Source organism: Salmo salar, chromosome 18 (genome assembly GCF_965601325.2).
Source record: "Salmo salar chromosome 18, fSalSal1, whole genome shotgun sequence".
Classification (NCBI taxonomy): Eukaryota; Metazoa; Chordata; class Actinopteri; order Salmoniformes; family Salmonidae; genus Salmo; species Salmo salar.
The window spans coordinates 78,608,813-78,730,708 of record NC_138308.1 but is presented as its reverse complement, the minus strand read 5'-3'; the positions used below and the strand labels follow the sequence as shown (position 1 = coordinate 78,730,708).

At 41.4% G+C, this 121,896-nt stretch overlaps 5 protein-coding genes, 2 long non-coding RNA genes, 1 other non-coding gene and 3 pseudogenes across 15 annotated transcripts; 5 read left to right on the top strand and 6 right to left on the bottom strand.

Moving 5' to 3' along the window:
* Nucleotides 1–1,530: 1,530 nt before the first annotated feature.
* LOC145861764 (uncharacterized) lies at nucleotides 1,531–10,391 on the bottom strand. Its single transcript, XR_014381411.1, has 2 exons — nucleotides 10,109–10,391; nucleotides 1,531–6,514 (listed from the first exon to the last, which is right to left on the bottom strand). It is a non-coding gene; the product is annotated as an uncharacterized LOC145861764 (long non-coding RNA).
* On the top strand, nucleotides 9,729–20,550 carry LOC106577683 (RNA-binding protein 4B). Of its 5 annotated transcripts, XR_014381409.1 has the most exons (7): nucleotides 9,754–9,834; nucleotides 10,317–10,744; nucleotides 10,870–11,509; nucleotides 13,297–13,323; nucleotides 15,033–15,312; nucleotides 15,533–15,719; nucleotides 20,001–20,550. XR_014381409.1 is itself a non-coding variant. In XM_014156001.3 (6 exons), exons 2-6 carry the CDS (start codon nucleotides 10,336–10,338, stop codon nucleotides 15,620–15,622), a joined length of 1,446 nt encoding a protein of 481 aa, XP_014011476.1. In that variant the 5' UTR covers nucleotides 9,729–9,803; nucleotides 10,317–10,335; the 3' UTR covers nucleotides 15,623–20,550. The 5 variants fall into 5 exon arrangements, 4 of the variants coding, with proteins under 4 accessions (XP_014011476.1, XP_014011475.1, XP_014011478.1 ...); XM_014156001.3 differs by having other exon boundaries at nucleotides 9,729–9,803; nucleotides 15,533–20,550; XM_014156000.3 differs by having other exon boundaries at nucleotides 15,533–20,550.
* Nucleotides 20,551–22,159: 1,609 nt separating this feature from the next.
* Nucleotides 22,160–55,158, top strand: LOC106577684 (RNA-binding protein 4.1). 2 transcript variants are annotated; one of them, XM_082965170.1, is made up of 4 exons: nucleotides 22,160–22,280; nucleotides 22,759–23,191; nucleotides 23,303–23,970; nucleotides 54,463–55,158. In XM_082965170.1, exons 2-3 carry the CDS (start codon nucleotides 22,783–22,785, stop codon nucleotides 23,941–23,943), a joined length of 1,050 nt encoding a protein of 349 aa, XP_082821296.1. In that variant the 5' UTR covers nucleotides 22,160–22,280; nucleotides 22,759–22,782; the 3' UTR covers nucleotides 23,944–23,970; nucleotides 54,463–55,158. The 2 variants fall into 2 exon arrangements, with proteins under 2 accessions (XP_082821296.1, XP_082821295.1); XM_082965169.1 differs by lacking the exon at nucleotides 54,463–55,158 and adding an exon at nucleotides 24,422–25,079.
* On the bottom strand, nucleotides 32,782–42,930 carry tifa (TRAF interacting protein with forkhead associated domain). 2 transcript variants are annotated; one of them, XM_082965171.1, is made up of 2 exons: nucleotides 42,622–42,930; nucleotides 32,782–34,812 (listed from the first exon to the last, which is right to left on the bottom strand). In XM_082965171.1, exon 2 carries the CDS (start codon nucleotides 34,745–34,747, stop codon nucleotides 34,145–34,147), a length of 603 nt encoding a protein of 200 aa, XP_082821297.1. In that variant the 5' UTR covers nucleotides 34,748–34,812; nucleotides 42,622–42,930; the 3' UTR covers nucleotides 32,782–34,144. The 2 variants fall into 2 exon arrangements, with proteins under 2 accessions (XP_082821297.1, XP_014011485.1); XM_014156010.3 differs by lacking the exon at nucleotides 42,622–42,930 and adding an exon at nucleotides 35,403–35,857.
* LOC106577686 (RNA-binding protein 4B-like) lies at nucleotides 36,091–41,030 on the top strand (annotated as a pseudogene). Its single transcript, XR_014381410.1, has 2 exons — nucleotides 36,091–36,399; nucleotides 39,172–41,030. The product of XR_014381410.1 is annotated as an RNA-binding protein 4B-like (transcript).
* LOC123728741 (uncharacterized) lies at nucleotides 45,338–50,178 on the bottom strand. Its single transcript, XR_006760492.2, has 2 exons — nucleotides 49,923–50,178; nucleotides 45,338–49,279 (listed from the first exon to the last, which is right to left on the bottom strand). It is a non-coding gene; the product is annotated as an uncharacterized LOC123728741 (long non-coding RNA).
* Nucleotides 50,519–55,158, top strand: LOC106577685 (RNA-binding protein 4.1). The gene is made up of 4 exons (XM_014156007.3): nucleotides 50,519–50,612; nucleotides 52,801–53,233; nucleotides 53,340–54,001; nucleotides 54,463–55,158. Exons 2-3 carry the CDS (start codon nucleotides 52,825–52,827, stop codon nucleotides 53,972–53,974), a joined length of 1,044 nt encoding a protein of 347 aa, XP_014011482.1. The 5' UTR covers nucleotides 50,519–50,612; nucleotides 52,801–52,824; the 3' UTR covers nucleotides 53,975–54,001; nucleotides 54,463–55,158.
* Nucleotides 55,159–60,451: 5,293 nt separating this feature from the next.
* Nucleotides 60,452–66,161, bottom strand: LOC106577751 (uncharacterized). Its single transcript, XR_014381408.1, has 6 exons — nucleotides 65,869–66,161; nucleotides 65,400–65,747; nucleotides 64,454–64,798; nucleotides 62,628–62,732; nucleotides 61,700–61,755; nucleotides 60,452–61,447 (listed from the first exon to the last, which is right to left on the bottom strand). It is a non-coding gene; the product is annotated as an uncharacterized LOC106577751 (transcript).
* Nucleotides 66,162–76,508: 10,347 nt separating this feature from the next.
* LOC106577726 (uncharacterized) lies at nucleotides 76,509–91,271 on the top strand (annotated as a pseudogene).
* Nucleotides 91,272–99,801: 8,530 nt separating this feature from the next.
* On the bottom strand, nucleotides 99,802–101,674 carry LOC106577749 (uncharacterized). Its single transcript, XM_014156067.3, has 6 exons — nucleotides 101,595–101,674; nucleotides 101,081–101,446; nucleotides 100,645–100,989; nucleotides 100,414–100,545; nucleotides 100,226–100,275; nucleotides 99,802–100,104 (listed from the first exon to the last, which is right to left on the bottom strand). The coding sequence occupies exons 1-6, from the start codon at nucleotides 101,638–101,640 to the stop codon at nucleotides 99,991–99,993; spliced, it is 1,053 nt and encodes a 350-aa protein (XP_014011542.2). The 5' UTR covers nucleotides 101,641–101,674; the 3' UTR covers nucleotides 99,802–99,990.
* Nucleotides 101,675–104,491: 2,817 nt separating this feature from the next.
* On the bottom strand, nucleotides 104,492–106,227 carry LOC106577748 (uncharacterized; annotated as a pseudogene).
* Nucleotides 106,228–121,896: the final 15,669 nt, after the last annotated feature.

The window sequence follows — 121,896 nt, the reverse complement described above, 5'->3', positions numbered from 1 at the left end:
CCATCTGCCCTTTTTATTGGTAAACTACAAGGTAGCGTAAACAATGTATTTTTTTAACGATCCAATATATAATATGGTACACTTGTCATAATTAGGTTTTAATCCAGAGGCTAGAAAAGTGATCAAGATCTTCAATGAGACTGTGCAGGGATCCAGATTGCGGACTTAGTAAAAAAATAGTCATCAGCATACATTGACACTTTTGTTTTTATCCCCTGGATTTCTAACCCATTGATGTTCATGTTGGATCTAATTTTAATAGCTAGCATTTCAATGGCCATAATCAATAGATATGGAGACAACGAACAGCCACGTTTTACTCCTCTTAAAAGCTCAATACTTTCTGAGAAGTAACCATTGTTTACTATTTTACATCTGGGGTTGCTGTTCATAACTTTAACCCATTGTATAAGAGTCAACCAAATTAAAGTATTCCAGGCATTTAAATATAAATTCTAATCGTACTTTATCAAACGCCTTTTCAAAATCTGCTATGAAGACCAGACCTGGAATCTTCAATGTTTCATAATGTTCAATTGTTGCAAGTAATTGTCGTATGTTATCTCCAATATATCGTCCAGGTAAAAAACCTGTCTGATCAGGATGAACAATATCTGGTATAACCTTTTTTATTCTATATGCTATGCATTTCGCCAGGATTGTCGCATCACAACTGGCTCTTTATACTTACCACCTAGGTCCTGTTTAAGTAGTAATGAAATCAGACCTTGTTGAGTACCTGAAAGTCTACCATTTGTATAAGAGTAACTAAAACATGCCAATAATGGATCTTTGAGTACATCAAAAATGTCTGATATAACTCTCCTGGTATAGCGTCAAGCCCTGGTGTTGTTCCAGACTGAAAAGATTTAATTGCCTCAAAAAGTTCCTCTTCTGTAAGTTGGCCTTCACACCGGTCTTTCTGTAAATTGAATCTGTTAACTTAGCTGAATAACAGAATAACCTAATAATACATTTGTTATAAGGTTATTCCGTTATTCAGCTAAGATAAAAGACAATGTAATAATTGTATGTTGAATCAGCATATTTTTCAGTTTCTTTGTCATATAACTCAACTCCATCTTACCTGGGCAGATCTCTGGCAGTCCCTTTGATTTGCATTGTCCTCTGTATATCCAGAGTGATGGCAGTCCAGCCCCAGCCAACCTTTCAGTCCCCTGCAGTCTCAAAGACTGAAGTATGTTGCAGCTGCATGTGCATGTGTGGTTGCATTGGTGTCAGTACAGACTTCGGAGAGCGTCTGTCTCCCCCTGCTGGACATTTTCTCTGCCTGCATCCCATCTATTTCTCTGGCCCTCAAGAGCAACATGAGGGAGAGGTACAGCATCCAGGTAGAGTGAAACAACCCTGATGTTACTCTTGGCTTATAACGTAACATCGCCAATAATGAAATTAACCAGTGTATCATACACACAGAGCTGTCAGGTGATGCTAGACAAGATCAATAAACACACAATCATAATGAGGGCCATAGTAGGTCCAATGAAGTATATCACTGAATAGGACCAATCAAATCAAATCAAAGTTTATTTGTCACGTGCGCCGAATACAACAGGTGTAGACCTTACAGTGAAATGCTTACTTACAGGCTCTAACCAACAGTGCAAAAAAGGTATTATGTGAACAATAGGTAAGTAAAGAAATAAAAACAACAGTAAAAAGACTGAAAAATAACAGTAGCGAGACTATAACAGTGGCGAGGCTGCATACAGGCACCGGTTAGTTGGGCCTGTATGGGGACCATATGCATTGACTGCCTCATGGTCACCTGCTGCCCCACCTGTGCCAGATGGCCCACAAGTTGAAGTTACATCAGCGCCCTCTCTTCCCTGTCAATGTCCCTTCCTCTGTCCAGATCAACATACATCCCCCTTACCCCTTGTCTCATCCCTCTTGCCCTTCTCACCCCTCTACAGCCTATGCCTGTTGGACACTACCCCTCTGTGCCACAGTATAGCCAGCATAAGCAAGAGATAAATTAAGGGGGGGTTGGATGTCGAGTGCTATCCTAGAATATGAGAGTGGCAGCACAGCCAGTCATCAGTGCATTACAAAGATCTCCGTTTTAAATCACCATAGGAAAGCAGCCACTATTAGAGAAATCATAACATTTAAGGAAATCATAACACTATCTGAATGACATTGATTGCAATGAATGAATCAAAAGATAAAAATCTTCAGTGTTTTGTATAGGCTTGTTAGATGCATCTACCACTTGAAATTGCACATGATTAACACAATCATGCAACAACAGTATCTGATTCTGTACAAATGTTGTACTTTAGATCAATGGTGAGGGGGGCAGGCAAACGGTAGAAGAGCTGTCCTCCTCCGGATTTCTGTTGTTGTTGACATTTTAAAAACGCATTTCCTGCAATTCTACAGTTTGTTGAGAAAAACCAAAACTTCTATCTCAAAGGGTACACCAACACGGTTTAAATTCATCTAGGATCAGAGCTAATCTAGGTTTTGTAAATCTAGGTTGATAATCAAGCAGAGATCTGTTGCACCACTTCATTTATAATCGGGATCAGTAAATCTACGATTTACATTTTAGGAGACTGAAAAGATTTGGCATGGGTCCCCAGATCCTCAAACATTTCGACAGCTGCACCATCGAGAGCATCCTGACTGGTTGCATCACCGCCTGATATGGCAACTGCTCGGCATCTGACCGTAAGGCGCTACAGAGGGTAGTGCGAACGGCCCAGTACATCACTGGGGACAAGCTTCCTGCCATCCAGGACCTACCGTAATTTCCGGACTATAAGCCGCTACTTTTTTCCCAGGCTTTGAACCTCGCGGCTTAAACAATGACGCGGCTAATATATGGATTTTTCCCGCTTTCAAATATATATTTTTTAAAAACATGTTCTGTGACGTGCTCAGTTTTTTGGTGGCATGAAGCTTTCATTAGACCAATGAAATTGCCAAACGGGTTAAGGTCAAACAACTTTTTTGTTTACTGTTTAGATTAAATCGAGCGCCCTCAAACTTCCCATCATTCTGATTGCGGTAGTCATTTTGTCACCCTCATCATGGCAAAGACACGGAGAAATGCTTATGATGCAGCTTTCAAGTTGAAGGCGATTGATCTGTCTGTTGGAAAAGGAAATAGAGCTGCTGCACGGGAGCTTGGTCTGGAGCAATGACTTTCTTGGTAGGCTACTGTTAACTGCTAATTTTTTATTTTTTGTTACAAGCCGTGTTTCGTTAAAGCCTATTTATTTTCGTTACAAGCCATGTTTCGTTAAAGCCTATTTCTTTTTGTTACAAGCCGTGTTTCGTTAAAGCCTGTGTAAAGTTAATTTGTTTCAATGTACCGGTAGGCACCTGCAGCTTATAGACATGTGCGGCTTATTTATGTTCAAAATAATATTATTTTTTAAATTCAGTGGGTGCGGCTTATATTCAGGTGTGCTCAATAGTCCGGAAATTACGGTATATTCTAGACGGTGTGAGAGGAAAGCCCAAAAAATTGTCAGACTCCAGTCACCCAAGTCATATACTGTTCTCTCTGTTACCGCATGGCAAGCGGTACCGGAGCGCCAAGTCTAGAACCAACAGGTTCTACCCCAATGCCATTAGACTGCTGAACAATGAATCAAATGGCCACCCGGACTATTTACATAGATCCCCCCCCACCATTTGTTTTTACAATGCCGCTACTCGCTGTTTATTATCTATGTATAGTCACTTTACCCCTACTTACATGTACAAATTACCTCGACTAACCTGTACACTCGCACATTGATTCGGTACCGGTACCCCCGTATATAGCCTCATTACTGCTATTTTATTTTGACTTTATCATTTTATACTTGAGTTTATTTGCTAAATATTTTCTTAACTCTTTCTTGAACTGCATTGTTGGTTAAAACTTATTGGTGACAGGGGGCAGTGTTTGGAAATTCAGATGAATAACGTGCCCAAATTAAACTGCCTGCTACTCGGGCCCAGAAGGTAGGATGTGCATATTATTAGTATATTTGTATAGAAAACACTCTGAAGTTTCTAAAACTGTTTGAATGATGTCTGTGAGTATAACAGAACTCATATGGCAGGCAAAAACCTGAGAAAAAAATCCAACCAGGAAGTGGTTTGTAGTTTTTCAATTTATTGCCTTTCCAAACTACAGTGTCTATGGGGTCATTTTGCACTTCCTAAGGCTTCCACTAGATGTCAACAGTCTTTAGAACCTTGTTTCATGCTTCTACTGTTACTGGGAAGAGAATAAGAGTTGTCTCAAGCCTAAGACCAACGAGTTATTTACTGCGCTGGCACGCAGGCACACCGTTCCTTCTTTTTCCTCTGTAATGAATATGCTATTGTCCGGTTGGAATATTATCGAAGATTTATGTTAAAAAGACCCTAAGGATTGATTGTAAACATCATTTGACATGTTTCTACGAATGGTAATGGAACTATTTGACTTTCGTCTCGGGTTTTGCGCTCACGCATTATGCCTTTGGATTAGTGATCTGAACGCGCAAACAAAACGGAGGTATTTGGACATAAATATGGAGTTTATCGAACAAAACAAACATTTCTTGTGGAAGTGGGAGTCCTGGGAGTGCATTCCAACGAAGATCAGCAGAGGTAAGTGAAGATTTATAATACTATTTCTGAGTTTAGTTGACTCCAGAACATGGCGGGTAACTGTATAGCTTGCTTTGATGGCTGAGCTCTGTACTCAGAATATTGAACAATGTCCTTTTGCCGTAAAGCAATTTTGAAGCTATTTTGAGTATTTGATACATCAGAAAAGCATAACTTAATATTTGGTACAAAAACCTTTGTTTGCAATTACAGAGATCATACGTTTCCTGTAGTTCTTGACCAGGTTTGCACACACTGCAGCAGGGATTTTGGCCCACTCCTCCATACAGACCTTCTCCAGATCCTTCAGGTTTCGGGGCTGTCGCTGGGCAATACGGACTTTCAGCTCCCTCCAAAGATTTTCTATTGGGTTCAGGTCTGGAGACTGGCTAGGCCACTCCAGGACCTTGAGATGCTTCTTACGGAGCCACCCCTTAGTTACCCTGGCTGTGTGTTTCGGGTCGTTGTCATGCTGGAAGACCCAGCCACGACCCATCTTCAATGCTCTTACTGAGGGAAGGAGGTTGTTGGCCAAGATCTCGCGATACATGGCCCCATCCATCCTCCCCTCAATACGGTGCAGTCGTCCTGTCCCCTTTGCAGAAAAGCATCCCCAAAGAATGATGTTTCCACCTCCATGCTTCACAGTTGGGATTGTGTTCTTGGGGTTGTACTCATCTTTCTTCTTCCTCCAAACACGGCGAGTGGAGTTTAGACCAAAAAGCTCTATTTTTGTCTCATCAGACCACATGACCTTCTCCCATTCCTCCTCTGGATCATCCAGATGGTCATTGGCAAACTTCAGACGGGCCTGGACATGCGCTGGCTTGAGCAGGGGGACCTCGCGTGCGCTGCAGGATTTTAATCCATGACGGCGTAGTGTGTTACTAATGGTTTCTTTGAGACTGTGGTCCCAGCTCTCTTCAGGTCATTGACCAAGTCCTGCCGTGTAGTTCTGGGCTGATCCCTCACCTTCCTCATGATCATTGATGCCCCACGAGGTGAGATCTTGCATGGAGCCCCAGATCGAGGGTGATTGACCGTCATCCATTTTCTAATAATTGCACCAACAGTTGTCCTGTAGCCCATCCCAGCCTTGTGCAGGTCTACAATTTTATCCCTGATGTCCTTACACAGCTTTCTGGTCTTGGCCATTGTGTAGAGGTTGGAGTCTGTTTGATTGAGTGTGTGGACAGGTGTCTTTCATACAGGTAACGAGTTCAAACAGGTGCAGTTAATACAGGTAATGAGTGGAGAACAGGAGGGCTTCTTAAAGAAAAACTAACAGGTCTGTGAGAGCCGGAATTCTTACTGGTTGGTTGGTGATCAAATACTTATGTCATGCAATAAAATGCAAATTAATTACTTAAAAATCATACAATGTGATTTTCTGGAATGTGATTTTATGCTTTGTAAGTAGGAAAACCTGCAAAATCGTCAGTGTATCAAATACTTGTTCTCCCCACTGTACATATGAAAGGAGTAAAGCAGTATGTAAACATTATTAAAGTGACCAGTGATTCCATGTCTATGTATATAGGGCAGCAGCCTCTAAGGTGTTGGGTTGAGTAACCGGGTGGTAGCCAGCTAGTGATGGCTATTTAACTGTCTGATGGCTTTGAGACAGAAGCTGTTTTTCAGTCTCTCGGTCCCAGCTTTGACGCACCTGTACTGACCACGCCCACTGGATGGTAGCTGGGTGTACAGGCAGTGGATTGGGTGGTTGATGTCCTTGATGATCTTTTTGGCCTTCCTGTGACATCTGGTGCTGTTGCTGTCCTGGAGGACAGGCAGTGTGCCCCCGGTGATGCGTTGGGCAGACCGCACCATCCTCTGGAGAGCCCAGCGGTTGCGGGCGGTGCAGTTACTGTACCAAGCGGTGATACAAGATGCTCTAAAAAAAAAAAAATGTTGATAGTATTTTACCACCTTTTCTCCCCAATTTCGTGACATCCAATAGCAAACCAACTACGATCTTGTCTCATCACTACAACTTCCCAACGGGCTCAGGAGAGGCGAAGGTCGAGTCCTACGTCCTCTGAAACATGACCCGCCAAACCACGCTCCTTAACAACCGCCCACTTAACCCGGAAGCTAGCTGCACCAATGTGTTGGAGGAAACACCGTTCAACTGACGACCGAAGTCAGCCTGCGCTGCCTTATGGGACTCCCAGTCACGGCCGGTTGTGACACAGCCTGAGATCGAACCCGGGTCTGTAGTGACGCCTCAAGCACTGCGATGCAGTGCCTTAGACTGCTGAACCAATCGGGAGGCCTTCACTAATATTTTTAACCTGTCACTGACCGAGTCTGTAATACCTACATGTTTCAAGCAGACCACCATACTTCCCTACCAAGCAAAAAGGCAGTAACTGCTCATTTGGTCGAAAATGAGTTAATGTCATTTTTGCTACATTAAATACATGCTTAATCATGTGGACAAGGATCCTGCCTCTATTGTTTTGTGTTTTGGAGAAAATGGGGGTCATGTTAGCAGTAACTGCATAAAGTTACTGTAAAACCAAGGTAAATAAAAGCATTTTTTCTCAGTTCCACGCTATGAGCAGTTACTGCCTTTTTGCTTGGTAGGACAGCATAGTCCCTGTGCCCAAGAACACCAAGGTAACCTGACTAAATGACTACCGATCCGTAGCACTCACGTCTGTAGCCATGAAATGCTTTGAAAGGCTGGTCATGGCTCACATCCACACCATCATCCCAGAAACCCTAGACCCACTCCAATTCGCATACCACCCCAACAGATCCACAGATGACACAATCTCTATTGCACTCCACACTGCCCTTTCCACTTGGACAAAAAGAACACCTATGTGAGAATGCAGCTCAGTGTTCAATTCCATAGTGCCCTCAAAGCTCATTACTAAGTTAGGACCCTGGGACTAACCACCTCCCTCTGTAACTGGATCTTGTACTTCCTGACTGGCCACCCCCAGGTGGCAAGGATAGGCAACAACACATCTGCCACGCTGATCCTCAGTACAGGTGCGTGTTTAGTTCCCTCCTGAACTCCCTATTCACCCATGACTGCATGGCCAAGCACGACTCCAACACTATCATTAAGTTTGCCAAAGACACAATGGTGGTAAGCCGGATCACCGACAACGATGAGACAACCTATAAGGAGGTCAGAGACCTGGCAGTGTGGTGCCAGAACAACAAACTCTCCCTCAACGTGATCAAGACAATGGAGATGATCGTGGACTACAGGAAAAGGAGGGCCGAACATGCCCTCATTCTCATCAACGGGGCTGTAGTGGAGCAGGTTGAAAGCTTCAAGTTCCTTGATGTCCACATCACCAACAAACTATTATGGTCCAAACACACCAACACAGTTGTGAAGAGGGCAAGACAATGCCTGTTCTCCCTCAGTAGACTGAAAAGATTTGGCATGGGTCCTCAGATCCTCAAAAAGCTATACAGCTGCACCATCGAGAGCATCCTGACTGGTTGCATCATCGCCTGGTATGACAACTGCTCAGCCTCCAACCGCAGAGGGGGCCAAGATTTGTGCCATCCAGGACCTCTATACCAGGCGGTGTCAGAGGAAGTCCCTAAAAATTGCCAAAGACTCCAGCCACCCTAGTCATAGACTGTTCTTTCTGCTACCGCACAGCAAGCGGTACCGGAGCACCAAGTCTAGGGACAAAAGGCTTCTTAACAGCTTCTACCCCAAAGGCATAAGACTGCTGAACAGCTAATCAAATGGCTACCCAGACTATTTGCATTGATTTGATTTAGAGCATGTGTCAGTAGTACTGATTGGATTGAAAGAAAGGCAGTGCTGCTCTCGGATGAGCTTTCTCAATTCAAATCTTAATTTAGCATAATAATTTCACAATACTGACGACAGATCAGCTCCTTGAGCGATATTACCACCAACGGCTACAAATATTGAGGTGGCGTATTTTAACGCTTACCCAATAAAAATGCACAAAATCATGGATTTGGCACATCGTTGCGTACATGTAAGGCTACACATTTATTAACTATATTGAGACAAATTACAGACAGTAGCCTACAACAAACTAAATAACTAAATTGATTGAACATGACATTTATTTCAATATTGAAATAGGCCTATAGCCTACTGTATTTATATTTTCATGCTGTTATCTCGGTCTTCATTTGAAGCATATTTTTATACCTAGCTCGTTTGTATCAATTGCAAATACATTGGCAACTGTATTTGTTGTAGTAACCTTTGTTCAGAAGTTATCTGTGGTCAGAGAGATGGATAAATCATGTGATTCTATGTTTAGCGGAGATCTTCTGTGTTTAAAGTGACACAGGAGGGCAAAAAAACATAACGATGCACTTAGATGTTCTATAAGTGGTCTGAGGCAGGCGTTAGATTACGAGCGTTTTCAAGTGCAACATTAATAATGATGATTTTGGGAAACCGCTCAGAGATTTAATGATGATCATACGAAGGCTCTAACGATGAACTAAGCCTTAAGATGCTTTTGGGAAACTGGGCCCAGGTCATTTAATGCTTAACATTTTTGGGGATGAATAAGATATTTCTTACTGATCTCTACAGCTTCCGTCCAAAAACAAATCCTATGAAATTATGTCAACACATACTGGAGAAGTTACTGACTAGCTGCAAAAAGGCAAACCCCATTTCTGCCTGAAATGTTTGAAAGAGGAGTTGGACCGTTTTTCGTGCCTAAACTTTACCATTAAAGCTAATTTCCTGCAATTCTACACAATTTGCCATCGCTTTTGATTGCCTATGCTTAAAATAATATGACTGTAAAAAATACAATGTTTTAACTTCAATTGTCTGAAAATTAATTATTTGTGTGTACGTATACCGAGATGTGTGAGCACTTACATTGGTTAGCACTGAGCAGAACATGAGTTAAAAAGGAAGAGCAAAATTCAGTGACTTAGGTTAACACCAATTCTGATATTTTTTTCGCTAATAGGTTTGTTGACCAATCAGATCAGCTCTGAGAAAAATAGCTGATGTGAAAATATCTGATGTGACTGGTCAATTCAATTCGTTTTATCAGTTTCTCTAATCAAACTACTTGTTTACCAGTGAATACAGACAAGGCCATTCACCAACCAAACCTGTTAGTGGGCGGGCCATGTCGCATTCGGTCAGAAAACTCACGTGAGGTGATATCTTGTTTCGTTGTCATCTTAGTAGTAAGGTGAGTTTGTTAGTGAATGAATGTTGCCAAGGTAATGTATTCGTTATTTCGAAGTGTTTTATGCAAAAATAACTAGTTGAATTTGCTTTACATGAATTTGACATTCGTATTTTTGTCGTTATTGAGTTATCTCATGGCTAGCTAATGTTAGCTAGCTTAGCCGCATAGCGCCAGTGCTGTGGATGCTGTCATGGAGGGAAGTCTTGACTTCTTTCGTTATTCCATAACTAGCCAGCTAACGTTAACTAGCTAACCGCTCCACTTTCGTCCGGCCTTACTACTTTGCTTGCTAGGAAACAACTTACCCGGATTTAGAAATGTGTTGAACTTGATCATTGAACACGGTTTGTTGGCTAGGTAGCATTCGGTAACGGTTGGGCCAGTTAGACTACGTTAACTTGCTAACTTTAGGTAACGTCTAACGTTAATCATTTCCTTTCACTTCTGCCCACTCTCACCATTACGACTTAATTTGCAGCTAACTGGTATATTGACATGCCTCTCCTCTCACAGGCTCTGCGTTGACACAAATATGGTGAAGATCTTTATTGGAAACCTCCCTGACGAGGTCGAGAAGGATGAGATCGAGGCTCTGTTTACTCAACATGGCACAGTGACAGAATGTGCAAAGTTCAAAAACTATGCCTTCGTCCACATGGATGACCGTAAGTCTGCCACCAAAGCCATCCGCAGCCTGCACCTCTCAAAGCTTCATGGCAGGCCAATCAATGTGGAGCCAAGCAGGGGAAAGAACCAGGGTCCGGTGAAACTTCACGTGGCTAACGTGGAGAAAGGCGATGAAGATGCGCTCAGCACCTTGTTTGAGGAGTATGGCACAGTCACAGAATGTGTTGTTGTCAAAAACTTTGCTTTTGTCCACATGTCCAACTCCGATGAGGCCAAGGATGCCATACAGGGATTAGACAACTCTGACTACCAAGGTAAGAAACAAAGACCCTCATTTAATATTCACTATTAAACTGTTGGGATGTCCCAATGTTAAATATGGACTTTAGTTTTGTGTGTCACTGTCTGACTGGTAATCATGGTTTTCCTCTTTAGGCAGACATCTTAACGTTCAGTTATCAAAAAGACGTCCCAGACGGGAGGAAGAGGATTACGGCCCCCCACCAAATAGTGGTGCATACTGGCCAGCACCTCATGGCTACCCTGTGGACAGGGGGCAGCCTGAACCCCCTCATTACAGAGGTCGCATGTCAGGGGGGTACCCTGGCCTCCCTTCATCACCTTCCCCTAGATGAGCCCCATACCCACCCGAGCGTGCCTATGAGAGGGAAAGCTACGCGGTGGTGGATTACTATGAGAAGTACAGAGCTCGCCCTGCCCCTTACGGTGGCTTCTCAGGCTATGGAGATGAGAGGCGCGTTGGCTCCATACCCCCACCACCACCCCCTTCTGTCATGGTTAGGGCGCGCCTTGCGGCCTCCTCTCTCGACCCGTATGAGCGTCACCCCCTCCCACCTCTGTCCTACTACGCCCGTGACCGCAGTCCCATCAGGAGACCCTCTCCTCCCTCCATGCCCCGCATGGGTAACGGCTACTCCTATGAACGCTTCCGGCTCTCTCCTCTGTCCAGGCCTGCAATGTACAACCTACCACGTACCAGGGACCCCTACGCTGACAGGGTCCCTCCACTGCCTCCTGCACGCTACTCTTACTGAACGCTCACTGGTGTTTGACTCAAGGTGAGATATCAGAGACAGGGTATTATAATACTATGCAAGTCCACTCCATATCTAGCTCACTTTAAAAAAATATATTGAATTGGGGATAATCCTCACGTTGACGCTTAATGTCCAAAGACATTGTTTCTCCATCTCCTTAACCTTTATAAACTCTCCAAATCTGCTTCAACTGAACAATGTCAAATCGTAATATGCCTTTAAAGAATGCAGGGCATTTTTCTGAACCTGAGCGCGTTCGTCCTTGAGTACAATGCGCTTTGACTTGTGTGGTGTGCTCTCTTTCCAGGTTTAAATTATCCGCCAAGATCGTCGTTGTCTCCTGATGCACGTGGCGCTATACCCCCCTATGCCTGTGGCGGATTGCGTTGCGTTCACCTGCGACTTACTGGAAGACACTGTATTGCTTGCGGTCACTCCATACTTTAAAAAAAATACGCTTTTATGTCTTCGGTTTCGTCCTCTTGCTTGAATTGTTCAACTTTTTTTATTTATTTATTTATTTAGTTTGAGATTCATTAACAGTTTGGGGCATAGGAGGAAGGCAGTTATTTATTATATTTTTTTGCATTTCTTAGGTGTCACCCCCTCCCACCTGGTACTATTTGATTTGATGCCCTACAGCTAAGGGCTCTGTGTAGGCCTAATTATTTCCTTCATAGTCTAATGTTAATGGCTGAAAACCTAAATTGTGACATTTATGAATGGAATAATAGTTAAAGAGCAATTGATGTTATTTTGGTAAACCTGAATGTTGCGACGATTGTGGAGATGTCTTTCAGATACTTAGCGCTGTATCTAGCTACAGTTTGAGAAATACACTTAACACGTTATTGTGTGGTTTAACTTCGCTTTAATTGGTTTGGTCTTAGCTGTGGGTGGTAGTTACCGGTTTTCTTGACGTTTTGCGACGCAACTGTCGGCATAGTGATTTAACTTAACTACCAATGTAAACTTGATTTGTTAGACATTTTTTGTTAAATGATATGCCGATTTTTATACCAAGATACCCCAAAGCTGCGTTTATGTATGATTTTCTTTTCTTTACAGATGACATTTTGATTTCAGAGCATTTTAATAAACTGATTTGAACTATATCGTCACTTTGAACTTTCCCCATCTTTCCTCGTTATTGTAGACCCTTCATGACAATACTTTTGGTAGTCAGAGGAAGCCAATATGCATCAGCACTAACTTAATCTATGCCATTTCAGTCCATTCTACTGAACATTTGTTTTAGTGTTTAGTTATTTTCAAAGTAGTGGGGGAAATTACCCACTTTATACGTTTGCCATCACAAAGTTAAAAATGTAGTCTCTTGTGATCTCTGAAAGCGCTTAATTGCTCAATGACGCTTCCCATCTCTCAACCACTAGATACCCTACCATGATCTTCACCGTCACTCTCTTAAATATATTTAATGTTTTGGCTTTTGCTCTCGCATTTATATGACAATATTAGCCCTGGTGTTCTAAGCACCTGCTTTTTGTAGGTTGTTAGAACCATGATCTGTGGATAGGTGTTGTGGACACAGTGTAATGTAGAAGACTGCTGTTCTGAGGTAAGTAAGCCTGGGTGTCTTATGCTGTCCAATGAGTATATGTGGAGGTAATGTTACATTAATTGATCATTTAAACAGAAGTATAATTTATCAAATGAAACAGTGGATTACATGTTTTATGAACATTCTACTTTAAATCCCATTTGACATACTTTGCCCATGCTTAGTATCTTTTTTTTGTATCCTTTTCAATCCAACTGATCCCCGTCTTGTTTCTCCCGTCCTCTAGGCCTCGTGTTCGTTCCTTGCATAAGAGGTTGGTACGGAAGTGGAATTCTGCTCAAAAGTATTGTGAATTTTTTTTAAGCGAAATTGTCAAATTATGTAGCTGTCGATAATGAAATATTAGATTAAGTGTCTTGTCGTTTATACTAAATGTACAATTAAAAATAAATTCTATGGACACATTTTCCCCTGCTTAGTAGACCCTTTATAATTAAACTTGTCTCCATCCTATTTCTTTGCCTCTAGGCCAATTTTAAAGGCAATGCTACCAAATAGTAATTGAGTGTATATAAACTTCTGACCTACTGGGAATGTGATGAAAGACATAAAAGCTGAAATGTATAATTCTCTCAACTATTATTCTGACATTTCACATTCTTAAAATAAAATGGTGATCCTAACTGACCTAAAACAGGGAATTTTTACTAGGATTAAATGTCAGGAATTGTGAAACTGAGTTTAAATGTATTTGGCTAAGGTGTATGTAAACTTCCGACTTCAACTGTACATATCAGACAGAAATACTTGAAGCTAGCCCTACGGGACCATGGATTGTGCTGTTGTGAGCTTATTGGTCATGCTCCTGTCTGGGGTGTGGCATAGTGTTTCTCCTTCTGAAGCCACATTGGTTGAGTGTGGCACTGGGAAGACTTGTACTGTGACCCTACTCAGCCTTAACCCTGCCACTCTGGTCTGCCCTGGTTCCTCTCTACACCCTTTGATCAAGTGGACCTTCCCGGGAATCTCGGACACGGGCTACAGCTCATCTCCAATAGTGATCCAGACCAGTAGAGCCACCACCAGTCTGCTGAAGGCTGACACCACCAACTGTGAAAGAGTGAATCTCCCCTAGTGTTACCTGCTGTGGACTTGGAGCACTCCGAAACCAACAGGCAAAGGTTTGGCTTGGGTCTGCAGAGAGCTCCAAGCAGGCAAAGAAGTAACATCAATCTATGGAGGGCTCTGTGACTATACTCCAATATCCAATACGGAGCTCTGGTCAGGAGATGGGGGGGTGTACAGGTTTTTCAATCATCCCTTATGGTGGCCAGCCAGACTCACCCTCAGGCTCCTGCCTCCACCTTTGAGACACTGGCCTTACCTCGCATCTAAATTCAGCATGCTCCCCAGTGAACCTCCTGCCTCTCTTTCTGCCCATGCGCAACCCTTAACCCCTGACCACATCAGGCCAGCGATCCTCTGGCACAGTTTTCGACCGGTAATGACCTCCAGTCACGCCTCCGAGGTGGAGTGCATAACCTTGTTTTCACTGACACCTGGGTTCTGGACTCTATACCTGCCAGGTGGGGGATGTGACCCTGGCTCAGTTTGAGGTGCAGGATGTTTAGTGAAGTGCAGATATCCCACCACGGGTAATTGCCCAGGGAGAACTTAAGTGAGGCTGGGGAAGGTGCTAGGGGAGGTGTTCATGGTATGGGGTGCGTGGCTAGGTTGAAATTGCTGTGGGGAACTTGGAGAGAGGATTGGGTGAGTGTAGTTACATTGGAGACATCCTTACTTCTATTTAAGCAACATTATCACACTGTGTCCCTTTGCCATCAATGCATGTGGACAAAGTGGAAGTTTGACCTGTGGGAGTAGAGGTTTGCCTCTGAGGCAAGAGCAGCAGACTACTACAGGTTTAAGTTTCCTTACATTTCTCTATCTGTAACAGTGAGAGGTGTGCTGTCATTACAGCCACTAGAAGTGCTGTTTCCTAACTTCCTTTATTCTACTTAGGTTGTGCTATGCACACGTCCTCGATGTGAGCACAGGAGAGGGCATCCCGGGTGCGGCCCTTTGGTCTGGGGTGGTTCAGAGACGTCTAGAGAAATTACAAGGTTTCTCCATTGTCCTGGGCCAAGAGGTCATCATAGCAACATTTCGCCAGGACTGTCCGACCTCTCGTCTGCGAGACTACGATGACATTCCCACACCGCGGATCCTCCATCTGTCACTCCTGAAGCCTGTTGACATCACAGCCTCCTTGGATACTGTGCTGCTGTGTCTCTGTGTACAGGTGAGCTGATGCCCGTTTCCACTTCAGGTTCTCTTTAAGCTCACAATAAGCGACCTACTACATAACAATCGGTCGACACATTTATGCCTTTATAATGGATGATTCATGTATGTTATTAAAGTATAACTGGATATTTCAGATCCAACTACCAGTCTGACAATGTTACTACGTTGCAGTACTGGTTTTAATATCTTTTATATTCTTTCTAATGATCCCACAGCCCTGTATACTGGGAATGAGATGTGCTGCCTCTAACCCAGCTGGACCTTCTCCAGAAGAACAGCTCCCACTCTCTGGATCTCTCACATAGGAGAAACGGCTACCTCATCCACCAGGCCTCTCTGTCCGACTCTGGAGTCTACCGCTGTTTCCAGGAGGGGCGGCTGAGAGGGGGTTACCTCCTGCAGGTAGATGAGCACGAACGCATTCAGGCCCAAGTCGCGCTGGGCCATACTGGCTTCAGAGCTAGTTGCCCTGTCTCTCTTCTCCTTCTCTGCCTTCATAGTTCTATTTCTGGTTAAATTTGCCAGGCAAGCGAGTGGGAGAGGGGTTGAAAGTCACCTAGGGATAGGGGACCTCGCCAATATGTCTTCACCGACTTCAAGTCCGTTCATTTGAAGTTACTATGGCCTATTGTGATTCAGCTAGGCACACAATGAATAAATATGAGTGTGAGAAGATATGAACAATTGAAATTTTACATTGTTTGACTGGTTCACTAACTTCAGCTCCAAGATAGAGAAAATAGGGGTCATATCTCACATGCAGGTAGACTAAAACATATACAGGTATAGGCAGTTTTTCAGAATGTGCCTTTGTTCCTCACAGGTAAAATGTGTTGCTTGTACTTGCCAAAGCCTTTAACATGATAATCAAATAAAACAGTTTAATTATTATAATCAACATTTAGAAAACGGTGACAAAACAATATCCTTCCCCCACCCTAACCTTGTCCTTCATTGAATTCTGATACTTGCTCTTATTTGGGTATCATGGAAAAGGGTAATATTCACAAGCTTTAGTTTCACATTTAAAAAAAATATAACGTAACAGTCTGAATAATACTTGAGTGGGTTGTAAGGTAGAATATTAAAACATTTGAGGTACTGATAGCTTGGCGCCACATAGTCAACATTTTGATTTAAGCTTTCAGAATGTTTAACATCAGCATTTTTCAAGAAAACTGCTTCTAGTTAAAGAGAAAAGAATACAATATAATCAAAATAATATGGCTGTTATTGTAGTAAAACTAATCTATGAAAAACTCAATGCACGATTGCCTCACTGGGTCCTCAGCCTAGTGCTTGTGTCCAGAGGCAATATGCGGTGTGTGTGTGTGTGTGTGTGTGTATATATAGAGGCCTGCAGGGGGTGGTAGAGCTGGATCTGGAGGAAGGTCATCAACTCCTTGGTTTCCACGGTGTGAGACACCATGATGGGTCTAATGATGGCTGATGCAATTGAAGGGATGTTGTCTTTCACTTTCAGGTTCACTTGGTCTAAGAGAAAACAGAGAGGAATATTCAATTGATTACTTTTTGTTATTCTGGCACTAAATAAATTAATACTGGACAGAATAACAGCGCAGATAGGATGTCAGTGATGCAATGAAAAACAATTTCTTCATAGGGACAATGTTCAGGGTATTTCCTTAAAGCAGTACAAAATTAAGGTGCTTTTGATATTTGCTTTAACATTTTTAGTTATGAGACATGTCAGAATTGCATCATTCCACACACTCAGCCTCAGTCAGCATTTCCTCAAACGTTCACTGGTTGAAAGTCATTCCACTGTGCTTTGAATGTAGCCTTTTTCATAGAGGTGTTCATGTTACATATCATAATCTGCAAATGTTGTAAGCACTAACAAGACTAGCTTAGTTTAAGATTTTACTAAACCATTCTGAATGTTCACTTCCAAAGTTTTATATCTATCTTACCTGTAAAGTTGGGTAAGCTGACCGAGGTAAAGACAGATTAAGGTTGGATATTTGACGGATATTCACCTGTAGTTTTCCTTACGTCCACCAACAGCAGTGAGGGACCGTCAACATAGTGACAAATCTAATTCTTCTCATTTCAATAGCTCTTTAACCATTACTCCTAAAACTTTCAAACCTGGTTCTAGCTAAGCCGATGGCAGAGACGCATTGTACACACTATTGTTTTGTCGATTTACATCTCGCACTATTTTAAATTATAGAAATAGAATTTCAATAGCTCCTTGGTCATGTGACCTACTGACTTCAAACAGGGTTCAGAATGTATACTCAGTGGCCCTACACATTGCACATCCTTTAGTTAGTCCATTTTCATCTCACACGTTTTTACATGAATTACATTTTTTTCAATGTTTCTCATTTCAATTTCTCCTTGGTAATGTGACCTACTGACCTCAAACAAGGTTCAGAATGTCCACTGACTACCCATATATATTGCACACCCTTTAGTTTGTCCATTTTCATCTCACACGATTATACATGAATTTTGTAAACATTATAATTTCAATAGCTCTTTGGTCACTCACACACACGTTCACTTGGGCCTTCTCCCTGGGGCCTTCATGACCTCCAGGCAGGCACTCTGACTCCTGGCCTCTAGGCCTACACTCCCTGCCTGCCTGCCCTCTCCCTGGGCCTGAGAGTATATAGCTTACTCCCTGGAACTACAGACCTCCAGGCCTCCACACCTACTTTCCCTCCCCGGTCAACACCCCTCTCACTTGGCCTTAGAGTGTAGCTTACTCCCTGGAATTACTAAGATGTCTACAGTCCCGCTGTCAGGAACCACGTGCACAAAGCCTGTAACGGGTTACCAGTTGCATGTGGTTCCTGACAGCGGGACTGTAGACGTCTAATTCGAAACAGGCTCTGTGCACTTGGTAACCCGCCTGCTTTTTTCTGCTCAGAGAGTAAGTATCCAACCCAACCTCCACCGCCTGAGTGCTGCCCCCAGCCCCTGCTCGGAGTCTGAGTGCCCCCGGCCTTGGGAGGCACTCACCTGCCAGAAGAGGCTATCCTGGTGGCCGAGGCCTCCTACTTATTCTACACCTCATGTCTCTTCACAGTGCCAGACTAGAGTCAAGCTCAACAGGGTCTTTCCCCGCTGATTCCGTCAAGCCCGTTCCCTTGGCTGTGATTTCGCTAGACAGTAGGTAGGGACTGTGGGAATCTCATTCATCCATTCATGCGTGTCACTAATTAGATGACGAGGCATTTGGCAACCTCGACTCTTAATTATGTCCCGCAGTTTACCCCCGCTTCATCGAATTTTCTCACAAACCACCCCGGTGGCGGTTTGAGTGCGACTGTGGAGGGTAGCATGCTACAGTCATATCATCAAATTGACATCCATTCGAGTCATGGCCGTTGGTATCATCAGAGGCTTTTGTCTTACAAACTGCACATCAGTCGCCGCTACTAACCTTCAGCAGACTTTAACTGGGTTTTTACACCCAATCGACATCAAGAGCCAGTGCAATGCTTATAGGCTTGAGAACCAAATACCCCTCGCAGTATCTATTGGCACCATTGACCGGGTGTCGGAAGAAGCAACAGAAAATAATCATCCCCTTTCAATCGTTTGCTTTCCCAGTCAGCCCTCCGGGACAGAGCCATAGGAACCACCTTTACCAGCGCTTCATTGATATTCCTCACTTTGACATGAGGGGGTCAGTCACCCCACGGGTGATTTGAGTGTGACCGCGACAGGTGGGTACGCTCCTTTTTGAATTTCATCAAGTTGACATTCAGTGATCCTTGCCCAGTGGGAACCTAGGCTTCTTCTGTCTGTTTTATGGTTCTGCAGCAAATCAATGGGCGTGGATGGTACTACCCACATCAGATCTAGGCCTCCCTCCCCAGACAAATTCCCCGGCCCGACCGACCCTGCCATTAGAGCCAATCCTTATCCCGGATCTTTTTTGCCAACTTCCCTTACCTACATTGTTATAACGTGCCAGAGGCTGTTCACCTTGGGAGACCTGCTGCGGATATGGGTACGGCCCGGCATGAGATTTACCCTCTCCTCCGGATTTTCAAGGGCCAGGGAGAGCTCACCGGACGACGCCGAAACCACAATGATTTCCAAGGCCCCTCTCTCGGGGCGAACCCATTTCAGGGTGCCCTGCCCTTCACAAAGAAAATAGAAAACTCCCTGGGGCTCCCACCAGCTTCTCCGGGATCGTTCGCGTTACCGTACTGGATGCCTCGCGGCGCTGATCTCCGCCAGTCCATGGACATTCTGAAAGTAGTTTGAGGTCAGTAGGTCACATGACCAAGGAGCTATTGAAATGTTAAAAGTTAGTAAAATCATGTGAGATAAAAATGGAAAAACAAGGGTGTGCAATATGAAGGAAGTCAGTGGACATTCTGAACCTTGTTTGAAGTCAGGTCACATGACCGAGCAATTGAAATTTGAATGTAAAAAGTGCCCTTTTGTTTACGCTCCCTAACTAATTCAACTAGGAATACAAAATGCTGCTCACATTTCCACATGTTTATTAGCTTTGGAAAGCAAATGAATGTCCAAATTGTGAGAATAAGACCTGTGCAATGTTGTGCGCAATATTTCCAACATCATGACACTTACTTGGTGTCTGTGGCTCAAGTGGATTGAGGTTTGAAAGAGTGAATATCCAACTTGAAATGGTCTTTATCTCGGTGGTAAGAATAATTGTTTTTCCCGCAGTGTCTCAAAAGGTCAGGCTCCAGTAAAACTGTGTCCGACGATTGACTTGCTTTGTCTACTTGAACGGGTACAACGAATTGTCTACTGACACGCCAAGTTGTGTGCCAACTATAACGAGTGTTGGAGGAAACTGGCCAGCAAAAAAACGGTGAAAGGACGATCGTTACGTCAGCCAGCAGCACCCGAAATAGCACCCCCAGTGGCAGACTGCTGTTTTTTTTATTTAAATGTTTTATTTTTTTAACAAACAAAAGAGGAATAGTCACATGCATACAAACAAACTATTTACATTGCCAGGAATCCTAAACAAACAAATCATATTCATTAATAATACTACAAGTTTTAATTGCCTTTTTGTTTTTCATTTTAGTTAGTGTTGCCATATTGTTTAAACTCGTTTATAAAGTGAAAAAGGTTAGGTTTTGAATTAGACCATTTGCATTTGAGAATATGAAATTGACCTAGTATTATTAGCAGTTGAATTAAATATACTATATCTTTATCTGTCAGAATTTCTGAAATAAATCATATCAAAACCATTATAGTACAACCAGTCCTATTTTTTTTTGTACCAAAATTCTGTATGTAAATCCAAAACATTACTATAAATACAGGCAAAAAAGAAATGCAAAATGGTCTCCTTCTCCATTCCACAGAAATCAGCTTGAATCTTTCCAAAACATGTTTCACAGGATAAATTGTAACATTTTAAATGAAACTTCCTTTACTTTGTTACTGATACAATATTTGTTAGCTAATTTCCATGCTTTCCCCCATTCTATATCACCATAGATATTTGACCAAAATAATCTTGCTGAGGGAATTGTAGTATCACAAACAATATTCCTAATCTGTTTATTACAACATTTATCTTTGATGTTAATATTTCCAATGAATATATTTTCATGTAAATCTGTTACTTACATCAACCACAGAGGAATATAAAAGCTTTATAAAAAATCAACAAACAAAAGATAACTATCATCAAGGATGAGGTCATTATAGTCAATCATATCTAAGATCAACCTGATGTTATTACTAATGTGTCGACCATGCATAAAACCAGATTGTTCTTCATCAATTATATGATGCAAGCCTTGTTTCAACCTCTTAGCAAATACAAGGGCAAATCATTTCCCATCATTATTCAACAGGCTAATGGGTCTCTAGTTGTCTATATAAAGAGTATCCTTATTAGGTTTGGGAATCAAAGTAATTACACCTTGCTTTAAGGAAGCCGGTAACCCCTTTTTTTCTATTGATTCTTGAAACATAGCAATAATGAAAGGAATCAATTTTGTCATTGAATGCTTTATAAATGTCGCTTATTAAACCATTTCCATGGGACCTATTGTCCTTAAGGCTTTTAATAGTCTTATCTCAATTTCAGATAACTCATCACAAAAATCCCTGAAATCATTATCTATCTTAGCAATGTTTGCTACATTGCCTAAGAAAAGATCCATGTTGGCTGGGCTGATGTATACAGTTTCTGATAAAACTGGGCAACATGCAGTGACTGCTACTTGCCTTGATCCTGTGATGGGGAAATTACGTAATTTCCCAATAGCATTAGATGATTAGGGGACGCCTGTTTTATGCTTTCACCTTCGAAGGCTCCATGCAACTTCCTTACGCTTTTCAGTAACAGGCGGGACCATATGTCTATTTTATGACCGTGTGAATACAGTCTTTAAAGACGCAGTATCAATTAAACCAAATAATTCTGTGATTAAACTGCGTGCCAAATTATGTTTTGGGAAAGGAGAGTTTACTTAAATCGACTGCTATCTAATCAGCATGCCAAAAAAATCCGAGGCAATGAAACTGTCGGTTGCATGCAACACACAGCCCGACAGATAATGGTGATAAAGTAAAAAAAAAACGTCTTTGTTAAATAAAATACAAGTTAATATAAGTCATACGTTTTGAATTAGTTGGTTCGAATAGTAGTATAATCATATGTACCTAGCTAGGATAATAAACGACCCTACAAGCTATTTAGTTTGTTACATTGTAGCTAACTAATTCATGTTACAGACAGGTGGTCGGTATCGCTTGCCTACTCATGGTGTGTTGGTTACACTAACAACTTGAAGTTTCATTGGTGGTCTGAATTACTTGATTAAACGTAGAAGTTGTTCCATTGGTCCATTCCCAGGCTAATCAATGAACAACGGTTGTCTAACCAATCAGCTGTGTTAACGCGTCTCCGTAGGCGCGCTTCTTTAGCACACCGGTGTAGCCATTTTTTTCACGACCGTGAAGCAGCTAACTGAGGTAAGCGTTCCATTCAATCTTTCTTGGTCAATAGAAAATAAATAGCTACTGCTAAAACATTTGAAATTGACGCGAGGTATGAACTCTGTCTACCCTTATTGAGGAATATTCTGTTTTTGCAATAAAATATTTTGAGTACCGTTTCTTCGAACGGGTACGCGCGTGTTGGGGTGGCAAGCTAGCTAAATTAGCTACTTTAGCTAGGTAACGTAGCTAGACAACGAGATTTACAATATTCGACGCAGTTTTCTATTAATTTTCATTTTTGATTATATAAAATTTGGACATGATCATGTTGCTGAAATAAACGTATCGAAGTTTTAAAACAACCGGTTTCTGTCGAAAGTGGTTAGCTAACGTTCTACTCGAATACTAGCCCCCATGCTTGATGCCGATAACAAGTACACCACTGTACTTGGTTTACATGATAATCTCGCTGGTTCGCATAGTCTCATTGAGTTTTCCCCCCTCACATCAGGCTTTCTACAACACTGATTCAAGGATGGTCAAGATCTTCATTGGGAACCTCCCTCGGGAGGCAGACAAGGATGAAATTCAGGCGTTGTTCTCCCAGTACGGTGCCGTCACAGAATGCGCCATCGTCAAGAATTTTGCTTTTGTCCACATGGATGACCGTAAGTCTGCCACCAAAGCCATCCGCAGCCTGCACCTCTACAAGCTGCATGGCACGGCGATAAATGTCGAGGCTAGTCGCGGGAAGAACCAGGGATCAGTCAAACTTCACGTGACAAACGTGGAGAAAGGCAACGATGATGAGCTCCGCACTCTGTTCGAAGAGTATGGCACAGTTTCTGAATGTGCTATTGTCAAAAACTTTGCGTTTGTACACATGGACAACTCTGATGAGGCTATGGATGCCATCAAGGGATTAGACAACGTCGAATTCCAGGGTAAGATTTTTGTTAAAGGGTTATGCTCTTTGAGAAGGTTACACATTTAGAAATGTGGTTACTACTGGTCTTCCACCTAATCATGTTCTTTGGCATTTCTTTCCTTAATAGGGAAACGTATCCATGTTCAGATATCCAAGAGCCGTCCCAGGTACGAGGAGGAAGAGGACTACCCCCCACCCCCACCTGAGAGGGGGGGATACTGGCCCCCCCGTGGCTACCCCGGGGAGAGGCATGATCCTCCACCCCCCAGCTATTTAAGAGGTCGTCACCCACCCCCTCATCACGGGTACCCTGTCCCCCCTCCACCACCCCCTCCCCCTAGACGGGCCCCATACCCAGAGCGTGCTTATGAGCGCGAGAGGCAGAGCTATGCCGTGGTGGATTACTATGAGAAATACAGGGCTCGTCCTGCCCCTTATGGCATAATGTCCTATGATGAGAGGCGTGTAGGCTCCTTACCCCCTCCTCCCCCGCCCCCCTCTTCCATGGTCAGGGAGCGTTTCATGACCTCCGGCCTCGATCCATATGAGCGTCGCCCCCTCCCTCCTCCCCCCTCTGCGTACTACGCCAGGGACCGCAGTCCCATTCGGAGGGCCCCTCCTCCCCCCATGCCCCCTGCCGGTAACGGTTACTCCTATGAGCGTTCCCGACTCTCCCCCATCTCTCGGCCCGCGATGTACAACCTACCCCGTACCAGGGACCCCTACGCCGACAGGTTGCCTCCGCCGCCAGCGGCTCGCTATTACTAAGCGGCGTACACCGGCGTTTGACTCAAGGTGAGAATAGGCCTGCGCTACAAACATTCTAATGGGAGGTGAAGTAGTACCTGTCCTCTATATGGAGGGTCCAAGGTCACTTGATGCGCTCTTTAGATGGGCTTCATGCCTCAGTTCTGAGAGGAATGGTCTGACAATCGCTCTTCGCTAAACCTCCATATTAACTGTGAAATGCTTGAACTGAGAGAAAAGGCATGTGTAAGAGCTCTGCGAAAAATCGTAATTCTTCTCGTTGGTATATAAGCAATGATTGAGCTAAATATAAATCATGTATTGATAAAAGTGGAGGAACTGATGTAGAGTATTCATTTGACCAATTAGATTGACGTGTAGATTGAAGTTGCTGATGAGAATGGAACGATGAATGTAGATTGTTTATAAATGAAACACGTGTTCGCTGCGGGTGTAATGGGCGGTTGACGTGTGTGTGTGTGGTTTGCTCTCTTTCCAGGTTTAAATATTTCAACAAGATCTGCGTCCTCGTCGTCGTCTCCTGATGCACACAGCAATTTACCCCCCTCGTCTGTGGCTGAGCGCGTTTCGTTCTCAGGAGGAATTGTAATGCATGACCTCTCGTCATTTAAAACCCTTTTATTACACTTGTATTGTTTCCTCTTTTTTTTTATTTTTGGCATTGTTTTAGTATTGTGCTTTAGCTAGGTTTTTAGTCTCAGGCTCCCAGAAGCCATTTAGTTGTGCGTTTTTATTTTACGTTAACATTATTTTGTCCTCTTGATATACTGTAACGTGTCATGATACAAACTTTTTGCTCTAAACTCTAATTTCTGAAATTTAATGATTGAAAGCTGCAACACGTTATTACGAAAAGGATGTTAATAATCGTGATTTGAATATGAAAACGTGTTTCCTTTTAAATTTAAACCAGCATGGTTGTTCAATCTATCGTCTGAAATTATGCCAAGTTATGGATTATGAAAAGGTAGCGCTCTGCGACAATGTACAACAGCATAATAAACCACTACGATGGACTAGTTGGTTAATTTGTTAGTTGGACAAATATTTGCTGAATGTAGCGAGTTACACTAAGGAGGATAACGTTCTTATTTGTAATCAGGACTTGATTTTAATAAAACTGAATTGTATAGGCATTTTGATATTTTTTTTGTTCTCTTGTTAAATCATATCGCAGATTCTTTATCTTATGATTCAATGGCGGATGATCAGTTGCTTCTCAATATACTTTAATCATTTTGAAGGGGGATAAATGCTTGATAATGATAAAATGTCATAACGTTATCTCTGTGTCCCCTCGACTTCAAGCGCTCAATCACAATTGAACTATACCGATCTGCCCCTTCACTGGCCCATACATTTTTTTCAGTGTCATGGGTTTGATTGATAGGGCTTTATTGCCATATCCCCAGTTCTCACCATAATACACTCACTCTGGATGCATCTCTGGAGAGATGTTCTTGGCACTGCCTGCAGGAACCTAACCAGGTAAGATGGGAGTTGGGATCAGTTGTATGAAACTTGGGGTTAAAGATGTGATTAATTTAGGTACACAGGAGTCAGGAAAATGACACGTCTCTGCTTGGCACGGACAGGTAATATAAATGCTAATCCTTTCCATACTAAAAATCTATATGGCTGTGTTTAGACAGGCAGCCCAATTCTTATATTTTTTTCACTAATTGGTAAACAATGATTGTGCTGCCTGTATAAATGCAGCCTAATGTCTTTTTAAAGGGGCAGTCTCGGATTCTGCAACATTTTGGGATTTTTTTATTTAGATATAGGCTTAACCATTGAATCTTGAAGAATAGAACTTATATGCCTGATGACATTTAACTGTCACACCTAAAAACACAAGTTCATCAGAGCTCCAAATATAAACCTGCTACTCCATTGTTTAATCTAATTGTAAACAAACTAGCTTTAAAACATGGTCAAAACTATCATTTTGAGCTCATAGATGGTCAGTCCATGTATCAAAAGCTCAGTCTATGAATTTCAGAGTGGTTAGTCATCTACAGTTCTCCAGCCTCAGCTCTTAACCAAACAAGTGGCTGGGTCTTTGTTTGAATACCAGATTGCCCTTTTAAATATAAACATGATCTTGGTTGTGGAAATATTGTCAGGTGCAGATTTATTTTATAGATAATTCCGTCCATAAGCAAGTAGGGATGCAGTCTTAGGGTCAGCAGGTACATTTTGCTGTGAAAACAAGCATTTCTTAATGGACAAGTTAATACCACTGAGTCCTCTGTTTCGGCCCGTTTGGTTCCTGGTGAATGCACCCCTATGTCTAAAGTTCTAGTCCCCTGGTAAGTTAGAAAAGTAGAATTCATTAAGCTTTCATATGTATTGTAACCTATACTGTAAATGGTTGTATTGGTTTGTATAGCTGTACTACTGAAATACTTGGTTTTAAGAGTCCCCCGACTGTCTTACTGTGTCATTTCCTAATAAAATATTTCAAACTGATCTTGTTTGTTCTCTCTGGGTTGATAGTATACAAAAACCTTGTTTGGGAAGGACATGTAATGTTGGAAGGCTGGCTCTAGCCTTTTGGGTATTGTAACAGATTTGGTTGGGGGGGGGCACCTAGTGGCCATCTTTCTTTGGGGTGGAGATTGTATGTTTTTAATGTTAATTTCCTGCTATATTACACATTTTGGCATGGGGCTTAGAGAAAATGTTAGTTTTAAAGAGTTTTCTGTAGTTCTACACATTTTGCCATGTTATCTGAGTGAGAGCAACTAATAAAATCAATGAGGGGCCCCCTGGAGGTCAGGGCCCCTGGGCATGTGCCCGATCAGTATTTTGGCCATGATTACAAGTTTAGATCACTAGCTAGACTAATTGTTAGCAGACATGGCTAATTGAGTGACTGATCCACAAAAATGTTTGAATATATACCTTGTGTATTCTTAATGCTCATCAGTAAATTGAGACCCTGACAGTTCCTAGCTGCTGGGGCCCCTAAGTAACTGACTATGCCTGGAGCTGACCGTGCACGTGAGACTGCAGATCACATATAAATTCTGTTGGGTAGATTAACTCTTTCTATAAACCCACATATAGCCATCATATGACTGGTGATGAGGTCATTTGGGTGTGGCTGTTCCTTTTGTGGAAGCCTACTGCCCTATGCTGGGTAGTTGGTGTACATACAGATCAAAGAAGTCTAGGCATACGGTGCCTTCAGCAAGTATTCACACCCCTTTTTCTTTTTGATGTTACAAATTGGGATTGAAATGAATGACTTTCGTCAATTTACTTACAATTTTCTTCCACTTGGACAGAATATTTTAACATTTGAAAAAGAAAACCCTAATATCTTGATTAGTCTCACAGGGTAGAATACTTATCTATACATGTTAAAATCACATTTGGCAGTGATAACTGCTGTGACTCTTTCTGGGTAAGTCTAAGAACTTTCCACATCTGGATTTTGCAACATTTACCCATTATTCTTTTCAAAATTCTCCAAGCTCTGTCAATTTGGATGTTGATCATTGCTAGACAACCATTTTCAGGTCTTGCCATAGATTTTCAAGCAGATTTAGGTCACAATTGTAACTCGGCCACCCCAGTGTAAATTTGGCCTTGTTTTAGGTTACTGTCCTGCTGAAAGGTTAATTAATCTCCCAGTGTCTGGTTGAAAACAGACTGAACCAGGTTTTCTTCTAGGATTTTGCCTGTGCTTAGCTTCAGTTACTTTTTATCCTGAAAAACTCCCCAGTCCTTAACAATTACAAGCATACCCATAACATGATGCAGCCACCACTATGCTCAAATATGGAGAGTGGTACTCAGTAATGTGTTGTATTGGATTTGCCCCAAACACGACTATTTAGGATAAAAAGTTAATTGATTTGCCACATTTTTTGTTGTATTAATTCACTAATGCACGTTTTGGAATATTTTTTTTATTTTGTACAGGCTTCCTTTTCACTCTGTCAGTTAGGTTATTATTATGGAGTAACTACAATGTTGATCCATCAACTGTTTTAAAGTCACTATTGGCCTCATGGGTTAGGTTTGCTTCCTTTCTGGCAACTGAGTTAGGAAGGATGCCTGTATCTTTGTAGTGACTGGGTGTATTGATACACCATCCAAAATGTAATTAATAACTCCACCGTGCTCAAAGGGACATTCATTATCTGCTTCTTTTTTTTTTACCCATCTACCAATAGGTGCCCTTTGCGAGACATTTGAAAACCTCTCTGGTCTTTGTGGTTGAATCTGTGTTTGAAATTCACTGCTCGACTCAGGGACCTTACAGATAATGTTATGTGTCCGGTACAGAGATGAGGTAGTCATTCAAAATTCATGTTAAACACTATTATTGTGCGAGTCCATGCAACTTATTGTGACTTGTTAATCACATTTTATACTCCTGAACTTATTTGTTTGCGATAACAATGGGGTTAAATACTTATTCACTCAAGATATTTCAGCTTTTCATTTTTAATGAATTTGTAAACATTTAAAAAACATAAATCAACTGACATTATGGGGAACTGTGTGTAGGCCAGTGACAAAAACATCTACATTTTATTCAATTTTAAATTCAGGCAGTTAAAAACAAAATGTGGAAAAAGCCAAGGGGTGTGAATACATTCTAAAGGCACTGTGGCACAGGATGGTATGTGCTTCTCAAAACCACCACAATGATCCCACCCTTACCCAATAAAAAGTCATCTAAAACGTGTCTATTTAAAAAGATTATAAAAACTGTTAGCAGAATTCATTAGATAATAGCCAGAAAGTATTAGTGAAGGTGCTGGAGGCCAAAGGAAAAACTGGAGAAACAGGAAAAAGTCTCAGGATACTTCCAGTCAGATGCAAATTTCTTTCATTGTGGCTGAGCTTTTGGTCAGTCGACCTTCATCAGTGCATATCGCCACAAACAACAGTGGGACATATAAGGCCACACAGTGAGCCAGAGATAATGACAGATACCTGTGGTAATCTAAAGTACCTGATAGGGCCACTAGATGATATATCAGATAGAACAGAAAATATTAAATAATGTTCTAGTTTTGTTCTAGTAGAAAAACAAGAGTAAGGAACCCTTACTCTCAAAAAGAGAGCAATACACCGGAAAAGCGCCCAAAAATGAAGAAAAGGAAAATGTACACTGTCAACACTATATACAGTGCCTTCAGGAAGTATTCACACACCTTGACTTATTCCACATTTTGTGTTACAGCCTGAATTCAAAATGGATTAAATAGATTTTTTTTTCTCATCCATCTACACACAATGGCCCATAATGACTGAGAGAAAACATCCTTTGATCATCTTTGAGATATCATTACAACTTGATTAATGATTGGAGTCCACCTGTGGCCATTACAATTGTTTGACATCATGTACAAAGAAAAACCTGTCTATATAAGGTCTCACAGTTGACAGTGAAGATCTGAGCAGAAACTATACCAAGGTGTCCAAGGAATTGTCCGTAGATCTACAAGATATTTCTGGGGAAGGGTATAAAACAATTTCTAGTGTTGAAAGTTTCCAAGAGCACAGTGGTCTCCACTAAATCAAATCAAATTTTATTAGTCACATGCACCGAATACAACAGGTATTCGGTGAAATACAGTGAAATGCTTACTTACGAGCCCCTAACTAACAATGCAGTTTAAAAAAATACGGATAACAAATAAAAGTAAAAAGTAATTAAGAGCAGCAGTAAAATAACAATAGCGAGACTATATACGGGGGGGTAGCGGTACAGAATCAATGTGGGGGCCACCAAGGAAGCTCTCAAACTGCTCCACTGCAACCCCGTCGATGAGAATGGGGGAGTGCTCAGCCCTCTTTTTCCTGTACTCCACAATCATCTCCTTTGTCTTGATCACATTGAGAGAGAGGTTGTTGTCCTGGCACCACACGCCCAGGTCTCAGACCTCCCTATAGGCTGTCTCGTCATTGTTCGGTGATCAGGCCTACCACTGTTGTGTCATCAGAAAACTTAATGATGGTGTTGGAGTCGTGCCTGGCCGTGCAGTCATGAATGAGCAGGGAGTACAGGAGGGGACTGAGCACGCACCCCTGAGGGGCGCCTGTGTTGAGGATCAGCATGGCGTATGTGTTGTTACCTACCCTTACCACCTGGGGGCGGCCCATCTGGAAGTCCAGGATCCAGTTCTCACATAGGTGTTCCTTTTGTCCTGGTGGGAAAGGGCAGTGTGGAGTGAAATAGAGATTGCATTATGTGTGGATCTGTTGGGGCAGTATGCAAATTGGAGTAGATCTAGGGTTTCTGGGATAATGGTGTTGATGTGAGCCATGACCAGCCTTTCAATGCACTTCATGGCTAAAGATGTGAGTGCTACAGGTCGGTAGTCATTCAGGCAGGTAACCTTAGTGTTCTTGGACACAGGGACAATGGTGGTCTGCCTAAAACAAGTTGGTATTACAGACTTGGACAGGGAGAGGTTGAAAATGTCAGTGAAGACACTTGCCAGTTGGTCAGCGCATGCTTGCAGTGCACGTCCTGGTAATCTGTCTGGCCCTACAGCCTTGTGAATGTTGACCTGTTTAAAGGTCTTTCTCAAATCAGCTGCGGAGAGAGTGATCACACAATCTTCCAGAACAACTGGTGCTCTCATGCATGTTTCAGTGTTATTTGCCTCGAAGCAAGCATAGAAGTAGTTTAGCTCGTCTGGTAGGCTTCTGTCACTGGGCAGCTCTCGGCTGTGCTTCCCTTTGTAGTCTGTAATGGTTTGCAAGCCCTGCCACATCCAACGAGCATCAGAGCTGGTGTTGTACGATTCATCTTAGTCTTGTATTGACGCTTTGCCTGTTTGATGGTTGGTCGGAGGGCATAGCGGGATTTCTTTTAAGCTTCTGGCTTAGAGTCCCGCTCCTTGAAAGCGGCAGCTCTAGCCTTTAGCTCAGTGTGGAGGTTGCCTGTAATCCATGGCTTCTGGTTGGGGTATGTACGCATGGTCACTGTGGGGATGATGTCATTGATGCACTTATTGATGAAGCCAATGACTGATGTGGTGTACTCCTCAATGCCATCAGCGGAATCCCGGAACATATTCCAGTCTGTACTAGCAAAACCGTCCTGTAGCTTAGCATCTGCTTCATCTGACCACTTTTTTTATTGATCTAGTCACTGCTTTAATTTTTGCTTGTATGCAGGAATCAGGAGGATAGAATTATGGTCAGATTTGCCAAAGGGTGGGCGAGCTTTGTATGCGTTTCTGTGTGTGGAGTAAAGGTGGTCCAGTTTTTTTTTCTCCTCTGGTTGCACATTTAACATGCTGATAGAAATTTGGTAAAACGGATTTAAGTTTCCCTGCATTAAAGTCCCTGACTACTAGGAGCACCGCCTCTGGGTGAGCTTTTTCTTGTTTGCTTATGGCAGAATACAGCTCATTGAATGCTGTCTTAGTGCCAGCCTCTGACTGTGGTGGTATGTAAACAGCTACGAAAAATACAGAGGAAAACTCTATGTAAGTAGTGTGGTCTACAGTTTATCATGAGATACTCTACCTCAGGCGAGCAATAGCTCGAGACTACCTTAGATATCGTGCACCAGCTGTTATTTACAAAAATGCATAGTCCGCCGCCCCTTGTCTTACCAGACGCAACTGTTCTATCCTGCCGGTGCAGCGTATAACCAGCCAGCTGTATGTTGATAGTGTCGTCGTTCAGCAACGTCTCCGTGAAGCATAAGATATTACAGTTTTGAATGTCCTGTTGGTAGTTTAATCTTTTGCGTAGGTCATCTATTTTATTGTCCAAAGATTTCACGTTTGCTAGCAGAAGGGAAGGAAGTGGGGGTTTATTCGATCGCCTATGAATTCTCAGAAGGCAGTCGGCCCCTTTTTCTCCGCGTCTTCACGGGGATCTGGGCTTGTTCCCGAGAAAGCAGTATATCGTTTGCATCGGCCTCGTCAGACTCGTTTTAAGGAAAAAAAGGATTCTGCCAGTCCGTGGTGAGTAGTTACAGTCCTGATGTCCAGAAGTTATTTTCGGTCATACGAGACATTATTGGGAAATTGAAAAAATACGGAACCTACCAGACTCTGCCTAGAGCTGGCCGTCCGACCAAACTGAGCAACCGGGCAAGAAGGACCTTGGTCAGGGAGGTGACCAAGAACCCAATGACCACTCTGACAGAAAAAATTAAAGAGTTACTTGGCTGAGATGGGAGAACCTGCCAGAAGGACAAGTTTCTACAGCACTAAACCAATCTGGGCTTTATGGGAGAGTGGCCAGACAGAAGCCACTCTTGAGAAAAAGGCACATGACAGCATGCCTGGAGTTTGCAAAAAGGCACATGAAAGACAGCGCATAAGACAACAGATAATGGTCTGATTGACTAAAATTGAACTCTGTGGCCTGAATGTAAAGCGCTATGTCTGGAGAAAACCAGGCACAGCTCCTCACCTGTCTAACACCATCCCTACTGTGAAGCATGATGGGGCTAAACAGGTTGGGCTCATACCTGAATGACAGGTCGCCACTGGTTGTATCCTTGTTTACTCTTCAGAGCGCAATGGTGCACAAGTGATGCATTTTCCATTGTATCATTTCGCTTGACTGAGAACCACGAGATAAGGTTTGTATAAAAAATAAAGTATATACCCTATTTCATGTCACTGGAGTAGGCTAGCCTGAAGGCCTATATTTCATTTTATTTTTTCATGGCATCCAAACCTAGTTGCCAACCCCAGTTGTATATTGTAAATTCAATCACCCCCTTCACCATCATCATACTCATCATTATTCAGATACTTCAAATATGTGTGGATATAGTGCTAAACTTGAAGAACTCATTGTCTCTGTGAAGTGAAATCACAGAGAACAAAAACATGCAACAATTTCAAAGATTTTAATGAGTTACAGTTCATATAAGGAAAAGAGTCAATTGAAATAAATAAATTAAGCCATAATCTATGGATTTCACATGACTGGGAATACAGTTATGCATCTGTTGGTCAAAGATACTGTACCTATAATAAAAAAGTAGGGACATGAATCAGAAAACCAGTCAGTATCTGGTTTGACCATCATTTGCTCTACACATCTCATTCAGATAGTTGATCAGGCTGTTGATTGTGGCCTGTGGAATGTTGTCCCACTCCTCTTCAATGGCTGTGCAAAGTTTTTGGATACTGGCGATAAGTGAAACATGCTGTCTTACAGGTTGATCCTGTTAAAGTGTGGGATCCTGTTACGATGCTTGCTTCAGCTCCTCCAGTGAGACGGCTGACTGAAGGGGAGCGTAGAGTATTTCTACGAGCTCTGTTTCGTTGTCGTCTGGCAAGACGATCAGAGGAGCGTGAGAGGAGGTCTGCCACCACGTTATCCCTCCCCGGAGTGAACTTCAGCTGATAGTCATACTGTCTGAGGCAGTCGGCCCATCTGTTGAACCTGAAGTGGCTTGTGGCCAGTTCCAAATGCCGACAGTAGCGTAGTGAGGGACTGGTGGTTGGTTCGAAACGTGAACAGCCGGCCATATAAGTAGAGGTGCCACATTTCGCACGCCCAGACACAGGCCAGTGCTTCTCGTTCACCCACAGAGTACTGTTTAGTGGGGCTCAGGGCTCTTGAGGCGAAGGCGACGGGCCTCTCAATGCCACTCTGCAGCTGTGAGAGGACAGCTCCTAGTGCTCCATCTGAGGCGTCACAGGTGAGAATAGTGAGGCAGATGGGGTCAATGTAAGCAAATTGGGGTCATCTCACATGCAGATAGACTAAAACATATACAGTTATAGCCAGTTTTTCAGAATGTGCCTTGGTTCCTCGCAGGTTAAATTTTAGTTACTTGTACTTGCCAAAGCCTTTAATACAATGTGTAACACGATAATCAAATAAAACAGTTTTACTATTATCAACATTTACAAAACACTATCCTTCCTCACCCTAACCCCATCCTTCATTGAATTCTGATACTTGCTCTTATTTGGGTATCATGGAAAAGGGTAATATTCACAAGCTTTAGTTTCACATTTTATAAAATAACGTAACAGTCTGAATAATACTTGAGGAGTGGGTTGTAAGGTAGAATATTAAAACATTTGAGGTACTGATAGCTTGACGCCATATAGAGTCAACATTTTGATTTAAGATTTCAGAATGTTTAACATCAGCATTTTTCAAGAAAACTGCTTCTAGTTAAAGAGAAAATAATACAATATAATCAAAACAATATGGCTGTCATTGCAGTAAAACTATTTTATGAAAGAAGCGCACTGCCTGATTGGTACATGATTGTCTCATCCATCTCCATTGGCCCTTGGCTCATGAGTGGTGGGATGCCATTGGTTGAAAGGTCTGAGCCCGTGTCCAAGACGGGCACCATATTTGGCACGACCATGCCCATCTCTCTGGAAGGGGGTACTGCCAGCACCCCAAACTCCACCTCAAAGCTCCCCTTCGCCTCTCCATTCTCACGGCGTATCAGCATCTCATATTCCCCGAACCGGATCAGGGCCTTACCCGGCAGCTCTGCCCTCTCCAGGAACCCCAGCTCAAACCCATTGACAGTCACACGTCCCTTCTGGCTCAGGTTCTGCACAGAAAATAGCATGTCCGAGCTGTTGGAGGTGCGGTAGGCCTGCAAAGACAGCTGCTTGCGGGAGACACGGGGGTCGGCCAGCACGAAGGTGCAGGCCTGGGCATCCCGGCCCAGCCTTACTGGGTCCTCGGCCTGGAGCTTGTGTCTGGTGTCCAGAGGCAACATGCGGTACAGAGCCCTGGAAGCCTGCTGGGGGTGGTAGAGCTGGATCTGGAGGCATGTCATCAGCTCCTCTGTTTCCACCGTGTGAGACACTTCCATGATGGATCTTATGATGGCTGATGCAATTGAAGGGATGTTGTCTTTCACTTTCAGGTTCACTTGGTCTAAGAGAAAAACAGAAGAATATTCAAATTGATTACTTTTTGTTATTCTGGCACTAAATAAGTCTCATTACTAGACAGAGAATAACAGCTCAGATAGAGGATGTCAGAGGGTGATGGAATGAAAAACACTTAATTCCATTGCTCTAATCCATAGGAAGAATGTTCAGGGTGTTTCCATAAAGCAGTACAACATCTCAAGTGGTTTTGATATTTGTTCTAACATTTTTAGTTCTTAGAATTGTGTCAGAATTGCATCATTCCACACCCTCAGCCTGTCAGCATTTCCTCTAAAACGTTCACTGGTTTAAAGTTATTCCACTGTGATATGAATGTAGCCTTTTTCAAGTATAGACAGGGAAACAGCTTTGGATAGACTGCTTTTTCACAAAAGTCAAAGTCTATATTGTCATCAGAGAGAGGTGAAGAACATGCTAGATATATAATCTGCAAATATCTTCCACGCTTATGTTTTTCTTAAGCACTAATAACAATACTAGGCTTGTCTAACATTTTAATGAGAATCACATATCATGACATTCGTTCAAACAAAACTATTCTGAATGTTCACTTCCAAACGTGCTATAGCTTACCTGTAAAGTTGGGTAAACTGTAGGATTATTTATTTTGCTCGTAGCGTCTCGAAAGATCAGGCTACATTATACAGTAGGCTGTCTCCGACGGTTGACTTGCTTTGTTTACTAGAACCGGTACAACTGTTGTCTATCGGCGCACCAAGTGTTGTGTCAACTATAACGGGTATCGGAGGATACTGCAGGAACAAAAAAAACAGGAAGGGGGTGATCATTACGTCAGACAGAACCAGCCGCACCATACATTAGCACCACCAGTGGCAGTGAACTGCTCCTAGTCATGATCCGGTTATAGTTCGATGTTTAAGGAACGTCTGATTATGCTTTCACCTTGGCAGGCTCTATACAACTTCCTTACGATTTTCAGTAACAGGCAGGCTCATAGGGCTATTTTATGACCGTGTGAGTACAGTCGACAAAGGCGCAGTATCAATTAAACCAACTAGCTTCTTATCTGTGATGAAATTGCATGCCAAATTAACTGTTCTGGGAAAGGGGAGCTATTGTCAATCATCGATTGCCATCTGTAATCAGCATGCCAAAACCCTGAAGCAGTAAAACGAATCTTGGCTCTACAGATCATGGTGATAATAAAGTGAAGAAAAATGTCTCTATATGTGTACAATAAAATACGTATACCAGGCAAGCTAATATCATAAGTCATACCATTCGAAGTAGTTGGTACGAATAGTAGCATAATCATAATATTATGTACCTAGCTAGGCTAATAAATAACCTCAACTTGCCTAGGCAGTTTCAAGCTATTCACTGTTTGTTCATGTGACTGATGACTGTATTACGTGCCTACTCTTGGTGTTAGTAACGCTGTAACAACTTAAAATGTCATTGGTCAATTCACAGGCTAATCAAAGAACAATGGTTGTCTAACCAATCAGCTAGCATAACGCATCTCAGCAGGCTGGGTTTTTCCGTTTTTTAGAACACGGTGTAGACATTTTTTATACGAAAGTGAAGTAGCTAACTTTAATTGATTGAGGTAAGTGTTCTATTCAATATTTCTGGTCGATAACATCTTTAAATAACTGCTGTACTAAAACATTTGAAATTGACGCGAGGTTTATCCTTATGGAATTTCTACCCGTACTGAAGAATATTCTCAGTGTTTTTGCAGTAACAAGCTTTTGGAGTGCCTCTTTTCGGACGTATACACGCGTGTTGTTGAGGTGGCGAATAACTGGCTAGCTACTTTACACGGAACCCAAACCGGCTGCGTGAATACATTTATTTTTTCCCCCCACACCAAACGCGATCACGACACGCAGGTTAAAATATCAAAACAAACTGAACCAATTACATTAATTTGGGGACAGGTCGAAAAGCATTAAACATTTATGTCAATTTAGCTAGCTAGCTTGCACTTGCTAGCCAATTTGTCCTATTTAGCTAGCTTGCTGTTGCTAGCTAATTTGTCCTGGGATATAAACATTGAGTTGTTATTTTTCCTGAAATGCACAAGGTCCTCTACTCAGACAATTAATCCACACACAAACCGGTCAACCGAATCGTTTCTAGTCATCTCTCCTCCTTCCAGGCTTTTTATTCTTTGGACTATATGGCGATTGGCATCTAAACTTTAACCTGTTGGGGATAGGGGGCAGTATTTGCACGGCCGGATAAAAAACGTACCCGATTTAATCTGGTTACTACTCCTGCCCAGTAACTAGAATATGCATATCATTGTTTGATTTGGATAGAAAACACCCTAAAGTTTCTAAAACTGTTTGAATGGTGTCTGTGAGTATAACAGAACTCATTTGGCAGGCCAAAACCTGAGAAGATTCCAAACAGGAAGCGCTCTCTCTGACCATTTCATGGCCTTCTTGATCATCTCTAACCAAAACGGGATCTCTGGCATGACGTGACATTTTCTAACGCTCCCATAGGCTCTCAGAAGGCGCCAGAAAGCTGAATGGTGGCTTTGCAGGCCCTGGCTGAAAAACATTTAGCGCATTTTGTAAGTGGTCGATCTGAGGACAATGAGACTGGAGATGCGTGCCCGAGCTGACACCATGTTTACTTTCTCTCTCTTTGAACGAAAACAACCACTCCCGGTCGGAATATTATCGCTTTTTTACGAGAAAAATGGCATAAAAATTTATTTTAAACAGCGGTTGACATGCTTCGAAGTACGGTAATGGAATATTTAGAATTTCTTGGTCACAAAACGCGTCGGGCGCGTCACCCTTATTTACCCTTCGGATAGTGTCTTGAACGCACGAACAAAACGCCGCTATTTGGATATAACTATGGATTATTTGGGACCAAACCAACATTTGTTATTGAAGTAGAAGTCCTGGGAGTGCATTCTGACGAAGAACACCAAAGGTAATCAAACTTTTCTAATAGTAAATCGGAGTTTGGTGAGTACCACACTTTGTGGGTGTCAAAATAGCTAGCCTGTGATGGCTGGGCTATCTACTCAGAATATTGCAAAATGTGCTTTCACTGAAAATCTATTTTAAAATCGGACATAGCGAGTGCACAAAGGAGTTCTGTATCTATAATTCTTAAAATAATTATGTTTTTTGTGAACGTTTATCGTGGGTAATTTAGTAAATTCACCGGAAGTGTTCGGTGGGAATGCTAGTCACATGCTAGTCACATGCTAATGTAAAAAGCTGGTTTTTGATATAAATATGAACTTGTTTGAACAAAACATGCATGTATTGTATAACATAATGTCCTAGGATTGTCATCTGATGAAGATCATCAAAGGTTAGTGCTGCATTTAGCTGTGGTTTGGGTTTATGTGACATTATATGCTAGCTTGAAAAATGGGTGTCTGATTATTTCTGGCTGGGTACTCTGCTGACATTATCTAATGTTTTGCTTTCGTTGTAAAGCCTTTTTGAAATCGGACAGTGTGGTTAGATTAACGAGAGTCTTGTCTTTAAAATGGTGTAAAATAGTCATATGTTTGAGAAATTGAAGTAATAGCATTTCTAAGGTATTTGAATAACGCGCCACGGGATTCCACTGGCTGTTGAGTAGGTGGGACGCAAGCGCACTGGCCCAGAGAGGTTAATAGTATCACCACGAAGACCAACCAACAACACAGTTCGTCTTTCAGTCACCCACGTGGGTATAACCAATGAGGAGATGGCATGTGGGTACCTGCTTCTATAAACCAATGAGGAGATGGAAGAGGTAGGACATGCAGCTCGATCTGCTTCACAAATAGAACTGACTTATATTTTAGCCCTTGGCAACACAGATGCTCGTGCGAGTGAGCGGTGTGGGTGCCTTAATTAATTGAATAATATAGATTTCTAAATTTATTTTGCAATGCTTGCACACGCGACGCGAGCGGTGTAGTCAGCCTGTATTTCTATGAATGTTTGTTTTTGGTTGCATGAAAGTTGGTTTGCCTTGGCATTGTCATGTTGCTGAAATAACCTCATCTGTGTTTTCGAAGTTTGAAAACAACTGGTTTCTGGCAAAAGTGGTTAGCTAGCATTCTAGATGGCTAGCTGACTTGATGCCCGACATAAGCGCACTGCACTTTGTCATGTAAACTACTTCGCTAGCTAGTCAGATTTTTTTAACTTACTTGTACATGCTAGCTATTTCATAATATGGTTAGCTAGCTATCTAGTCAAGTTTGACATGCATATCCAGTCAGTCATTAAGTAATTTTAGAGGTTTTGAGTAAATGGGCCAACAACATTGTCTGATTAAGTGGTAAGTGGCCCTGGGAGGGGGGTTGTGCCTCAGTCTCATCATTGATCTTTTCCCCCTCTCACCTCAGGCTTTCTACAACACTGCTTCAAGGATGGTCAAGATCTTCATTGGAAACATCCCTCGGGAGGCAGACAAGGATGAAATTCAGGCGTTGTTTTCCCAGTACGGGGCCGTCACAGAATGCGCTATCGTCAAGATTTTTGCTTTCGTCCACATGGATGACCGTAAGTCTGCCACCAAAGCCATCAGCAGCCTGCACCTCTACAAGATGCATGGCACGGCGATAAATGTCGAGGCTAGTCGCGGGAAGAACCAGGGATCCATCAAACTCCACGTGACAAACGTGGAGAAAGGCAACAGCGATGAACTCTGCACATTGTTCGAGGAGTATGGCACAGTCTCTGAATGTGCTATTATTAAAAACTTTGCGTTTGTGCACATGGACAACTCCGACGAGGCTATGGATGCCATCAAGGGATTAGACAACGTTGAATTCCAGGGTAAGATTTTTTATTATTTTTTACGTACGAGGAGGAAGAAGACTACCCCCCACCTCAAAGGGGGGGATACTGGCCAAGGGAGAGGCATGATCCTCCACCCCCTAGCTATCTAAGAGGTCGTCACCCACCCCCTCATCACGGGTACCCTGCCCCCCCTCCACCACCCCTCTCCTTAGACGATCCCCTTACCCAGAGCGTGCTTATGAGCGTGAGAGGGAGAGCTATGCCGTGGTGGATTACTATGAGAAATTCAGGGCTCGCCCTGCCCCTTGTGGCATAATGTCCTATGATGAGAGGCGTGTAGGCTCCTTACCCCTGCCCCCCTCTTCCATGGTCAGGGAGCGTTTCATGACCTCTGGGCTCGATTCATATGAGCTTCTCCGCCTCCCTCCTCCCCGGTCTGCGTACTACGCCAGGGACCACAGTCCCATTCGGAGGGCCCCTCCTCCCCCCATGCCCCCCGTGTACACCGGCGTTTGACTCAAGGTGAGAGTAGGCCTGCGCTACAAACATTCTAATGGGAAATTGGAGGTGAAGTAGTACCTGTCCTCTATATGGAGGGTCCAAGGTCACTTGATGCGCTCTTTAGACGGGCTTCATGCCTCAGTTCTGAGAGGAATGGTCAGAGAGTCGCTCTTCGCTCAACCTCCATATTAACAGTGAAATATTTTAACTGGGGGAAAAAGCATGTGTAAGAGAACTCTGCGACAAATCGTAATTCTTAATCCTCTCGTTGGCACTGCTGGTGTGTAGGCAATGATTGAGATAAATCATGTATTAGCAAAAGTAAGGAACTGATGTAGAGTAATAATTTGACCATTTAGATTGAAGTGTCTCACAAGTTGCTGATGATGAGAATAGAACGATGAATGTAGATTGTTTATAAATGAAACACGTGTTCGCTGCGGGTGTAATGGCCGGTTGACTTGTGTGTGGGTAGCCCTCTTTCCAGGTTTATTTATTTCAACAAGATTTGCGTCCTCGTCACAGTATCCTGATGCGCACAGCGTTCATCTGCGGCTGAGCGCATTTCATTCTCAGGAGAAATTGTAATGCATGACTTCTCGTCATCGAAAACACTTTTATTACACTTGTATTGTTTTGGCCTTGTTTGGTTTGTATTATTTTAGTATTGTGCTTTAGCTACCTTTTTAATCTCTGGCTCCCAGAAGCCTTTGAGCCGTGCGTATTTATTATACGTTCCAATATTTAGTCTTGATATCCTGTAATGTGTCATGATACAAACTTTCGCTGATAAGTCACATTTCTTAAATTGATGAATGGAAGCATCAACACGTTAGGATGTTACTATTAGCAAATAATCGTGACTGTATATCGACTTAAATACGAACCATCTTGTGTTTCCTTGTTCAATCTGAAGTTATACGACAATGTACAACAGCATAATAAAACCACTACAATTGAATAGTTGGTTAATTTGTAAATGATAAAATATTTGCTTATGGTAGCTAGTTATCCCAAGTGGATAACGTTCTTTTTTTTTTGTCATCAAAGGACAAACTGAATTGTATAATCATTTTTTACTTTTTTGATCTCTTAACATCTTATCGCAGATTCTTATCACAATCAGTGGTTTGATGGCAGTTGCTTCTCATTACATTTTAATCATTGAATCGTGATCATGTGAAAGGGGTTTTGTGCCCGATGATGATAAATTAAGAATCTTCCTCTACCAATGTGAAATAACGTTATCACTTATGTCTCCCCTCAACTTCAAGCGCTCAATCACAATTGAACTATCTAAATCAACCCCTTCACTGCCCATCAATTTATTTAGTTGTCATGGGTTGGATTGTCATTGTCATGTCCCCAGTTCTCAACATATTACACTTGGAATGATGGTGTTCTGAGCACCCTTGCTCTTGGAGCATCTCTGGAGAGATGTTCTTGGCACAGCCTGCAGTAACTTAACCAGGTAAGATGTGAATCAAGATCAGTTGTGGGTTGTATGAAACTAAGAGTTAAACGTGATGAATTTATGTACACATGAGTCAAGGTCTTTTCAAATTTAGTACAGGAGAATGGCAAATTACCTCTGTTTGCTTGATTTAGGCCGGGCATGAACAGGTAAGGTTTTTTGTTTTTGTTTTTTTGATCTTCCTTTCCAAAACTAAAAAGCAATATGGCTGCGTTTAGACGGGCATCCCAAATGTTATATATTTTCCACACTAATTCGAATTGTGACCAATCACATCAGTTACTTTCACATCAGATCATTTTCAGAGCTGAGCTGATTGGTCAAAAGACCAATTTAGTGAAAAGAATATCAGATATGGGCTGCGTGCATTGTCAACCAAACATCTAAAGGGGCAATCTGGGATTCATCAACATTTTGGGACTTAAGTTAATGATGTATAGGCCTAGCCATTGATTCTTGAAGAATATAACTTAAATGCCTCATGACCTTCAACTGCCCTACCCAGAAATATGTTCATCAGAGCCCCAAATATAAGCTTGTTTTACTCAATTCTTTGTAAACAAACTGCAGCTTCAAAACTGCAATTTTTAGCTCCTAGATGGTCGGTCCTTGTATCAATCGCTCCGTCTATGAATTTGAGTGGTTAGCCTACATTTCTCAAGCCTCATCACCACTTGTTTGGTTAACAGCTGGGGGGGAGTTAAAAATATATATTTTTATCCCAGATTGCACATTAAACATACAGTGCATTCGGAAAGTATTCTGACCCCTTGACTTTTTTTCACATTTTGTTACGTTGTAGCCGTATTCTAAAATGGATCAAATATATTTTTTTCTATCAATCTACACACAATACCCCATAATGACCAAGCGAAAACAGGTTTTTGGAATGTTTTGCAAATGTATAAAAAAGAGGAATACCTTATTTACATAAGTATTCAGACCCTTTGCTATGAGATTCGCAATTGAGATCAGGTGCATCCTGTTTCCATTTATCATCCGTGATGTTCCTACAACTTGATATTAGTCTACCTGTGGTCAATTCAATTGATTGGACAGGATTTGGAAAGGCACACACCTGTCTATAAGGTCCCACATTTGAGAGTGCATGTCAGAGCAAAAACCAAGCCATGAGGTTGAAGGAATTGTCCGTAGAGCTCCGAGAAAGGATTGTGTCGAGGCGCCGATCTGGGGAAAATGTTTTTCAGCGGCAGGGACTGGGAGACTAGTCAGGATCGAAGGAAAAACAAACAAAGCAAAGTACAGAGATCCTTGATGAAAACGTGCTCAGGACCTTAGACTGGGGTGAAGGTTCACATTCCAACAGGACAACAACCCTAAGTGCACAGCCAAGACAATGCAGGAGTGGCTTTGGGACAAGTCTCTGAATGTCTTTTAACCCGATCGAACATCTCTGGAGAGACCTAAAAATAGCTGTGCAGCGACACTCCCCATCCAACCTTACAGAGCTTGAGAGGATCTGCAGACAAGAATGGGAGAAACTCCCCAAATACAGGGGTGCCAAGTTCGTTGCGTCATACCCAAGAAGACTCGAGGCTGTAATCGCTTCCAAAGTTGCATCAACAAAGTACTGAGCAAATACTTGTGATATTTCTGGTTTTTATTTGTAATACATTTGCAAAAATGTCTAAACCTGTATTTGCTTTGTCGTTTATGGGGTTTTGTGTGTAGATTGAGGGGGGAAAACTTCATCAATTTTAGAATAAGGCTGTAATGTAACAGAATGTGGAAAAAGTCAAGGGGTCTGAACTCTTTCCGAATGCTCTGTAAACATGATGTTGGTTGTGGAAATGTTTTACGTCATTGTGAAGGATTCAGATTTGTTTTAAATATATACTGAACAAAAATATAAAGTAACATGCTACAATTTCGTCAATTTGACTGAGTTTTTAACAGTTCATATAAGGGAATCACTCAAATTAAATTAATTAGGCCCTAATCTATGAATTTAACATAACTGGGAATAACAGATATGCATCTGTTGTTTACTGATACCTTAAAAAAAAGGTAGGGGCGTGGATCAGAAAACCAGTCTGTATGTGGTGTGACCACCATTTGCCTCATGCAGTGGCCTGTGAAATGTTGTCCCACTCCTCTTTAATGGCTGTGCGAAGTTGCTGGATATTGGCGGGAACTGGAACACGCTGTCGTACACGTGATTTCAGAGCATCCCAAACATGCTCAATCGTTGACATGTCTGAGTATGTAGGCCATGAAAGAACTGGGAAATTTTCAGCATCCAGGAATTGTGTACAGATCTTTGCGACATGGAGCCGTGAATTATCATGCTGAAACATGAGGTGATGACTGGATGAATGGCACGACAATGGGCTTCAGGGGCTCGGCACGGTTTCTCTCTGCATTCAAATTGCCATAGATAAAAGGCAGTTGTGGTCGTTGTCGCTGACTTATGCCTGCCCATACCATAACCCCACCGCAACCATGGGGCACACTGTTCACAACGTTGACATCAGCAAACAGCTCACCCACAAGATGCCATACACAAGGTCTGCGGTTGTGAGGCCGGTTGGATATACTGCCAAATTCTCTAAACGATGTTGGAGGCGGCTTATTGTAGAGAAATTAAAATTCAGTTCTCTGGCCACAGTTCTAGTTGACGTTTCTGCAGTCAGCATGCCAGTTGCGCACTCCCTCAACTTGAGACGTCTGTGGCATTGTGTTGTGTAACAAATCTGCACATTTTAAGAGTGGTCTTTTATTTTCCCCAGCACAAGGTGTACCTGTGTAATGATCATGCTGTTTAATCAGCTCCTTGATATGCCACACCTGTCAGGTGCATGGATTATATTGGCAAAGGAGAAATTATCACTAACAGGGATGTAATCAAATTTGTGCCCAAACTTTGAGAAATAAGCCTTTTTTTTGTGTGTGTATGGGAACTGTCTTGGTATTTTTGTTTCAGCTCATGAAACGTGGGACCAACACTTCACATGTTGTTTATATTTTTGTTCAGTGTAATTCCATCCATAAGCAAGCATGGACAAAGTCTTAGTCAGCAGGTACATATTGATTTGGGGGATGTATTCATTAGTGTACACCAAAGTGAAACATTTAGCAACGAAAACAATTGTTTCTTATTGTACAAGTTAATGCTACGGAGTCCCCCTCTGTTTCGGCCCGTTGGGTTCCTAGTGAATGCACCCCTATGTTTGAAGTTCTAGGCCCCTGGTAAATTAGAAAAGTAGAATTCATTAAGCATTCATATGTTTTGTAACCTATACTGTAAAATAGTTGAATTGGTCTATACAGCTGTACACTCCCCCCTAATAAAATATATTTTTTCAAACCATGATCTTGTTTGTTCACTCAAGGTTACTAGTGCCCTTTCCAAATGAGGGTACTGTACATAATGTTGGAAGGCTGGCCACACGATACTACAGATGTGTTTACAGATCATGTATAATTTCCATTGGGGGTAGCCTACAGATAATCTATCGTTTTCTATTGACCCATATATATCCATCTAAGATCCTTTTGGTTTGGTGTGGTGTGTTCCCTTTATGGAAGCCTACTGCCCTCTGCTGGATAGGTGATGTACACGCCGATCAAAGAAGTCAAAACATAGCTGTATGTGCTTCTCAAAATCTTCTTGCACCACAATGCTCCCACTCTTACCCAATAAAAAGTAATCTAAAACATCTATGTATTTAAAAAGATTGTTACAAGTGTTAGCAGAATGTATTAGATAAAAGACAGAATCTATTAGTGAAGGTGCTGGAGACCAAAGGGAAAAAGTCTCAGCATACTTCCAGTCAGATGCAAATGTCTTTAATTGTCGCTGAGCTTTCGGTCAGTCGACCTTCATCAGAGCATGTCTCCACAAACAATAGTGGGACATATAAGGTATTCAGACCACTTATCTTTTTCCACATTTTGTTACATTACAGCCTTATTCTAAAATGGGTTAAATAAAATACAAATCCTCAGCAATCTGCACACAATACCAAATGACTAAGCGAAAACAGTTTTAGATTTTTCTTCAAATGTATTAAAATAAAAATACCTTATTTACACAAGTATTCAGACCCTTTGCTATGAGACTCAAAATTGAGCTCAGGTGCATCCGTTTCCGTTGATCATCCTTCAGATGTTTCTACAACTTGATTGGAGTCCACTTGTGGTAAATTCATTTGATTGGACATGATTTGGAATGGTAAACAACTGTCGATATAAGGTCCCACAGTTGACAGTGCATGTCAGAGCAAAAACCAAGCCATGAGGTCGAAGGAATTGTCCGTAGAGCTCCGAGATAGGATTGTGTCGAGCCACAGATCTAGGGAAGGGTACCAAAACATGTATGCAGCATTGAAGGTCCCCAAGAACACAGTGGCCCTCCATCATTCTTAATTGGAATAAGTCTGGAGCCACCAAGACTTCCTAGAGCTGACCGTCCGGCCAAACAGCAATCGGGGGAGAAGGGCCTTGGTCAGGGATGTGACCAAGAACCTGATGGTCACTCTGACAGAGCTCTAGGGTTCTTCAAATCAAATTTATTTATATAGCCCTTCGTACATCAGCTGATATCTCAAAGTGCTGTACAGAAACCCAGCCTAAAACCCCAAACAGCAAGCAATGCATGTGAAAGAAGCACGGTGGCTAGGAAAAACTCCCTAGGAAAAACTCCCTAGAAAGGCCAAAAACCTAGGAAGAAACCTAGAGAGGAACCAGGCTATGAGGGGTGGCCAGTCCTCTTCTGGCTGTGCCGGGTGGATATTATAACAGAACATGGTCAAGATGTTAAAATGTTCATAAATGACCAGCATAGTCAAATAATAATAATCATAGTAGTTGTCGAGGGTGCAACAAGCACGTCCGGTGAACAGGTCAGGGTTCCATAGCGGCAGGCAGAACAGTTGAAACTGGAGCAGCAGCACGGCCAGGTGGACTGGGGACAGCAAGGAGTCATCATGCCAGGTAGTCCTGAGGCATGGTCCTAGGGCTCAGGTCCTCCGAGAGAAAGAAAGAGAGAATTAGAGAGAGCATATTTAAATTCACACAGGACACCGGATAAGACAAGAGAAATACTCCAGATGTAACAGACTGACCCTAGCCCCCCGACACATAAACTACTGCAGCATAAATACTGGAGGCTGAGACAGGAGGGATCATCTGTGGAGATGGGAGAACCTTCAAGAAGGGCAACCATCTCTGCAGCACTCCACCAATCAGGCCGTTATGGTAGAGTGGCCAGACGGAAGCCACTCCTCAGTAAAAGGCCATGACCGCCCGCTTGGAGTTTGCCAAAAGGCACCTAAAGGCTCTTGACCATGAGAAAGAAGATTCTCTAGTCTGTTAACTCTTTGACCTGAATGCCAAGCGTCATGTCTGGAGGAAACCTGCCACCATCTTAACAGTGAAACATGGTGATGCTTCACTGTAGGTGATGCTCCAGAGCGCTCAGGACCTCAGACTGGGGCGAAGGTTCACCTTCCAACAGAACAACGACTCTAAGCACACAGCCAAGACAACGCAGGAGTGGCTTCGGGACAAGTCTCTGAATATCCTTGAGTGGCCCAGCCAGAGCCTGGACTTGAACCCAATCGATCATCTCTGGAGAGACCTGAAAATAGCTGTACAGCAACGCTCCCCATCCAACCTTACAGAGCTTGAGAGGATCTGCAGAGAAGAATGGGAGAAACTCCCCAAATACAGGTGTGCCAAGCTTGTAGCGTCATACCAAAGACGACTCGAGGCTGTAATTGCTGCCAGAGGTGCTTCAACAAAGTACTGAGTAAAGGCTTTGAATACTTATGTAAATGTGATATCTATTTTATTTTTAATAAATTAGCAAAACTTTCTACAAACCTGTTTTTTCTTTGTCATTATGGGGTATTGTTGTGTAGATTGATGAGAAAAAACCCCAATTTAATCCATTTTAGAATAAGGCTGTAACCTAACAAATGTGGAAAAGGTCAAGTGGTCTGAATACTTTCCGAAGCCACTGTAAGGCCACACAGTGAGCCAGAGATAATGACCGCAACACCTGTGGTAATCTATAGTATCCCAAAGGGTCACTAGATGTCATATAAGATGGAACAATTAAATGTCAGTATAAGGAACCCATACTCTCAAAAAGGGAGCATTACAGTTGAAAAGCGCCCAAAAAAGAAAGCAAAGGAAAACAGATATACAACACTATACACAGTGCCTTCAGGAAGTATTCACACACCTTGGCAATTCCGCATTTTGTTGTGTTACAGCCTGAATTCAAAATGGATTACCTGGAATTTTTTTCTCACCCATCTACACACTATAATGTCAAAGCAAAAACATGTTGTTTTAGAAATGTTAGCAAATGTATTGAAAATGAAATGCAAAAATGTCTAGTAATTTACATAAGTATTCAAATCAAACTTTATTTTTCACATGCGCCAAATACAACAAGTGTAAACCTTACAGTGAAATGCTTACTTACAAGCCCTTAACCAACAGTGCCGTTCAAGAAGAGTTATCATGTTTTGGGAAAATATTTTAACTAACACAATAACGAGGCTATATACAGGGTGTACCAGTACCGAGTCAGTGTGTGGGGGTACAGGTTAGTTGAAGTAATTTGTACATGTAGGAGGGGTGAAGTGACTATGCATAGAAAGTAAACAGCGAGTAGCAGCAGTGTACAAAACAAATGGGGGGGGGGGGGGGGGGGGGGGGGGGGGGCGCAATGTAAAGAGTCCGTGGCCATTTGACTAATTGTTCAGCAGTCTTATGGCTTGGGGGTAGAAGCTGTTAGGCAGCCTTTTGGTCCTAGACTTGTATTCGGCACATGTGGCAGTTGGATTAAAATGTTTTATTCACACCCCTTTGCTATGATACTCCAAATTGAGCTCCGGTGCATCCAATTTCCTTTGATTCGCCCTGAGACTTCTCTATAGCTTGATTGGAGTAAACTTGTGGCCAACTCAATTGTTTGGACATGATTTAGAAAGAAACACACCTGTCTATATAAGGTCCCACAATTGACAGTGCATGTCATAGGAACTTTGGTTTGGAAAGAGACGGCACCTGTATGGTGAAGTCAGAGATAGACAGACTTGTAAAGTCGGCTAAGGAACAGAAGTTGGGTTTTGGAGAAACGCCTTCAGTGTGTGCTTTGCAAGCCATGCAGCTGGGCAATAGAGTGGTGAACGGATAGACATGGTTATGGACAGCAAGGAAGAAGAGCTGAGTGTGTGTTGAGGAATAATCTGGACAAGTACGAGTGACATTTTTGGTTAAAGTGTCTTGGGCAGTGAAAAAAAGTGGAGAAGGATGGGTTAAGGGTGAGGGATCCTGAGAGGATCACAGTGAGTAGTAGATTTGTGCTGGTATAGAGGGATAGGGTAACGATTGAGTTATGTTTCAGTAAGGTTGGCTTCTTAGCGCTCATAGCAATGGTTATCAACTGTACCGCAGAAATGGAAAGTAAATCGCAGAAAATATATGTTGTGGTGGCAGCTGCTGAGAAGTATTTGGGTATATGAGATTTGTCTTCAGAAGAGTTACAGGGTTTGTTGAGTTGTGGTGTCCCATCCTCCCAGGCTGTTGGTATGTATGGGCAGGAGCAGATGGGGTCAAAGTAGTGGTTTGCCTCTTCCACCGCTTTGGAGTTGATGTAGTGTCGACCTACTGTTCACTCCTCTTGGTGGTCAAATGCAGATCTTTCTACCTCCCGAGGGAGATTTCAGCTGTTGCCGTGAATGTTGTATACATTCCACCTCAGGATAAGAAAATAACAAGCTGGCACTTAACGAACTGTACAAGGCTATAAACAAGCAAGAAAACCTACACCCAGAGGCTGCTTTTCTGGTTTCTGGCAACTTTAATTACGCGTCACTAAGACACATGATGCTCAACATCCATCAACACGTCTCCGATGCCACTAGGGGCGATAAAGCTTTTGGGGTGAATGTTGTAATGCAAGTAACAGAGAACTCCTTTTGAAGTTAACACTTTTTTTTTTGTATATCCTGGCGAGGTTTAGAGAGCTCAATTTGGTATGCCTCTTCCACACACAGGGTGGAGTAACCCCTGTCCAGAAAACATTGTTTCATATTGACAGCTTTATCAATAAAGTCCTCTGGCGAATGACACACGTCTGAGCCAATAGAACTGACTCTTGGGTAAACCTTTTTTAAGGGCACTAGGATGAGTGCTACTTGCTAGGAGAAAAGCGTTTGTCAGTCTCTTTCTGATACAGAGTGGTGATAAGTTCCCCATTCACATGCCCAAGAATGGACACGCTTATGGTCGTATTCAATAAAGAACTTCGGGTCAGTGTTCATAATATTTAAAAAGGAAGTGAATTTATGGAGTTTTTGCTCAATGCCAATCCACACATAGAGAATATCATCAACATACCTGAACCATTTGAGGACCTTGGAAAAGGAAGGGTTCCTGGTCTCATCCTCGATAAACTTTGGCTCAAAATAGCCCACATAATTTGTAATAATTAGGGGCAAAGGTGGAGGCCATCGCAACTCCACTAACTTGAAGGAAAATGTATTTTACAAAGGCAAAGTAGTTGAGCTTGAGAACTTGAGAAGACAATTTACGTTCCTGTTGGTAATATCCCAGTGCATCTAAGGGAAAGGGCGATACCTTGTCAGTTGTACAACTGAATGCATTCAACTGAAATGTGTTTTCCGCATTTAACCCAACCCCTCTGAATCAGAGAGAGGCGGGGCTGCCATAATCGACATCCACGTCTAGGCCTTTTTCATGACAGAAATTCTTGTACAGGCTCTGTAGATCAAATGTAGCCCTCTATTGTGTAGCAGAATGTATTAGTAAATTATGGTTATCACAGATATATAAACACATTTTTACAATGCACCCACATAAATTGTAGAAATGTACGGTGTTTAGACACAAATATGACTTTGTGGCTGTGTTAACTAGTGACGACCGAAACTCATGCCTACCGCCCAACACTGCTTGTCTAACCAATCAGCTTTGACAAAGCATCTCAGTAGGCGGGATTTATCCGCTTCTTAGAACGCTGGTGTAGCCATTTTTCTTGTGTGACTGTAAGGCAGATAGCTGATTGAGGTAAGAGTCCCATTCAATCTTTCTTGGTCGATAAAAAAAATGTAAATAACTATACTAAAACATTTGAAATTGATACAAAGTGTATATTAATGTAATGCCTACCAGTACTAAATAATATTCTCAGTGTTTTGCATTAGCAAAATGTGTTTTTAGAGCGCCCGTCTTCTCGGACGGACACGACGACGTGTGAGCTGAGTTGCAAGCTAACGTTAGAGCAATTGCTAAGCTACGTAGCTGCTATCTAGCTAGACAAGATGTACAACCATTTTTTGCCGTTTTCTAGGCATGTCTGATTTCGGTCGCATGAAAGTTGTTTTGCCATGGCATTATCATTTTGAGTAAATAGAACGCGGCTTATCTGCGTTTTCGAAGTTTGAAAAAAAGACCGGTTTCTGGACAAAGTGGTTAGCTACCATGCTAGACAGCTAGCCACATAGTGGTGAGGAGGAGTCTACCGTGTCCGGAAGCGAATTCATCATACATTTTCTATATTCCGGGTCCACTCAAAACTAAGCTTTGTTTTACTATTAACAGTTAGTTGATTGAGGTTGTATATCGATTTTCTCTCCTTAAGTATACCATCTGAAATATTAGTTTGTTATTTTGCCGCCAGTTCCTTATTCAGATGGTTAGGGTTAAATGCGGAAGACACATTTCAGTTGAATACATTGTTGGACAACTGACTAGGTATTCCCCTTTCCCTATCAGGGCATTACAACTAGATTTAGGGTCGCCTGAATTGGCGCACATGCGCACTAGGCCCGAGCTCGTTTAACCCTTTACAGTCTAAGCTAGCTGAACTATGCTTGTTTTCGTCCACATGGTCAAACTTCATAAATATTGCACCCTCAACTTTTTAAAACGGCTTTACTAGTTATACAGTCATAACTAAGATATTCTATGGAAAGAAACTTAAATTGTGTATTTGTTAAATAGTCATGACTGGTTTGAGATGTTGTATGATGATAGTGGTGAAGGATATTATTGACATTGCTACTTAATGCGGATCCAAGTTACGTTTTGAGCTCCATTGGCATAGGGTTAGCTGGACTGGACTTTTCTGACTGGTCTTGGAACTGTGGCAACGGGCAGCCTCTCCTTGCTTGACTCAACTATATATAACTATATAGTGATTTTTGCCAATAGACACATAAGTACAGTCTTGTACCCATAACCTTTTTTCAACTAACTATGGTATTTGTTGATTAAATCAGACTTTATTAATGAGTAATCCAGGAATGACTTATTTGACACGAAGAGTCTGAAGGAAATAGATCGCTCTGTCTGTTAACTTCTTATGGCTCAAATCCCGTTAACATGACATTAAACTTTTTCATGAAATCACACATGCAATACACCAAATTAAAGCTACACTTGTAGCTTTAATTTGTCATATTTCAAAAAGGCTTTACGACGAAAGCAAACCATGCGACTATCTGAGGATAGCACCCCACCAAACAAACACAGACAATCATAATTCACCCCGGCAGGCGCGACACAAAACTCAGAAATAAAGATATAATTCATGCCTTACCTTTGACGCGCTTCTTCTGTTGGCACTCCAATATGTCCCATAAACATCACAAATGGTCCTTTTTGTTCGATTTAATTCTGTCGTTTATATATCCAAAATGTCAATTTATTTGGCACGTTTGATCCAGAAAAACACCGGTTCCAACTCGCGCAACATGACTACAAAATATCTCAAGTTACCTGTAATCTTTGTCCAAACATTTCAATCAACTTTCCTAATACAACTTTAGGTGTTTTTTTTAACGTAAATAATCGATAACATTTAAGACTGGATAAACTGTGTTAGATACCGGAGGAAAACAAAGTGGAGCGTGCTTTCAAGTCACGCGCCTCAACCACAACAGTACACTTCACTCGACCCTGGTTCTGAACAGGGCTACTTCATTACACAAAGGGAAAAACATCAACCGATTTCTAAGGACTGTTGACATCCAGTGAAAGTGATAGGAACTGCAAGCAACTGCCTTAGAATTCTAGATTCCCATTGAAAACTTGTGATGATAATGTGGTTAGCTATATAGTCATATTTGAGATGCATATCCAGTCATTAAGTAATTCCAAAGATTTTTAGTAAATGGACCAACAACATTGCCTGGATAAGTGGCCTGGGGGGGGGGCTTGTCTCATCATTGATATTTTCCCCCTCTCACCTCAGGCTTTCTACAACACTGCTTCAAGGATGGTCAAGATCTTCATTGGGAATGTCCCTCGGGAGGCAGACAAGGATGAAATCCAGGCACTCTTCTCACAGTATGGTGCTGTCACAGAATGCGCCATCGTCAAGAATTTTGCCTTCGTCCACATGGATGACCGTAAGTCTGCCACCAAAGCCATCCGCAGCCTGCACCTCTACAAGTTGCATGGCACGGCGATAAACGTTGAGGCTAGTCGCGGTAAAAACCAGGGAGCCGTCAAACTCCACGTGACAAACGTGGAGAAAGGCAACGATGATGAGCTCCGCACTTTGTTCGAGGAGTACGGCACAGTCTCTGAATGTGCTATTGTCAAAAACTTCGCGTTTGTGCACATGGACAACTCCGACGAGGCTTTGGATGCCATCAAGGGATTAGACAATGTCGAATTCCAGGGTAAGATTTTTTTGAAGTCTTATGCTGTTTAAAAGGTTACACATTAAAACATTTGGCTACTTCTCTTCTACCTAATCATGTTTTTTGGTATTTCTCTCCCTAATAGGGAAACGTATCCATGTCCAGATATCAAAGAGCCGTCCCAGGTACGAGGAGGAAGAAGACTACCCCCCACCTCAAAGGGGGGGATACTGGCCCCCCCGTGGCTACCCCGGGGAGAGGCATGATCCTCCACCCCCTAGCTATCTAAGAGGTCGTCACCCACCCCCTCATCATGGGTACCCTGCCCCCCCTCCACCACCCCCTCCCCCTAGACGAGCCCCTTACCCAGAGCGTGCTTATGAGCGCGAGAGGGAGAGCTATGCCGTGGTGGATTACTATGAGAAATACAGGGCTCGCCCTGCCGCTTACGGCATAATGTCCTATGATGAGAGGCGTGTAGGCTCCTTACCCCCTCCTCCCCCGCCCCCCTCTTCCATGGTCAGGGAGCGTTTCATGGCCTCTGGCCTCGATCCATATGAGCGTCGCCCTCTCCCTCCTCCCCCGTCTGCGTACTACGCCAGGGACCGCAGTCCCATTCGGAGGGCCCCTCCTCCCCCCATGCCACCCGCCGGTAACGGTTACTCCTATGAGCGTTCCCGACTCTCACCCGTCTCTCGCCCCGCGATGTACAACCTACCACGTACCAGAGACCCCTACGCCGACAGGTTGCCGCCGCCGCCACCGGCCCGCTATTACTAAGCAGCGTACACCGGCGTTTGACTCAAGGTGAGAATAGGCCTGCGCTACAAACATTCTAATGGGAGGTGAAGTAGTACCTGTCCTCTATATGGAGGGTCCAAGGTCACTTGATGCGCTCTTTAGACGAGCTTCATGCCTCAGTTCTGAGAGGAATGGTCTGACAGTCGCTCTTGGCTAAACCTCCAGATTAACTGTGAAATGCTTGAACTGAGAGAAAAAGCATGTTTAAGAGAGCTCTGCGACAAATCGTAATTCTTAATCCTCTCGTTGGCACTGCTGGTGTGTAGGCAATGATTGAGCTAAACATAAATCATGTATTGGTAAAAGTGAGGAACAGAGTAATAATTTCACCATTTAAATGGAAATATTTCAAGTTGCTGATGATAATTGAACAATGAATGTAGATCGCTTATAAATGGAAACATGTTCGCTAGTGCTGTAACAGGCGCTTGACGTATGTGTGTGTGTGTGGTTTGCTCTCTTTCCAGGTTTAAATATTTCAACAAGATCTGCGTCCTCGTCACCGCCGTCGTCTCCTGATGCACGCAGCGATTTACCCCCCCGTCTGGTTGAGCGCGTTTCGTTCTCCTGCAACGCTCTCAGGAGGAATTGTAATGCATGACCCCTCGTCATCTAAAACACTTTTATTACACTCGTATTGTTTTGCCCTTTTTTGTTTTGTATTTTAGTATTGTGCTTTAGCTACATTTATAGTCTCTGGCTCTCAGAAGCCTTTTAGTCAGTCGTTTTTTTTATTTTTTATTTTACGTCCTTGATATACTGTAACGTGTCATGATACAAACTTTTGCTGTTAAATCAAATTTCTGAAATTTGATGAATGGAAGCTGCAGCACGTAATTATGAAAAGGATGTTATTAATATCAAATAATCGTGACTGTATATCGACTTGAATACGAATCATGTGTTTCCTTTGAAATTAAACCACCACGTTTGTTCAATCTACGTCTGAAATTATGAAAAGTTATGGATTATGAATAGGTTGCGCTCTGCGACAATGTACAACGGCGTAATAAAACCACTACGACGGACTACAACAATGGACTAGTTGGTTAATTTAATTGGACAAATATTTGCTGATGGTAGCAAGTTTTACCAAGGTGGGTAACGTTCTTGTTTGTCATCAGAGGACATGATTTTAGTAAATAAACTGAGTTGTATAGTCATTTGGATATATTTTTTTCTCTTGTTAAATCATAGTCGTGTCACAGATTCTTGTATCACTATCAGTGATTCAATGGCGGATGATCAGTTGCTTCACAATATACTTAAACCATTGAATCGTGATCGTGTGAACGGGGGATATATGCCTGATTATGATAAATTAAGAATCGTCCTCTACCAATGTGAAATAACGTTATCGCTTATGTCTCCCCTCGACTTCAAGCGCTCAATCACAATTGAACTATCTAAATCAGCCCCTTCCCTGCCCATCAATTTATTTAGGTTTCATGGGTTGGATTGATAGGGCTTTATTGTCATGTCCACAGTTCTCACCATATTACACTTGGCATGACTGTGTTCTGAGCACCCTTGCTCTGGAAGACTCTTTGGAGAGATGTTCTTGGCACAGCCTGCAGTAACCTAACCAGGTAAGATGGGAATTGGGATCAGTTGTGGGTTGTATGAAACTAAGGCTTAAAGATGTGATGAATTTAGGTACACAGGAGTAAGAGGTATTTTGGCCAAGAGGTGTTTTCTGAATTTAGTACAGGGAAATGGCAAAGAACCTTTTGATGTGTGCGCTTGATTTATGCCGGGTGTGGACAGGTAATATCGTTTTGTTATTCCTTTCCAAACTAAAAAGCAGTATGTCAATCAAATGTCTTTTTAAAGGGGCAATCTGGGATTCGTCAACATTTTGGGACTTAAATTAATTATATTTTCCTAGCAATTGATTCATAAAGAATATAGCTTTAATGCCTCATGAGCATAGTTGAGCTGTCCTACCCCCAAAAAATGTTTCAAAGCCCAAAACGTAAGCTTGTTACGTCATTGTAAACAATGTTTTTAATTGTAAACAAACTGGCTTCAAAGCCTGGTCAGCTATTATTTTGAGCTCATACATAGACTGACTATGATTTTCAGTGGTTACTTTTCTCCAGCCCATCCCTCAGCTGTTAACCAAACAATTGTCGGGACTTTGTTGATTGAATCCAAGATTGCCCTTCCATAAGCAAGCAGGGACCAAGTATGTTCAGGTCAGCAGGTTCCTAGTCATGTGGGGGTGTGTTAAAAAATATAAAAATAATTATGTGTGCATATAAGAAAGTTTTTGCAACGAAAACGAGCGTTTATTGGACAACTGCACGTTAGTGAGTCTCCCCGTTTTGGCCATATTGGTTCCTAGTGAATGCACCTGCGTTCGATGTTCTAGGCTCCTGTTAAATTACAAATGTATAATTAATTGAGCATTCGTATGTAGTGAAACCTATACTGGAAATAGTTATATGGGTTTGTACAGCCTGTCATTCCTACTATCCGGTGCCTTTTGGTCATCAAAAATAAAATAAACAAACGTATGTATTTTATCAGAAAACACGTTTGACTTTCATAAAATATTGGTCAAACTCGGGCACTAAAATCCCTGTTGTGTGTATGATCCCATACAGGCTATTGCATAATCGTAACAGGGTGGCAATTTGGAGCATAAATTAGCCATAGCTCTGGGTGATTTGAGGTAGCATAATCGTGAACGTTTAAAGGATTTTAACTTCTTTATGAAATGTTTAAGATTTTGCAATTTGATTAGTTCTCTCATTTAGCCTAACAAAGGAAATGTATGACTAGCATAATAAAAAATGCATAAAACCGAGTGTTTATATTTATTTACATTTGGCACAATTTTCCCACAAAAAACGGGATGTCCTGAACGTGATTGTGGGAAGGGCGTGTTTTCTTAAAGGAGACTTACTACATACTAAGGGTGAGAAGTGATATCGGGGAACACATTTTAAATTCAATAGTTTATATTTCTCATAGAAGTTGAATAACACCTGGGGTGGCAAAAACGCCTACATCCTCCGAAAAAAAGTGTTCAAAATGCGTAACATTCCCTTTCAAGATCTATATTTTTGTGTTTTTAAGGAAAGGACACCTGACCTTAATCCCCCTTCCCGATTGTTTCATCTCCAAATAAAATACTTAAAACCATGATCTTGTTTGTTCACTCTGGGTACTGGGGTACTGTACACACAATTTTGGGAGGGCTGGCCACACGAGACCACAGATGTGGTTACAGGTCATGTATGTTGGTGGCATTTCTGTTGGTGGTTAGCCTATAGATCATTTTTATAAACGCATATTTACTCATCATATGACTGGTGATGAGATCCTTTTTGTGTGCCTGTGGTCTTTGTTCCCTTTGAAGCCTACTGCCTGCCCTCTGCTGGGTAGTTGGTGTACATAAAGTTCAAAGAAGTGAAGACAGCTGTGGCACTGGATGGTATGTTTCTCAAAATACCCATACTTACACCACAATACATGCTCCCACTCTTACCCAATAAAAAGCAATCTAAAACGTATATGTTTCGAAAGGTTAGTAAAAATGTTAGCGGATTTTTTATTTATTTTATCGCATACGCAGAGCATGCTGTATATTCAAACAATATTTACAGACGTGCATATTTTATAATGCACTCACATAATTTGCTTTATAAAACTAAAATTATCTCAGTCCCACTCATGACGTCTCACCCCAGAGTAAACCACATTCATTGTCCTTTCGCTTATATTATGTTCACATAATTTAAACCCAGAGGCGTGACATCGCAAGATTTAAGGAACGCTTGCGAAACAGAAACAGAACAGCCTGGGGTTTGAGAGGTCAATGAGAGAAGTGAAAAATGATTACTTACTTTAAATTTCTCAATCTAAAGGCACAACCTAGATTCGGTCCATATCTTAACTAGTTCAACATCAAATTACTCCAACCTCGTGAAAGTGACGAACTGACACGTTTTCACTTTCTTTAAAAATAACTTTACATCAAAGTAGTGCCTTTGATTTGACGGCTTGCTCAATTCGGGCGAGAAGACCCGCTCGACCTGGTGACGTGTATTTACACATTAGTTTTGCTATACAAAGTCGCCATAAATGTGGTGAAGGACTCAATGGAACGCAAACATCAACCAGATTGGCGCACGTTCAACAAATCTGATCTAACTAACTGGATATTCGTCATTTATTTACTAACGGCCCACAATGTCTGTACTTAAGTCTGATTTTGAGTTATTTGTCTGTTTTCGGGGCATAACATGTAGAAGTTGTCCCTTTTCAGGTTAAGATGAAGTGACTGCTAATAGGCTGGACACTTTATAAACGTGTAAATTTTATCAATGCTTTTTTTCTGATAACTAGTTCATTGCATCTGCCTTGGAGCCCAGTTTCATAATATTACCATATGTCCCAGCTGCTTGCCATAGTTTTGAAGTAATCACGAAAAAACTGGCCTTATTAGGGCATTTTTCACCCTGCCAGCTCCTATTAGTTCTATTGAGAACCATCCCCACAGCATGATGCTACCACCACCATACTTCACCATAGGGGTGGTGCCAGGTTTCCTCCAGACATGACACTTGGCTTTCAGGCCAAAGACTTCAATCTTGTTTTCATCAGACCAGAGAATCTTGTTTCTCATGGTCTGAGAGTCGTTTGGAGCCTTTTTGCAAACTCCAAGCAGACTGTCATGTGCCTTTTACTGAGGAGTGGCTTCTGTCTGGCGACTCTACCGTGAAGGCCTGATTGGTGGAGGGCTGCAGAGATGGTTGTCCTTCTGGAAGGTTCTCCCATCTCCACAGAGGACCTCTGGAGCTCTGTCAGAGTGACCATCGGGTTCTTGGTCACCTCCCTGACCAAGGCCCTCCCCCGATTGCTCAGGTTGGCTGGGCTGTGTTCTTGGGGACCTTTAATGCTGCAGACATTTTTTGGTACGCTTCCCCAGATCTGTGCCTTGACACAATCCTGTCTCGGAGCTCTAAGGAGACTTGACACCAATCAAGTAGTAGAAACATCTCAAGGATGATCAATGGAAACAGTCTCATAGCAAAGGGTCTGAATACTTATGTAAATAAGGTATCTCTGTTTTTTATGCTAAAATAAAATTGCAAAAGTTACTTAATAATCTGTTTTTGCTTGTCATTATGGGGTATTGTGTGTAGATTGAGGAGGATTTTTTTCTATTGAATCAATTTTAGAATAAAGCTGTAATGTGGGAAAAAGTCAAGGGGTCTGAATATGCGCTGTATATAGCCATTGATTCTTGAAGAATAGAACTGAAATACTTCATGACCTTAGTTCTACTGTCCTACCGAAAATATAAGTCAATCAGAGCCAAATATATTTACCCCATTGTTTAAAAACGATGTAATTGTGAACTATAGCTTCAAAATATGGTTAAAACTATAATGTTGATCTCAGATGGTCAGTCAAAACCCTTGTCTTTGGATTTCAGTGGTTACATTTCTCCAGCCCCATCCCTCAGCTGTTATCCAAAAAAAGTGGTGAGTTCTTTATTGTTTGAATCCCAGATTGCCCTTTAAATAAACATGATTTTGGTTGAAATTATGTGTGGTGTGATTGTGAGAGGTGTTTTAGATATAATTCCATCCATAAGTAAGCAGGGACCAAGTCTTTTCAGGTCAGCAGGTTCATATTGATGTGGGGGTATATTCATTAGTGTACACAGAAGCAAAACATTTTGCAACGAAAACAAGCATTTGTCATTAGACAAAGTTCAGGTTCGTGTTTCTGCACGTTTGGTTCCTAGTGAATGCACCCCTGGTTCGATTTTATAGGTCCCTGGTAAGTTACAAAAGTATACTGAACAAAAATATAAATGCAACAATTTCAACTATTTTACTGAATTACAAATGAAATAAAGAAATCAGTCCATTTAAAATAAATTAGGCCCTAATTTATGGATTTCACATGACTGGGCAGGGGCGGAGCCAAGCCCACACACTGGGGAGCCAGGCCCAGCCAATCAGAATGAGTGTTGCTCCATAAAAGGGCTTTATTACAGACAGAAATACTCCTCAGTTTCATCAGCTGCCCGGATGGCTGGTCTCATGATCCCAGAAGCTGGATGTGGAGGTCCTGGGCTGGTGTGGTTACACGTGGTCTGCGGTTGTGAGGCTGGTTGGAAGTACTGCCAAATTCTCTAAAACGACGTTGGAGGCGACTGATGGTATAGATATTAACATTAAATTCTCTGGAAACAGCTCTGGTGGTCAAATCCTACAGTCAGCATGCCAATTGCATGCTCCCTCAACACTTGAGACATCTGTGGCATTTTGTTGTGTGACAAAACTTTTTATTCCTTTTATTGTAGCAACACAAGGTGCACCTATGTAATGATCATTCTGTGGATGGATTATTTTAGCAACGGAGAAATGTTCATTAAAAGGGATGTAAACAAATATGTGCAAAAAATCTGAGAGAAATAAGCTTTTTGTGCTTATGGAATATTCAGGGATCTTTTATTTCAGCTCATGATATGTGGCCCCAACACTTTACATGTTGCGTTTATATTTTCGTTCAGTATATAATTAATTGAGCATTCATATGTATTAAAACCTATATGGTAAATAGTTGTGGCTGTACTTTTGAAAACTTGGTTTTAAAAGTGAGACTATAATAACATTTTAAACCACGATCTTGATTGTTCACGCTGGTTTGAGTGTCCTTTCCAAACAAGGGTTGAGAATTTATCATTTCCTTTTGTGAGTATCCCAAAGATAGTCTCCTTTTCTAGAAACCCATATAGATGGCAAATACCATCCAACTATATTGTTGCAGGTCCCATGTGGCTCAGTTGATAGAGCATGGTGCTTGCAATGTCAGGGTTGGTTGTGGGTTTGATTCCCAAGGGGGACCAGAATGAAATAGTATGATAAATGTATGCACTCGCTACTGTAAGTTGCTCTGGATAAGAGTATCTGCTAAATTACTAAGATATAGCTAGCCATCATCATATGACTGACTGGTGACGAGTTCCTTTTGGTGTGCCTGTGGTCTGTTCACTTTGTGGAAGGCTACTGCCCTCTGCTGGATAGTTGGTGTACATACAGATCAAAGAAGTCGAGACAGCTCTGGCACAGGATGGTACGTCCTTATCAAAGTCCCCTTACACACACACATCACATGCTCCCTCTAATAGTAATCTTAAATATAGATATATTTGAAAGTTTATTAAAACATTTAGCAGAATTTCTGTTAATTATGTTCACAGCATATTACTTTTACAATGCACTCTAAATGGCATTATAAAATTGCATTATAAAACTATTGCACTATAAATCATGAATCCCAGTTCCACTCATGATGACCTCTCACCCCAGAGTAAACCACATTCATGTCCGTCTCTCTGGTCTCTCTCTCTGGTTCTGCTCTCCTCTTGGTCTTCCTTGAGGAGAAACTCATGGCAGCATAGTTCAGCTCCTCTCCCTCATCTCTCTGTAGATGAGAATTAGTCAGATAGTCTACCTCACAAGGTAGAGTGCTGTGTACAGTTGAAAAAGATGTGTGAAAGTGAATTACAATACTGGGCTGCTAGCCATTTTCATTTAAACGATACAATGCAATTTTATTGTGGAAATATATTATTTTGTTCTTTACACAAGTTGTCACATCCTTTTCAGATGTAATGTTATTTTTAGCGTGATAAATTGTTCATAAAAGTTTAGGTAAACAGGTAACATAGTCTACCTCCTTGTCAGGACAGGAAGGGGCTGTAACACCACTTTGAGGCTGTTGAGGCAAATCTGCTTGACAAAAAGGAGAATTATTAGGACAGTGTGCATTTTGGGGACAGGATGTGCTAGTGCCACTGCCTTCTCTATAAAAATTTAATTATAGCCTAGAAGCTATACCCGGTGGATTTATTAAAGGCCTAGTGCAGTCAAGAATAAGGTTTTCCTCTGTTTTATATAGACCGAGTGTACAAAACATTAGGAACACATGCTCTTTCCATGACACAGACTGACCATGTGAATCCAGGTGAAAGCTATGATCCGCTATTGATGTCAGTTCTTAAATCCACTTCAATCAGTGTAGATGAAGGGGAGGAGAAAGGTTAAAGAAGGATTTTTAAGCCTTTGAGACAATTGAGACATGGATTGCGTATGTGTGCCATTCAGATGGTGAATGGTCAAGACAAAATATTTAAGTGCCTTTGAACAGGGCATGGTAGTAGGTGCCAGGTGCGCTGGTTTGAGTGTGTCAAGAACTGCAAAACTGCTGGGTTTTTCACACTCAACAGTTTCCTGTGTGCATCAAGAATAGTCCACCACCCAAAGGACATCCAGCCAACTTGACACAACTGTGGGAATCTTTGGAGTCAACATGGGCCAGCATCCCTGTGGAACGCTTTCGACACCTTGTATAGTCCATGCCTCGATTAATTGAGGACGTTCTGAGGGCAAAAGGGGGTGTAAATCAATATTAGGAATATTGAGATAAAAACCACTAATTCATTCACACTCTTTCTTAAAACACCCCTCAATCACTTTCATGGTTATTATTGCCGCAACATTTTACGGTAATGATCATCACATTGTATGTAATCATATTGTGAAGGTATGTGAATGAAAACACAAAATGGCAGTAAAATCAAAGGGCCTTAATGATACAGAACCTTTCTTCCGTCTCACACAGATGAGGAGGACAACGACGGCGATCAAGCTCAAGATGTTGGATACGATTAGAGCCAGGAGCTTGGGGTCCACCAGATCAGCAGGGCCTGTGGTTTAAATTAAGCTGTTGATATTCATTCTCAGTTAAACAGATATACATTCCCAGTCAAAAGTTTTTTATTTTTACTATTTTCTACATTGTAGAATAATAGCGAAGACATCAAAACTGAAATAAAACATTTGGAATTATGTAGTAACCAAAAAAGTGCTAAACAAATCAAAATATATTTTATATTTGAGATTCTTCAAAGTAGCCACCCTTTGCCTTGATGACAGCTTTGCATACTGTTGGTATTCTCTCAAGCAGCTTTATGAGGTAGTCACCTGGAATGCATTTCAATTAACAGGAGTTCCTTGTTAAAAGTTAATTTGTGGAATTTCTTTCCTTCAATCAGTTGTGTTGTGACAAGGTAGGGGTGATATAGGGAAGATATCCCTATTTGGTAAATAGGGTCCATATTATGGCAAGAAGTCCATATTATGGCCAAGTCCATATTATGGCAAGAACAACTCAAATAAGCAAAGGGAAATGACCGTCCATCATTAATTTAAGATGTGAAGGTTAGTCAATGCGGAAAGTTTCAAGGACTTTGAAAGTTTATTCAAGTGCAGTCGCAAAAACCATCAAGCGCTATAATGAAACTGGCTCTCATGAGGACCGCCACAGGAAAGGAAGACCCAGAGTTACCTCTGCTGCAGAGGATAAATTCATTAGAGTTAACTGCACATCAGATTGCAGCCCAAATAAATGCTTCATAGAGTTCAAGTAACAGACACATCTCAACATCAACTGTTCAGAAGAGACTGCGTGAATCAGGCCTTCATGGTCGAATTGCTGCAAAGAATCACTACTAAAGGACACCATTATGAAGAAGAAACTTGTTTGGGCCAAGAAACACAAGCAATGGACATTAGACCGGTGGATATCTGTCCTTTGTTCTGATGAGTCCAAATTTTATATTTTTGGTTCCAACTGCCATGTCTTTGTGAGAGAGTGGGTGAACGGATGATCTCTGCATGTGTGGTTCCCACCGTGTAGCATGGAGGAGGACGTGTGATGGTTTGGGTGTGCTTTGCTGGTGACACTGTCAGTGATTTATTTAGAATTCAAGGCACACTTAACTAGCATGGATACCACAGCATTCTGCAACGATACATCATCCCATCTGGTTTGGGCTTAGTGGGACTATCATTTGTTTTTCCAACAGGACAATGACCTAAAACACACCTCCAAGCTGTGTAAGGGCTATTGACCAAGAAGGAGAGATGGTGCTGCATCAGATGACCTGGCCTCCACAATCACCCAATCTCAACCCAATTGAGATGTTTTGGGATGAGTTGGACTGCAGCATGACGGAAAAGCAGCCAACAAGTGCTCAGCATACGTGGGAACTCCTTCAAGACTGTTGGAAAAGCATTCCTCGTGAAGCTGGTTGAGAGAATGCCAAGAGTGTGCAAAGCTGTCATCAAGGCAACGGGTGGCTACTTTGTTTACCACTTTTTTTCTTACTCTATGATTCCATGTGTTATTTCATAGTTTTGATGTCTTCATTATTATTCTACAATGCAGAAAATAGTAAAATAAAGATAAACCCTTGACTGAGTAGGTGTGTCCAAACTTTTGACTGGTGCTGTACATGTTACATTTTGTAAGCTTAGCCTTACACCCTTTTACAATTTAGAGTTGCATCAGCACATTTATTTTAGTTTGATTGCTCTTGAATTATGACAGGTACAAATCTAAATTCAGAGTTTAAAATCAAAATACCTCCAACATCTAGCTTTGTTCCATTCCCAAATAGTATCTCCCCACATGAGGCCACAGCACAGTAGTAAGTCCCAGCATCAGAAAGGCTGAGGTTCCTCTTGGGGAGGTTGTAGACACAGCTCTGTGTAGGAGACCCAGCCTCATGGCTCTTCTCACACTGATCACTCCTGTCTCCATGGGTGTAAATGATTCCTGGATGGGATTCTCCTGAACTATGTCTGAACCAATAGACACTGTGATCTCCTGAACAGGTCTTAGTGTGTATTGTACAGTTCAGAGTCACAGAGTCTCCTGGCTGGACTGACTCAGACACAGACTGCTGAGTAAGATGCTGGTTCCTGGAATCTTTTACACAATAAAACCAAGGTTCTAGTAAATGTTTGTTATATTACAATACAACCACTTGGAGAGCCTGATAGTCACATGTTAATACATTTACACTGAGTGTACAAAACATTATCAACACTTGCTTTTTCCATGACATAGACTGACCAGGTGAATCCAGGTGAAAGCTATAATCCCTTATTGATTTCACCTGTTAAATCCACTTCAATCAGTGTAGATAAAGGGGAGGAGACAGGTTAAAGAAGGATTTTTAAGCTTTGAGACATGGATTATGGGGTAAGACAAAATGGGCAGTAGGTGATAGCAGGTGCCAGGCGCATTGGTTTGAATGTGTCAAGAACTGCAACACTGATGGGGTTTTCATGCTCAACAGTTTCTTGTGTGTATCAAGAATGGTCCACCACCCAAAGGACATCCAGCCAACTTGACACAACTGTGGGAATCATTAGAGTCAACATGGGCCAGCATCCCTGTGGAATGCTTTCGACACCTTGTAGTCCATGTCCTACAAATTGAGGTTCTTCTGAGGGCAAAAGGGGGTGCAACTCAATATTAGGAAGATCCTAAAGTTCCTAATGTTTTGTACACATATGTTACTTACCCCCATGCATCAGAAACACACCCTTCCCGAAGATCATGGCATCGTAATCACGTGCAGCACAGTAATACATCCCCATATCTGATGGTCTAGCATCTGAAATAGTCAGCACAAAACTGGTTCCACTCTTCATTGCCGTAAACCGGGTGTTGTTGTTAAACTCTCCAAAGAACGTTGCGGTGTTGGAGTGAGTGTAAAGAGACAGCATCAATACTGGGGCTTGTCCTATTATTATCTTGATCCAGTTGTAGTAGTTGCCATCTTCTTCTGACGTGAGGCATTCCAAATGAACTCTGTCTCCAGACAGGAAAGTCTTTAAGACATCACTCTGGCTGATTTTATCAAGAGACCCTTAAAAATAATAAAACATTCATGACTTACTTTTTCTTACTAACTTTTTACAGGTTTTGTCTCAGCTGTTTCTAATCGAACTTGAACCCTAACCTTAAGCACTAAGTTAGATCAGCCTTACCTGTTTTAAACATCAGTAAAAATATGAGAAATAGTTGGGTTATTGTATAATTCCTTCTCTGATGATAGCATCTCATGTGTAGACTAGTCATCCTGTGTGTCAGATGAGAGTGAGAATCAGAGGGTTATGGGTGTCTTTTTATACTTGGCTTGGGTGATGGTCCACAGGCCTGATTGGCTGCTCTGTGAACTGTAAAGACACGGAACAGGATAACTTTGCCCTCCCCTCTGACTTTTTTCTGTCCTGATGTTACACAACAACAGTTTCCATTCTCTTCAGAAAAGCTATCGAGATATACACACCATATGGACCATATGAAACATCCTGGTCCTCATTTCAGTTCTTTAATTTCACTTTTTTACAGTAATACGACATGATTATGATTGGCAAGCTCCTATCTACTCACTCATAGATGTATCAGCAGCATTAACATTATTCATCAGAATGACAACTGCTTATGAATGCCTTCTCCAGTACTTCAATTCAAGAATCTTGGACATTGCGGCAAATTATTTTCTATCAGACAGAAACAATACTATTCATGCACTTTTTTTGTGATATTATATGATTGAATGCATACATTGAGGAGTGTTTCCACTTTTCCTTACATGATTTATCATTCTATTGATCTCAAAGTGACCAATATAGGCCCTCACCAACAGGGGGAATCTTGCTCTATGCTCCCTCAAATCTATTCTATAGATTACACCTATAAGGGTACTCCTTCATATTTCTATACTCCCAATACTTTTTCCAGTTATGCCATTTGTAACATATTATTTCATCTTGAAGATGAAAGTCATGACAACAACAGGTTGTGTTCTGTAAACATGTGGGATGAGTGTTGTTCAGACAGAGGGTTTGGTGAAACTGGGGGGTGGAGACCTTGGTTCCATCTGAAAGGGCACCATGTTCCCTACAGCAGGGTTCCCCATCTGGCTTTATTTGGCCCCCCAAGTTTTCTGAGCAATAAAAAATAAAATTATAACTGTGTGGAATTTTCATTGTTGGACAAAAAAAACCAGTAAAAAAAAAAACGCCAGGAAATCAGCTCCAACTGATTTTCATTTATGAAACCTGTTCCCAAATATTCCCATGCACAATAAAGGGACACGACATGATCGTATAAAAATGTGAGCAAGGTTTGAAATTATTATGTTTTAGTCAAACATATCTGTTTGGGTTTCTTTCGGTTAACTTGCAGTCCCGCTGCTGAATCTAGCTGATGATCCCTGCCCTGCCCTACAGTACATAGTGCAGTTCTTTTGACCAGGGCACATAGGGTGCCATTTTGGAAGCACATTTGTCATTTGGTTGATGCTGTAGGTAGATAACGGTTTTGGTAAAAGTAAACTAAGCCTTGATAAGTGCCTTACTGCACCCTCCTGTCCTACTAAACAATGAGGACATGAAAACAGTAAGCTAGAAGTGTAAGAGGTCAAATTACACCTGTGACATTTGGTTATCAACTTCTTCTGAATCCCTCTGTTCAGAACAAATACAGAAATTGAAAAAGTGCATGATGACCAAAGACATCACAAGACTCATCACAGGCCTTAGAAACACAATGAGACAAATAATATGCATGCAAATCAAATTGCATTGGTAGCAAACTATAACACATAAAACACATGATGTCACAGGAAATATGAGGTGTGAACTCAAAAGTACCTAAGAAAGAAACATTTATAGCACTTGTGCAAAGGCTTGATGTCTGTTTGTTTAGTTGTTGAGTGGAAACTTCTGAACACAGAGATCTTTGTATGAGGTGTGTGTTGTTTTCCATCCCTGTTCATACCAGCGAGGTGACACTGACCACAGGCCGAGTTGTTTTCCATCCCTGTTCATACCAACGAGGTGAAACTGACCACAGGCCGAGTATGTAACGTCTGCAGCGAATGCATCAGATGAAAGTCTGCAGAGAGGATTGACACCTGCCTCTGTATTGTTTATGGATGCATTTACTGTGAATGCAAATACATCATGGATGCACTATGACTGAAGTAGACCTACAAGTGCTCCAAAGTGTTCAAGATGTTGAATATAACATATTTTATGGGCTTTTTTGAACATAGCCCACTAAAGTATGGTTATGGTACTAAACAGAAGATGGCGGTGTGCAGGTGTCCCAAACCCCAGGTGTGCAACATACAGTATCGCTGTACATAGTGCATTAAATTCAATTCAACTGTATTATGATACATTGTGCACAAATCTAGTCTAGAGCCTGGAGTTTTTTGGTTTTGGTCAGGTATTTATAGTCTGGTAGTACGGATGGAAAGAGATGTGGGGCCTGATTGGTGAGAAGAGATTGTGCGGTTGAGAGAGAGAGAGAGAGAGAGATTGTGCGGTTGAGAGAGAGAGAGAGAGAGAGAGAGAGAGAGAGAGAGAGAGAGAGAGAGAGAGAGAGAGAGAGAGAGAGAGAGAGAGAGAGAGAGAGAGAGAGAGAGAGAGTGAGTGAGTGAGTGAGTGAGTGAGTGAGTGAGTGAGTGAGTGAGTGAGTGAGTGAGTGAGTGAGTGAGTGAGTGAGTGAGTGAGTGAGTGAGTGAGTGAGTGAGTGAGTTAGTTAGTTAGTTAGTTAGTTAGTTAGTTAGTTAGAACAACAGATCAGTGCGGTGAGAGATGAGAGCTCCAGGTCAGTCAACCTGTCAGTCTTCAGGTTGCTTGTCTTCAGCAGAGAGAGAGACTGGAATATAACTAGGCCTATCAGTGACAACATTATACACACAAACTCTTAAAAAAAAGTGTTTTGTACAAAGTCTTTTTTGAAATGTATTGGTTATTTCCCCTTAAATATGCAGTACAGTACATTACCACAATTATTATGAGTTTGGTTAAAGGGCCCAGTTTGTGGTAGTTTTGTTGCACTTTGTGTCCTAAAACTTATTTTAATCTTATTTACACAGAATTTGATATTCATGTCCAGACCTGTGTCATCTTTAATTTTAAGAGATGGTGATATACTGGGAATCAATTCTATAGTTGTTCTTTAAAAAAAATGGATTCCACTGTCTCTCAGACAAATGTTATCATGAGAGGTCCAGTGTTGTTCACCTCAGCATAAGAGAATCTCAATTGCATACTCCTCAAGTTCTCTCTCCTCAACTCCTTCTCAAAACCATTCGGATTAGAAAGCCCTCCCCTCTGACTTTGTCCTCCAATGGGTTTTGAGAAGGAGAGAGGACGCGAGGAATATGCTATTGAGATTCTCCCCAGGTCTCCCTCAACACTGATCTGCTCCTTCCTGTCTCCCACACTACAGGAAGTGATGCGTTGCTCACTGCTCCCTCCTACTCTACCTCGGGCCCCAACCATGATGCCCGTCACGAGGATTTTTGACAACTTGGAATAGCGGGGGGAGAGCACAACAACAACAGTCAACTCTAAAATAACTATTCAATATACACTAAGTGATAAAAAAATTAAGAACACCTTCCTAATATTTAGTTGAACCCCTTTTGCCCTCAGAACATCCTGATGTTCCTAATGTTTTGTACACTCAGTTTATATTTATTAGTCGGGGAATGTTCCACAGGGACGCTGGCCTAAGTTGACTCCAATGCTTTCCACAGTTGTATCGAGTTGGCTGGATGTCATTTGGGTGGTGGGACATTCTTGATGCACACAGGAAACTGTTGAGCATGAAAAACCCAGCAGCGTTGCAGTTCTTGACACAAACCGCCTGGCACCTACTACCGTATCCCGTTCCAAGGCACTGAAATATTTTTTCTTGCCCATTCACCATCTGAATGGCACACATACACAATCCATGTCTCAATTATCTCAAGGCTTTAAAATCCTTCTTCAATCCTCTAGAGTCTAGAGTTTTAAGATGGTCTTACCAAAGATAATTTAGCTATTTGATTTAGAATTTTAAGAGCCCTTTTAGGTATCGCAGCCCATGCACCCCCCCAGATATTTCTATCTTAAACAGACAGATTTTGATGGGGATTTTTGTATTATGTGAACTAGATTTCCGCAGTGGCCGGAAATTGTAGGCTAAGGGTTAACCTTTCTCCTCCCCTTTAGCTACACAGATTGAAGGGGATTAAACAAGTGACATCAATAAGGGATCATAGCTTTCACCTGGATTCACCTGGTCAGTCTATGTCATGGAAAAAGCAGCTGCATTAGTTCTTCATCAGTGCTACACTGATATCAACATTAAAACATTTAGACATTTTGTGGCAGCGTACACAACATGCTCCATCTCCATTATTAGACCTTTAGCTGTTTTCTTATTCCTTGTCCTCTTCTGACTGAATCTCAACGCTACGTAGTTTAGAGAGTCTGGGTCCTGACCCGGATCCTGTAGAAAACAAATAATAACATTACACAAAACATGCAAATACTGTATAAAAAAACAAACACTTCTAAAAGATAGCTTAATCCAAGTACTGTTATCTTTAGGTCATGTACACAAATCAAGTAAATTTAACAGTTTCTATTACCTGGCTATTTTGTGGTTGCAGTTGAGACACGATATCTGAATAAGGAAAGAGTAATTTCGGTCAGTACACAAACAGTTATTCAAACATTCATGTTACGTTGTGTATCGTTGACGTTATGGGGCTATTTTGCCTCCACTGGTCCTCAGATCCGTGTTAAGGTCAACAACATTATGAACTTTATCAAGTACCAGGTCGATTTTTAGCCAAAAACCTGGTTGCCTCTGCCAGGAGGCTGAAGCTTGGCAGGAAGTGGATCTTCCAGCAAGAGAATAATCCCAAACACACATCATAATTCACAAAGAAATGGTTAATTCACCACAAAAAATAAATAAATAATTGTCTCCGGACTTGAACACCATTGAAAACCTGCAGTTTGAATCGAAGAAGGCAGTCCATGAGCACAGATGAAAGAAATCAAGGATCTGGAAATATTCTGTCTGGAGGAATGTTCTAAGATCCCTCCTTATATGTCCTCTAATCTCATAAAACATTTTAGAAAAAGGCTCAGTGTCATTATCCTCGCAAGAGGAGGATGCTGGAGTATTGAAAACAGGGGTGCCAATAATTATGACTTGTTACACAAAATCTATTTCTCTGATCAATTGTGTTTGTATAAAATAATGTAATTTTCACAGTATTTGAATGATTTGTTTTATACAATCTTCTTTGCTCATCGTTATCAAGGGTGACAATAATTTTGGAGGTGACTGTATACGGATTGTGGTCCTCCACTGCACCTGTGTTTAGTCTGTTTGCATCTCTTCTGAACTCGAGGACCAGGATGAGGATGATTATCAGTAGAACAGCAGTTATAACACCCAGGATCACAACCAGTAGGAAGAGCTTCATGGTTCCATCAACCTTTCCTAAGGTTTCATTACAATGTCCTATTAGATCAGGGTTGTCAAACATATGGCCGGATCCGGCCCGTGGATGGTTTGAGTTATTTAAGAAGAAAAAAAAGAAAGAAAAGAAAACACTTAGCCTACTGGGCAAACTGGTTGAATCAACGTTGTTTCCACGTCATTTCAACCCAAAAATTCAAAGTGATGACGTTGAATCGACGTGGAAAACTTATTGGATTTGAAAAAAGTCAAACTTAAGGGAATGACATGGTGAAATGTTTTGTTGATTTCATGTTGAATTCACATTAGTTGACAATTCAACCAAGTGAAAATCAAAACTAGACTGAACTGATGTCTGTGCCAGTGGTAAATTTCTTAAACTAAATTGAAGCTGTGTAGGAATGATAATGGCTGTACATATATACAGTCTCTTCACTCTGTTCATCTCACTAACTATCATCGAAATGAAAGCTAGACAGTCAGGGAGCGTTGGAAATGTTTAAAATGATGGATAGAGGGCACATTTTGACAGCGAGGAAATATAACACATTTTCAGTGCTGCCCTCCGGACCTCAGTGAAAACAGTACGTGGCCCCCGGGGGAAAATTAATTTGACACACTTTTAAATTAATTCTGGATACCCATTGAGTCTTGAAGAATATAACTTATAAATGCCTCATGAGCTTAGTTCAAGTGTCGTAGCCAATCAGTACCCAAAATATAAGCTTGTTTTACTCCAATGTTTGTAAACAATGTGAATGTAAGCAAACACTCTATATCTTCAAAAGATGGTTACAACTATAATTTTTATATTATGGATGGTCAGTCCTTGCATCCATAGCTCTATCTATGAATTTGAGTGGTTACATTTCTCCAGGCCCATCCCTCAGCTTTGTACTAAAACAGAGGCTTGTTATTGTTTCAATTTAGGTTTCTAGCTTTAAATCAGTTTGTGATAATCTAAAGACAGAGCTAAATTTGCTGCATTTTTTAACAGTAAAACAAAAAACATTATAAGGAACTCACTTTCTTTAGATGACTCTGGTATTTCCTCACCTCCGTTGTACCCTGTAACATCAAGATTGGTAAATGCAATTGGAATTTCTGAGAGAGGAAATACTATGGTCAGTAGTGGTTTGTCCTTAACAGGAAAGAGTAAGGGCTGCAACGTGGACGGGGACGACAGTTAAAAGGAAAAGTGTCTAACGGCTGTGCCACAAAAACCCAGGCCTCTTAATAGTCAGACACTGATTACACTTTCATTAACTCCTGATTAGATTAATACATATTTTTCAGTGTTACATCAAAATACCTAACATACACTGTGTCCAAAATGTTATCAACACCTGCTCTTTCCAAGACATAGACTGACAAGGTGAATCCATTTGAAAGCTATGATTCCTTATTGATGTCACCTGTTAAGTCCCCTTCAGTGTAGATGAAGTGGAGGAGACAGGTTAAAGAAGGATTTTAAAGCCTTTAGACAATTGAGACATGGATTGTGTATGTGTGCCATTCATAGGTTGAATGGGCAAGACAAAAAATGTAAGTGTCTTTGAACGGGGTATGGTAGTAGGTGCCAGGTGCACCGGTTTGTGTCAGGAACTGCACCGCTGCTGGGTTTTTCATGCTCCACAGTTCCCGTGTGTATCAAGAATGGTCCACCACCCAAAGGACATCCAGCCAACTTGATACAACTATGGAAAGCATTGGAGTCAGCATGGGCCAGAATCCCTGTGGAATGTTTTCGACACCTTGTAGAGTTCATGCCACGAAGAATTGAGGCTATTCATAAGGCAAAAGGGGGGTGGTGCAACTCAGTATTAGGAAGGTATTGTTAATGTTTTGTACACTCAGTGTATATCAAAATCCAGATAAATAGTTGAAAACTTACCTTGAACCTTTAGAAACGTTGCATTGACAAAGACCATGTAGCTTTGTGGAAACATTCCACAGAAATACAGGCCAGAGTCCGATGAATCCACATTTGTGATTTTGAGGAAGATGGTGGTGTTGTTGCTATATATTTCCAAATGATTACTTTTAAAACCCTTGTTGTGCGAGAATGTCGATGGATGTGAGTATGTGTTTGTGAAATACATCAGCTCTGTTAAAAGTACACTCAAGAAAAACTATTTTATTTATCATAGTGATTAAGGTGTAACATTAAAACAAAGTAAGTAATATGCCACACCAACATTAGACAACTATATAGAAAAAAATGAAAAAATTGAAAATCGCTGAAATAAGAAAATCTAATCAATGATGGAGAATAGTCAGATTAACTGATCATTGGCACAAACATGGTGGTGTAGCAGGAAGATTGGTGTAAGAGGTTGTGAGTTCAAATCCCAGGTGAGGACATGAATAATAATTACAGTATGAATGAACATGCACAATGTACTGTACATGTTTCAAGCAGACAACCATAGTCCCTGTGCCCAAGAACGCAAAGGTAACCTGTCTAAATGACTATCGTCCCGTAGCACTCACATCTGTAGCTATGAAATGCTTTGAAAAACTGGTCATGGCTCACATCAACACCATCATCCTGGACCCACACCAATTTGCATACTGCCCCAACAGATCCACAGATGACGCAATCTCTATTGCACTTTCTCACCTGGATAAAAGGAACACCTATGTGAGACTGCTATTTATTGAATATAGCTCAGAGTTCAACACCATAGTGCCCTCCAAGCGTATCACTAAGGACCAGACTGCAAGGCGCTACAGAGGGTAGTGTGTATGGCCCAGTACATCACTGGGGTCGAGCTCCCTGCCATCCAGGAACTCTATACCAGGCTGTGAAAGAGGAAGGACCTAAAAATGGTCAAAGACTCCAGCCACCCAAGTCATAGACTGTTCCCACGGCAAACGGTCCCGATGCACCAAGTCTGGAACCAATCGAACCCTGAACAGCTTCTACCCCAAGCCATAAGACTCCTAAATAGTTAATTAAATATAGTACCTAATTAAAGAAATAGCTACTCAGACTATCTGCATTGCAGTAACTTTTTCGACTCATCACATACGCTGCTGCTACTGTTAATCTGTTGTTTTATTCCTAATTATATGTACACATACAGTTGAAGTCAGAAGTTTACATACACCTTTGCCAAATACCTTTAAACTCAGTTTTTCACAAATCCTGACATTTAATCCTAATAAAAATTCCCAGTCTTTGGTCAGTTAGGATCACCACTTTATTTTAACAATGTGAAATGTCAGAATAATAGTAGAGAGAATTATTTATTTCAGCTTTTATATCTTTCATCACATTCCCAGTGGGTCAGAAGTTTACATACACTCAATTAGTATTTGGTAGCATTTCCTTAAATTGTTTAACTTGGGTCAAACGTTTTGGGTAGCCTTCCAGAGCCCATTCCTCATGACAGAGCTGGTGTAACTGAGTCAGGTTTGTAGGCCTCCTTGCTCACACATGCTTTTTCAGTTCTGCCCACACATTTTCTATGGGATTGAGCTCAGGGCTTTGTGATGGCCACTCCAATACCATGACCTTGTTGTCCTTAAGCCATTTTGCCACAACTTTGGAAGTATGCTTGGGGTCATTGTCCATTTGGAAGACCCATTTGTGACCAAGCTTTAACTTCCTGACTGATGTCTTGAGATGTTGCTTCAATATATCCACATTATTTTCCTTCCTCATGACCTCATCTATTTTGTGAAGTGTACCAGTCCCTCCTGCAGCAAAGCACCCCCACAACATGATGCTGCCACCCCTGTGCTTCACGGTTGGGATGGTGTTCTTCAGCTTGCAAGCGTCCCCCTTTTTCCTCCAAACATAACAATGGTCATTATGGCCAAACAGTTCTATATTTGTTTTATCAGACTAGAGGACATTTCACCAAAAAGTACGATCTTTGTCCCCATGTGCAGTTACAAACCATAGTCTGGCTTTTTTAATGGTGGTTTTGGAACAGTGGCTTCTTCCTTGCTGAGCGGCCTTTCAGGTTATGTTGATATAGGACTCGTTTTACTGTGGATATAGATACTTTTGTACCTGTTTCCTCCAGCATCTTCACAAGGTCAATTGCTGTTATTCTGGGATTAATTTGCACTTTTCGCACCAAAGTACATTCCTCTCTAGGAGACAGAATGCATCTCCTCCTGAGCGTTATGATGGCTGCGTGGGCCCCTGGTGTTTATACTTGCATACTATTGTTTGTACAGATGAACGTGGTACCTTCAGGCATTTGGAAATTGCTCCAAGGATGAACCAGAGTTGTGGAGGTCTACAATTTATTTTCTGAGGTCTTGGCTGATTTCTTTTGATTTTCCAATGATGTCAAGCAAAGAGGCATTCAGTTTGAAGGTAGGCCTTGAAATACATCCACAGGTACACCTCCAATTGACTCAAATTATGTCAATTAGCCTATCAGAAGCTTCTAAAGCCATGACATCATTTTCTGGATATTTCCAAGCTGTTTAAAGGCACAGTCAAGTTAGTGTATGTAAACTTCTGACCCACTGGAATTGTGATACAGTGAATTATAAGTGAAATAATCTGTCTGTAAACAATTGTTGTAAAAATGACTTGTCATGCACAAAGTATCATTTAGGTACAGTTTAAAAAATCAGAAACAGATAAGAATGTTCACCTCTGATGTGTACGACAGCTAACCCCTTGTCTCTCACTCTTATCTGACAGACAATATGACCAGTATACACATTAGAAGGACAATGATGAAACTGTCTGTTATATGAAGAAAATCTATCTGTCAATCCTAATAGGTAAAGCTAGGGGTAATAAGAGTGCAAACTTACTATTTAAAGGGGACAATCATGCTTACGTATTGCAGAAAACAGATATTTTGAGTTCTTACAGGACATGCATGAACTATGATATGTGGATTCTTTATTAATATAAATATTTATCTTTCAGCTTTGTCTCTTTCTGTTGTTGTCACTCAGTCTGATGTTTGGAGCACCTTCACTCTTGAAGACACAGTTGATTTGGAATGCTTCATCACTGTGTATGACGATGCCAGGACAAGCCCCAGATGTTATCTCTGTATTCCCACTGCAATTGTCTTTGGAGAGATTGACAAAAAGCTTTGCTTTGCTACAAGGAAGAGTGGCACCAGATTTGTGCTGACCATTGCAGATTCGACAGCATCCAACATGGGGATGTATTACTGTGCTGCAATTGATTATGAAAGCATGATCTTCGGGAGTACTGTTTTTCTGATACATCAGGGTATGCATACAGGTGTTTTATCTTCTCTTTTAGCAAAGACATGTTGTATTTGGAAATTGTGCAAATCATTGATGGTAATGTGATTTTATAGTCCTGGAAAAGGTGCAGATTCCAGGACCCAGCATGTTGTACAGTAGTCAGTCAGTCCAGCCAGGAGACTCTGTGACTTTTAACTGTGCAATACACACTGAGACCTGTGCAGGAGAACACAGTGTCTATTGGTTCAGACATGGCTCAGAAGAATCCCATCCTGGAATAATTTACACCCATGGAGACAGGAGTGATCAGTGTGAGAAGAGCCCTGAGGCTGGGTCTCCTACACAGAGTTGTGTCTACAACCTCCCCAAGAGGAACCTCAGCCTCTCTGATGCTGGGACTTACTACTGTGCTGTGGCCTCATGTGGGGAGATACTGTTTGGGAAAGGGACCAAGCTGGATGTTGAAGGTAGCTTACATTTCTTAACCCATATGTTATTAGAAAGACATTAACATTACAGTTAATGATTGATAACACGTTTTCGGCTGCTGCCCAACACACTACAGTGGAGTGTATGTATAGTGTGTATATAGTGTATAGTATATGTATAATGTATGTATAGCCTACGGAGCTGTGAAGGGAACGGCACCTCCATACCTTCAGGCTCTGATCAGGCCCTACACCCAAACAAGGGCACTGCGTTCATCCACCACTGGCCTGCTGGCCCACCTACCTCTGAGGAAGCACAGTTCCCGCTCAGCCCAGTCAAAACTGTTCGCTGCTCTGGCACCCCAATGGTGGAACAAGCTCCCTCACGACGCCAGGACAGCGGAGTCAATCACCACCTTCCGGGGACACCTGAAACCCCACCTCTTTAAGGAATACCTAGGATAGGATAAAGTAATCCTTCTAACCCCCCCCCCCCTTAAAATATTTAGATGCACTATTGTAAAGTGGTTGTTCCACTGGATATCATAAGGTGAATGCACCATTTTGTAAGTCGCTCTGGATAAGAGCGTCTGCTAAATGACTTAAATGTAAATGTAAATGTAAATGAGTGATACAGTAGATTTAATTTCTTTCAGATGTTGATCCATAGATGACAATCTTGGTCCTTCTCTCCATCATAAGAACTGGAGTTCTCCTCTGCTGTCCTACCATCTTCATCATCTACACCACCAGGAAATAGATAAAGCTAAGGCCAATATCAAGACTGTATGTAGTATGTTACTTGCTTTCACAAAATCCCTGTGTATGCACTTATTGTATAAGCATGAATAAATAGCACTGTGAACATTAAGTCGTTCTTTTTGAGGGAATGGGTGAGAGGTTTTCATGAAGGAAAATAGTTGATCAAACTATTGAGATGACACGCAATACTTTAGGTTATGGGGAAGGCTTTTAGCTTGTTTGTATTCTTCACATAATTTGCACATCTAACTGAGCAGCAGGTGTCTGGTGTTTATCATCCAGATGAGGTGTGAAAAGAGCGTGTGTGGTTTTGATGCACTGAGAGGTGTGGTGAGACCTGAAGGCCAGTCTTCCTGTTGTGCAGGTTGTTTGTCTTCAGCAGAGAGAGGGTGACGCATAAAATGTCTACTGTCTCCATCTCACATCATTGTCAACCGCCCCTCAAATCACCCACGCGTTTCTACTTACACATGTTACGTGGTGGAAAAGTGACCAGGTTATTTTGAGCAGGTACACTCACAGAACATGGTGATATCTAGAACCTAAAAGGGTTATTCGGCTGTCCCATAGGAGCACCGTTTGAAAAACCCTTTTTGGTTCCCGGTAGAACCTTTTCAAAGAAATGTGTTGGGTGGGTGGGCAGATTGGATATATATATATTCCCCAGTGTTAGTCTGAGAGGCCCAGTGTTTTTCACCTCAGCAGGTCTCACTCATCACTGAGCTGCTCCTCCCTGTCACTCACAGCACAGGAAGTGATGCGTTCTTCACGGGCCCCTCTTCTACCTCAGACTCCAATCATAATCTCCTTAGAAGGCAACTAGCTGCTTTTCAGAATATGGGGCTGTGATGAGTGGAGTCAAGACAGGAAATTCTAAGGGGCGAATAACATCATGACAGTTTTGATTAAACTATTTTTATTAAGTAATCAATGTAATACAATTGTCCTATGCTATGTACTTTGTCCTTTACGGCCAACTTATTAAATAATAAGCAATTCGCTAATAAACACAACAGAACTAAGCTAAGAGAGGCAACTACTACTCTGTAGCCATTAAACAGTTGTGGTTTGAGTCCAACACCCCTCTCTAACCACCCCTGTACCACTGAGCTGTGTGGCCTAAGAGTGGAACAGGGCTACAGTGGCCCTTAGGTACAATGTACAGAAACTACAGAGATATTTACTGATTTGCATTTCAGTACATTTTATTTAACTACACATACAATATAGGAAGATTTAAACTTGTATTCAAAGATATGGCAAACCACTTGTCCTCCTCTCCATCTTCCACTTTGTCATCTTGTAGCAGCATACACTACATGGTGGTCCAGCTCCTTCTCTCTTCTTCGCTCCCTCTTCTTGGAGGTGAAATTCAGGGCGGCATAATTCAGTGCATCAGTATCTTGGTTCTGTACATTTGGAAAACCATGAAATACAATTATAATTTACACTGTTTGTGAATTTCTCATATTTTCAAAATAATGTCACTGAACAAATAGCATTTACCTGATTCTTTTTTTGGTTGTCGTTGCGAGTCAGGTCCTGAATATGATATAAACAGAGATGAGAGAAGATATCAACTGATCATTCTATTGTAGTGCGAACATTATAACTTTTACTGACTTTTTCTATTCTCAATATACAGTATTTCAGGGGAAGGTAACCCTGTTCCTGCAGTGCCACAGGTATTGCAGGGGTTTGTTCCAAATAGGCACCACACCTTCCTAACTAAGCTAATTGATCAGTTCAGTGATTGCCTAAATTCAACACACCTGGTCTTCCAGGTTGGTTAAATTAAAACATGAGGTGCGGCAGCACTCCAGGACCAGTGTTGCCTACCCCTGCAGTATGTCATGTGAAACATTTTCTATATAAGTGTTGTTAATAGCAGGCCCCATATGAAATAGGCTCCATACCTGTGTTGAGTCTGTTTGAATCTCGTCTGACCTTGAGGACCAGGATGAGGATGATTATCAGTAGAACAGCAGTTACAACACCCAGGATCACAACCAGTAGGAAGAGCTTCATGGTTCCATCTTCATCTCCTACAAAACAGATTTAAATTAGAATCAGAACTATACAAACTTTTACCCCGTTTGCTACCAATTCAGAATGGAGAATTCTCAGATTGCTATAAGATGCTGTTATACTTTATTTATATTCTGTGGTACTTTCATGGTACACCATATTAATTAATTTCTGAAAGATTCTCACTTAAAATTACAGAATGAACATACCTTCTTCGTAGTGCTCTGTAGGGTCCCTGTCATAATCTTTGTGACCTTTTGAACGGTTAAGTGAGTTAAATATTCTACTGTTATTCAGACTGTAGTACGATAGTATTGTATCTCCAACATTTGGTCAAAAATATATCTGATACCTAAGATACATGTTTGTGTATTTGGTGTCATAGCAGACAATTTATTGAAAAGATTATCTTGGAGCTTCAGGACAGTCGTGTTGGTGAAGATGAAATAGTTATCCAACATTACACAGAAGTACAGACCAGAATCAGCTACATCCACCTCTGTGATTCTGAGAAAGGTAGTTCTATTGGTGATTAACATTTTGATACAATTGCCTTTGAAATCCATTTTGATGTTGAACAGTTGGCACTGAGCTCCACATAGACGTGATGCACAGGGGTTCTGAGCTATTGACTTGCTTGAACCAGCCAACATGTCCGGGTGTTTTAAGGACATTGATGCATTGCAGGGTGACATTTTCCCCTGAATGGACCACCTTTAAGTGTTGCAGAGACAGACACAACATGGGTCAGATTTGAAAGAGCGAGAACAAACGTTAAGAAAGATTTGTGAATAAAACATATTCTTCATGCACAAGATATACACACCTAAATACAGTCACAACTACACTACCGAGCCAAGGTTTTAGAACACCTACTCATTCAAGGGTTTTTCTTTATTTTTTACAATTTTCTACATTGTAGAATAATAGTGAAGACATCAACACTATGAAATAACACATATGGAATCATGTAGTAACCAAAAAAGTGTTAAACAAATCAAATTATATTTTATATTTGAGATTCTTCAAATAGCCACCCTTTGCCTTGATGACAGCTTTGCACACTCCTGGCATTCTCTCAACCAGCTTCATGAGGTAATCACCTGGAATGCATTTCAATTAACAGGTGTTACTTGTTAACCTCTTACATCTAGACGTTCCGCTAGCGGAACACCTGCTCCAATATCCAATGATAGGCGTGGCACGAATTACAAATTCCTCAAAAATACAAAAACCTCAAATTTTTCAAACATATGACTATTTCACAGCATTTTAAAGATAAGACTCTCCTTTATCTAACCACACTGTCCGATTTCAAAAAGGCTTTACAACGAAAGCAAAACATTAGATTATGTCAGCAGAGTACCAAGCCAGAAATAATCAGACACCCATTTTTCAAGCTAGCATATAATGTCACAAAAACCCAGAAGACAGCTAAATGCAGCACTAACCTTTGATGATCTTCATCAGATGACAACCCTAGGACATTATGTTATACAATACATGCATGTTTTGTTCAATCAAGTTCATATTTATATCAAAAACCAGCTTTTTACATTAGCATGTGACTAGCATGTGACTAGCATTCCCACCGAACACTGCCGGTGAATTTACTAAATTACTCACGATAAACGTTCACAAAAAGCATAACAATTATTTTAAGAATTATAGATACAGAACTCCTCTATGCACTCGATATGTCCGATTTTAAAATAGCTTTTTGGTGAAAGCACATTTTGCAATATTCTAAGTACATAGCCCAGGCATCACGGGCTAGCTATTTAGACACCCGGCAAGTTTAGCACTCACCAATATCAGATTTACTATTATAAAAGATTGATTACCTTTTGTTGTCTTCATCAGAATGCACTCCCAGGACTGCTACTTCAATAACAAATGTTGGTTTGGGCCAAAATAATCCATCGTTATATCCGAATAGCGGCGTTTTGTTCGTGCGTCCCAGACACTATCTGAAATGGTAAATCAGGGTCGTGCGCATGGCGCAATTCGTGACAAAAAAAATCTAAATATTCCATTACCGTACTTCGAAGCATGTCAACCGCTGTTTAAAATCCATTTTTATGCCATTTTTCTCGTAAAAAAGCGATAATATTCCGACCGGGAATTTCCTTTTAGCTAAACAGAGGAAAGTAAACAAAGCTTTCGGTCGATGCGGGCACGAGCCTGAGTCTCACAGTACTGTAACCAGCCACTACCCAAACGCGCTACTTTTTTTCAGCCAGAGCCTGCAAAGCCACGATTCAGCTTTTTACCGCCTTCTGAGACCCTATGGCAGCCGTAGGAAGTGTCACGGGACAGCTAAGATCCTCACTCTTCAATAAACAGAGACAAGAAGAACGACACCTTGTCAGACAGGCCACTTCCTGCATGAAACCTTGTCAGGTTTTTGCCTGCCAAATGAGTTCTGTTATACTCACAGACACCATTCAAACAGTTTTAGAAACTTTAGGGTGTTTTCTATCCATATGTAATAAGTATATGCATATTCTAGCTACTGGGTAGGAGTGGTAACCAGATTAAATCGGGTACGTTTTTTATCCAGCCGTGAAAATACTGCCCGCTAGCCATAACAGGTTAAAAGTGAACTGGTGGAATTTCTTTCCTTCTTAACTTCTCTAGGGCCGGCGGGACGAAATTGTCCCACCTACGTAACAGCCAGTGGAATCCTGTGGCGCGTTATTCAAATACCTTAGAAATGCTATTACTTCAATTTCTCAAACATGACTATTTTACACCATTTTAAAGACAAGACTCTCGTTAATCTAACCACACTGTCCGATTTCAAAAAGGCTTTACAACGAAAGCAAAACATTAGATTATGTCAGCAGAGTACCCAGCCAGAAATAATCAGACACCCATTTTTCAAGCTAGCATATAATGTCACAAAAACCCAGAAGACAGCTAAATGCAGCACTAACCTTTGATGATCTTCATCAGATGACACACCTAGGACATTATGTTATACAATACATGCATGTTTTGTTCAATCAAGTTCATATTTATATCAAAAACCAGCTTTTTACATTAGCATGTGACGTTCAGAACTAGCATACCCCCCGCAAACTTCCGGTGAATTTACTAAATTACTCACGATAAACGTTCACAAAAAGCATAACAATTATTTAAAGAATTATAGATACAGAACTCCTCTATGCACTCGATATGTCCGATTTTAAAATAGCTTTTCGGTGAAAGCACATTTTGCAATATTCTCAGTAGATAGCCCGGCATCACAGGGCTAGCTATTTAGACACCCAGCAAGTTTATCACTCACCAAAGTCAGATTTACTATAAGAAAAATGTTATTACCTTTGGTGTTCTTCGTCAGAATGCACTCCCAGGACTTCTACTTCAATAACAAATGTTGGTTTGGTCCCAAATAATCCATAGTTATATCCAAATAGCGGCGTTTTGTTCGTGCGTTCAAGACACTATCCGAAAGGGTAAATAAGGGTTACGAGCATGGCGCATTTCGTGACAAAAAAATTCTAAATATTCCATTACCGTACTTCGAAGCATGTCAACCGCTGTTTAAAATCAATTTTTATGCCATTTTTCTCGTAAAAAAGCGATAATATTCCGACCGGGAATCTGCATTTAGGTAAACAGACGAAAGAAAATAAAGAATGGGGTCGACTCGGGCACGCGCCTAAGCCCATAGTACTCTGATCGGCCACTTGCCAAAAGCGATAATGTGTTCCAGCCAGAGGCTGCCTCGATATCGTTCAGCTTTTTCCGGGCTCTGAGAGCCTATGGGAGCCGTAGGAAGTGTCACGTTAGAGCAAAGATCCTCAGTCTTCAATAAAAAGAGCCCAGATGAACAACAACTTGTCAGACAGGCCACTTCCCATATAGAATCCTCTCAGGTTTTTGCCTGCCATATGAGTTCTGTTATACTCACAGACACCATTCAAACAGTTTTAGAAACTTTAGGGTGTTTTCTATCCAAAGCCAATAATTATATGCATATTCTAGTTACTGGGCAGGAGTAGTAACCAGATTAAATCGGGTACGTTTTTTATCCGGCCGTGTCAATACTGCCCCCTACCCCCAACAGGTTAATGCGTTTGAGCCAATTATTTATTTTGTGACAGGAGGGGTGGATACAGAAGATAGCCCTATTTGGTAAAAGACCAAGTCCATATTATGGCAAGAACAGCTCAAATAAGCAAAGAGAAACGACAGTCCATTATTTTAAGACATGAAGGTCAGTCATATTGGAAACTTTCAAGAACTTTGAATTTTCTACAATGCAGTCGCAAAAACCATAAAGCGCTATGATGAAACTGGCTCTCCTGAGGACCGCCACAGGAAAGAAGACCCAGAGTTACCTCTGCTGCAGAGGATAAGTTCATTAGAGTTACCAGCCATAAATTGCAGCCCAAATAAATGCTTCACAGAGTTCAAGTAACACACACACCTCAACATCAACTATTCAGAGGAGACAATGTGAATCAGTCATTCATGGTTCAATTGCTGCAAATAAACTTGTCCTTTGGTCTGGAGTCCAAATTGGAGATTTTTGGTTCCAATAGCCGTGTCTTTGTAGAGATGCGGTGTGGGTGAACGGATGATCTCCGCATGTGTATTTCCCACCGTAAACCATGGAGGAGGAGGTGTTATGGTGTGGTGTTGTTTTGCTGGTGATTTATTTAGAATTCAAGGCACAGTTAACCAGCATGGCTACCGCAGCATTTTGCAGCAATCCACCATCCTATCTGGTTTGGGCTTAGTAGGACTATCATTTGTTTTTCAACAGGACAATGACCCAACACACCTCTAGGCTGTGTAAGGGCTATTTTACCAAGAGGGAGTGTGATGGAGTGCTGCATCAGATGACCTGGCCTCCCCAATCCCCCGACCTCAACCAAATTGAGATGGTTAAGGATGTCGGACCGCAGAGTGAAGGAAACGCAGACAACAAGTGCTCAGCATATGTGGGAACTCCTTCAAGACTGTGGGAAAAGCATTCCTCGTGAAGCTGGTTGAGAGAATGCCAAGAATACCAAGAACCTTTGAAAGGGTCTGACAGTAAATATTACAAATCTAAATCTGTTCTCACGGTGAGATTCCCATCACGGTTGGGTTAATTTATTGTAGTGGGCGGAAGGACCTCCTGGAGTGGCTAACTATTGGCTGGAATTGGTGGTGGTTTGCCAATAAGGGGCACTCTTTTGACTGCACCATAGATCACTGAATTTAGGAAATCTTGCGATTGGCAGGAGCCGTGGCTTGTAGTTCACCCATAGTATACCTTAAAGGCAGTGGTGAACCATGGCTATTGGACCTACTGTAGGTCTTCAAAGGGGGGAAAACATGTTCCAAAACAGTGTACCAAACTCAAAAAAATAGAGAAACTGAGACAGCACTCAGACTAACGTTAATAACAACAACAACCACATTGCTTACACAACCTTTGGTAGCCTAACACTATCACACAATGACACATCAAAGGATGTGAGTTTGACTGGCTTGTGATGCTGAAAGGACAGCGACTGTAATACCAGCTCACTCCATGTAGGAGAGCACACTTTTTGTAAAACACATAGACTGATAGAAAGACAGCAGTCACACACAGCATGATGTTAAAGAATAATCAGCCCATTCATTAGGACATAATAAGCCAGTAGGTCCCAATCATAATATCACAAAAACACAACCATTAGGCTATGCATTTCCCAATCGAAATGTACAACTATTACTTCCCATTGCAAACATCGTTATCATATTAAGCACACACACTAACCATTGATCTAGTGGTTAAATTTAATAATGTTTCACACCCATAACTCATTATTTTCAAAGAGATAGCTAGCAACAGCAAGCATGCTGCAATAAAAAAACAGTACCACTCAGCAGATGATGATCATTCGAAACAACTTCTTGTTTAAAGTTAATCTTGAAAATCTAATTAGCATCAACATCCTCTTCAATAACACCTGCGAAAGCAGCCGCCGCACTCTAGCTTACAACAAAAACTGGCTAGCTTAAACTGTTGGAAAACTACTGCTCGCTATTCCGTTTCAGGAATCTAGGCATATGTCGCACGTCACTACTTCACAGGAGAGGCATTTGAAAGTAAATGCTTTTTTTGGGCAGATAGGTTTTCTGGAACATGTGAACTTTCATGTTCCTTAATAACAAACTTGAATGCCATCTGTAAATATGAATACATTTTTTTAATTACGAGGCTAGTTTGTTTTGATACGGAAAACGATAGGAATCTTCCCGCTAGCCATGGTTCGCTGAGATAATGGATGCGTTGGACCTGCCGAGAGATGAGTTTGGATTGGTCTGCCATGTTGCACGCTTCTGTATATAACATGAGCTTCTCAGTATGTGTAGGTAATCCTTTCTAACACGTAAAAGTAAACAAAGTATCATGAAGAACTGTGACAATGTTGCTAATGCTCTCCACTCTCCACTTTCCGGAGGAACAAGTTGTGAAATCAATGGAATGCCTGGTGGAAGCAGAGTATGATAGCTAAGGAGATGGAGAAAATTCAGACGTTTGATTATGCGGAGGGAGTCGAAAAGAGAACACACAAAGGCTGTTGTATAAAACACCTCTCTCTGGATTACTGTGGCTTGCGAAAGTATACACCCCATAAGCATTTTTCCTATTTTGTTGCCTTACATCATGGAATTAACCTGTTAGGGCTTGGGGGCAGTATTTACACGGCCGGATAAAAAACGTACCCGATTTAATCTGGTTATTACTACTGCCCAGAAACTAGAATATGCATATAATTATTGGCTTTGGATAGACAACACCCTAAAGTTTCTAAAACTGTTTGAATGGTGTCTGTGAGTATAACATAACTCATATGGCAGGCCAAAACCTGAGAAGATTCCACCACCTCAGTCATCGGCTTCATCAATACGTGCATCGATGTCGTCATCTCCACAGTGACTGCACGTACATATCCCAACTTGAAGCCATGGAATACAAGCAACATCCACATCGAGCTAAAGGCTAGAGCTGCCACTTTCAAGGAGCTGGACGCTTATAAGAAATCCCGCTATGCCCTCAGACGGACCATCCAACAAGCAAAGCATCAATACAGGATTAAGATTGAATCCTACCACACCAGCTCTGACGCTCATCGCATGTGGCAGGGCTTGAATACTATTACAGACTTCAAAGGGAAACCCAGGCGCGAGCTGCCCAGTGACGTGAGCCTATCAGACATGTTAACCTGTTAGGGCTAGGGGGCAGCATTTGCACGTCTGGATAAAAAAAATGTACCCGATTTAATCTGGTTACTAATCCTACCCAGTAACTAGAATATGCATATACTTATTATATATGGATAGAAAACACTCTAAAGTTTCTAAAACTGTTTGAATGGTGTCTGTGAGTATAACAGAACTCATTTGGCAGGCAAAACCCTGAGACATTTTCTGACAGGAAGTGGATACCTGATGTGTTGTATTGACTTTAAACCTATCCCATTGAAAAACACAGGGGCTGAGGAATATTTTGGCACTTCCTATTGCTTCCACTAGATGTCACCAGCCTTTACAAAGTGTTTTGAGTCTTCTGGAGGGAGATCTGACCGAACAAGAGCCATGGAACGATGATGTCCCATTAGACACCTGGCGCGCGAGTTCATGTTGGGTACCCTCGTTCCAATACGTTATAAAAGAGTATGCATTCGTCCACCTTGAATATTATTCATGTTCTGGTTAAAAAAGGCCCTAATGATTTATGCTATACAACGTTTGACATGTTTGAACGAACGTAAATATATTTTTTCCCCTCGTTCATGACGAGAAGTCCGGCTGGCTTAGATCATGTGCTAACAAGACGGAGATTTTTGGACATAAATGATGAGCTTTTTTGAACAAAACTACATTCGTTATGGACCTGTGATACCTGGAAGTGACATCTGATGAAGAGAATCAAAGGTAATGGATTATTTACATAGTATTTTCGATTTTAGATCTCCCCAACATGACGTCTAGTCTGTATCGCAACGCGTATTTTTCTGGGCGCAGTGCTCAGATTATTGCAAAGTGTGATTTCCCAGTAAGGTTATTTTTAAATCTGGCAAGTTGATTGCGTTCAAGAGATGTAAATCTATAATTCTTTAAATGACAATATAATATTTTACCAATGTTTTCTAATTTTAATTAATGCCTTTTATGCTCGCTTCGAGGCAAGCAACACTGAAGCATGCACGAGAGCACCAGCTGTTCTGGATGACTGTGTGATAACACTCTCGGTAGCCGATGTGAACAAAACCTTTAAACAGGTCAACATTCACAAAGCCGATGGGCCAGACGGATTACCAGGACGTGTACTCAAGCATGCGCTGACCAACTGTCAAGTGTCTTCACTGATATTTTCAACCTCTCCCTGACAGAGTCTGTAATACCTACATGTTTCAAGCAGACCACCATAGTCCCTGTGCCCAAGGAAGCGAAGGTAACCTGCCTGAATGATTACCACCCCATGGCACTCACGTCAGTAGCCATGAAGTGCTTTGAAAGGCTGGTCATGGCTCACATCAACAGCATCCTCCTGGACACCCTAGACCCACTCCAATTCACATACCGCTCCAAGATCCACAGATGACGCAATCTCAATCGCACTCCACACTGCCCTTTCTCACCTGGACAAAAGGAACACCTATGTGATAATGCTGTTCATTGACTACAGCTCAGCGTTCAACACCATAGTGCCCTCAAAACTCATCACTAAACAAAGGACTCTGGGACTAAACACCTCCTTCTGCAACTGGATCCTAGACTTCCTGACGGGCCACCCCCAGATGGTAAGAGTAGGCAACAACACATCTGCCACGCTGATCCTCAATACGGGAGCCCCCCAGGGGTGTGTACTTAGTCCCCTCCTGTATTCCCTGTTCACCCACGACTGCGTAGAAAAACATGACTCCAACACCATCATTAAGTTTGCTGACGACACAACAGTGGTAGGCCTGATCACCTACAATGATGAGACGGCCTGTAGGGAGGAGGTCAGGGAACTGGCAGTGTGGTGCCAGGACAACAACATCTCCCTCAATGTGAGCAAGCCTAAGGAGCTGATCGTGTACTACAGGAAAAGGCCCCCATTAACATCGACGGGGGTTGTAGTCGATAGTTTCAAGTTCCTTGGTGTCCACATCATCAACGAACTATAATGGTCCAAACATACCAAGACAGTGGTGAAGAGGGCACGACAAAACCTTTTCCCCCTCAGGAGACTGAAAAGATTTGGCATGGGTCCCTAGATCCTCAAAAGGTTCTACAGCTGCACCATCGAGAGCATCCTGACCGGTTGCATCACCGCCTGGTATGGCAACTGCTCGGCATCTGACCGTAAGGCGCTACAGAGGGTAGTGCGAACGGCCCAGTACATCACTGGGGCCAAGCTTCCTGTCATCCAGGACCTATATAATAGGCGGTGTCAGAGAAAAGCCCATAAAATTGTCAGAGACTCCAGTCACCCAAGTTATAGACTGTTTTCTCTGCTACTGCATGGCAAGCGGTACCTCAACAGCTTCTACCACCAAGCCACAAGACTGCTGAACAATTCATAAAATCGCCACCGGACAATTTACATTGACCCCCCTTTTGTACACTGCTGCTACTCGCTGTTTGTTTGTTACCTATGCATAGTCACTTCACCCCCAGCTACATGTACAGTTTACCTCAACTAGCTTGTACCCCTGCCCACAGACTTGGTACCGGTGCCCCCTGTATATAGCCTCATTATTGTTATTCTTATTGTGTTACTTTTTATTATTACTTTTTATTTTAGTCTACATGGTAAATATTTTCTTCTTCTTGAACTGCACTGTTGGTTAAGTAAGCATTTCACGGTAAAGTCTACACTTGTTGTATTCGGCGCATGTGACAAATAAAGTTTGATTTGATTTTGATTTGATTTGATTCGAAAAGTGTAATTCTCACCTTTGCTGCATTACATTTGAAAGCATAGATCATGTAAGATAAACACAATAGCGTCAGCCCAACAGGAAGTTCAGCTCTGGCTTTCGGTCTCTTGGAATCTGGGTTAGGTCAAGTCACAACAGGGGCACTTAGCCTACCCTCAGCATATCTTCGCTGTTCACTGCGAAAACCCTAAAATGTACTGAAATGCTGAATGAGATACCGCAGAATCTATCTCAGGAACAAAAAAACTTCATTTGAGAAGTGTTGTTCTACAGAGGTAGACTGTTCTGTTCCACTCAAGACACAGGTTTTGAAGAAGATGATAGCTGTTAGGATGTTCGCACCACTGTGCACGTTTTGTCTTCTTGGAGAGATGGGTATGTTTAATTTCATTTTATTATGATGGCATGTTAGGTATACATTTTTTTACTCAGTCACTTTTAGCAATAGCCTTCATCAGGGACTATAATGGTACAATACATTTTTATTAAAACTCACAGACACTTTGAGGCATTCCAATCTTGCATTGTTATGTATATATAACAGTTAATATATTTGTGTAAGATGTTGTCTTTTCTTTTGTTGTAGTTCATGCATGAGCTGGGACTGAGCCCTCAGCCATACAACAGGAGAGTGGTCTCATATCAACCAATGTTGGGGACACAGTGACTTTGCAGCACTTCTATGAAGGCGACGTGGCCATGCATTTCTCCTGGTTCAAGCGACCCTTTGGAGAAAAACCTCAGCTTATCTCAACCATGTGACAAGAGTCCTACATTGTACCGTGAGTTCAAGGGTAACCCTCAATTTTCAATGCAAAGCGGCCAAGGAATAAATCACCTCAGTATCTCAGACTCAGTATCTCAGCTCGGATTCAGTCACGTACTACTTTGGGAGCACTCACTCAAATGAGTTGGAATTTGGACAATTGTCTATGTAAAAGGTACAGTCCTGAGAAAATTATTTTAATATTCTGTAAAATATTTTTAGAGAAAGTCTGAATTGGTAGACAAAGAGTAGTGATGGGTTAACCTAAGCAAACACCATTTTAGGAATTTTTTTATATCAGGTATTATCACATTGTGAAGATTCTCTTATTGAGTAAGAACACTTGAAACAGGAAAGTTGTAGATAGTTAAGACAGATTTAATGACATTTTTAAACCCTCTTTTCAGATTCAGTCTGTGTCTGAGTCAGTCCAGCCAGGAGAGTCTGTGACTCTGAACTGTACAATACACATGGAGACCTGTGCAGGAGAACACATTGTCTATTGGTTCAGACATGGCTCAGGAGAATCCCATCCAGGAATCATTTACACCAATGGAGACAGGAGTGATCAGTGTGAGAAGAGCCCTGAGGCTGGGTCTCCTACACAGAGCTGTGTCTACAACCTCCCCATGAGGAACCTCAGCCTCTCTGATGCTGGGACTTACTACTCTGCTGTGGCCTCATGTGGTGAGATACTGTTTGGGAACGGGACCAAGCTGGACATTCAAGATAAACTTCTTATGCTCTTTTGTTCAAATTACATAAACATTACATTTACATACACAGTTGGTTATTATAAAAGAAAATGTGTTCTCAATGACTTCATTAACATGTTAGTAATTTGCCAGAACTGTCCAGCTCAATTAGGGTTAAGTGTTTTGCTAAAGGGCACATTGACAGTTCGGGGATTCGAACCAGTAACCTTTCAAATACTGGCCCAGTGCTCTTAACCACTAGGCTACCATCCTCCCTACGTGCTGACTTACCTGATCAAATAATAGCAAAATAAAATACATGCTATTACACTGTAATAACCCCTACTGTATAATGGAAAACATGTAATTGTTTCAGGGGGTGATATTCAAGTGGCGACTGAAGCGTATATGAGGATCCTTGTCCTCTTCTCCTTCATAAGAACTGGATTTCTCCTCTGCTGTCCGAACATCTTCTTCATCATTTACTTCATCAGGAAATAGATAAATTCAATGATTCAGTTTCTCAATCCTTCAGCTGTTACAAATACAAATGTGGTTTACTGTCTTTTCAAATGTTTCAGTGCTCGTCAGCTTTGGTAACATAATGTAAAGTAAAATGTCCATATTTCAGCCTTTTGACATGCTGAGGATTCAAATATTGCTGTCAATCCAGCATGACTTCTCCGTTCGAAACAACTAGAAACTTGGAACTGGGAAATCTCAGACTTCAGTGAGTTCAAGACAACTGGGAATTCTGAAAAAAAACGAGCTCCGACTGGGAAAATATGTTTTGAAAATACGTCATCCAACTCGGAATTCCAAGTCGGGAACTCTGGCCTCTTTCTAGAGCTCCGACCTGAAGATCACTGACAGCATGATTCAACCTTGTTTTTTTCAGAGTCCCCAGTTGTCTTGAAAGCACCATAAATCAAGAGAATGCCAGACTTTGATGACAAAGTTTGATGACAAAATTAGCCACGAAGGACCGCTGCGCAACCTTCCTGTTCAAGTGAACACAGCACAACAAGGTGAGTCCAAAAATGTATTGTATACTGCTGCATAAATGATGTATTATGCCAGGGAGATATGTGTAGTGTAGCTAAGAAAGTAATACTAAGTGTATGTTGTGTAGTAAGCTGTTAGTAGCCCATGTGCCTCTCCCTACTGTTCTGACTTGGTTGTGCACATTTAGCCTATTGCCTGTTTTAGAGAAATGTCCTCATCTAATATTGTAAGAGCTTTCATTGGCAGCTTATATGCCCCCTTTATTTATCCTATGGTTCTGACTTGGTGTACAGGGAGAATACTGTAAGAACGGCTCATGTTCTGAATTCTGTCACTGTACATTTCAAAAGTGCTGAACAAATAGTTATATTGACTACGTCCATCGTAGCTCGCTCATTAATATCTTAACCGAAATTACGGATTGCCTCTTATCCACTCGTCATCCCCTAATGCCATAGTTTGTACATCTTAATTGTCAGTAGAAACAGCATTTGTTTAAGCAAATCAGCCATATCAGCTATGCTTTTTAAAAGGCAATAGATTAGTCTGAATGAACTGTTTTGCTGCCAGACAAGGCTCCGCTGATAGCCAGGTGTAGCAGTGGGAAGGTGTTGGGACTCTGATGTTGGAACAACTTCATGTAGGCCCTAACAGTTTGTGGGCACAGTTTGTCACTGCTACATTGCAATTTATGTATTGTTTAGTGTTGTGTAGCGGCTTTGTTGGCATAAAATAAATGTATGCTAAAGTCGCCACTGGATAGGAGAAAATTCCATACATATGAGGGAATTGTTAATATTGTTGACCAGAAAAACACAAACAAAAAATGTATAATACTGTATGTACATCTGGTGCCCCGTGTGAGGATGAGATAAAATATTTAGAATATTTTTACATTTCATGCAGCCTTTTTTAGAGATCAGCTGTTCAAATGTCTGACCTTCAATGTCAGGCTTGGTTCCTTTCACTTGAGTAGATTCATTGGCTAAAGAGAACCACACAACATTTAGACATTCTGAGTAGAAAAATTATCTGAAATTGGAAACATAATTTTCTGTCTTCCAATCTCTTCCCATTTCTCCACTGACCTTGAATCATGAGATATGCACCATTTCCAAAATAGCATTCATTATACCAGAATATTCCACAATGATACGATCTGACATCAGTGAGGGCAACTTTCCAAAGAGTCAGATTAAAACTAATTCCATCCTTTTGCAACTTGAAATTGCACTTTTTCATAGTAGGTTGTTACAAGCCCATGTCCTGGAGTGTGTTTCAGCCATATCCAGGATAACACTAAGTCCACTGTGGAGATGTCATAAGCGTCGTTGAAGGGGGACCAAAACGCAGCGGGTAAAGTGCTCATCTTCTTATTTTATTAAAGATAACACTTAATCAAAATAAACAAATGACAAAAACAGTCCAGTAAGGTGCACAGACTGTACTAGAAACAACCACCCACAAACACAAGAGAAAACAAACCCAACTAAATATGGCCTCCAATTAGAGACAACGACAACCAGCTGCCTCTAATTGGAGGTCATTGCCAAAAAACCCAACATAGAAATAGAAAACTAGATAAACACATAGAAATAGATAACATAGAACATAAACCAAAACCCCCGAAACACACAAAACAAACACCCCCTGCCACGCCCTGACCAAACTACAATAACAAATAACCCCTTTTACTGGTCAGGACATGACAGTACCCCCCCCCCAAAAGGTGCATAGTATAATGAAACAGGCAGGGAGAGTGAGATCGTCTATGGTGGTGGGTGAACCCTCAACCTTCTGGCCCGTAGCCCTGCGTGGCATCAACTGTGCCCTAAAAGCATGCTGAAGTGGCAAAGTTGATATCTACATTTTTAAACGCAGTGTCTCTACAGCTATTGTTATTTGTGGTCGTAAACATTATTTTGAGTTAATTCTGTGATGGGGTGGGCTTTCAATGTATTTTACAGTACAGAGGAGCGTCATGGGAAATATTTGGAAATTTAGATCTGTCCCTAAATGTAACCAACCACCTCAATTTGGTCTTATGTTGCAAAATTTGAAATTGTGTTTTTTACATTGGATAAAAGTATAAAAGACTCACAGCTACAAAATTGTATATCATACACTGCAGTTGGGGAACAATGGGAAAGTAAATGTTCTTTGAAAGTTGATAAATTAATGTTTTGGTACACCTACTGGAGAGCTCTCATTTGTCTACATCTATTCAGTATTGTTGACATTCTTTATTAAAGCCATGTTGTTCTTCACATTACCGTCTCTGGTAAACACACTCTATATCAAAGAAAATCTAAGTTTATTTGTAACCTGCACAGGATACAGATGTTGTACACGTACAATGAAATAGTTACTTGCATATTTGTAGCAATATCAAAAATAGAAAGTGTCCAGATAAAAATAGTTTATAAATAGTTTATAATTATTAGATGATACTTAGAACGACAGATGTCTAAATTGATGGGTCATGTGAAATAAATGCTATAACCACCCCCCAGCCACATCTAGCTAAGTGGTTGAGTCACTGTTGTTTAAACATGTACACATGTCAGCAGGTGTGGCAGGTAACCTAGTGGTTAGAGCATTGGGCCAGTAACCGAAAGGTTGGTGGATCGAATCCCCGAACTGACAAGGTATAAATCTGTCATTTTGCCCCTGAACAAGGCAGTTAACCCACTGTTCCTAGGCCATCTGTCACGTTCTGACCAGTAAAGGGGTATTTTGTTATTGTAGTTTGGTCAGGACGTGGCAGGGGGTGCTTGTTTTATGTGTTTCGGGGTTTGTGGTTTATGTTCTATGTTAGTATATTTCTATGTGTAGTTTATTGGGTTGACCTTCAATTGGAGGCAGCTGTTACTCGTTGCCTCTAATTGAAGGTCCTATTTAACCTCTATGGGACCGGCGGGACGAATTCGTCCCACCTACGTAACAGCCAGTTGAATCCTGTGGTGCGATTTTCAAAACCTTTGAAATGCTATTACTTCAATTTCTCAAACATATGACTATTTTACAGCTATTTAAAGACAAGACTCTCGTTAATCTAACCACACTGTCCGATTTCAAAAAGGCTTTACAACGAAAGCAAAACATTAGATTATGTCAGCAGAGTACACAGCCAGAAATAATCAGACACCCATTTTTCAAGCTAGCATATAATGTCACAAAAACCCAGAAGACAGCTAAATGCAGCACTAACCTTTGATGATCTTCATCAGATGACACACCTAGGACATTATGTTATACAAAACATGCATTTTTTGTTCAATCAAGTTCATATTTATATCAAAAACCAGCTTTTTACATTAGCATGTGACGTTCAGAAAAAGCATACCCCCCGCAAACTTCCGGGGAATTTACTAACAATTTACAAAATTATTCACGATAAACGTTCACAAAAAGCATAACAATTATTTTACGAATTATAGATACAGAACTCCTCTATGCACTCGATATGTCCGATTTTAAAATAGCTTTTCGGATGAAGCACATTTTGCAATATTCTGAGTAGATAGCCCGGCATCACAGGGCTAGCTATTTAGACACCCGGCAAGTTTAGCCTTCACCAAAATCCCATTTACTGTAACAAAAATGGTCTTACCTTTCCTGTTCTTCGTCAGAATGCACTCCCAGGACTGCTACTTCAATAACAAATGTTGGTTTGGTCCAAAATAATCCATCGTTATATCCGAATAGCGGCGTTTTGTTCGTGCGTTCAAGACACTATCTGAAAGGGTAAATAAGGGTCGCGCGCATGGCGCAATTCGTGACAAAAAAAATCTAAATATTCCATTACCGTACTTCGAAGCATGTCAACCGCTGTTTAAAATCCATTTTTATGCCATTTTTCTCGTAAAAAAGCGATAATATTCCGACCGGGAATGTCCATTTAGCTAAACAGAGGAAAGTAAACAAAGCTTTCGGTCGACGCGGGCACGAGCCTGAGTCTCACAGTACTGTAACCAGCCACTACCCAAACGCGCTACTTTGTTTCAGCCAGAGCCTGCAAAGCCACGATTCAACTTTTTGCCGCCTTCTGAGACCCTATGGCAGCCGTAGGAAGTGTCACGGGACAGCTAAGATCCTCACTCTTCAATAAACAGAGACAAGAAGAACGACACCTTGTCAGACAGGCCACTTCCTGCATGAAATCTTCTCAGGTTTTTGCCTGCCATATGAGTTCTGTTATACTCACAGACACCATTCAAACAGTTCTAGAAACTTTAGGGTGTTTTCTATCCAAAGCCAATAATTATATGCATATTCTAGTTACTGGGCAGGAGTAGTAACCAGATTAAATCGGGTACGTTTTTTTCCAGCCGTGTCAATACTGCCCCCTATCCCCAACAGGTTAATAGGGGTGTTTTTTCATGGGTTTTTGTGGGTAGTTGTTCCTTGTGTAGTGTGTTCCTTACAGGACTGTTTCTCGTCGTATTTTTTTTTGTATTAAGTGTTTTGTTTTGTTTTCTTCTAATTTAATAAAGAAGATGAGCATTCACATTCCTGCTGCACCTTGGTCCAATCCTTACGACGCCCGTGACACCGTCATTGTAAATAAGAATTTGTTCTTAACTGACTTGCCTAGTTAAATGACGGTTAAAAAAAATTCATGACATACATTAAATGGTAGTAATCACCCTCAGGCACAACTCACTAACTTAATGGGTCATGTAATCATCTTACGAAGTAGAGTCTTTTGATTAGACATGTAAATAGTTAGCTAGCTTAACAATTAGCCATAATCCGAACCCATACCGTGGCAATACAAACACATTGTCATTGCTAGCCACCATGCATGAAATGCTATAGCATGAATCTGCAGGTAGTTAAAGCTAACCAACTAGGTTCAATGTTAGCTAGCTAGCTAGTTAGCTAGCTAGCTAACATTAGGCTATAACAAGAAATGCAAATAGATTTCTGAAAATCAAATAATATTACTACACATAACGTTAGCTAGCGATCCAGCAAGCTAACGTTCACTAGCTTTAATTTGCAGTGAAAACGGCTATTATGATAAAATTAGAAATGTATAATATCTGAAATTGTAGCTAGACTGGATGAACCCTTCAAGGCAGACTGGAACCCCTTTAACTCCATTTTGTTTGTACAGTGTGCTTGGCCCGTGTTGTGTCAAGTCACTCTGACCACATTGAACTAGTCCACAAAGTAGTCCATCAGAACTTTTCCCCGCTGATCTTTGTTGATAGCGCCTGCTAAATTCACGTCAGCAATGTTATTGAGAGCAGTAGCAACTCTTTTGCTGTTCTCCATGGCTAACATTATATCTTTCAAAAAATCTGCGGTAGCAAGGATTATGTACACATACTGAGCAGCTCAGGTTACATTTTTACATTTACATTTTAGTCATTTAGCAGACGCTCTTATCCAGAGCGACTTACAAATTGGTGCATTCACCTTATAATATCCAGTGGAACAACCACTTTACAATAGTGCATCTAAATCTTTTAAGGGGGGGGTTAGAAGGATTACTTTATCCTATCCCAGGTATTCCTTGAAGAGGTGGGGTTTCAGGTGTCTCCGGAAGGTGGTGATTGACTCCGCTGTCCTGGCGTCGTGAGGGAGCTTGTTCCACCATTGGGGTGCCAGAGCAGCGAACAGTTTTGACTGGGCTGAGCGGGAACTGTGCTTCCTCAGAGGTAGGGAGGCGAGCAGGCCAGAGGTGGATGAACGGAGTGCCCTTGTTTGGGTGTAGGGCCTGATCAGAGCCTGAAGGTACGGAGGTGCCGTTCCCCTCACAGCTCCGTAGGCAAGCACCATGGTCTTGTAGCGGATGCGAGCTTCGACTGGAAGCCAGTGGAGAGAGCGGAGGAGCGGGGTGACGTGAGAGAACTTGGGAAGGTTGAACACCAGACGGGCTGCGGCGTTCTGGATGAGTTGTAGGGGTTTAATGGCACAGGCAGGGAGCCCAGCCAACAGCGAGTTGCAGTAATCCAGACGGGAGATGACAAGTGCCTGGATTAGGACCTGATTAGGTTATAGACAGAAGCATGCTACATGACAGACCAATCTGAACTCATCTCTCGGCATGTCCAGCCCATCCATTATCTCAGCCATTCATGGCTACCGGGAAGGTTCCAGTCTTTTTCCGTGGCAAAACGGAAATGCATTTCTGCCTAAAACCACACTTTGATAAAATTATAAATAAACGTTTAAATGCTTCCTGTTTCCTGAAACAGGTCACAAATATGATTATTATTATTTGACCATGCTGGTCATTTATGAACATTTTAACATCTTGACCTTGTTCTGTTATAATATCCACCCTGCACAGCCAGAAGAGGACTGGCCACCCCTCATAGCCTGGTTCCTCTCTAGGTTTCTTCCTAGGTTTTTGGCCTTTCTAGGGAGTTTTTCCTAGGGAGTTTTTCCTAGCCACTGTGCTTCTTTCACATGCATTGCTTGCTGTTTGGGGTTTTAGGCTGGGTTTCTGTACAGCACTTTGAGATATCAGCTGATGTACGAAGGGCTATATAAATACATTTGATTTGATTTGATTTGAAATATATATTAGAGTCAGTTTTATTAATAACTGTTTTGCTTTGGTTGGAAGCTGTCAGGGGCAACATGAACAGCAAGTAAAGACAGTGAGAACAACAGTGACACCACATAGACATCCTGCTGAAAACCACATAGAGACACAGAGAGCAGGTAGGAGGGTCCTGTGTGCACAAAGCCAGCAGACCCACATGACCAAAGCATAGATACAGCCTCGTCTTGGGCTTACAGCAGACTGCAGAGTACCTGTGAGCTTGTTCACTGTTTGGGGGTGGGTGTGAGTGACATGCTATCAACACAACTAAAAGAGGACAACACATTACAGAGGAGAGAGGACTTGAATAAATAGGTTGTCTCCCATTCTTGTTCATCTACTCCCTGGAACTCAATACAAAACTACACACAAACACGAGTCATTGTCTTCATCATATAGAGATCACTCTGCTACCCATTTTATTTTGAATGATTGTGTGGCTCCTCCTGGTAACTAAGCTACACTTTAAAATAACTTTTTTGATGTTAGTAGTAATGATCCAGTGATGATGACTACCTAGACTGTTTGATGCATGAGACGCTATGATTCTGAAAAGGATTTATAACATGATACAGATGTGTAATATGTATGTAATAAATTACCTCGTTAAAGATTCTTAACCAAACATTGTCTTTGTTTGGCATTATTTGACAGATATTATGACTACACACATGATCTATCACAGGAAAATACATTTTCAATGATTCTTAGTGAACAATTTTAACATTTTGACAATTATAAAAGTTCCTGCCAACTCGAATGTTCAGGCAGTTATGGGGACTTCCATGTACCTTATTGAAAGAGAAATGAAGTGCAGTACTTCAACCTTTACATATGCATATTCACATTTTGTATTGTTTGTGAAAACTTCTTAATTACAATGCGTACATTGTCATATTCATATTCATATTTCAACAATATCAACTCTCTTCAAAACATACTCAGGCTTTTCTCATGAAGAGAGTGAGTTGTGCTCTTAGTGACATGGATGTTTGTGGTTTTGATGCACTGAGGTGTGTGAAGACAGTGTGTGGTGAGGACTGATGGTCATTGCTGGGGGTTAGAGATGAGTTAAGCTGAGTGGAAAATCTATTTAGGGCCGTCAGAATACCACAGAGATGTGATGCAGAATACAGCTTTAAAAGAGAGTTTGAGACAACTGAAAGTGTTAGTCAATAATCAGGATGCAATGTCCCTGCAAACTTACCAGTTTAACTTGAAGAATATGAGTGCAAATCAAACAATAACATCAACATTACAGTGAATTAATGTTTTATTTGATCTAAAATGTATCACAGTATCGCAACAGTAATGTTAAAAGGAGTTTGACAGAATACAAGCAATTGTAGCCCAATTATAATAATAATAAAAACACAGTGTGTAACAGAAAAGCAATGCTAGTCTTAAAGGAGGTAAATCTATGTTTCAGTCCATGTTTTGGAACCTCACCCCAGACTACACAGTGTCTCTCTCCATGGCGATACTCTGTCTCTGGGTCTTTGGCTTCTTGTGGATGATATTCAGAGCAGCGTAATGGACCGACGTGAGTGAGTCATCATGTTCCTTATCCTAAGAGGAATAGCAAAACAAATTCCCACAACATCAGGAAATGATCTGAAATTTGATAGAAGGATTTGTTTACAGGTAGTCAAAGGCATACTCAGAATAGTTCACTATAAGGTCTGCATACCTGGTTAGGAGAACTGGGGACTGCAGGACCACTTGGCTGAGGATGCGTTGCTTTTAGACAAACATGAAGGAATCATCGTCATCAAAATCATCATCATACAATGAATTAACCCAGTTTCATGACTATAACATGTAACATATACTGCAGCAACAGTTTAAGCATATATTGTGGGCAATGATAACGCTTACCTCCGCACAGCAGAGATGTTTTCTTGGTCATCTTATACATAACACAACCAAGGACAATGATGAGGATGACACAAAGAGCCAACGCTACACCCAGACAGTACACCAAGAGAACATGGTCCTCCTTACAACCATCTGTGGAAATACAGACAGTGGAAGAGGAAATTCAGGACATTTTGTTTAAGAAGGCATAAAATGTTAGAACAATTTAGAAATGTCAGAAATATCACTAACAGTCCAGCTTGGTCCCTTTCCCAAACTGTATCTCCCCACAGGAGGCTACAGCACAGTAGTAAGTCCCAGCATCAGAGAGGCTGAGGTTCCTCTTGGGGAGGTTGTAGACACAGCTCTGTGTAGGAGACCCAGCCTCAGGGCTCTTCTCACACTGATCACTCCTGTCTCCATGGGTGTAAATGATTCCTGGATGGGATTCTCCTGAGCCATGTCTGAACCAATAGACACTGTGTTCTCCTGCACAGGTCTTGTAGTGTATTGTACAGTTCAGAGTCACAGAGTCTCCTGGCTGGACTGACTCAGACACAGGCTGCTGGAGTACAGACATGTGGTTGGACCCTGAATCTAAAGAGAGTGAGTAAGATCATGGTGTGTACATTTTCTTTTCCTGCTATTTAGCATTATATGAATGCACTTAGGTACAGAATTAAGTTACCTTTGACAATTAAAGAAGTTCCTTCTCCAAATATGACTGTGCCCACTTCCATAGCACCACAGTAGTATGTAGCTGTGTCCCTTGACTCTGTCTTGGAGATGGTCAGGTTAGAGCTGCCAACACCTCTCTCCACACTCAAGCGTTTAGTCTCATTGAAGTCCTTGGTAAAATTGTTGAAATAAAAAGTATTTTGAGTGCGATAATATGATGATGCCATGAGAAGAGGCTTCTGTCCAACAGTTTGCTTGAACCAAGCGACTCTGACCATCAAATTAGATTGACAAAAGCAAGTGAGAGATACACTTTGTCCCAGTTGTGTAACTATCACAGGGTCTGGTTGGATTACATCCTTGTTAAGTGCACAACCTGTGAAGCAAACAAACTAAATAAATCAGACAAAGGTATAGTACAGATTTATACATTATTATCATTATTCAGACTACATAGTCATTCAAATTGATTAAAAAAGACTATGACATAATTAAAAGGATCCACGTTTATATTTCTTACTTACCCAAATTGGTGTTAATCAAAAATATTGTCCAATATATAATCATCATTTCCTTTCTGAACTGTATAGTGTGTGGGGTCTGACAACAGGGCACCTTTTATATGATGCCACTCATTGGGTAATCATTATGAAGTAGGTGGAAACTCTGAACTGAGGGATATTATTGGCTGTCTGAACAGGCATAAAACGTGATTAAAAACTACAATCTAACATGTGTCCTATGGCATACCATAGTTAGAGCAGCCCTTCAAATGATGTAAAGTCAGAGTTACTGGTTTATATTTTTTCATAATTTGGGTCGGTGGCTGAGACTACTGGTACATATGTCCTCTTTGACATGCACAGGGGGTTTACATTGTATTTCTCACTTCATGTCTGCAGAAGGCAGTTCAAGCTTTCAGGAGGAAGTGAACTCTTGGTGAGTTTGGCACCTTTTTGACAAAATAAAGATGTGATTTTGATACCTGGTGCAAATAAGTGGTAAGAAGTAAGAAGTCATTAAACTAGGAAATAAAAATATGCTTATTGAAATATCGCACCAACGTAAAGTTAGGTTACAAAGTTAGCTTCCATGTTAAAACCATTATCATAAAAAGTAAGAGTTCAGACATTTGCGAAATTATTATATTTTGTTGTACACTTCTAAAAAAACAGATGTATCCAGTCAGTCAATCTCAGCCACTATTGCTGAGGATTTGCGACTCATGACCCAATCCTAGCATCAGCTTTCACAGTTGCTGGACAATTATTTGTTATTTTTTATTTATTTCACCTTTATTTAACCAGGTAGGCAAGTTGAGAACAAGTTCTCATTTACAATTGCGACCTGGCCAAGATAAAGCAAAGCAGTTCGACAACTTACAAAAACACAGAGTTACACATGGAGTAAAACAACGTACAATCAATGATGCAGTAGAAAAAAATAAGACTATATACAATGTGAGCAAATGATGTGAGATAAGGGAGGTAAAGGCAAAAAAGGCCATGGTGGCAAAGTAAATAAAGTATAGCAAGTAAAACACTGGAATGGTAGATTTGTAGTTTATGCTCTGCATCTGAGTTATTTTACATTTATATTAGGTGAAGCAAGGCCCTTTCAATAGCATCCTACAGCAAATGAGAAATGTATATAATCGCCAGTTCACACGGACACTGTCAAGATTAAAGTGGAGTTCAGAGGAAGGGTGGGGCTTAATTTAGAATTATGCTGATTGGATGACCCTCACATGTCACATCCTGTCTTGATGACACACCAGAGTAGATGATTTCTTCCTCTCTCTGTTCTATCCTCTGTCTCCTGGGCTTGGTACTCTTCTTGTCAGCTAACTTCAGGGCAGTGTAGTTCAAGGCATCATCGTCACTGTGGACAGTGGTGGAAAAACTACCCAATTGTCATACTTGAGTAAAAGTAAAGATACCTTAATAAAAATGACTCAAGTAGGGCCTCCCGAGTGGCGATGTGGTCTAAGGCACTGCATTGCAGTGCCACTAGAGATTCTGAGTTCGAGTCCAGGCTCTGTCGCAGCTGGCCGCAACTGAGTAACCCATGGGGCAGTGCACATTTGGACCAGCATTGTTAGGGAAGTGTTTGGCCGGTAGGGATGTCCTTGTCCCATCACGGGCTGGGCACAGTACACACTGACACGGTCGCCAGGTGTAGGGGTTTCCTCTGACACATTGGTGCAGCTGGCTTCTGGGTTAAGTGGCCATTGTTTCAAGAAGCAGTGCAGCTTGGTTGGGTTGTGTTTCAGAGGATGCACGGCTCTTGACCCTTACATATCCTGAGTCCGTACGGGAGTTGCAGTGATGAGACAAGACTCTAACTAGCAATTGGGTAAAAAAATAAATACATTATGATTAAAGTGAAAGTCACCCTGTAAAATACTACTTGAGTAAAAGTAAAAAAATATTTAGTTTGAAATATACTTAACTATAAAAAGTAAAAGTACAAATGATTTCAAATTCTCCATATTAAGCAAACCAGATGGTGCCATTTTCTTGTTTTTTATTTATTTACGGGAAGCCATGGGCACACTCCAACACTGAGACATAATGTACAAACAAAGCATGTATGTTTAGCTACGGACTTCAGATCTCTATGTCAATTAACTAATAAATAGTTCATTGTGGTTTTTCACAGATTTCAGTAGACTATATATAGATAACTTGCTGCCTCATTAAAATATAGTTATATTGTTGCTAAAAAGGACAACATGAAGAGCAAAAAATTATGTCATACAACTGACTGACACCACTGAGACATCCTGCTGAAACCACATAAAGAGAGACAGAGAGAGAGAAAGACAGAGAGGGTCCTGTGCAGAAGGGTCCTGTGTAGATAGCTACAGCCTTGTGTATTGTTCACAGCAGACCGCAGAATACATGTACATATGTTGCTGTGTATGTGAGGGGGTGTGTGGCATGCAATCAGTAGGCCTATGTCTTAAAGAGAAAACAAAGAACAAAACCTTCTACACTACAACTGCATGATATTTTCTGTAACATGATGCAAGGGACTTCCTGACTCAAAATAAATGAAGACATTGACCTTTACATTGTTAGCACTGTGTTTAGAGACCATTGTTGCAGTAAGGGGTGTGAACAGTACGGTGGCCTTGAGAGGGAAAGTAGTGCAGAGTGTTGGTGCAGGTCAGTCTTCCTGTGTTAAAAGTCTATGAAGGTTAGTTTCCAATAGTGGAAAGTCACTGTAATGCCCTCCAATATGACCACAGAGGTGTGTGAACAGAATGCATTGAGCTCAACTTGTTGACATTAATTTGGTTTAACAGTTGGAAATGCTTTATTTTTCTTTACACATGCAAATCAGATGTAAAATGAGTTGGACAGAGAAGCAATAAATTCAATTATTTGTACTTTATATTACACTTGAAAGAGTTTATCACATTTTATTGAAGCATTCATATAGAGCAAGTTTTTAAAGAGGTATCTTGCATACAATGACAACTGTGTCATTCATCCAGTTCTACTGTCTGATCCCAGAGTACACTGTCTCTTCCTCCATGTTGCTTCTCTGTCTTCTACACCTGTTCTTCTTGTTGCTCAGATTCAGAGCCACATAATGGAGACTGTCTCCATCTTGGGCCTGTGAGAAACAGAACAACATTTTGAACATTAAATGTAATCGTTTTTTTGCGAGCTGACTGAGGTCCTATTTCCATTACAACACAGAACGATTCCTGCTTACCCCTGCGTCTGACTGGGAAACTGTAGGACCTCTTGTCTGAGAGACCAGTTCTGAGAACAAAGACACACATTTGCTACATTTAGAGATGGTGATGTCAAAGAAAAGCAACTTTTAATCATTTACCTCTGTACTTTCTCTTGTTCATCTTGTACATGATGCAAGCAAGGACAATGATCAGGATGAACGAAAGAGCCAATGCTACACCCTGGCAGTACACCAAGAGAAGAGGGTCTGCTCTATGGCCTGTGATGATTAAAACAGTGATAATGGGAACTAAGTATAGATTGTCTAATTTGAAAGTATTTTTGAAAGAGACTTTGGAATCAGACTTCACCTGCAACCTAAATAACTTTGATTAAACAAAAAAATGTAAGCTATTTAACCTTCCCTCAATGTCAAGCTTGGTACCTTTCCCCAGCAGTATCTCCCCACATGAGGCCACAGCACAGTAGTGAGTCCCAGCATCAGAGAGGCTGAGGTTCCTCTTGGGGAGGTTGTAGACACAACTCTCTGTAGGAGGACAAGCCTCTGGACTCTTCTCACACTGATCACTCCTGTCTCCATGGGTGTAAATGATTCCTGGATGGGATTCTCCTGAGCCATGTCTCAACCAATAGACACTGTGATCTCCTGCACAGGTCTTAGTGTGTATTGTATACTTCAGAGGCACAGAGTCTCCTGGCTAGACCGTCTCAGACACAGATTTCTGGAGCACAGTCATGTTTCTGAAATGGACAAAAAGGTCAATTAACCCATAGAATTTCTAGAATATCACGGCAGCAAGTGTTCTAACTGATCGTTTGTTAAATTAAAATCTCATCTGATTAAGAAAATACCTCATATTTACACCATAAATCTCTATATTCAGATTTAAAAAACAATCTTTATATTTATCTTTTACAATGATAATGGCTCCTTCTCCAAACTCTATATTGTTGCTATAAGAGCTCCCACAGTAATATGTGCCAGAGTCTATCAGCTGTATGTCTGAGATTCATAGGTGATTATTTTGTTGTCCATTTTCCAGTAGGAAACTCATGGTAGAATGTTATGTTCCTTTCAAACTTATTGAGAGTTGAGAAGAACTGAAGTTTATCTCATGAGGTTTGCTTGTACCAAGAGAACAATACTGCCATGTCACTTTCATGAAAGCAGTGCAAAATCACTGTGTCTCCAACGTTGGCTAACATGAGCTCACTCTCTTGATGTATGGATGAAGACTCAGTTCCAGCTAGCACATCAACTAGAGAACATGAAAATGTAGTAACTATGTTATAGGTTACCCAAATACAACTCTGGATTGTCAAAGTGTATGTACAACAATAATTGGACATCACATACTGCAAGCAGAGAAATATTAAAGATTGACTTACCCATCTCTACGAGAAGTGGAAATATCAGATACAGTTCGATCATCTTTAAAGTTGTCATCCACTTCACAACTTGTTCTGACTCAGAATAGTTGTCTTATAGGTAGATTCTGATCATTATAGATTTATTACAAATGAAGTACTTCTTATTGAATTGTGGCGTCCCTTATTCTTTATCACTGCAGCTACTGTTGTAAAAGAGAGTCATAGTTGTGACCTTTTTGGAACATGCATGCAATGACACTGTCATCCACGAGGGCTTCTATCACCACAAAGTCACTTCACGTCACTAAAAACATCTATGGAAAAAACACAGTAAACACAATACAGTAGTCTTCTTTTAGTGATCTCTCATTCAGGATTTACACTCAGTAGAATAGATGGATAGAATGCCTTCCTATGATATTATTATTGAGGAGGTCCATGGCCTAACATCACACTAAAAATCAGTGCTTGTATTTGACTAAGAACTACTGATCACTAGGTCAAATTAACTAATAAATATCTCATTGTGTATTTTCACAGATTTCAGTTGACTATGAATAGATAAAGCTGCCTCATCGAAAGTTAAGTTTACGGTCAAGAGTTGGTTTACTTTTGGCTACTAAAACGGTCAACTTGAAGAGCAAGTGGAGTATAGACTATGTTCAGTATGAGAGAGGTAACAGCTCTGAGACAGCCAGCTGAAAACCACAGAAAGAGAGAAACAGAGAGAGAGAGAGAGAGACAGAGAGAGAGGTAGAGAGTGATAAAGAGATGGGGAGAGAGGGAGAAAAAAATCTAAGCGAGAGAGACAAGGGTCCTGTGTGCAATAGGCCAGCAGGCCTTAACAAAGCTTAAATACACACCATAGAGTACCTGTAAATAGGTTGCTGTGTGTGTGAAGGGGTGTTAGTGGCATGAGAAGAGAAAAAACTGTTCAACCCCACAACTTAAAGTGGAACTGACATCGTTTAACCACTTGGAGATCCTGATAGTCACAGAATGGTGTCGTCTGCGTAGAGGTGGATCAAAGAATCACCAGCAGCAAGAGCGACATTATTGATGTATACAGAGAAGAGAGTCGGCCCGAGAATTGAACCCTGTGGCACCCCCATTGAGACTGCCAGAGGTCCGGACAACAGGCCCTCCGATTTGACATACTGAACTCTATCAGAGAAGTAGTTGGTGAACCAGGCGAGGCAGTCATTTGAGAAACCAAGGCTGTTAAGTCTGCCAATAAGAATGCTGTGATTGACGGAATACGGCTGCACAGTAATGTCTCTTATCGATGGCGGTTATGATATCGTTTAGGATCTTGAGCGTGACTGAGGTGCACCCATGAGCAGCTCTGAAACCAGACTGCATAGCGGAGAAGGTACAGTGTGATTCAAAATGGTCGGTAATCTGTGTTAACTTCTTGCGGATTAGTGGGACTCTACCGTCCCATTTCGACAATTTCCGGTGAAATGGCAGAGCGCCAAATTCAAATTAAATTACTATAAATATTAAACTTGAAACATGAAATAACAAGTGCAATACATCAAAATAAAGCTTAACTTGTTGTAAATACAGCCAAGTTGTCACATTTCAAAAAGGCTTTACGACAAAAGCAATCCATGCGATTATCTGAGGACAGCGCCCAGCACACAAATGCATAACAAATCATTTTCAACCAGGGAGTTGTGACACGAAAGTCAGAAATAGCGATATACAAAAGGCCTTCCCTTTGAAGATCTTCTTTTGTTGGCACTCCAAAAGGTCTCAGTTACATTACAAATGGTCCTTTTGTTCGATAATGTCCTTCTTTATATCCATAAAAACTCAGTTTAGCTGGCGCGCTTCAGTCAATAATCCACTCAGTTTCCCTCCTTCAAAATGCATACAAAATCAATCCCAAATGTTACAAATAAACTTATCCAAACAAGTTAATCAACGTTTATAATCAATCCTTAGGTACCCTATTATGCAAATAAAATTTAAGACGGAGAATCATTATTGTCTTTACCGGAGAAAAATACCAAAGAACGCACTCTCAGTCACGAGCTTGGAAACACTACAGCCAAAATGGGAGCCACCTAGAAAAACTACAACTGAAACTCTTTCTAAAGACTGTTGACACCTAGTGGAAGACCTAGGAACTGCAATCTGGGACGATTTTGCCCTATTATAAAAGTGCCAGGCAATGGTATGCTGATTTTTATTTTTATGGTTTAACCTCGGGGTTTTGCCTGCCATTTCAGTTCTGTTATACTCACAGACATTATTTTAACAGTTTTAGAAACTTTAGAGTGTTTTATATCCAATAATATGCATATCCCAACTTCTGGGCTTGAGTAGCAGGCAGTTTACTTTGGGCACGCTTTTCATCCGGACGTCAAAATACCGCCCCCCATCCCAAAAGAAGTTAATGTCACACAAATAAATGAGGTGTGAACTCAAAGTACCTAAGAAATATAAGTTTATACCAAATGTGTGAAGGCATAATGTCTATTTGTTTAGTTGTTGAGTGGAACTTCTGATGACAGAGATCTTTGTATGAGGTGTGTGTTGTTTTCCATCCCTGTTCATACCAGCGAGGTGAAACTGACCACAGGCTGAGGATGTAACATCTGCAGCAAATGCATCAGATGAGAGTCTGACACCTGCCTTTGTACACTCAACATTAGAGCAGTAGGTCTATTGTTTATGGATGAATTCACTCTGCATTCAAATACATCATGGATGCACTATGACTGAAGTAGGCGTACAAGAGCTCCAAAGTGTTCAATATGTTGAATACAACACATTTATGGTATTTTGAAAGATAGCCCACTAAAGTACAGTTATTGTACTAAACAGCAGTTGGCATTGTGCAGGTGTCCCAAACCCCAGGTGTCCAACATCATTGTACATCATGCATTCAATTAAATTTGTCTGTATTATGGTTTAGATGCGGCAGAGAGAGAGATAGAGAAAGAGAGAGTGTGGTTTGGTTTTGGTTAGGTATTTATAGTCTGGCGGTATGGATGGAAAGAGATGTGAGGCCTGATTGGTGATTAGATTAGAGTGTGGTTTAGATGTGCAGAGAGAGAGAGAGAGAGAGAGAGAGAGAGAGAGTCAACATTATACACACAAACAAACAAAAAAGTAATTAGTAAAATAAATATTTATTGGTTATTTCCCCTTAAATATACAGTACAGTACATTACCACAAGTATTATGAGTTTGGTTAATAACCTCTTACATCTAGACGTTCCGCTAGCGGAACACCTGCTCCATTATCCAATGATGGGCGTGGCGCGAAATACAAACTCCTCTAAAATACAAAAACTTCAATTTTTCAAACATATGACTATTTCACAGCATTTTAAAGATAAGACTCTCCTTTATCTAACCACACTGTCCGATTTCAAAAAGGCTTTACAACGAAAGCAAAACATTAGATTATGTCAGCAGAGTACCAAGCCAGAAATAATCAGACACCCATTTTTCAAGCTAGCATATAATGTCACAAAAACCTAGAAGACAGCTAAATGCAACACTAACCTTTGATGATCTTCATCAGATGACAACCCTAGGACATTATGTTATACAATACATGCATGTTTTGTTCAATCAAGTTCATATTTATATCAAAAACCAGCTTTTAACATTAGCATGTGACGTTCAGAACTAGCATACCCCCCGCAAACTTCCGTGGAATTCGCTAACATTTTACTAAATTACTCACGATAAATGTTCACAAAAAGCATAACAATTATTTTAAGAATTATAGATACAGACCTCCTCTATGCACTCGATATGTCCGATTTTAAAATAGCTTTTTGGTGAAAGCACATTTTGCAATATTCTAAGTACATAGCCCAGGCATCACGGGCTAGCTATTTAGACACCCGGCAAGTTTAGCACTCACCAATATCAGCTTTACTATTATAAAAGTTTCATTACCTTTTGTTGTCTTCGTCAGAATGCACTCCCAGGACTGCTACTTCAATAACAAATGTTGGTTTGGTCCAAAATAATCCATCGTTATATCCGAATAGCGGCGTTTTGTTCGTGCGTCCCAGACACTATCTGAAATGGTAAATCAGGGTCGTGCGCATGGCGCAATTCGTGACAAAAAAAATCTAAATATTCCATTACCGTACTTCGAAGCATGTCAACCGCTGTTTAAAATCCATTTTTATGCAATTTTTCTCGTAAAAAAGCGATAATATTCCGACCAGGAAACACCTTTTAGCTAAACTGAGGAAAGTAAACAAAGCTTTCGGTCGACGCGGGCACGAGCCTGAGTCTCACAGTACTGTAACCAGCCACTACCCAAACGCGCTACTTTGTTTCAGCCAGAGCCTGCAAAGCCACGATTCAGCTTTTTACCGCCTTCTGAGACCCTATGGCAGCCGTAGGAAGTGTCACGGGACAGCTAAGATCCTCACTCTTCAATAAACAGAGACAAGAAGAACGACACCTTGTCAGACAGGCCACTTCCTGCCTGAAACCTTGTCAGGTTTTTGCCTGCCAAATGAGTTCTGTTATACTCACAGACACCATTCAAACAGTTTTAGAAACTTTGGAGTGTTTTCTATCCATATGTAATAAGTATATGCATATTCTAGTTACTGGGTAGGAGTGGTAACCAGATTAAATCGGGTATGTTTTTTATCCAGCCGTGAAAATACTGCCCCCTAGCCATAACAGGTTAAAAGGGCCCCAGTTTGTGGTAGTTTTGTTACAGTTTGTTTTCTAAATCTTATTTGAATCTTATTTACACATAATTAGATATATTACCCCAGGACTATGTCATCTTTAATTTAAAAGGATGGTAAAGTAATGGGAATCTATTCTGTAGTTATTCTAAAAAATGTAATAAAAAATCCACTCTCTCTGAGACAAATGTCATGAAAGGCCCAGTGATGTTCACCTCAGCAGGTCTTACTCAACACTGGGCTGCTCCTTCCTATCACTTACAAGTTCAAGAAGTTCAAATCAATCCCAGAACAACAGCAAAGGACCTTATGAAGTTGCTGGAGGAAACAGGTACAAAAGTATCTATATCAACACTAAAACGAGTCCTATATCAACATAACCTGAAAGACCACTCAGCAAGGAAGAAGCGAATGCTCCAAAACCACCATTAAAAAAGCCAGACTATGGTTTGTAACTGCACATGGGGACAAAGATCGTACTTTTTGGTGAAATGTCCTCTAGTTTGATAAAACAAATATAGAACTGTTTGGCCATAATGACCATTGTTATGTTTGGAGGAAAAAGGGGGATGCTTGCAAGCTGAAGAACACCATCCCAACCGTGAAGCACAGGGGTGGCAGCATCATGTTGTGGGGGTGCTTTGCTGCAGGAGGGACTGGTGCACTTCACAAAATAGATGAGGTCATGAGGAAGGAAAATTATGTGTATATATTGAAGCAACATCTCAAGACATCAGTCAGAAAGGTAAAGCTTGGTCACAAATGGGTCTTCCAAATGGACAATGACCCCAAGCATGCTTCCAAAGTTGTGGCAAAATGGCTTAAGGACAACAAAGCCAAGGTATTGGAATGGCCATCATAAAGCCCTGACCTCAATTCTATAGAAAATTTGTGGGCGGAACTGAAAAAGCGTGTGCGAACAAGAAGGCCTACAAACCTGACTCAGTTACACCAGCTCTGTCATGAGGAATGGGCCTTAATTCACCCAACTTATTGTGGGAAGCTTGTGGAAGGCTCCCCAAATCGTTTGACCCAAGTTAAACAATTTAATGGCAACGCTACCAAATACTAATTGAGTGTATGTAAACTTCTGACCCACTGGGAATGTGATGAAAGAAATAAAAGCTGAAATAAATCATTCTCTCTACTATTATTCTGACATTTCACATTCTTAAAATAAAGTGGTGATCCAAACTGACCTAAGACACGGAATTTTTACTTGGATTAAATGTCAGGAATTACGAAAAACTGAGTTTAAATGTATTTGGCTAAGGTGAATGTAAACTTCCGACTTCAACCTTATCTACCTAAATTACCCGAAACTCTGTGTATGTGGCCAAGTTATCGTTAGTCATTGTGTATTTATTATTATATGTTTTACTTTTCTATTATTTCTCTATTTTCTTTCTCTCTGCATTGTTGGGAAAGTCCAGTGAGTAAGCATTGCACTGTTTGTCTACACCTGTTGTTTACTGTTTGGGAACTTGACCATGCTGGATGTTGAAGGCAGCTAACATTTCTTAACCCATATGCTATTATTAGAAAGACATTAACATTACAGTTAATGATTGATAACACGTTTTCGGCTGCTGCCCACAGCACTATAGTGGAGTGATACAGTATATTTAATATCTTTCAGATGGTGATGTTGATCCATAGATGACAATCCTGGTCCTTCTCTCCATCATAAGAACTGGAGTTCTCCTCTGCTGTCTGACCATCTTCATCATCATCTGCACCACCATTAAATAGATAAAGCTAAGGCCTTTATTAATAGACTATATGTAGTATGCTACTTGCTTCCACCAAATCCCTGTGTTTGCACTTATTGTAAGCATTAATAAATAACACTGAACATTGATACTGACTTAAGTTGTTCTGTTTGAGTGAATGGGTCAGAGGTTTCATGAAGGAAAATCGTCAACAAAACTATTTAGATGACACTCAATCTCAATATGTACTTTGTACTCTTGTTGAATACTTTAGGTTATGGGGAAGGCTTTTAGCTTGTTTGTATTCTTCACATACTTTGCACATCTGACTGAGCGCCAGGGGTCAGGTGTTTATCATCCAGATGAACGGATGAGGTGTGAAAAGAGCGTGTGTGGTTTTGATGCACTGAGAGGTGTGGTGAGAGCTGAAGGCCAGTCTTCCTGTTGTGCAGGTTGTTTGTCTTCAGCAGAGAGAGGATGACGCAAGATATGTCTATTGTCTCCATCTCACATCATTGTCAACCGCCCCTCAAATCACCCACGTGTTTCTACTTACAGATGTCACATGGTGGAAAAGTGACCAGGGTCTTTTGAGCAGGCATACTCTTAGAAAAACAAGGTGCTACCTAGAACCTAAAATAGCACACTTTTTAAAACCCGTATTGGTTAAAGGTAGAACATTTTCAACAAATACCATTTGTTGGGCGGGCAGAGAGAGAAAGAGAGAGCGAGAGCGGTACAAAGCACAGAAACTACAGAGATATTTACTGTATTACATTTCAATACATTTGATTTAACTACACATACAATATAGGAAGATTTAAACTTGTATTCAAAGATATGGCAAACCACTTGTCCTCCTCTCCACCCTCCACTTTGTCATCTTGTAGCAGCATATACAACATGGGGGTCTAGCTCCTTCTCTCTTCTTCGCTCCCTCTTCTTTTTCTTGGAGGTGAAATTCAGGGCGGCATAATTCAGTGCATCAGTATCTTGGTTCTGTACATTTGGAAACACCATAACATACAATTATAATTTACACTGTTTCTGAATTGCTTATATTTTAAAAATGATTTCACTGACCAAATAGCATTTACTTGATCATTTTGTGGTTGTCGTTGCGAGTCAGGTCCTGAATATGATAGAAAACAGAGATGATAGAAAATATCAACTGATCCTTCCATTGTAGTGTTCACAATATAACTTTTACTGACTCTTTCAATTCTCAGTATACAGTATGTCAGGGGAAGGTATCCCTGTTCCTGGAGTGCTCCAGGTATTACCGGATTTTGTTCCAAATAGGCACCACACCTGCCCAACTGAGCTAATTGATCAGTTCAGTGATTGCCTAAATTCAACACACCTGGTCTTCCAGGTTGGTTAAATTAAAAACATGAGGACCAGTGTTGCCTACCCCTGCAGTATGTCATGTGAAACATTTTGTATGTAAGTGTAGTTAATAACCGGCCCCATATGAAATAGGCTCCATACCTGTGTTTAGTCTGTTTGCATCTCTTCTAACCTTAAGGACCAGGATGATTATCAATAGAACAGCAGTTACAACACCCAGGATCATTTTACATTTACATTTTAGTCATTTAGCAGACGCTCTTATCCAGAGGGACTTACAGTAGTGAATGCATACATTTCATGCATTTTATTTAAATGGGAATCAAACCCACAACCCTGGCGTTGCACACACCATGCGGCATTGCAAACACCATGCTCTACCAACTGAGCCACAGGGAAGGGATCACAACTAGTAGGAAGAGCTTCATGGTTCCATCTTCCTCTCCTACAAAACAGATTTAAATTAGAATCAGAACTATACAAACTTTTACCCGGTTTGCTACCAATTCAGAATGGAGAAATGTCAGGTCGCAATAAGATGCTGTTGTACTTTATTTTTATTCTGTGGTACTTTCAAGGTACATCATATTAATTCATTTCTGAAAGATTCTCACTTAAAATTGCAGAATGAACATACCTTCTTCATAGTGCTCCGTAGGGTGACCCTCTTTGTGACCTTTTGAAAGATTAGGTGAGTTAAATATTCTACTGTTATTCAGACTGTAGTACTGTATCTCTAACATTTAGTCAAAATATATCTGATACCTAGTATAAATGTTTGTGCATTTGGTGTCATAGCAGAAAATGTATTGAAAAGATTACCTTGGACCTTCAGGACTGTCGCATTGGTGAAGATGAAATAGTGAAATAATCCAACATTCCACAGAAGTACAGACCAGAATCAGCTACATCCACCTCTGTGATTCTGAGAAAGATAGTTCTCAGAATCACAGAATAACATTTTGATACGATTGCCTTTGAAATCCATTTTGATGTTGAACAGTTGTCACTGAGATCCACATAGACGTGATGCACAGGGGTTCTGAGCTATTGACTTGCTTGAACCAGCCAACATGTCCGGGTGTTTTAAGGACATTGATGCACTGCAGGGTGACATTTTCCCCTGAATGGACCACCACTAAGTGTGGCGGAGAGACAGACACAACATGGGTCAGATCTGAAAGAGAGAGAACGAAATTTAAGAAAGAGTTGTGAGTAAAACGTATTCTTCATGCACATTACATACACACCTAAACACAGTCACAACTACGTGAGAGACCAAATCTATTGATGAATCACAAAGTCTGAACTGAGGGTACAGTAACTTACAGAAGCTGTAGAGGACGGGAATTGGTACATACAGTACCAGTCAAAGGTTTGGACACACCTACTCATACACTGTAGAATGATAGTATAGACATCAATACTATGAAATAACACATATGGAATCATGTAATAAGCAAAAAAGTGTTAAACAAGTCAAAATATATTTTATATTTGAGATTCTTCAAATAGCCACCCTTTGCCTTGATGACAGCTTTGCACACTCTTGGCATTCTCTTAACCAGCTTCATGAGGTAGTCACCTGGAATGCAATTCAATTAACAGGTGTGCCTTGTTAAAAGTTAATTGGTGGAATTTCTTTCCTTCTTAATGCGTTTGAGCCAATCAGTTGTGTTGTGACAAGGTAGGGGTGATATACAGAAGATAGCCCTATTTGGTAAAAGAACAAGTCCATATTATGGCAAGAACAGCTCAAATAAGCAAAGAGAAACGACAGTCCATAATTTCTTTAGAACATGAAGGTCAGTCAATTAGGAAAATTTCAAGAACTTGGAAAGTTTCTTCAAGTGCAGTCGCAAAACCAATCAAGCGCAATAATGAAACTGGCTTTCTTGAGGACCGCCACAGGAAAAGAAGACCCAGAGTTACCTCTGCTGCAGAGGATACGTTCATTAGAGATACCAGCCTCATCAATTGCAGCCCAAATAAATGCTTCACAGAGTTCAAGTAACAGACACATCTCAACATCAACTGTTCAGAGGAGACAGCGTGAATCAGGCCTTCATGGTCGAATTGCTGCAAAGAAACCACTACTAAAGGCACGAATAAGAAGAAGAGACTTGCTTGGGTCAAGAAACAAAAGCAATGGACATTAGATCGGTGGAAATCTGTCCTTTGGTCTGATGAGTCCAAATATGAGACTTTTGGTTCCAACTGCCATGTCTTTGTGGGACGCAGAATAGGTGAGCGGATGATCTCCGATATGTGGGCCCCACTGTGTAGCATGGAGGAGGAGGTGTCATGGTGTGGGGGTGCTTTGCTGGTGACACTGTCTGTGAATTATTTAGAATTCAAGGCACACTTAACCAGCATGGCTACCGCAGTATTCTACAGCGATATGCCATCCCATCTGGTTTGCGCTTAGTGGGACTATCATTTGTTTTTCAACAGGACAATGACCCAACACAACTCCAGGTTGTGTAAGGGCTATTTGACCAAGAATGAGAGTGATGGAATTCTGCGTCAGATTACCTGGCCTCCACAATCACCCGACCTCAACCTAATTGAGATAGTTTGGGATGAGTTTGACCGTAGAGTGAAGGAAAAGCAGCCAACAAGTGCTCATCATATGTGGGAACTCCTTCAAGACGGTTGGAAAAGCTTTCCAGTTGAAGCTGGTTGAGAGAATGCCAAGAGTGTTCAAAGCTGTCATCAAGGCAAAGGGTGGCTACTTTGAATAATCTCAAATATAAAATATATTTTGATTTGTTTAATACATTTTAGGTTACTACATGATTCCATATGTGTTATTTTATGTTTTGAAGTCTTCACTATTATTCTACAATGTAGAAAATAGTAAAAATAAAGAAAAACCATTGAATGAGTAGGTGTGTCCAAACTTTTGACTGGTACTGTATAGGTGTTCCATTCTGTGTTTAGATCTACCCTACCAGACCACGAAGGAAGGACTGAATCTTCAAATAAGAGAGATTAAAATAATTTGTGATTATGGGCGGAACATAGTATGACAACCATAGCTGTATACAATGACCACAGATACAAACAATCTTATCACCAACCACTAATGTTCCACTCTAGCATTTGGTTGGATAGAGAGAATGATACAATATTTTATTCATAGATTGTACTTTATCATCATGGTTCCCAGAATTTTAAATAGTCAGAATTTATCAAATGTTTTTCAACAGACCAGTTGGTCAAACATATTTTGTCAATTTTAAAGTAATAACCTTTGGAAAGGGTCTGGTTGACAGTAAATATTCCAAATCTAAATCTGTTCTCACTGTAAGATTCCCCTTTTTTTATTTTAGTGGGCTGAAGGACCTCCTGGAGTGGGTAACTATATGCTGCTATTGGTGGTGGTTTGCCTGGTTTGCCAATAGGGGCCATTCTTTTGACTGCACCAATAGATTGCTGAATTTAGGAACTCTTGCGATTGGCAGGAGTAGTGGCATAGTATACCTTAAAGGCAGTGGCGTACCGTAGCTTTTGGACGTAGGCCTTCAGAGGGGGAAACAGCACCCACACTAACATTAACAGCAACAACAGCCACATTGCTTACACAACCTATGGTAGCCTAACACTATCACACTATCACCAAAGGAGACAACAGTGACACATGAAAGGATGTGAGTTTGACAGGCTCGTGATGCTGAAAGGACAGCGACCGTAATACCTACCAGCTCACTCCATGTAGGAGAGTTCATATTTTGTAAAACACATAGACTGATAGAAAGACAGCAGTCACACACAGCATGATGTTAAAGAATAAGCAGCCCATTCATTAGGACATAATAAGCCAGTAGGTCCCAATCATAATATCACAAAAACACAACCATTAGGCTAAGCATTTCCCAATCGAAATGTACAACTATTACTTCCCATTGCAAACATCGTTATCACATTAACAACACACACTAACCAGTGATTTAAAGTTGAAATGCAACAATGTTTAACGCGCATGAACAAGTAGTTTCAAAGAGATAGCTAACAACAGCCAGCGAGCTGTAATAAAAAACTTCCTTTCACCAGATGATGATAATTTTAAACAACTTCTTGTTCAAAGTTCATCTTGAAAAGGATGACGCTAAAAAATTTGCTTCAACATCATCTTTGATAACACCAACTACAGCAGCCGCCGCACACTGGCCTACAACAAAAAATAGCTAGCTTAGACTGTGGGAAAACTACTGCTCGCTATTGCGCAGTTAAATGTCCGCCTTCGAGAACGACTAAAGTTTCCATTCGTTTTTGTAAAAATGGTCCTACCTATCACAAGTCGAAATGTGATTGGTAGATTCCACTGTCACTTCAAAATTCTGATCTAATATGGTTGAATGGCAGATACCTTCTATTGAGCTTCTGAGGGCCTAGCCATTGGTGAAATCTAGCTAGATTTATCTGCTCAGAGACCACCAAAGAAAAATCCTGATTGTATCTTTTTTCTCCTCAGTTTTAACCCTTTCCTTTCAAGCACAAACCGATGAGATCAGAATGTCATTGAATAGAAGAATATAATAAGAAAATCATTGTAATATTATTGAAAAGATGTAATATATATTAAAATTACATTTATATAAAAAATATACAACAATAAATCCTTGGGGCTTCTCATAAGGCGTAGAATGCCTTGTCCGTTCCCCACTGCCTAAAGGGGAGTGGGTTGTTAAAACAACAATATCTGTCCTCTGAAAGTGAAGTCCAGGCAAAAAGTGTAATCTGATCTTCACTCTATTACATTTGAAGCGTAGATCATAGAAGATAAACACAATAGTGTCAGCCCAAAAGGACGCTCAGCTCTGTCCATCCGGTTTCTTGTAATCTGAGTTAGGCCAGGTTACCACAGGGGCACTTAAAAAACACACTGAGACCTGTGCAGGAGAACACAGTGTCTATTGGTTCAGACATGGCTCAGGAGAATCCCATCCAGGAATAATTTACACCCATGGAGACAGGAGTGATCAGTGTGAGAAGAGCCCTGAGGCTGGGTCTCCTACACAGAGCTGTGTCTACAACCTCCCCAAGAGGAACCTCAGCCTCTCTGATGCTGGGACTTACTACTGTGCTGTGGCCTTATGTGGGGAGATACTTTTCAGGAACGGGACAAAGCTGGACATTCAAGATAAACCTCTTTTGATCCGTTGTTAAAATAACAATAACACTATATTTACATACACAGGTGGTTATTGTAAAAGACAATGCCTTCTCAATGACTTACATTCACATTTTAGTCATTAGCTACAACTAGACACTCTTATCCAGAACGACTTACAGGAGCAATTAGGGTTAAGTCAAGTGCCTTTCATAAAGGCACATAGACAGAGTTCACCTAGTCGGTTAGGATATTCAAACTAGTAACCTTTCTGTTATTGGCCCAATGCTCTTAACCACTAGGCTACCTGCCGTCCTACCTACTGACTTACCTGATCAAATGAAGGCAAAATAAAATACATGCTATTACACTGTAATAATCTCTACTGTATAATAGAAAACATGTAATTTTTTCAGGGGGTGATATTCAAGTGGCGACTGAAGAGGATCTGAGGATCCTCGTCCTCTTCTCCATCATAAGAATTGTATTTCTCCTCTGCTGTCTGACCATCTTCTTCATCATCTACCTCACCAGTAAATAGATTAATTTCATGATTCAGTTTCTCCATCCTTCAGCTGTTACAAACACAAATGTGGTTTACTGTCTGCTCAAATGTTTCAGTGCTCGTCAGTTTAGGTGACATAATGTAAAAGTAAAATGCCCATATGACAGCCTTTTGACATGTTGATGATGTAGATATTGCTGTTCAGACTTTCAATAAATAAATGCATCTTTATTGAAATAAAATGCAATTTTTTATGCAATACTGACACAATTACACAGTAGATATGAAAACAAGACTATTTCACAGCTGTTGCTTTATGGGAGCATACACAATGTGTGTCTCAGAAACATCTCCACCCTGCCCTCTCCCTCTTCCACGCTCAGATCTGTTTATTGAGAAGCTCAGTGCAGCGTAATTCTTTGTGTCCAAGTTCAGATTCTAAAATAAAAAGAGAGAGATACATACTTCATCCACAATTATTAAATTATACCAGCTACCTATATCAAGCAGGAGAATGTAAAGCAGTTTAATTTCAGGCAAAAAATATAATTCAAAGTTACTCACTTGGATTGGGAGTGAAGAGTCCCTGCTCACCCCACATTTTAGTGTGTTATTTTTTGCCATTCATACATTATATAATTTTCCTTTATGCCATTAATATATGCTATTAATTTACAGTATCATACATTTTGTATAAGGTATGACAAAGATAAACTTTAGCACCCTACTTACATTTTTTCTCACTCCCGCTCGACATTGCCAGTCTACTAACCACCGGTCCTGGCAACCCACATTGCGCACAACCATCATTGCGCACACCTGCTGCCCGTTATTACGCACACCTGCTCATAATTTTCTCCTTGATTACTCCCCCTTTTTTTTAGCCCATAGTCTTCATCAGTCATTAGGTGGTATTGTTTTCTCTCACGTTCAGAATGCGGCTTATGTTTGTTCTTGTTTATCCTTTCATCATTATTAAACTCACCTTCTGCACCTGACTCCCGGCGTATACGTTACAGAATACCAGCTTGCAATATGGAAACAGCAGAAGATAAAACAATCTTCCAGACGGTCAATGAACAGGGTCATCTACCCCACCAACACCACAACCAGCTGGCGCAACTGGGTACGGCCATGGAGGAGATCCTCCGTTCTCCACCGCCTCGACACCACCAACAAGGTTCTCCATGCCCCTATCAGAGGGCCTCCTACAATGGGTCATAAAGTGAGCCAGTCACCAGCCTACCCATCCGTCCGCCCAAGTCAGTGATGCCTGACTGTCCCTTCCGGAGAAGTATGACGGTAGTCCATCGAAATGCTGTGGCTTCCTACTCCAGTGCTCCCTCTATTTGTCTATCAAACGGGAGCCCCCACCACCGAGAGGTCCAAGGTTGCCACGGTCATTTCCCTGCTGATGGGACGGGCGTTGGAGTGGGCTACGGCAGTCTTGGAGAGAGTAGAGGAGGAGCTGGGTTCCTATGAGAGGTTCATGGCTCTGTTCAGGGCGGTCTTCGACCATCAGAGATGGAGGTGAGCAATTCCAGCAGGGTGCCCAGACCGCTGCAGAGTACGCCCTCACCTTTCTGACTGTGGAATCCTCCAGCGGATGGAATGAGCCGGCGCTCCTCACTCTATTCCGCAGTGGACTGCATGAGGATGTCCAGACGGAGTTGGCATGTCGGTATGACAACATATGCTTGGACGCTCTCATCTCGATGGCCATCCGTCTGGATAACCTTCTTTGGGAACGTCGGTGTCCAACTCACTACTTGCCTCCCTCCTTTGGCTGTGCTGAGGCAGAACTTGAACCCATGGAGGTAGGGGCCACACACTTTTCCAGCATTGCCAGAGACAGCTGGGGCTCTGTCGCAATTGCGGCCAGGAGGGGCATCAGCGTGCTAACCCGGGGTCCACTAGAGCAGAGGGGCAGCACCGTGACCTTCCGTCTCCCAGGGTCTTCTACTGGGCTGACTCCCTTCCAGTGCGTCCTGGGATATCAGCCGGCCCTAGCTCCGTGGACTCTGAGCCAGACCGAGGCTCCTGTAGTGGACGAGTGGTTCTGGCGTGCAGAGGATGTGTGGAACACCGCCCACTTGAGGTTCCAGTATGCCGTCCACCATCAGAAGGATCAGGCGGACCGCCGCCGCAGTGAGGCTCCCGTGTTCCTTCCTGGTGATCACGTCTGGCTCTCCACCAGGAACCTCCCACTCCGCCTGCCCTTCCGGAAGCTGAGCACCTGGTTTGTGGGACCCTTCAAGGTCCACCGGAGAATCAATGAGGTAACGTATCGTCACCAACTGCCGGATCTCACCCTCCTTTCATTGGTCCCTCCTCAGGCCGGTGGTTCCAGGTCCCCTGGCTGATGCCTCCCCCCACGACA

Bases quoted from the DNA above. Each gene is read 5' to 3' on its own strand.
- LOC106577749 (XM_014156067.3), bottom strand. From the start codon at position 101,640: ATGATGATTATATATTGGACAATATTTTTGATTAACACCAATTTGG. The intron at 101,447-101,594 runs GTAAGTAAGAAA...TTTGCTTCACAG, and splicing joins TTTGATTAACACCAATTTGG to GTTGTGCACTTAACAAGGAT. The intron at 100,105-100,225 runs GTATGCAGACCT...TATTCCTCTTAG, and splicing joins TCCCCAGTTCTCCTAACCAG to GATAAGGAACATGATGACTC.
- LOC106577683 (XM_014156000.3), top strand. The intron at 13,324-15,032 runs GTTGGTACGGAA...TATTCTACTTAG, and splicing joins GTTCGTTCCTTGCATAAGAG to GTTGTGCTATGCACACGTCC. The intron at 15,313-15,532 runs GTGAGCTGATGC...ATGATCCCACAG, and splicing joins TGCTGTGTCTCTGTGTACAG to CCCTGTATACTGGGAATGAG.
- LOC106577684 (XM_082965170.1), top strand. From the start codon at position 22,783: ATGGTCAAGATCTTCATTGGGAACCTCCCTCGGGAGGCAGACAAGGAT. The intron at 23,192-23,302 runs GTAAGATTTTTG...TTTCCTTAATAG, and splicing joins AGACAACGTCGAATTCCAGG to GGAAACGTATCCATGTTCAG.
- LOC106577685 (XM_014156007.3), top strand. From the start codon at position 52,825: ATGGTCAAGATCTTCATTGGGAATGTCCCTCGGGAGGCAGACAAGGAT. The intron at 53,234-53,339 runs GTAAGATTTTTT...TCTCCCTAATAG, and splicing joins AGACAATGTCGAATTCCAGG to GGAAACGTATCCATGTCCAG.
- tifa (XM_082965171.1), bottom strand. From the start codon at position 34,747: ATGGAAGTGTCTCACACGGTGGAAACAGAGGAGCTGATGACATGCCTC.